Source organism: Schistocerca piceifrons, chromosome 1 (assembly GCF_021461385.2).
Source record: "Schistocerca piceifrons isolate TAMUIC-IGC-003096 chromosome 1, iqSchPice1.1, whole genome shotgun sequence".
NCBI lineage: Eukaryota > Metazoa > Arthropoda > Insecta > Orthoptera > Acrididae > Schistocerca > Schistocerca piceifrons.
In genome coordinates this window covers 51,403,171-51,547,349 of record NC_060138.1, presented here as the reverse complement: position 1 = coordinate 51,547,349, position 144,179 = coordinate 51,403,171, and positions in this window count along the sequence as shown.

Genomic DNA, 144,179 nt, shown 5'->3' with positions numbered 1-144,179 from the left:
CTATGGGACTTAACATCTATGGTCATCAGTCCCCTAGAACTGAGAACTACTTAAACCTATCTAACCTAAGGACATCACACAACACCCAGTCATCACGAGGCAGAGAAAATCCCTGACCCCGCCGGGAATCGAACCCGGGAACCCGGGCGCTACAAGACAGTGAATGTGACTCCAGAATGACGGGGCGCAGGCACATTCCAGTCGTCCTCTGCGTCAATTCTTGAACCGACTGTTTCCCAAAAAATGGATTGGCAGTGGTGGTTCTGTAATATGGCGTACTCGGTTCCCTGACTTGAGCAATCCGCACTTTTTGTGCGATGAGCGACGTGCAACATAGCTTACAAATCGCCTGTTGAATCGGACAGAGGAGGCTCTGGTTGCCCGGATAGTAGCAGCAGCGGTAGGATTTAAGGACCCTCTTGTAGCCTTTGACCGTGTTAGACGGAATATGTCTCGCTTGTGTAACCTCTATTTACAAGCCAATTAAGGCATTTTTGAATCTCTACTGTAACTGAACTAATTGTGTTATGTTAATTTCGTTGTCTGTTCGTAATAGATAGTTAAAACTTGTTTGTGCTATTTTTTGTCCTCACAGGAGAAAGCATTAGAAATAGTGTAACATTATCCCATGAAACCTCCCGGAATGTTTTGGTTTAACTGGTGTTTACCCAGAGAAATCTCCCTCTTCCAGTTCAAATAATCTTCACTGGAAAATATAACATCAGAGCAAAATATTTGTTGAACTGTTCCGTGAACCTCCAAGAGTTTTTGGTTTAAATGATTTTCAACCTATAGAGTGTCTAACGTTAGTCGTCATTCGCACTGAGGCGCTGTAATTGATTTTGAACTTTTTTTATATATTCCGTCGTGATGTTTTTTCAGGGTTCTATCTGGGACCAGTTAATTTTATCGCTATCTCATATCATCCTCAAATTAAAAATTGCCAGACACTACTGAGGCCCGTCTATTGCAAGACAGTTCAGATAGATTTATTAGGTTTCATGAATTCCGTTTTGAATTCTTTGCGATGTAAATTGTAAAAGATTTTTCGCGATTTGTGCTGTTAATAAAGTCGGCCGAACTCACTGGCTCACTTCCACTCACCGTGTACCTAGTTGGCCAATCAAATAACGGATTTTTCTTCTTGTTTTTCCAAGTTCAGAGAGCTGTCATAGTAGAGAGTAGACGTGTTGGTACCTTTCCTTTGTAGAATTTAAAATTGTTGTTTGCATGCTCTTGTGGACTGCAGTCTATCAAGTGTATATTGTGGCACGTCATCATTGAATTTCATATCTATTTCTAATGCGAAACTAGAGATAAGACAGCACACTTGCACCACGTTTACCTTAATCATTTATCATTAATATTACATATCTGTGTGAAACAACTTAACGAAAGCTGCAGCATCTGGCCTCTCCCAAAGCAAAACACAAGATTGTTAACAGTAACCAAAAGTAATGCCTTGCAACCATCATTGTACACGTCATCGATCCTGAATACGTTCTTATAAAGTTATATGCACTAATGCTAACTATGGGGCACAAAATAAAAATTCTGACCAGTAGTTTGAGGAAACTGTGGAGATGGAGACGAGAAGAGGAATAATGTGACGTGGTCATTTATGGAAAGCTGCTACATTCTGCTAAAATAATTGGACCATAGTATCGTAAAATCTTTTGTGTCTCCTTACTCCATACATTACCTTACTAATTATCTTCAAAATTACCACTTAACATTAGTCTGCTTTTAGTGAATACGGTGTTATTAGCCGAAACAGATGAGTTATCAAACGGTCGGAGAAGAAAGGAGTGTGACCACATTTTGAGAATAATCTTGTAATTCTATATGTCAGAAATGTATCATCATTGTTTCCCGTACTAGACACAGGATCGAATTGTCTACATAAAGAAATAGACGTGCTAACACAGGCCTAAGAGCCTGCTGCAGTTCATAAAGAACACGAATTGTAAGTGTTTAGCGTTATATACACAATACTTATAATCTCTTCCTTAGACAGACATTTCCAAATTTGTCAGTCGGAATAATGTGCCTACAAAAATTTATGAGATCTCTCAATCAATCAATGGTTAAATTTTAGTGTATAGAGTGAAGAATGCGACTGAATTAATGCCTAAAGGTAAAGCACTCACTTAAGGCTTTTGTATCTGTCGCTCTCATTTCCACGGAAAGATGGTTTTATTTTCTTTAATTTCACCGTCATCAAATTCAGCTTAAACCAAATGTGTCTGTAAATCCCAATATATATCACTTTTATCATGTTTGTCGATTCTAGTTGCAAAATCGTACTTTACATTCTCTTTGTGTTATTTTCTGCAATAGCATGGCTTTTATGGTACTTCGTCTCATTACTGTTCGATATGACCGACAGAAAATATTTTTAAGAGAGAAAAGGGACTGACTTGGCTCTATCTCAAAGCAAGCATGTTTCGGGTCTCATAACTGCAGTTTCACAAAAGGCTTGCAAATGGACAAACGTGAAATATAGCAGCGCAGACGTACTCAAAAGATCACAGCACAAGAGGTAGAGTTTACTGCTACTCTTTGAGTAAGGAGCGACAATTAAGACATTAGAAGGACCTGCAAAGTTCTGTGACGTCACAAAACAATCAAGAACGAAAAACGTTTCTCCGACTTCCTTGTAGACAACATTGTAAAGGCTTCTTCCAACCTGCGTAAGTAGGTAAGACCTGAAGGAGACACAGTTTAATTGAATGTGTTGAGAGAAGACCAACAGCCTCATGATGAAAAGTGGTTTGTCGCAGGACACTATCAAGAGTCTTAACACCTATAGTGCTATTCTCCTTAGGTTATATGTCCTTCCGACGGTTCACAAGAAACGGGTTCCTTTCAGTCCTATAGTGAATAACATCGGCGCTCCGACATATCGTGTAGTCAAGCATCTTGCTACTCTGTTCGGTCCACAAGTAGGTCGGTGGGAACATCATATGAGGAACTCAGCTAATTTTTTACCTCGTTTGGAGGGACTGAGGTTGAATGACTCTGATATTTTAGTGAGTTTCGATGTGGTCTCTCTCTTCACTCGTGTTCCTCTGTCTGATTCGTTGCGATTAATTGGGGCTAGGTTTGGTGCTGAATTAACTAATCTCTTTCGCCATGTGTTGACATCCATTTATTTTTTATTCAATGACCAGTATTATGAGCAGGCAGATTGAGTTTCGATGCGTAGTCCGTTGTCTCCTGTGATCGCAAATTTGTTTATGGAAGACTTCGAGGAAGGTGCATTGGAGTCGGCGCCTTCTAAACCCGCCTGTTTCTTTAGGTATGCTGACGACACCTTCGTTGTTTGGCCTCATGGTAGGGAGACTTTGAATGCCTGTCTGGAACATCTGAACTCAATCCACCCGAAAATTCGTTTTACGATGGTGGTGGAAGAGGATGGTTGCCTTCCCTTTCTTGACGTGTTGATTAGGAGAAAGGATGATGGATCATTGGGACATGCAGTCTACAGGAAACGTACTCACACCGACTTGTAATTACAGGCTAATAGTTGTCACCATCAGGCACAGCCTGAAAGGATACTTCGTACCTTGGTACACAAAGAACATGTCGTTTTTGACGCTGAGGCTTTCCCAGTTGAGCTGTCCCATCTTGAAGTTACATATACTCAAAATGGTTACAGTGAGAGACAGGTTGAACGTGCGTTCCGCTATCGACCAACTGTACATCGGATGATTGATAATAATTCTGAGTCGACACGTAAGCCTTTTTGCCTTACATAGGAAACACTTCCAACACTATCGGTCGTATTTTACAGAAATACGATGTGAAATGTGTTTTCCGATCTCCATCCTAAATTAGAGCGGCCTTGAGTTTTGTTAAGGATGGTCTTGGTCTGCGTAAGGCGGGGCGGGTGTACATCGCATTCTTTGTAGCTGCGGTATGGCGTATATTGGTAAAACAACCAGGACCGTTGAGGCCCTTTGTACTAAACATAAACGGCACACACGACTACAGCAGCCAAGTACATCTGTTATTGCCGAATATTGCTTGGATACTGGTCACCCCATATTATATAATAACACTGGCGCTTTGGCATGCACGTCCAGCTATTGGGACAGTGTTACTAAGGAGGCAGTTGAGATTAAGTTAGCGAGCAACCTCGTTAAGAGGGATGGAGGTTTTTGTTTTAACTCCGTCTGGAATCCGGCTCTCTGCCTTGTCAAAAAACAGAGGGACAGAGTCAATATTACGTTACCTGCGAGATCGTAGTCTCACTATCGATAGCTTTGACTTTGGTCATCATTGTCGGCACTAGTGTTCAATGTGGGTGTTATCTTTCCTGCATCAGTACGAGAACCGAGGTTTTGAATTTGCATGTACGTTGCGTGTCCGTTGCAGTTTTTCTTGAAAATGGCGGGTTGTTCACCCGCCGAAATATCGGCGGTCGCTGAAAGTGTTACCTGGCTGAATTCCCGGAAGTTATTTGAAATTTTGTATGCTGCAGCGGAAACTCAGGTCTCACATTGAGCGTAGTTGATTACATGAATCTGCAAATCACCTACAGAAAATGTTTTTAGATACTAATTGGTATGGATTAAATGAAATGAAATTCCATACAGAATGTAGATGAGTATGGATTCACTTCAGCACAGTCCGCAGCTCGTGGTCGTGCGGTAGCGTTCTCGCTTCCCGCGCCCGGGGTCAGGGGTTTTCTCTGCCTCGTGATGACTGGGTGTTGTGTGATGTCCTTAGGTTAGTTAGGTATAAGTAGTTCTAAGTTCTAGGGGACTGATGACCATAGATGTTAAATTGCATAGTGCTCAGAGCCATTTGAACCATTTGAACTTCAGCACGAAAAGAATTGTTCCTAAGTTAGACTGATCGATGTGGCACATTGGTTGCCACACCGGACTCGCATTTGTGAGGACGACGGTTCAAAGCCGCGTCCGTCCATCCTGATTTACGTTGTCTGTGATTTCCCAAAATCACTCCCAACAAATGCAGGGATGCTTTCTTTAAAAAGGCATGACCGACATTCTTCCACGTCCTTCCCTAATTTCATGGGACGGATGACCTCGCTGTTTGGTCTCTTCCCCAAATCAACCAACCAACCACTAACTTAAACATCACGAGTATGTCAGGGTTTACCGAAACTGTGAGAGACCCAGTTTCACTGAATTTCGCGATATATTTCACCGTTGCAGTGTGGATAATGGATGGTCTGCTTAGTGGCGTTGAAATCCTCTGCGTTATCGATTGTGCTCCTCTCTATGTGTCTGGTATTGGAACGACCTCAGTGCGTTCGACTAGAACGCAAAGCCGATCTGAAGTTTAAAATTTCACTTTTAGAAATAATTCACGAAGGAGGATCGTTGCTTGACCATCACGCACACTCACAAATTGCGCAGTAATAGGCATCCACGGTGTAGGGAAGCAACTGAAAGACTTGAAAAGAAATAAGTCGCCACGTCGACACGGAAACGGAGTTTGCTTTTACAGAGAATGTTCTGCGCCGTTTCCCCTTACTTAGCCTGCATTTATCGTGAATCTCTCGCACAACACAACGGCCTAATCGACTGGGAAAATAGGCGAAATTGACTCCTACAAATAATAAAGTTACAGGAACTGACCCCCAATGCCCGACACCAATATCCTCAACATCGGTTCGCTGCAGAATTCTTGAACACACCAGCACACATTTAGCCATTTCGCAGGTGCATACATGTCCTGCAACGCCACTGCCCAGGTGCGGTGGACGTGTATAATCGCACCACTTGGATTTTCCTGAAAGTCTGAATGCGTCCTGAGCCACCGATCTCTCACCACTGCGGAAGATTTACTTCCGTAACTCGATGAATAAAAATGTTTCGAGTATTAGTCATACAACATAGAAGGAGATGAAAAAAGTTATGCGACACCTTTCAACATCGTGTCGGACCTCCTTTTGCTCGGCATAGTGCAGTATCTCAACAAGTTGTTGGAAGACCTCTGAAGAAATACTGAGGCGTCCATAAGTTTTGCCGCTGCAGGATTTTGGGGACGAACTGATCTAGCATTATGTCCTATCAATGTGTGTCTTGATTCATGTCGGGTAATGTGGGTGGCCAAATTATTTGCTCGGATTGTACAGAATGTTCTTCAGACCTATCACGAACAACTGCGGCCCAATGACATGGTGTACTGTCCTCCTTAAAAATATCATCGTTGTTTGGAAACATGAAGTGCATGAGCGGCTGGAAATGGTCTCCAAGTGGCCAAACGTTACCATTTCCAGTCAATTATCTGTTCAGTTTGACCAGAGGACATAGTCCACTCCATGTAAACCCAACCCTCACCCCTACAGAGCAACTACCTGTTCACGTGGTGCCCTGTTGAAATCTTCGGTGCGTCGATTCCTGGGGTCTGCGCCACTCTCGAACCGTGACCAGGCCAAAGTTTTCCAGTCGTCTAGGGTCCAATTGATATGGTCACGAAACTAGACGGGCACTGCAGAGGATTCGTGGTGTTAGATAACTCACTCGTGTTGATCGTCTACTGCCCCACTCCATTAACGCCAAATTTCGCCACCGCACTGTCCTAACGGACTCGTGCGTCGTGCGTCCCACATTGATGTCAGTGGATGTTTCACGCTTTGCTGTCCGTTAGCAATCAGAACTCTACAGAAACGCGACTGCATTCGGTCGTTAAGTGAAGGTCGTCGGCCACTGCGCTGTCCGTGGTGAGAGGTAATTCTTGAAAATTGATATTCTCGACACACCCTTGACACTGCAGATCTCGACATATTTCCTAACTATTTCCGATGGAGTGTTCCACGCTTCTATCTCCAACTGAAACTCAGTATTCAAAGTCTGTAGATACCAATTATGTGGCCATAATTACATCGGGTCTCTACATCAGTCACCTTGTAAGCTGCAATATTTGTGGTTTACTTATTCTACGATTGAAGACATCTGTGTAAGTTGAAATGACATGTTTAACGTCGCAATATTAGCACAAAAATACTCGCTTTTACAAAGTTTTCAATGTTACAACAGAAAACAGTTGTCGGGATAATGCATCTTGTCAACATCTAAAAGTGAAATATTCCTAAACACAACCATACTAAATATTAACTCTCAGAAGGTTAATTATCCTAAACATGACAATATTAACCTTTAACTAGAAGTTTCTTTACAAAATAGTTCCTACTCTTATGTTATGATGTTGGTCAGTACTACGAAAATCGTCCGAGTCCGGTTCAAAGTTCGGTGCTACTTTTAGGATGACCTGCAATTCTACGGTGGATGGTTATTTATGTGAAAAATTGAGCAAAAGATTACCCAAGGTCGCTCGAGTTTACAGTGGACGCAAGCTGATGAACCATCAAGTTTACGCCTCTGCACGCAGTGTTTAACTTATGCTGCAACGAGCTGTCGTCTGCTAAGCCACTGTCTTCTGCTGAAATTCCCATAAAACTAATTACACCTTTGCAGAATTTTCCAGCAGAAACTTTCTCTATGTCTCTCGTTATGTGAGAGAACATGTACTCATCCCCATTCTTAGAATGTAGCGATATACAAAAATGGTTCAAATGGCTCTGAGCACTATGGGACTCAACTGCTGAGGTCATTAGTCCCCTAGAACTTAGAACTAGTTAAACCTAACTAACCTAAGGACATCACACACATCCATGCCCGAGGCAGGATTCGAACCTGCGACCGTAGCGGTCTCGCGGTTCCAGACTGCAGCGCCAGAACCGCGCGGCCACTTCGGCCGGCAGCGATATACACGTGTCTGGTTGGAGCAGCATGTATATTATAATAACCTCTCACCTCTCGCAAGAAAAATTAACTGATTGGATCGTTCATTTCTCCACAGTTGGAGCTAAACGATGCTATAGCTAATTTATAGCTGGATATCAGCCGAAGTGAAAGCAGTGTGGACACAAATTACTCCTCTATGTCCTACAGAGCGGTATGCGCTCCATTCTGCAGTTGACGCCATTTCAGAGAAGAGTCCTCAAAAATTTCCGTCTTTTCTTACTCATAGCTGAACTGTCTCCCCACCAGGGTTCTTTCGTTCTTCACTTCATGGCTTTTTTCGACCAATAGGAGCATTCCTCTTATTTTGTAGAAACTCTCTCCCTACAATTAAACTGTGTCAAAACTGTGGCTCTTTTCTCCTTCCTAGCGTGTTTCCGCCAACCGGACGTTTTGTGTCCGTTCCAGACGCCTAAATGGGTACATTGACTCCCTGACATGTGTACCACTCGCTGGACACTTGATCGAAAATGCGTCACTGGTCTTGTTACATATCCAGCTGGATTGCGAAATGCACTTTTCTAAAAGCTTTTTCTTTCTGTGTTCCCTCAGATGGGCCATTATACTCGCTCTCCCCCCTCCCCCCCCCCCTTGAGTCACCTGGTAGGTCATTGGCTTTGGGCCTGGGAGTGGTTTCCGTGGTATCCCTGTAGCACGGCCTTGAATCTGCCCTCGTCCCCCTGAACTCCAAACTTAAACGCCTCTCGCTGCGTGATTCACTTTCCGCTCAAACATGCATTACAGGAACAGTGTGTTAATTACTGTTAATTGAGTGTCATCCCTTTTTCCATTACATACTGCTAGGCAAATTTGCTCATTACCGGCGAATTAAGTTAGGTGTCATATCTGCGACCATACAACCTTAGCACAGATGACAGCTCCGCCAATGCACTGCCATATTATACCTTGCGTACCCTATACTCCCCCATTTGTATATAAGCATATCACTATTCGATGACTTTTGTCGCATCAATGTATGCGCCTCATGACATGCTATCATTTGTAGAAAATCTTCAGTCATTTATGAGATATGACGATTGTTATCAAAAAGTGATCCGCTAATCACAAGGACTTCTATGGGCGAGTTGCGCCCGACCGTCCTTCTGATATAAAACCCAATAACTCGAGAAGGAGATGAGGTATTCTCCTGGTCTCAATTTTAAATAAAATTTCAGCACACTATCAACATTTCATTCACTGTCATGTATGTCCACACCCGGTAGCTGAGTGGTCAGCGAGAGAGAATGTCAATCCTGCGGGCCAGGGTTCGAACCCTGGCTGGGTCGGAGATTTTCTCCGTTCAGGGACTGGGTGTTGTGTTGTACTAATCATCATCATTTCATCCCGATCGACGCGCAAGTCGCCGAAGTGGCGTCAAAGCGAAAGACTTGCACCTGGCGAACGGTCTACCAAACAGGAAGCCCTAGTCACACGACATTTGTAGTATTAGTAATTTTCGCCTCACAGACATTAATATACGCTCAATAGAAAACGCCTGATGGCCTAAAGTTATCGAACAATTGTAAAGTAAAAGAAATGAACTATCGCATAGCAGCGACAGAATCTATTATTTTTCATCTTGCCATTCTTGAGCGGTACCTGTAAATCTCTATGTACATGTGTCGATTATTGTAAAAAAGAATTATGTTGTTTCAAGACAAACGAGACATTTTGCGCCTCACCTTTTATTGTCTGTATTCCATGAAAGGCGGAAGCGGACTTGCTGTGTTCCGCATCGGTATTTTACATACTATGTGAAAATAGTCAGTAAATATGCTAATTGTTATTTTTCCAATCAGAAAACATGTAGTTTCTTGTAATTGATTACGAACAGACAGCATCAAGAGAACATTTTTGACTGTTACGTATAAAATATTTAACCACAATGGTCATCTACTGTAATTTAATATGAAAAGGTACGTAGCATTAAAAAACGTGTGTTAAAGACGAGTGTGCTTATTTTAGTAAATTAATCTTGGTGATTTCTATCTCCTCATTTACTTGAATGTTAATTATTTTGTGTTAGTTCATCACCAGAAATTAAGATCACGCTAATGGGCCGAACGCAGCACGAGGCAGAAGGAACATTATCGTTTTCCTATTATTTCTGAACCAACTCTTTTTTTGTAATTGTGTAGTGTTGAATATCTTTTCAAGTCTATAAATCGTCTGGTCCCTTAGCGTTGTTCCGAGTATGACTACATAGCGACTATAAAAATGCACAGAAATGATAATGTTTCTTCTAACGATCTCAAATAAATCAATCTGCTGCTCTTGTTCAAAATAATACAACCAGGTATTTAATGCTCAACTTATGTTATTATAATAGTGTAATCAATCCCTGATTCTGTGGCCAAAAAACAGTCATCTTTTCAACTTTTAAAAAAAATGTAAAATAACAATTATTTTTCTTTTCACCCCCCCCCCCCCCCACCCCCCAAGAGCAACACTACACATCTTACTACAATGTATGAGCTAAATTCAACCATACGCAAAACTTACACATTGTGTTTTTACCTCTACCAACTCTTTAAAATTCCGTGCAGCGTATTATTTAGTAGTAAGATGACAATGAAGAGAAGAATTCAGTTCTTTATCGAGTGAAGGTATCAGACTGTAACAAGTGTAAAAATCAATTTTTGTCATCTAATAGTTTTCGAAATATCGGATGATAAGAGTTTCGTATCGGCCGAAACGACGTCCTCAGTATAGGCACCAGGATCTGGCGTGCAATTCAGCCATGTACAGCCAAGTGTGACAGCGCCGTATTCATTCTCTACGAGTATGTGCATAACGATTTGACAGACTGAGCCTGTAGCAATTTACGGATGTCTGCTGATAACTCTGTGGTGCACGAGAAGTGAGTAACTACAGGACTGTAAAAGATCACTTAGGCAAAATATCTAGTCGGTGTGATGAAAGGCAGCTTGCTCTAAATTTAGATAATGGTATGTTGATGCGGAGAAGTAGGAAACAACGATACTGTAACGCTCCAGTACAGCATTAGCGCGGTGCAGCTTGACACAGTCACTTCGATTAAGAATCTAGGTGTAACGTTGCATAGCTGTATGGACTGGAACGATCGTGCCATGCTGGTAGTAGGGTAGGTGAATGTCCGACTTCATTTTATTGGGACAATATTGGGAAAGTGTATCTCATCCACAAAGGGGACTAGTGTAAAGAACCCTACTGCTATGGGTTCTTAAGTACTGTTCGAGTGTTTGGGATCTCAACCAGGTAGACATCGAAGCAAACCAGAGGCGTTCTGCTAGACTTGTTAGCGGGTTTGATCGACAAGCAAATATTACGGAGATCTTTCGTGAACTGCAGGGAAGGCGACGCTCTTCACGCAAGACACTATAGCAGAAAGTTACAGAACCGGCATTTGAAACCGACTGTAGAATGATTCTACTGGTACCGATGTACACTTCGAGTAAGGACCACGAAGATAAGACGGGAAAACCTAAGACTCTTACGGAATCTTTCAGACCCTTGTTCGTCCTCGCTTTCCTTGCAAATGGAACAGCAAAGGAGTCCTCCATGATAGCTGAGTGGTCAGTGTGACGGCTTGCCGTCCTATGGGCCCGGGATCGAATCTCGGCTGGGTCGGCGATTTTTCTCACTCCGGGTCTGGGTATTGTGTTGTCTTCATCCTCATTTCATTCCTATCCGGCGCGCAGGTTGCCCAATGTGGCGTCGAATGTAATAAGACCTTCACCAAGGCGGCCGGCCAATGACGCCAACGCTCATTTCCATAGGAAAGGAAATGACAAGTGGTGCTACAAGATACACTCCGACAGGCACAGTGCGATGGTTTTTCAAGTGCGTATGTAGAAGTAGATGTAGACTTGTGCTGACGCTATCAATTTTCACGTCAGCTGTAAGGAATCAAGATGTCGTAACACTAAACTGAACACTCGTGTGTCCAGATGAAATGCGCCATTGTTTTTACCTAACAGTTTCTTATGTTGTTCGCGCCTATTTCCTTTTAAAATAGCGAGATGGTTCTGTATTGGATGGGGAGGGTCATACTGAGGATTGGACATCTAGTAAAGGGTAAAATTTAGAGATAGCAAAGAAATCTGTTAGATAAATAGCCTGGTATATTTCACGATTAGTAATTCCAAGAGAAACCTGCCCGAATGGGTCTTTATGGCTGAATTACATAGTAAGAAGCGGGAGACCAAGAGATGGTCCTTTCTCAGCCAGGGAGATGGTGGCAGAGAGAGTGTCCATTTTGGAAGCTGTGTTCATTCTCCTACGCTCCCATTGGTCGAGGGCAATTTGTTTATTTGTTGAATTCTCCCTTGGACAGGCGCTACCACCTGATAGGGGCTTTACAAAAAAACGGAGGGTACAGACATTTTTGTATGGTTGATGTACTACAAACAAAAAGAGTCATTATATTTCGAAATATTGATATTATACTAACAATATAGTAGAATGTTATAACAAATTTTCTGATAACGCAGTTATTATGTGCTGGTAGTTAAATATTCGCAACATATTGTCGGTTGGAACAGAGACCTACACGCCCGGAAAAATACAGGTGTTTTAGCGAATAGTGGTAATATTTTATTTTGCTTACTCAGTATCCGTTTCGATTTTTTTCTCTGTTACTGTAAACATATGGCATTATATGCAACCTTCAACTGCCTAGATGATCCTTTACATCCGACACGCTGCCATCACACTTGCTTCCCTAGTATTTATGACATGTGTAAGGGACAACCTGCACATTTTAAGTTTGCACTTTATACCATACGTTTGCTGTCATAGGGTACAGAAACACTTTGTGAATTCCACTTACCTTTTGTACTATAACCATGCACTGGAATTTTTTGACTGTAGGATGGCCTGAGAAAAGTCCCAGTGTGCCAAACGCTGTAGCCAGAAGGCAGAACTAGGAATTGCGGCTATAGAGTAAACCTCATATAAGTTTTGTATGTGCTCGTAGTCTTAAAGTAATATTACTGGCTGTAGTGAGTTTCTGTAACATGAAGTATACTCGTTCAGTGTACTGACCACTTTTGCCACCAATGGCCCTATAAACTTGATTTGATTTCCTTTCCAAGGTATGGAGTGAAAAGAGTGACATAACAGTAAAATGCCTTCACTCTCATTGACATCGCTTTATTTGTTACACACAGAAGACGTTCTTCATCAGTGCTCTGAAAATATGTAGGCAAGTGGGACGACATGGACCTAACAACCAAATGTCACATATGAAACGAATATTGGCTTCTGTTATCACTTCAAACCCTAGGTTCAGATGGTTACCTCATCAACAGCTCATACAGCAAATCACTATGCCATACTACATGGTGCTTTATGCAACTAACAACACTGTTAGCTACGACTAAAGGTACTGTTTGACGTAGAACGCAAATAATTGAAATTTTCATAATATGTGCATTTATACAGTGTAGAGGGAGTCGTCAAGTAGTTCTTTTGCGTTATCTTCCGGCGTAACGTCAAGCGCCGGCACTACGATCGAGAATGGAAGAGCAAAGAGGGCTGTGAGGCGACTTCAGCCAGCAGTACGCCGACAGACCCCTCTCTAGGACGACACCGAGACAGGAGTGGCATCCAGGCCAAGAGAATATAAGCGTCGCTCCGGATGGCAGTGGCCCGAGTTGAAGTGGACCCGACCTACAGACGCTACAGCGGTAACTTAGCAACTGTATTCGTTCACTTGTGTTACAAATTCTGTATACTGAAGAGCTTGCCTATGTCCGTCTGTCGCCCCTTGCTTGCCACACGTTTGTATCCGACAAAGTTAAGTAGAAAAATCAGTTCGTTTTGTAACAAACTCCATTAATACGACTTGCGAGAATCGTTGTCTAGCGATCCGAGAATGCAGCTTTCCTAGGCACCCTATATTAGACGAGTCGGCAGAACACAACATATCCTGTATAAACGTTAGTGAGGGCAGTAATAACAAGGTAATAAGAATGGAGTGCAGTAGCTCCTTGGCTTTGAGGACACACACATCCATACAGCAGTTATCATCATAAATCGCAACCAAGTTTCCAGGAATATACACTCCTGGAAATTGAAATAAGAACACCGTGAATTCGTTGTCCCAGGAAGGGGAAACTTTATTGACACATTCCTGGGGTCATGTACATCACATGATCACACTGACAGAACCACAGGCACATAGACACAGGCAACAGAGCATGCACAATGTCGGCACTAGTACAGTGTATATCCACCTTTCGCGGCAATGCAGGCTGCTATTCTCCCATGGAGACGATCGTAGAGATGCTGGATGTAGTCCTGTGGAACGGCTTGCCATGCCATTTCCACCTGGCGCCTCAGTTGGACCAGCGTTCGTGCTGGACGTGCAGACCGCGTGAGACGACGCTTCATCCAGTCCCAAACATGCTCAATGGGGGACAGATCCGGAGATCTTGCTGGCCAGGGTAGTTGACTTACACCTTCTAGAGCACGTTGGGTGGCACGGGATACATGCGGACGTGCATTGTCCTGTTGGAACAGCAAGTTCCCTTGCCGGTCTAGGAATGGTAGAACGATGGGTTCGATGACGGTTTGGATGTACCGTGCACTATTCAGTGTCCCCTCGACGATCACCAGTGGTGTACGGCCAGTGTAGGAGATCGCTCCCCACATCATGATGCCGGGTGTTGGCCCCGTGTGCCTCGGTCGTATGCAGTCCTGATTGTGGCACTCACCTGCACGGCGCCAAACACGCATACGACCATCATTGGCACCAAGGCAGAAGCGACTCTCATCGCTGAAGACGACACGTCTCCATTCGTCCCTCCATTCACGCCTGTCGCGACACCACTGGAGGCGGACTGCACGATGTTGGGGCGTGAGCGGAAGACGGCCTAACGGTGTGCGGGACCGTAGCCCAGCTTCATGGAGACGGTTGCGAATGGTCCTCGCCGATACCCCAGGAGCAACAGTGTCCCTAATTAGCTGGGAAGTGGCGGTGCGGTCCCCTACGGCACTGCGTAGGATCCTACGGTCTTGGGGTGCATCCGTGCGTCGCTGCGGTCCGGTCCCAGGTCGACGGGCACGTGCACCTTCCGCCGACCACTGGCGACGACATCGATGTACTGTGGAGACCTCACGCCCCACGTGTTGAGCAATTCGGCAGTACGTCCACCCGGCCTCCCGCATGCCCACTATACGCCCTCGCTCAAAGTCCGTCAACTGCACATACGGTTCACGTCCACGCTGTCGCGGCATGCTACCAGTGTTAAAGACTGCGATGGAGCTCCGTATGCCACGGCAAAATGGCTGACACTGACGGCGGCGGTGCACAAATGCTGCGCAGCTAGCGCCATTCGATGGCCAACACCGCGGTTCCTGGTGTGTCTGCTGTGCCGTGGGTGTGATCATTGCTTGTACAGCCCTCTCGCAGTGTCCGGAGCAAGTATGGTGGGTGTGACACACCGGTGTCAATGTGTTCCTTTTTCCATTTCCAGGAGTGTATTTAAAAGATGCTGTGGTATTATGTATTAAGGTAAGTACCCCTCAGCAAGGTAATTACACAGTAGAAAAACAAGAAAACGTGTAATTGTACATGTTGGAAGGAAATATCTCATTTCCAAAAGTAGTGGATTTCTTGATTGCATAATAACGTAACTGAGTATGTATACATTAAACCGATTGTAGCAGCGTCTGCACACTATAACAATGTCCCTTAGAAGTCTTTTATACGATTCATCTGGACTTACGGAGCTAAGGAGGGCAAAATAAGCTCAAGACATAAACTGAATTTTGTGTTAGGGAATCCGGCACGGTAGCTCAGCGTGTTCGGTCAGAAGGTTGCGTCCCGTCTGTAACAAAGAAACTGAGTTAATCGATCATCAGCGAACTTAAACGGATGTCTTCCGACGTCCGACCCGAGTAGATGCAACGAACAAAAGCGAACAAAATGAGATTTAAAAAAAAGGACGGAAAGGAGACTGGGGGTCAAGTCCCGAATGTGGCATAAATTTTAATTCATTTCTTGAGCTTCTATGATAATCATAGATAATGATGACACTCAGTTTTCTCAAGGAAATTTTAATTATTTCAGTTCTATAGATCACCTGTACCTGAGGTATAGATAGGAGTTGCCCATTACGTCCAACACTGGGGTGCTATTTCAATACCAGAGAGCCTCGGCAATAGTGGCGATCTAAGCAAGGGAAAATATGCTCAAGATGTGAACTAAAGTTTGTTAGTGAGCGCGTTGGACTTGGGTAGTCCTTGCAGCTATGCTAGCTACACCACTGAGGTGGTGCAATGGCAACCACACCTGACTAGTAAACAAGGAGACCCAGATGCCTGTCCATGGCACACATTTTAACTCCTCCCTTGCACTTCTGTCATGATCCTGTGATGTTTGTTTCACACTGTACCTACTTCTGGCAGAGTTTCCGTCCCAAAAGTGAAACTCGGCCGGGATTCGCTGACGATTTGGGCAGGGATATAGTGGTATTTCACGGGTCCCAATATCATACGGCAAGCTCCCAATACTGTCAAGGATTATGCCACCATTCTGTCTGATCAGGTCTATCGAGTGGTTCAATATTTCTTTCCCTGTGTGAAGCTACTTTCTAAGATGACAGACCACTTGTTCACACAGCTCACACCGTCCGAAAATGGTTTTGTGAGCACGAGGATGAACTGTTGGATCTGTCCTGCCATCACTCAGTGTTAATAGCATTTGCGGTGTACTTCGGAGAGAAGAGTTCGTGATCGTTACTCACTTACATCATCCTTACCTGAACGTGGCCCTATTTTTAGGGAAGAATGGTATAACATTTCCTTGAAAATCGTACGGGACCTGTACTTTCCCATTGTGAGACGACAGGACGCTGTTTCACATTCCACCTTTTTCTTTTCTTTAATCTTATTTTCTTCGTTAATGTTCGTTGCATATGTTCGGGGCGGACGTCCCATGACACCCGTTCAAGTTCATCTCTCAACGATTCACTCATTGTCAGTATTTTGTTACACAGGGCAGCTAACCCTTTGACCGAACACGCTGAGGTACCGTGCCGCAATGCCATCGGTTCCGTATCTAGTGTCTCTGGATCACGGGTCCCGGGATCGATTCCCAGCCTGGTTGGGGATTTTCTCTGCCCAGGGACTGGGTGTTTGTGTTGTTCTCATCATTCGTGACCTTGGCGACATTGGATCGTATAAAAAAATTGGATTGTGTGGAAATTGAGACTTCGTACAGGCGCTGATGACAACACAGTTGAGGGCCCCACAAACAAAACATCATCATCATCATCATCATCATCGTCGGTTCCGTGATAGAAATCGCAGTGTGTTGTGTTTCTGGTGTTTCCATATTTTTATCCGACCCCTATACGTTCGTGACGGTGCAGTCCAACCTAACCTGCCGATTTCTGTGGTCCATAAAGTGCTGCAGTGATCGTGACAGACGCTTATTAGTGATACCCGCTGGCACCGTCCGGTCTTTATGGTGATACATTTCAGTTGGCAAATGCAGGAAGGACGCGAGAGTTTGGTTTAGAGCTCTCTGGTTGAGTGAGGTCAAACTACACTCAGGTGGAACGTACCTGCCCATCAGTACGGCAAAAACTGGCCCCGAGAAGGGACAGGAGGCGTCGTGCCATTACATAATGGCTATCAGCCTGTGGGATGGGGAGGGGTAGAGGGAGGTGTACGAACACGTGAGCTATGCTTGGCTCCACGTGCGCGAGCTATACACACAGGTCGGAGAGGGGTAGGGTAGGGGAAGCATCTGCGGCACATCACAGGGCGCGTAACTCCAATAGAGGTAGCGAGGATCCGACCACTGAATCGATTAAAAGAGCTTTTTATCGAACCAGAAATATTGCGCACTATTTCTGACTAGTTTACTTCGCTTCAAACTGACACCAGGAACCCATAATCTCATCGATCGAGGGCTGCAGGTAACGTTCACTTATGTGTCCCTTCGCCAGCAGTTCTTAATTGTGAGAACTATGCTGACCGCGTAACATGGTTCGCTATCAGGCATGGGTGCTCTCTCCCAGCAAACAACGCCTCTTAACCAGAGAAAAGAAAATCTTCAAATCTCCCAAGTACTGAACTCTTAAAGTCGGCACCCATCGGAACACGACGTGCCGACTGTTCTCTGTTTCAGACTGCTGCCACGCACGGGGACTCAACATTTGTGACACTGTAATTATGCTACGCAAATTCACGGAGCATCGTACTCCGGTGTGTTGTAGGGTGAGCGGATCACGCGTATCCTAATTCTGCCTGGGTGAGTTGGAAGTTGTCCTCTCGTCGGAATCTTCCCCACGGTTGCGTTTGTTCTTTTACTTCATCTGGCTACTGTTAAGGCGTGCCTTCACTCGAGAAACAGGTCTGGCCACCTTGTGGTCGGGCCACCTTGTGGTCGGGCGCCAGTGCACTGGGTTTCCCAGGTTCTGTATAAGGTACTTCTCCGACATGCGGGCGGCCGCGTAAAAACGATAAGCCGCCTGCCGGAATCGGTGCTTGAGCAGCGGGACTCGTGCTACTCTGTGGAGTTCCCCGGTGCTGAAGTCTCGTGGCAGGTGAAGCGCTAACCTAAGCGCCTTGTTCTGGGCCGTCTGCAGCCTGGCGATGGACGAGTCGGCCGCGTTGGCCCACACCACAGTAGCGTACTCTTACACAGGCGTGATTAGTGTCAGGTATAGAGTTATGCCACAGTGTGGGGGCAGGGTCGTCGCTGGGTTGAATAAGGGGTACAACAAGCGCAATCTGCCAAGCGCTTTACCCCTTACTTCCCTCTTGTGGGCACTGTAATTACCTGACGAGGTGTTGTTTTGCCAGCGGGCGCGGACGTCGTAGGGAACACCAGACACCGCCCTGGCATAAATATGGGACATGGTTAGCCCGTCTATCGGTCGCGGGAAACACCTGATGAAGAAGCCGAGTTACGGCGTCGAAGTATTGTGTTCGGAAGACGCAGACCACCGGCCGTACACCCGATTCCACGAGCTGACACCTTATAGCCGAAAATATCTAAGGAATTACATTGTTGTTGTATTGTCTGCGTGAGCGGTTGATTAACTGAACAACAACAACAACAGTAATACTACTTACATTTAAACAAACTATCCAATGTGGAACACGATCACAATTTTTTTACTAAATGATCTGAATGCTATTTATCATCAACACATTGCATGATATTAAAACAGACTTAATTTAATTTCATACTTCTTGCTATAAAATTAACTTGAAATGCGTTTGAAGATAACCGTCTACATAATGCGCAGTCAAGAACCCAAGTGACTTCAGTGTGAAAATTTATGCCCACCACAGCATTGGATCGGTAGGACTTGCCACGCTCGTGAGTTGTCGCTGGAAGACGAGCAATAAAACTCTATCCTTCGGTCATCTTCTAATTTCGCAGTGGCCTCACCAGTTACCCCCTGAGGTAAACGGCCACTTATACTCAGCTCGCCGTCGAATACGCCGTCAGTTGAAATTACGAAAGCTTGCTGAAGAGTTACATCTCCATACTTTTGTCTCTTCTCAAGATCGGTTGAAGTATTAAATCTCATGTATATTATTCAGCCTCTTCGCTGAGCCAAGTTGCGACCCCCTTGCGTTAGAGGGCTCGGAATTGCACCTGCAACATGGCGATGTGAGACATGTCGCTGGACTGTGAGACCCTCAGGAAACTGAAAGCTCGAATTCGAAGAGTTTATCCAGAAATCGAGCGCCCTCTCTCCTTTGGCTTGACAGTACCAGACCACACACGAGTACTGTGGCGTCCGCAACAATCCAACGCCTTGGTTTCTTTGTAATCGACAATGCTACAGACCGCCCAGACTTGGCCCGGTCCGATTTTTATTTGTTACCAAATCTTAAGGAACACCTCCCAGTATCTGACTTTCATAGTGAAGGACCGGTGCAAGCAGAGGTGAGGTTGTGGCTCCGTCAACAATGTCAAAGAGTCTACAGAGACGGCAGCAAAGTGGACTCTCATGGGGAGAAACGTGTTCGTCGCTCGGATGACTTTTTTGAGAAATAAACATGCCGACCTGAAGAATAAAGATAATTAAAATCTTAAGAAGCTCTTAACGTTAGTTCACATTTCTTCATTCGGCTTTGAGCTGCTAACTGCGTGTTATTATAAATCCAGAAAGAAACCGCGAGCCTCACGGATCCTTGACACGGGTCATATGTGGCCCGTCGCCGCTGCTTGCCGATAGTTGTTCTGGACCAATGGTCAACAAACTTAATTGCTAAAGAGCGAATATTGACAATGCAGGCAAACTCCGAAACGCATAGAGAGAGGGTGAGCGGGACTTCTGACGCGGGGTGCGGGACGGTGTGGCGGGAGGGGGTAAATGGCCACTCAAAGAGGAAATTCCATTTTCATCAAACCATGGTTACCGATAGAAACTTACCACTTACATATTTTTAATCTACATATGAACATACAATAAGGTGACAAACCTAATTTTTAAGTTAAAAAGAAAATAACTGGTCGTATCTAAGCTGGTACTGAGGCCATCGCAATAGGATTCAGTGCTTATTTTTCTGATTACTGGACACATATTCTTTGTATGTTCAAGCCCTAGCATCTAAAAAGGATACCATGCCTCTGTAGCAGACCGTTTTCAATCGGACTTTTGTATTAGGCCAAATATAACAGAGCAGACGGCTGTAAACAATACACATTGATGAATTGCAAATTGTCGGAAAGGGATCAAGTGGCAGATGATAGCTTTGTATTTAAAAGGGTTTAAAAGTCAGCTCTACTTTTTTTTTTTATTTTTCATGTTTTTGAAGTAACTTACTCTATTGGTTTCAACACCTTCGCTACTTTCTCGGACGAGTAGTGTGGTTTGCTTTTCCCGGTCGGGAGACATGTCGGCATTACAACTGTCAAAATGAAATAAGTAATAACAACACTTGTAGGTCAAAAGACGTGGTTTAAACATTGATATAATAATGAATTATTACCCTTCTCACAAGTGAGGTAACAAGAATATCATGAACGACTCATGTACTTGCGACGACCCAAAGTTTTTCACTAAAATAGAACGGAACAAGCTTCCTACATCAGTCTCACTGACAACAAAAGCCATTTGAACCATTTAGTAGCACTGTTACGGGCGAAAGCTACGTCATGGCCACATTCTCCGCCCTGGCCATATTAACACAACTTCCCATACCCATTTAATAATAATCTACATAAACTGGTAAGTTACATTAATGAATAATAATAACTGTAATATGAGACACGATCACAAACATTTACTAGGTGTTTTAATGTCATTTTTAGGGTTGCGTGCCTCAGCCTGTAAAAACGGAACCCTTATAGAATCGCATCTTACTAGTATAAATCTCGATAAGAGGTAAAGATTGCCAATATCTTATACTCCCGGAACGAATAAACTGCCTATATACTGTTCATAACTATATTTGAACGCAACCCGCAGTTTATCAGCCGGCCGAAGTGGCCGAGCGGTTCTAGGCGCTTCAGTCTGGAACCACGCGACCGCTACAGTCGCAGGTTCGAATCCTGCCTAGGGCATGGATGTGTGTGATGTCCATAGGTTAGTTAGGTTTAAGTAGTTCTACGTTCTAGGGGACTGATGACCTCGGACGTTAAGTCCCACAGTGCTCAGAGCTATTTGAATCATTTGTGAACCGCTGTTTGCGAGTTCTACTTGTATCTGGTAAGTATTCTTGTACTCACTGCATTGCATTAGAACAGCCTTAATCTGATTTCCATTTACGATACAAACATGTAGGAAATTATAAGGTAATCGTCGCTGTGATGCGCATTCACAAATCCATGGATGCGCATTCACGAATCCATGGATGCGCATTCACGAATTCACTTACCTCCGTGTGTCATTTATATTATAGCAGCTGATGGGTACTAGTCGCACAAGCTCATGAGTTACGAGCATTGGAAGACAATAAAATAATTCTCCCCTCACTTCGATTAACCCCACAATTGCCGTGCTACTTACCACGCTGCTCCTGACGCAAATGGTAAACGTTACTTACAAGGACCCCCATGAGTGCGACGTCGCCAAAGGCCAATAAAATTTACGGCGTTCGACGCCCCACATATTTTCTACCACGTAAGCACAATATTGGCTGCTAACGGCAATAGGAGTGGGAGACTGGAGATTTCCAATGATGAGCACGGCGTAAGGCCACGGAGCGTGGTTGAACTGCTTAGTCAACGAGTATCTCACAAACACTGTAACAGTTCTACCGGAGTTAATACAGAGCAGAGTAATGCCGCCAATGATAAACAAAGCCAACATAGCATTCCGTCTACACTTCGTCAAAAAGGAACCCAAGGAATTCCGCAGTGTGAGAGAAAACTGGCAGATGAAATACTAGCGTTTCTGCGAGATATATCAGTGGAATGTGGGGTATAGTATACTCTCTACCGATGATGTATAGATAGTGACTCGGAAGCAAGCGACGAGACACGAGGCTTATCAACTTTGTCAGATAGCGAGCTAAAGATGCCGTCTCTAGTGAGACATAATACAAGACTATCGTTGGCCAAGAAGCGGGCACTAAACATAATTACGTAACTTACGACGAAGATCATCCGCAGTATAGTAGAAAAACGATCGTGAACAGTCCACAGTAATACTACCGTGTAGGGCATAAAATAAACTCTGGATATTCAGGGAATGACAAGCCATACTTATTACTCAAACTGGTGTTTGCACGCTTCATGGATGGTCCATAGAATTTACAGGGTATATATGACAGTGACCTACTGTGATATGCTCATCGAATTACGCACGACATAGATTATAATGACCTCAAGTGATGAACTTGATGGTTCCATAACTTCAAACCATTGTACAGAATAACGAAACTTTAAAGAAAGCATAAACCTGACGAAGCACAGTAAACTGCGGAATAGGCCCTGAAATGTGTAGATGAGATGAGCAAACTCATCTCATCGTTCAGTAAGGAATTTGTTTTCAAGAGTTTTGAAGAGGAAATGTACATGAAATGAACTCTGTAATTAGAGGTACCAATAGAGTTGTACCAAGGTCGACTAACATCAATGCCTTAATGCATTCATATACAATTACGCCGAATGTTAATGTAGATGCTGTATTGCCTGGAGAGTTATTAATTGTACTGAAAGAAGTTGGATGTGGTCTGACCCCTCGATTCTTTCTCGTGTGCATTATCTTGCTAAAAAACCTTAAAATTTGTGTGAAATCTTATGGGACATAACTGCTAAGGTCATCAGTCCCTGAACTTACACACTACGTAACCTAAATTATCCTAAGGACAAACACGCAACCCATGCCCGAGGGTGGACTCGAACCTCCGCCGGGATCAGCCGCACAGTGCATGACTGCAGCGCTCTCTACAGCTCGGCTAATCCCGTGCGGCATGATCTTGCTAGGACAGTTGGGAATATTTACGTCACAGCTGGAAAGAGTGGTAAAAAGGCCGTAAGAGATCTACAGCTGTGGTATGAGAACTGCTTTGGTCCAATAGCTGGTCGAAGTAACTTGTTTTGCCCGATTCCTATTGGCTCTGAGAACTATGGGACACAACATCTGAGGTCATCAGCCCCTGATTCAACCTAACTAACCTAAGGACATCACACATATCTATGCCCGAGGCAGGATTCGAACCTGCGACCGTAGCGGTCGCGCGGTTCCAGACTGAAGCGCCTATAACCGCTCGGCCACCCCGGCCGGCCTCGATTCTTAGTTTCTGCATAAAAATCATACTCCTTTAGAGCAAACTGTCCATCCTGAAATTTGTAACACATCACAATTCATACCATTTGCAACCAATAAACAAATTCAGCCTTTGGATGTTTCTTTAGCCTGCAGCTATGCCTTTTAAACGGTATCCAGTTACAAGATAAGCTCCACGACAGGGATTTTCGCGTTGGGTTGCATAGAATCACATTTCATCAGTGCTCCTCATCCTGGTACAGTGATATGATTCTGTACGCATTTTGAAGTGTGGATATCTAGTTGTACGAACTGCACGGTTTGTACCTCCCAAGGAGTTCGCTCTCGCACTTGATGGTGCAAACCTTCGTCGTCACTGTGGCGCGCCATATTTCATTCGATGTTCATGGTGGAAGTTAATGGTTTGATTTGAACATTTATTGAATGTCGGTGATATCCATTTTGCGATGTGTAATACATACCTTCCAGGGGAGGTTGATGTCTTCATCTCCCGAACACTCATTTTCTGTCGCTGGTGTGATGCAAATGGGGAGCCATTGGCAGCTAATATTTTTCCTGTCATAATTGTTAACACAATACTTTCAAGTGAGACTTCCTACAGATTGAACTTGCGAGCTGGCACTCCAGGGGTTAATTGTTAGAGCACTGCAGAATTCACTAACGTTCATTAAAATGAAGCACATTTTAAAATATTTCTCTCCGTGTAAGTTTTCTGTTGTTACTCATGCCGAAGTCTGCGGGCGACTGTATTGAAATTAAGACGATAGGACATATCTTGTTCGGATTTGAAGATTTTCTAAAATGAAAAGATTATAGAGCCGGAGGAATAGGTACACAGGACTAACTGAGAAAGAATGCCGCATGAAGAAGGCGGGAAGGAGAAATTTTCTCTTCAGAATCTGCAGAAAATCGTTAATATTTAGAGATTCGTATACCTTGGTAATTATGACATGGGCTACAATAATACCGATTGGAGACATGTCGTTACAGATGATGGCAGAAGGTTGTAAACGGCGGGTGCAGCCTGTTATTCAAAAATGGATCAAATAGCTCTGAGCACCATGGGGCTTAACGTATTAGATCATCAGTCCCCTAGAACTTAGAACTACTGAAACCTAACTAATCTAAAGACGTCACACACATCCATGCCCGAGGCAGGATTCAAACCTGAGACCGAAGCGATCGCGCGTTTCCAGACTGAAGCGCCAAGAACCGCTCGGCCACAGCGGTCGGCCAGCCTGTCACTGACAGTGGTAGTTTCACTTGAGACTTTTTGTAGGATGGTCCACTTTCCAGGTAGTTTCCTATCAAAGATACCTCTTAAGTATTTTAGTGCGCAAATAACTGGAATATAAAAACGTACTCCGTTACATAAGTGGTTTTAATACGCTTGTACGATTGTTCGCTCTTCTTTCCGTTCCAAAATAACTTCAAAATTTTCGATATTTCTTTTGCATTAATCATTACACTAAGGTTCATAGCGGTTGCGGTAACCAGGAAGAATAAGAGAATGTGTGTAATTTCCGAGAACCCACAGGGTATCTTCTAGCGATCACGAAACAGCGCTCTGCCTTATGCCATAAAAAGATGTCAGCGTAACACAGAGCTAGTAATGACAGCTCAAACGAACGGCAGTTGTGACGGAAATTCGTCGTAGATGTCATAGGGTCAATAGATGCATCTGATTGCCAGAACCGGTGACAATGACGGTGGGTCAACGGAAATACGTTCGTCATGCCGTGCTCTTTCGGAGAGTATAGACCACGTAGCTGTATCACTGACATTCAGTGACGAAATGTCATGTTCTGGTTCAAATCAGGGACAATGATTCGTCCAGATAGAATTAATCTGTCATACCGTGACATATCGCTTGGTCTGTGTTCCACTATGCCGTCAAAGAATACAAGAAAGGCGTGTAGACTGCCCGTAACCATAACTTTAATTTAAATCCATTAACATATACACAGGGCATTTTTCAGAGAGAATAATTGACATAAACGATTTTTTATTCTTTAACAACAACATTATTTGTCATGTTCGGCCTCATCAGCTTCAGTTAAGTAAGTAGGAACAGTTACAGCTTAAGGAACATCTTCCAGAAATTGTGGTACACTTACAGACTTACAGATTAATATAATTGGTGATAAACTTGTATCCTCGAAATCACTACTCGTCCGACTGTCGGTGTTAAGCTAAAGTCATTGTGAATAGCCCTTCAGAAGCTATCTTCTACTCTTTTATTGGACTGATATGCACAAAATTATATATTTCCTTCTTGTTCGTGCTGTATGTCGAGTGATTTCTATTAGTATACTTAATTATTATTAGCCTGATGTGTAACCAATTGTTTCGTACGTCCAGTCCCAATTATCAGGCGTAGCTCCAGTCTGAAAAGAAATGCTATAAAGCATTACTAACCCATAAATGTTTCAGAGGATCTTATCCCGGCATTTTTGTTTCAATGTTTCACCTTACCTCATGTGAATAAGACCCAATCCGTTAAACAGTAAAGGTCTTGGGTAAATAGAGGTCAGTAGTAACTAATGCCCCTCCGAAAATAAAGCTTAGTTGTCAGCACTGGCGATGATGAATATTATTTAAAACTTTCTGTTCATACCCCTACATAGCATTGTCAGTAGTGTTCACAAGAAAACCATTTGCTTCAATTATTTTGATTTTTATGTTATTGTCTTTCTTACGCATGCAGCTATACGTACATTTCATTATAGGTTGCCAATAATGTTTACCGAATATTTGTAACAGAATAAATGTTTCCAACAGTGTACCACAACAGTACGCCTGACTTCCGGCTCAGAATAAGAATCTCGTCCTCACGAGATATCTGGTGTACCTAACCGATTTCTGGAAATTCAACAAACGTTAACATTTCCATTGACATGACACAGCTTTTTATCCTGCGATATGGATTTTGGCGCTAAGACTAGAAAACTTAAGAAACTGGACAGAATGTTTACTGTCCATGATGTCATAGAGGTGGCTATTACAAATTAAAATCTAGGTAAATTTCTCGTTAGACACATTGCTGTTACTGAACTAGTAATCTTCAAGTCATGGTGGCAGCCGTACCACATGCAAACCAGAATTTCTCAACATATCCAAAATACTGGAAGACAAGGGGAAAGTGACGTCATCTATCATCACGTTTTCACTTTCTCTTTTTGAGAATACAAATATTACTGCTTTTACAACGATCAGTCGACAGGTTAGTCACATGTTTTGTCTGGGTCTCCAACGTGATCCTTTGAGTGTGCCAGAAAAACTAGCTTATCTATCATGACGGGTTCCAATAAAGTCTACTACAAGCAAGGACTTGGCAGAATTCCTTATTATATTCGTGACAAACATCAAAAGTCGTATGAAGAAATTTTGGAAAGGCCTGTAAGAAACCACCCCCCCCCCCCCTAGCTATCAGGCTGAGGAAAACCTATACTGTAGTCAGGTGTTTTTCTTTCAAGAGAATGATTTAAAAGTCGATATTACATAGGTTTTAACCGGTTCGTAACTGGAGCTTTTTATGGGTGCTTGCCATTTGTCTTGCAAAACATTAAAAATACTCCACACTTATGTCAACACCGCCCCATCCACTTCCCTCCTACCAATTATCGTACGGGCACTCATGCAATCAAAATAATAGTAACGTGAATAAAATTGAGTGGGCGATTTCAGTACCATTCACTTATATTTTTTTTAAAAGGCATCAGTTTTTGGCCTTTAATGATTAAATGCATTACCAAAATATAATATCAGACGCTCAGTCCCCCGGCTTACAATCACAAATGCATAATACAACACTGAAATGTCAATAATTATTCCATCAAATTTAGTTTCATAAATAAAACAGGTTTTCCAAATTTCTTAGATGTGTACTTTGGTTGACTTACGTCCTTTAAAAATATGCACTTAATGCGATTACCAGCTTATATCTTCTAGTATATACTCTCACATTAGTAGCCGAGGAAAGTAACGCCTGTGTTGAGGTGCTAGACTATGTGGTGAGTGGGTTCGAATCCTGGTGCTGGCTGAAATTTTCACTGCCACAACCTGGCAAATAAGTAGCGGAGAGGTCGTAGCGTGAAGTTCTCTATCACAAGGCTTCGCGTGTCAATCGCCTGGACTACATTCCAGACCTCCCCACAGTGTCTCAAGTTGTCGGGTCATGTGACATTGCTGGTGGTTATCCGTCCGTCGGATGGTGGCCCCCTAAGTGCTATTCGAGTGGAGAACATTATGTACTGAAACCGAATTTCACCTCTCTCCCTTTTCTCAGCATCATCATACAACACAAACGTTCCACCGCACTTCACACAATTCCAGCACAATTCCAGCACACGCACATACACTCAATAAATACACATCAGACAAAACTGTCACATATCGACAAGGAAAAAGGCCACTGTGGGGAAGTAATCCCTTTCCGACATCACGTCTGAAATTAACCCTTAGAATGTCCGTACCAAAATTATTTTTCATGAAGTTAAAAAATGTTTTTAGTAAATCCTTTTTAATTGTATGTAAATTGAATGTGGAGGGGCGTTGGGAAGAAAAGGAAAGGGGAGGTATTAGTGATGTCACCTGTGTCCGGGTATTGCGTGGAATCAGGGCGATGAGCCGAAATGTCTACCAGACCGGGATTCGAACACGGGGTCTCCTCCTTACTAGGCAGGTGTGTTAACCACTGCGCGATCCGAAAGGACGGACACAATGCATTCATATAAGAGCTGAAAATGAAGATAGCACGTAAATAAAATAAAATCTTAAATACTTTCAGCTGATTATACAGCCGTCTTCAGAGCGCCTATAAAAACATGCGTAGTACCTGTTGACATAATGGAGTTAACAGATAACTTCTGCATCACAAGTATGCCATCATCCAGCAGACTAATTTCAATAATATCATGACATATACAACAGAGATAAAGTATAAAGCATACAAACCATTTTAAATGTCTACGTTGCTATACAACGCTAAATATTATATATCTGGGGGGAGGAAATGCATGTGTGGCGAGGTACGTCATCTTGTGACGTCACATGTTAAACACTTGTCATACACTTTAGGGGTAATCCCCGACATTTGTGGCCCCATGTGGATTATATTAAACGACTTGTCTCAGCATCACCGAAGTCACTTCGCGGATGTTTAAAAATTACCATATATTGCATCTATGATTCTGTGTATGTACGTTCCATCTCGTCATAAACCACAGAAGCATTTTCAGTGAAACTTGGTAGACGTATCACTTACTGTCTGGGAAGAGTCTGATGACTGGGTGTTGTGTGATGTCCTTAGGTTAGTTAGGCTTAAGTAGTTCTAAGTTCTAGGGGACTGATGACCATAGATGTTAAGTCCCATAGTGCTCAGAGCCATTTGAACCATTTTTTGGAAAGAGTCTCTGTGGATGTAAAAACAACCTAACTACCAAAGGTGTGAGGATGACCGACGCGCTAAAAGCCCTACTTTCGGCATTAGTAATTTGAGATTGAGAGAACTAAGTGATCTGCCACAAACTTTTCACATAATTTCAAGCCTATACGAAACATCGTTTCGCTGAAAATCCGCAGAGAACGAAGGAAGGGAAAAAAATGTCTCGCTTACTACATTTTCGCTGTTCATACAGTAAAACTGCCACACGAAGCATGACGTTTTAATTTATTACATCTTTTCTACTTACTGTGTTCGCGACACATTTTTCAGACAACATTTGCACATACTAGAGAGTGTGCCAGCGAAATTGTATTATTGTACATAGTTCTGGAGATATGACGTAACAAACAATGATATGTGTGAATAATTGTCGTGTCATGCAACACTTATAAATATATTACTTAGTAGCTACTAACACTATTCGCAAAACATCTCGCAGACAGTACCCACATATGTCGTTGAATGGAACTATATATTTATATCACTATACGACACAAAATTCAGGAGATACGGAGTCATAAATATTAAGCTGCGGCAAAATTGGATAGAGATATGTTGAAATATTTGTTCAGTTATGTGTGAAATACGTTAAATATATGTGAGAGACATTGTCATGTGAAGAAACGGGCAAAGCCACTGATGAAATGTTCATCCTAAAGCTCTGTAACTATTTCCATCAAATTTTGTACACAGTATTAGTTACGATTTGGAAACCACCACAGTCCTATTGGGATGAGTATGGTAACTTGGAAGAAGAGTAGCGGAGGTGCAGAATGACAGACACCGTGCGAATCTCTTGTCCAACGTAAAGTCCCGAGCGACTGGAAAAAAGCGCAGGTGGCGCCTGTATATAAGAAGGGTAGAAGTACGGATCCTCAAAATTACAGACCAATATCCTTAACATCGGTTTGTTGCAGGATTCTCGAACGTATTCTCAGTTCGAATATAATGAATTTCCTTGAGACAAAGAAGTTGCTGTCCATGCATCAGCACGGCTTTAGAAAGCATCGCTCCTGTGAAACGCAACTCGCCCTTTTTTCACATGATATCTGGCGTACCACCGATGAAGGGTATCAGACGGATGCCATATTCCTTGACCTGCGGAAAGCGTTTGACTCGGTGCCCCACTGCAAACTCATAACTAGGGCACGAGCATATGGGATTGGTTCCCAAGTATGTGAGTGGCTCGAAGACTTCTTAAGTAATAGAACCCAGTACGTCGTCCTCGATGGTGAGAGTATCATCTGGAGAGCCCCAGGGAAGTGTGGTAGGTCCAGTTTTGTTTTCTATGTACATAAATGATCTTTTGGATAGGGTGGATAGCAATGTGCGACTGCTGATGATGCTGTGGTGTACGGGAAGGTGTCGTCGTTGAGTGACTGTAGGAGGATACAAGATGACTTGGACAGGATTTGTGATTGATGTAAAGAATGGCAGCTAACTCTAGATATAGATAAATGTAAACTAATGCAGATTAATAGGAAAAAGAATCCTGTAATGTTTGAATACTCCATTAGCAGTGTAGCGCTTGACACAGTCAGGTCGATTAAATATTTGGTCGTAACACTGCACAGCGATATGAAGCGGGACAAGCATGTAATGGCAGTTGTGGGGAAGGTGGATAGTCGTCTTCGGTTCATTGGTAGAATTTTGGGAAGATGTGGTACATCCGTAAAGAAGACCGCTTATAAAAACTAATACGACCTGTTGTTGAGTACTGCTCGAGTGTTTGGGATCCCTATCAGGTTGGATTGAGGGAGGACATAGAAGCAATTCGGAGGCGGGCTGCTAGATTTGTTACTGTTAGGTTTGATCATCACGCGAGTGTTACGGAAATGCTTCAGGAACTCGGGTGGGGGTCTCTGGAGGAAAGGAGGCGTTCTTTTCGTGAATTGCTACCGAGGAAATTTAGAGAACCAGCATTTGAGGCTGACTGCAGTACAATTTTACTGCCGCCAACTTACGTTTCGCGGAAAGACCACAAAGATAAGATAAGAGAGATTAGGGCTCGTGCAGAGGCATATAGGCAGTAATTTTTTCCCTCGTTTTGATTGGGAGTGGAACAGGGAGGGAAGATGCTAGTTGTGGTACAAGGTACCATCCGCCACGCGCCGTATGACGGATTGCGGAGTATGTATGTATATGTAAATGTAGATATACGTTGAGATGCGTGAAAAACTGCTGCATCGTACAAGATATTTTACATTATTAATTCTCTAAACTAATTCTATTCGCAACAAATTTGCAGACGGTATTTATGTATGTCGCTGAATGTAGCTCAAAATCGGGAGATACGACGCCATAATGAGCGTGAAAACAAAGCTGCAGGGGAAACTCACTAGCGATACAGGTGAAATGTGTGCACAAATACTTGTGAAATATGTTAAATGCATGTGAAACACATCTGGCATGCGTGTATACGAGCAAAACCAGATGTTGAAAGCTCATCCTAAACACTAGAACGATATCATTTAAATTTGGTAAACATATTAGTGACGGTCACGGAAGAAACACTGCAGGGATAAGAACCATAAGCCTCCTATACGGGTGCAGGTGATAAGGTTGAGGAAGAACGTGGAAAAAGTGATGGGGCGGGGGAAGAGGGGAAAGGGGAGATGCATAGAAGGAAGGGTGTTGAGAAGATTGATAGGGAAATGAAGGAGGAGATGATGGGACAGAGACATGAAGGATAAACAGATGGGTAAAGAGAGGGCCGGAGGAGATGGAGTAGGGAGGGAGAGAACAGAAGGAAACTGGGAGACAAAGGAGGAGAGAGAGAGAGAGGAGAAGATGCAGACAGTGGGGAGGGGTAGGAGGAGAAGACCACAGAGATATGTGGAGTAGATGGAATTAAATGGGAGAAAGGAAGATGGACAGAGAGAGAAGTAGGAAATGGACAGACGGGGGTGCGAGCAGATGGTCAGAGAGGTACAGAGGAAGGGAGAGATGGGTAGAATGGATGTACAGAGAATGTGTTGTGGAGGGTATGGTTAGAGAGAGGGGTAAGGAGGAGATGGAGTAATAGAACATAGGAATAGCTCCGTACCAGGGCGATACCAGGTACTCAGCTGGTAGATACACTCTAAAAAGAAATAAATAAATAAGAAACGACATACTTCGAAGTAATTGTCAGGTTGAAGTTTCAAAAAAAGTTGAATATTTATGTAGCAGAAAGAGCTACACAAATCGAGAAAGTCAGTAAGACGTTGGACCGTCAAAATTCCCGAGATGGGTGGAGGGCCCTGCACATAATGTCACAAACATTGGCTAAGGTAGGTTTTGGCACGAAAGAATATGAGCAATAGAAACCCTCTTCGTGTGAAGCAGGCATTTAAGCCCTCTCCGTGTGAAGGCAAGCCTTTAGTTGTTGAAAGCACAGGTTGGTTTGCCATAAAGGGTAACAAATAGGTGCGCAGGATATTCCCGATGTATCACTGTACTGTAAGTGCGCCTCGGCCTTGAATCTCACTGCCTGGAGTAGAATTGTTTTGCGTAATGAGTTCCGCTTCGAACGCAACACCGATGACCAGTGAAGTTGTGTTCACTTCGTGCTTGCCATAAACTTTCATGGTCATAAATGTCGCCGGATATCTCCCTCCTAACGGCTAGAGATTTTGACGATATAACGTGCTGGTTGAACTGGATTTGGCACGATGTCCCACGACGACTACATCCAAAAACTCTATTAATCAGTGCCAAACCGAATAACTGCTTGCATAAGGACCAGAGGTAGATCAAAGAGTTATTCACGTGCTCAATTGTTGCAGCTCTTTTCCCTAAAAGACAACCCAATTTTTCTGAAACCGAAACTTGTTTGTCTGTACATGTACAGAATCTCAGGAATCTTGAGTAACAATTGCACAATTCAAGGAATTGAGAGAATATAAAAGATATGCAAGAACTAGAAATAAACCAGGAAGATCGGCAAAACTACACCGAACATCTCAAGTATCTGAAAAATAAGAAAATGACACCTAAATCAAAAAAAGACCAACAGCACATAATTAAGACTGTGGATACATATGAGGAACGTTGGAAAATTGGGAACGAATGAAAATATTATGGGTAATTTGGAAGTAACCGAATCTGCAATTATCGAAGAAAACGGCTGGGAAATGATTGACTTCAGTGTCCAGTGAGGCTATCGAAGTATTATTGGCTTCCAGTGTATGAAATCGTTTCCTGTCTCGCCTTAATTCTGTCAGTCGGTGTGTTGACTGTTATTAATTAATGTATCTTTAAGTGTTTTTGTTTCTGACCACTTGCTGCGGAAGTGGTGACGCTGATAATAATTACACGAGTACTTTGCAGTTGGACGAGCGAGTGCTACAAATCTCGATAATCGTGGGTTTAAGTAAGATTTTCTGCCCTTGCCGGGAAGTGTTTTCTTCGGCCAATGCGGAGAGGACGCAAATGAACGGATCGCAGCACTAGGCAAGAGCAAGTTGTTTGCACAGAGAGGTCCAGATCCGCTTACTCCGACTAGCTGCCGCGAACCACCCCGAAGCACAACACAGCTCTTAATCTTCCTAATTAGACTCCAGCTGCGCCGCTCCAAGGAGCTGTTCCTCTGCACGACAGTAATTAATTCGCGGAGGCGTGAGCGACCTGGTTCCCTGTTAATCTCCCAAGTTTTGATACCAGTCAGGCGGAGCCAGCCCTTGCTTCTAAGCCGTGCTCTTCAGCGTGGGCCGCGCGTGTCCTTCGTAAGCTATAACGACTTGGCTTGCAGTGTATCCACGAGCTTCAAGTAAAGCGACAACGGTATTTATAGAATGTAGTCACTAGCCTAATGCACAGATATTGTTAGCGACGGTTAATGGCGAAGATTTTGCTATGAAGGTCCTCAGTCAACCACTGTGTCTTAGGTGGAAAATATTTTTAGAAGCAAAACACGGAGACTCTATAAATCAAGAATTTCCAAATTAAAATGATTAGAAATCACGTCCACCCTCACCGAACTTGATAGCGTTGGGTAATATTTTCACATGCCAATACATAAATATTACAAATATAGCATAGCGAAATTCTCTATATTTTATTTATTTTTCATAGAATTTGGCCCATTATAGACTGCTAAGAACCTAACTCTAACATATAGTTTTTTTTTTCTTTTTGTCTTCCTACAAGATCTTCATGCATTGGTTAATGGCTTGCCCCTGTTCATTTGACATCATCCTCCCGGCTTGTGGTTTTTGTTGTTGGCCAGGAAATCTTGCAGTATTTATCAATAGCCTGAAATATTTCTTGCCATGTATGGAGTGTTGTGTGACGTTAAGTTTTCACAAATCCCATCTTGCCTCTTCTAGCCACCCTGTGTTTTTTTTTAATTTTGAAATGAAGTTTTTTTTTCATTAGGGTGTTGTTATCAATTCGGTTAAAGTCATCATAAAATTTCAAACCACTAGTCTTTAATTTCTCTGAGAGTGTTTCTGCGTTTCTGTGTAGACCTTCATTTCTTCTCCTTGTACAGCTGTTATCCTCGTTCTTCCGTGTTATTAAAACCATGCTGAGTGTTTTCCTATGTTTATTTTCCAGTTCATTTTGTTCATCTCTCTTATAAAGTATTACGCACTCCTATCCATTAAGTCATTCTGCTTTAATGACTATCGTGTCGTATTTAATACTTGCCTGGAATGATACCGATATTTTATTACATTGGTTTTGGATGAGTTTGTATGCTAATACGAATTCTTCGATGTTTCTTTACTTGCAGCGTTATCTAATCCGTTTGGTTGTATCCATTGTCCAAAATACTTAAAGTTATCAATTCCTTCAATGTCGACATATTTTCTGAGCAAAGCCATAATACAAGATCATTAAATGAAGAACTGCAGAACAATGAAAAAAGCAATTGAACACAAATAAAAGATAAACACATTCCACAAACATCATCATTCATCTCTTACGACATATAGATTATGTACATCTCATAACCCACTGCAGACACATCTAAACTAGTTGAAGAAAACTTACTGAAATACAACAAACAACTTGCAGGAAATATTAATGAAATAACTAAAACCCTTCAAGCAATCGCACCCCAAAATTACAAATTTTACTTATAAGAAGATGGGCTTCGTGTCGGATGCCCAGTATCAGGAACATTGGCAAACATATTCATCAACGAACTGACAACACAAACTTCGATACAGTCATCACAAATAAAGGATACAAAATTCTTTACTGGTACAGATATGTGGATTACATAATCTGTATGGTAGACAAAACAACAGAGAAAATTGATAAACTTCGTACAGACATAAACAATATACATAAGAGTATTCAATTCAGCATGGAAAAAGAAACACGGAAGCAGATACATTTCTTGGATATAATAATAACGAGGGATAAGAGTAGATACACAATAAATGGACGGTTGTGGAGGTGGCCAGAGATACGGGGGGGGGGGGGGGGGGGGAGGTGAGGGAAATGGACTGAGAGGAGGGCAGAAGAGATGGACAGAGAAAGAAGGAGCGAGAAGTTGGACTAATACATACATAGCCAAATCCACATACAAAACTAGTTTATACATAAAATCTAATACATCTAGAAACAGAAATAAATTTGGGGATGAGACAGAAGGCAGAATAGATATGCCAATTTCTGCATCAGAAGCATCAAAAGTAGACAAAATTTTTGTGAAAGAGAGCTGGACCAACAGAAGAGTTTAAACATAACTGGAAAAGATTTAGCGAGATAAGAGTTTACAAAAATCTTCTTTTGATAAAGTAATCAACTGAGAGAGGATGTGCATCGATCAAGAATACGCATATCATATATATTCAGATATACAAAAGATAGTATGTTGGACACAGTAATGAAACACGACTGTCTGTATAAATGACAAATCAAAGTATTTCCTTGTGCCAAGACAATGCTGTAATTTTTCAGAGGAGTGCTAAGGATAATTTATGTTTTGCGAGGACCATTGATGCCTGTGTATGAGGAAAACACTATGAAATAATGAGACTAAAGGGGAAAAACCAGAAAATACAGGCAAATGATTACTGGTACGTAAATCATGCATATTTTTGATGTATGGATATTATAACAGAGCATATGTGAGAAAAGGAACTACTTGTTTATTATCGTTATTGCTTTTCTCATTAATTTTCTATCATCGTCATTATTATCATCGCCATCATCATAAGTATCGTCATCAAAATCATAAACATCGTCATCATCAAAATTGTTATCGACTACTGAATAAAGGCTTTGTCTAAACTCTCCCATGCATTATAGCCCTCCGCTAAAAGCATCTAAAGCATGTTTTTTAATGTCACCTACACTACTTCCAGTCTTTACGATCATTGAATATCTTTGAGAATCGACCAAATAACTTTCTTCTCCCATCTACCATCACTTACTATATCTGAAGTGTACCGTGCAGTTACACTTCATTTTTATCACATTCAGAAATTTGTCCTCCACTCATATGAAACTTTCTGGCATATTGAACCTGTTTTTGGAAGTTAGGAGACGAGGTACTGGCGGAAGTGAAGCTGTGAGGACGGGTCGTGAGTCTTGCTTAGGCAGCACAGGGTGTAGAATGCTTGGTCACGAAAGGCAAAGGTCCCGCGTGTGGTGTCACCACCAGACACCACACTTGCTAGGTGGTAGCCTTTAAATCGGCCGCGGTCCGCTAGTATACGACGGACCAGCGTGTCGCCACTATTAGTGAATAAAGACCGAGCGCCACCACACGGCAGGTCTATAGAGACGTACTGGCACTCGCCCCAGTTATACGGACGACTTAGCTGGCGATGCAACACTGACGAAGCCTCGTTTATTTGCAGAGAAGATAGTTAGAACAGCCTTCAGCTAAGTCAATGGCTACGACCTAGCAAGGCGCCATAGCAAATTGATAGTTATCGTATGAAGCATGTCTCATCAAGAACGATGTATACAAATGATGGATTAAAGTTAAGTATTCCAGAAGCTATGTACTTTTCTTTATAGCATTCATTACGTATCCTGTTTCAGACCTCACGCCATCCTGTGTGAGCTTATAGCGTGCATTTCGGCCTTCTCTAGCAATATAACACCGCGTTCGAGTCTCGGTCCGGCACACAGTTTTAAATCTGGCAGGAAGTTGCAAATCAGCGCAGAATCCGTTGCAGACTGAAAATTTCACTGTAGAAACATCCCCCAAGCTGTGGCTAAGCCATTTCTCCACATTATCCTTTCCTCCAGAAGTGCTAGTCTTCCAAGGTTCGCAGGAGAGTTGCTGTGAAGTTTCGAAAGTAAAAGGCGAGGTACTGGTGAAAGTCAAGCTGTGAAAACGGGTGGTGAGTCGTGCTTGGGTAGATCAGTTAGTAGAGCACCTGCCCGAGTTCCAGTCTCCGTCCGGCCGACAGATTTAATGTGTCAGGAAGTTTCATATCAGAGCACACTCCACTGCAGAGTGAAAATTTCACTCTGTATTCCGCTCCTTTTCACTCCATCTGATCACAAGTATACGGAAACTTGTTAGAGGTCATTAATACTGGATGTGTCCAACCTTCCCTTTTATGATGGCTTGAAATCTACCGGGGACACTTCCAGTAAGGAGTCTGTTTGTGGAGGAATGGCAGCCCATTCTTCCTCAAGAGCTGAATCCTAAGAAGGTAGTGATGTCGTAGCGACGTCAACGCCTTAATTCATCCCAAACGTTTTCCATTTGCTTCAGATGGGATTCTGGACAGTTCAGTCCATTTCAGCAATGTCATATGTCAATAAACTATTGCCTCACAAATGTTGTTTCACGACTGGGAGCCTTGTCATGCCGATTCAGAAAGTCATCATCTCCGAATAGCTCTCCTACTGTAAGCAGTACACAATATTGACAATATATTCATATCCTTCTGCGTTTAGCGGTTTTTTAAGCGCGATAAGAGGACCACACCGTAATCTCGAAAACATCCCAATACGGTGACACCTTACCCTCTGTACTTCTCTATTGGCACAACACTTGGGCCATTCGCATGCTTCCGTAAGGTCGCATCCAAGTTGACAGTCTGCAGTGGGACACCGTGACAAATGTTTATACAGAAATGTAGGATTATGAAATATGCCTGTTGCCCTTCGTCTTCCATGCGCAGGATGTCACGTGAGGAAACAGGAAGCTGAGTTAGCCACGAGAGCTGCTTTCAAAATACGTGCTGATGTATGGCTAGAAGCTCTCCGGCCTGAAGGAAATTTATTATAATCGAAATCAGAATATGTTCAAGTATTCTGTAGCAAAGTGATGTTAACGATATTAGACTGTAATTTTGTTGGTCCACTCTTTTACAGCAGGAGTCACCTGCGCTTTTCTACAGTCGTTTCCCACTTTGCTCTGGGCGAGAGATTCGTGATAAAAGCAAGCTAACTAAGAACAAAATGTGTAGAGTACCCACTTAGATGCCGAATAAGATGTCCATTCGGACCTGCGGTTTATGTTCTCTGGTAACCAATCAAGAAAAGTGGGACTGCAGCCGAACACGAATCACTTCTTTTGCAGTGTTTGTGGGTTCCAATTTGGATGCCGCTACAGCCCTTACTTTTACTTCTAGGTGTATAGCGCCGTAGTTCAGTCGTTTAGTAACCGGTTCGTAATAATCATCGGGAATAGATGAAGCACAGATTGCCTGCGAGGTGGACATTTCCAGTGTTATGATCATTTAGCGATTCACTAATAGTGATATCTTCCACTGAATCACTTTGTGCTTCGCCTTCATGGTATAGTTCTTCAGTACCAACAAAAGTAATTCCTTTCGTCAGCTCTAAGACTCGCTCGACGATAGCCGCGCCTATCAATCTGGAACGCCTAAAAACAGAACTACCTGCTTCCGGTAGAACATTGATAACACATCTGTCTTGCAACACTTTTACAAACCAAAACACAGCGTCGGTAACTTCCCGCTTATCGTCGTCTGTGACAGGCTCCCAACTATACATTTCAGCGCTGGTCGAAGGTAGTACATCCTCCATTATTCTGATTATGTAACTGAAAGATATGACACAGAAAACAACAACTAGTTACTGCGGTACAAACAGAAAAGCTGATTACTACAAACAACATACAGTACAAGTCATATGTCACTTTAAAAAACGAATTCTTTAAAATGGCTCTAATGGCTCTAAGCACTGTGGGACTTAAAATCTGAGGTCATGAGACCCCTATGCTTAGAACTACTTAAACCTAACTAACATAAGGACATCACACACATCTATGCCCGAGGCAGGATTCAAACCTTCGACCGTATCAGCAGCGCGGTTCCGAACTGAAGCGCCTAGAACCGCTCGACCATAACATCCGGCAGAAATTCTTTATTCTTGATCTTTTATTATACTTACAACCCACCACCTTATGTATGTAGTAGGTCTTTTAATTGTTACAATGTTATTTGCAGCTAGTTTACAGAGTTTACGAGTGAGCTGCAAGTAGTGTTACTTACGGAAGTCACTGTATTCTTTCATAAACGTATTTTATTCTGAGGATCAACGATGAAATATCATTACATGTACCCTCGAGGCTCTCAGCGGCGTAATGACGGAAAACAACTCTTTCCGATTGACTTCTATAAAGTTCGGGCTGTATATCCTCAATCTTCGAGGTTCACAACCATGATATGATGAAGACGCAACCGGGACAACATAACTCTCCCCGCGTGAATTCTGTCCCGTGCCTCGCGATAGAGAAGCGTCGCGTGGTTGGCTGTCTGTTGTGGTCCCTCGTGAGGAATCCGCAGCACTCTTACTCGGAGTTGATTTCACCAGACAAGGCTTAAAAGTTCAGTTCTTTTACTAATTCACATCGTTTGGGAAATTAATTTGTCTACCTTACTACTATCATTATTCCGTGTTGAGTTGCGTACCTCATTAACCTTCTTATCCCTACGACGTCTGATACGAAAAACTACAGTTTAAGGAAAGAAAAACCGTTCAGTTTCCTCCAGATTCCAACCCGACTTCTCCACTTCAGAGGCGGTTACTTTGACTGTTGCTCTATCAGCGCTCTCAGCTAAAGAGTTTACCAAGTGAGTATTTATGCGGCAGTTGTAAAAGTTTCTTTCCTCGATTTCTGGAAAAGTATGCTTTTGTGGACCCCACACTAAATAATGAAAAATTCTCTATTTACAATTATCTATCGATCCCGCCAAGTTGGAGTCGACTGCTCATCTTAACCTGTAGGGGTGATTTTCACAAAAATGGTAGGAGGGGGGTGGGAGGTGTTGAACAAAAAAATCTTAGAGTCCTCCGTTTTTTATTGAACACAAGTGACCTGCCAAATCTGAGCCGAATCGGTAGGCCGTGTTTGAGGCCTTCGCCTTGTCAATATTTCGTCTTCTGTTCGATACTTAGGCATTCCACCGTGGCAGAATGTTCTAGATGTCAGCGTCTGTCTGTTCATCGAAATCTCCGGAGTCGCGGTTTGTAACACAGACACCATTCAGATTATGAATAAAAATCATTAGCCGATGCCACTGAATGCTTCTGGTATTTGGAGTCACGTTTTTCTGCCAACGACGCTGTCTGAAGAGGGTCATGACACACTCTTACGCTTTGACCTTGTGACGCAGCCAAGAGATTCGCACACTGTACTCACACACGAGAGAAAAACATTTAAAACTCCCGTCCGGAAATCCTGATTTAGGTTTTACGCGGTTTTCGGTAATCACTTACTGCATATTCTAGGATGGTTCCGTTGAAAGGGAGCAGTCTATTTCGTTCCCCGTCCTTTCATGGTATGAGATATTGGTCCGTCTCTAATGAACTCGTCCTGAATGGGACTTTTAACACTGACCTTCGTTACTTTTCTTTCCCTTGCGACAAGAATCTGCCACTGCAAGGGGAAGAATCATAAATTATCAATGGCGTCAGTATGCAGAAGGTTATGCAGACCACTGCGTTCAAGCTAAGTGTTTCACAGGGAATGGCGTATTATCAAATAGCATTATGATCACCACTTGGTTTTCATAATTTTCCAGAGATAAACTGGTCCCCCATTTCCGTGAACCAGGAAGGAACTGTGACATTGTGGTTAGTAATGACATGCATATAGAAGGTTCAAATGGCTCTTAGCACTATGGGACTTAACTTTTAAGGTCATCAGTCCCTTAGAACTTAGAACTACTTAAACCTAACTAACCTAAGGACATCACACACATCCATGTCCGAGGCAGGATTCGAGCCTGCGACCGTAGCGGTCGCGCGGTTCTAGACTGTAGGGCCTACAACCACTCGGCCATACATTACAAGAACTGTCTGTAGACTCTCTTAGCATTTTTTTGCAGAGGGGAAAGATTTTACATAAGATGGATTAAGCTGCTGGTAATCAGCAGAAACCTTAGGCTACGTTAGAGGCGCATTATTGCATGACTTTTTGTGTCGTTTTTATGGGACTCTTTAGGAAGCGTATCTTAAGGATGTGCTACACTCAAGTTTCTAAATGGTCGTAACTATCGATTACTAGATTTTGTTAGTTCTGAATTAAGTATTCGCTCAATCGTTACAGGCAAGGTAAGTCGATGTAATAAATAAATGTATCCGTTAAGGTCACCGATGTCATCATTTTGAGGCTCTAACTCACGCATATCGGTCTACTGAATTTACCTGTTATTGATTTTCGATTATCCTCTGTTTTAAAAACGAACAAAGGAGTGTAGCCTCCTTCTAGTCACACTCTTATCTTACATCTTACAGAATGTATGCGTACCATTTTCTTGCTATATGTAAGTTTGTCACGTAGCTTTTCTTAGTGTAGTGCAGGTTTTCTGTTGTGTTATGCGTCGTATTATCATGGTCCACCGTAACCAAGCTCTTCTGCTCTGGTATAAAGGCTCTGCACCTGACAGTAAAGGAAAAAAGTGATACCAGCAGGTAACGTTTCTGACCTGGAGGTTGTCTCAGTATTAATTATCCATGGCAATCTATTGACCACATTCTTTTATTGTATTCACTGTGATGCATCTTACGTTCGACCAATTAGCCTTCAGTAGAATTAAGTACCGTATTGGATATTAAAAATGCTACACGAAGAAGAAATGCAGATGATAAACGGGTATTCACAGGACAAATATATTATACTAGAACTGACATGTCATTACATTTTCACGCAATTTGGGTGCATAGATCCTGAGATATCAGTACCCAGAACATCAACCTCTGGCCAAAATAACGGCCTTCGTACGCCTGGGCATTGAGACAAACAGAGCTTGGATGGCGTGTAAGGGTACAGCTGCCCATGCAGCTTCAACACGATAACACAGTTTATCAAGAGTAGTGACTGGCGTATTGTGACGAGCCGGTTGCTCGGCCACCATTGACCAGACGTTTCAAATTGGTGAGAGATCAGGAGAATGTGCTGGCCAGGGCAGCAGTCGAACATTTTCTGTATCCAGAAAGGCCCGTACAGGACCTGCAACATGCGGTTGTGCATTATCCTGCTGAAATGTGGAGCTTCGCAGGGATCGAATGAAGGGTACAGCTACTGGTCGTAAAACATCTGAAACGTAACGTCCACCGTTCAAAGTACCGTCAATGCGAACAAGGGGTGATCGAGACGTGTAACCAATGGCACCCCATACCATCACGCCGGGTGATACGCCAGTATGGCGATGGCGAATACACGCTTCCAATGTGCGCTTCCAATGTCGCCAAACACGGATGCGACCATCATGATGCTATAAACAGAACCTGCATTCATCCGAAAAAAATGACGTTTAGCCATTTGTGCACCCAGGTTCGTTGTTGAGTACACCACCGCAGGCGCTACTGTCTGCGACGCAGCGTCAAGGCTAACCGCAGCCATGGTCTCCGAGCCGATAGTCCATCCTGCTGCAAACGTCTTCGAAGTGTTCGTGCAGACGGTAGTTGTCTTGCAAAAGTCGCCACCAGTTGTCTCAGGGATCGAGATGTGGCTGCACGATCCGTTACAGCCATGAGGATAACATACCTCTCACCTGGACTGCTAGTGATACGAGGCCGTTTGGATCCAGCACGGCGTTCCGTATTACCCTTCTGAACCCACTGATTCCATATTCTGCTAAAAGTCATTGGATCTCGACCAAAGCGAGCAGCAATGTCGCAATACGATAAACCGCAATCGCGATAGGCTACAATCCGACCTTTATCAAATGTCGGAAACGTGACGGTACGCATTTCTCCTCCTTACACGAGTCATCACAACGACGTTTAACCACGCAACGCCGGTCAACTGCTGTTTGAGTATGAGAAATCGGTTGGAAACTTTCCCCATGTCAGCATGTTGTAGGTGTCGCCACCAGCGCCAAACGTGTGTGAATGTTCTGAAAAGCTAACCATTTGCATATCACAGCATCTTCTTCCTGTCGGTTACATTTCGCGTCTGTAGCACGTCATCTTCGTGGTGTAGCAATTTTAATGGCCAGAAGGGTATAATCATTTCAATTCATCCATTCTTTTTTAATATAGACACACTACATCCTTCATTCAGCGTTTAACGGTACGTTTATCCGAATTCTTCTAGAAGGTAAATGCATTTGCACAATTCACTTCCGGGCCAATGAGGCGCAGGGCAGTGACTGCGAAGGATGTGCCGGAGGCTTCGGATGGCGGCGTCGGACCGCGAAGGGCGCAAGGGCGCCAGGGCGCGGGCCAGGCCAGGCGCGGTATCCTGACCAGCTAGCAGTACGTGAGGCGGTTATTGGAGATATTGGGAACGTCCGCGTGGGCAGAATTCCTGCCGGGATGAATCCGCCGATGGCCATACATCACGCAGTGGCTCCTTCCAATAAATCCCCTGGCCCCGCGTGAGTTCACAGTCTCATTCAGTGTGAAATGTGAACATATCTTAACTCCCAATGATGTTCAGGTACTACGTTGGACAGCGTGAACAGCTGAAAACAGACAGTGATAAGAAGTACTAACCATCCACTGCCGAGCCCTGTGTTAGCCCACTTCCCACGTCAAGTGTAAATTCGGAACTGTATTTTGGTAAAATTACACCGCGCAATTAAAGGATCACTTTTTTCGAAATCCTGTAATTGTTTTCGAAATCCCGTAATTGTCTCCCGTTGCGACGCATAGATTTGAAATTTACATAAGAGTGCAAGGTTTCGCCGTATGTGACGGGAAGGTCATCGCTATGAAGTTGGTGTGACCTTTAAGTGGGTCAATGACGTCACATTGGAACGATAATTTGTTTTGGTTGGCAGGAGAGCCAACACCGTGTTACTAGAGGAGCCCGAAAGGCACGCGTTTTAGCTCACGCAGGTTGGCGTGAGGTCTGGAACAGGACAAGGAAATTAGAATTTACAAAAACGGACGTAGCTGGTGAAATACTTAACTTTAATCCATTAATGGTGAACGTCGGTCTTGCCGGTACATTATTCACAATATCAATAGTAACTGATAATGGCGCCTTGCTAGGTCGTAGCAAATGACGGAGCTGAAGGCTATGTTAAACTATCGTCTCGGCAAATGAGAGCGAATTTTGTCAGCGAACCATCGCTAGCAAAGTCGGTTGTACAACTGCGGCGAGTGCTAGGAAGTCTCTCTAGACCTGCCGTGTGGCGGCGCTCGGTCTGCAATCACTGATAGTGGCGACACGCGGGTCCGACGTATACTAACGGACCGCGGCCGATTTAAAGGCTACCACCTAGCAAGTGTGGTGTCTGGCGGTGACACCACGTAATTCACTAAAATTCCGTCCATCGCCATCGGTGACATGTCACACGATGGTCGTCACTGGTAGCCTTACCTGTATCTCACCCCTTCTTTTAACGTCATTGGTAGCCTTACCTATATCTCACCCCTTCTTTTGACGTCACTGCGATGGAGGTTTGACACACAGCGTTGACACTAGCGGTTTTCTTGTGGATGGACAAGGAAGGCATCTCACAAGGGGCGGCCATGGTGTTGGGGTCACAGATTTACTTCGAATTTCGTACACCTTTAGCAGGCCGTTAAAACAGCAGAATCTACAAGTAGTAAGATATACTACTCTAGCAATTACGAGAAAATCGGAGGAAATGTTTTACACGTCTGATGTGTACCTAATGCATCTGCGAATAGGTGCGCAGCAAAACAGCTCCTGTTGCTCAAACTGATAGCGTTACAACTTCAAAACACGAACATGAACGAGGCAACGATCGACGCCAGCTCAAACTTAAATTTTAACCCATATTTCTTCATCACTAGTCATATTATTTAATTTATATGACATTTGAGAGATAATATAATAAAAAAATACTTGTATTTCCATGCAGTTTTAGTGAGATTCATATTATTTGACTACTAACAATTTTTAATTAAATTTAATTATTTCAATTAACTATTGACAAGGAAATGAAGAAACGCATAGAGTTAAGTGTGATTTGTAGAGTGTCTATATAGGTCTAGATGTAGAACGTTGGAGGTACAGGAGGGTACTTACAAAAAGTTGATATCGTTTTTCTGGGAAATTATGAGCCGTTGCATAAAGTGTCGCTACCCAGGTTCTCACAACAGGGTCACCTATAACATACCTAAAACTCATCAAAATCCGCGATTAACGATCTGATGGTCCCCTTGATAGACCACTTGGCCTAAGAAAACTGCCTGAGGCCCCCAGCAGCAGGTAGGGACGTGCAGTCTGTTTGAGCTGAACTCACTTCTCTCAGCTGGAGTCTCAAGCGATGGCACCCAATGGGAAGTCTCGCCCTGCAGATTTACTTTGAAGCCCAGATTCGTCAGGGCCAGCTATATGGCTGGTAGGCCAGCGGCTTCGCCCAGTTGACGACATTTCACGATTGTACTGTTGCTGCTACTCCACACATTCTACCGCTAACTGACGTGGAGATGGTACCAGTTAGAAAGGAATGCACCGAAGGAAGTCCTGCTCTCAGCTGACTGGAGAGTACTTATACTCACTATGCCAATTATGTTAGGACAAGAACTGGCCTCCAAGCACTTATTAAGCTGCGCAAACGACGCAATGTGCTACAGCTTGTATCAAGTCTAGTCCATAACTGAAGATAAAATGCTATGATGCGGTACCTAGCAGCAGAACTAAACAGGCAGTTGGCGTGTATACTCCTCGGGGGACTACGACTATCAGGCTGCGTTCAATGGAGCAGCAGTTGTTTGATTTCTACCATATTGCCAAGATACATTAGGATGTTGTTGTTGTGGTTTTCACTTCGAAGACTGGTTTGATGCAGCTCTCCAAGCTACTCTGCCCTGTGCCAGCCTCTTCATCTGAGAATAACTATTGAAACGTGTATGCTTCTGAATCTACTTACTGTGTTCATCTCGAGGCTTCCCTCTACGATTTTTACCCCCCCCCCCCCCTCCCACCACCGCCGCTCCAACTCCTCCTACCATACACACACTTCCCTCCAATACAAAACTGGTCACCCCTTGATGTGTCCTATTGTACGACGTGTATATTTCTATTGTCTATTGTCAAATCACAATTTATGAGAGATGTTTATATTTTATTAATAGGATTAAGTAGGAATAATTAATATTATTGTGGTAGCAGGGAATGTCTGCACGAAAAGTATTGTTGGCAAGAGAGACGGCAAATTGTTACAATTTTAAAAAGGGCGGGAGAGACAACGCATGGATACATTTTAAGAAATACATTTTGTAATGGTAGCAGGGACTGTCTGCACCAGAAAGCGATCCATTAACAGTTAAAAAGGCAAGGAACAGTTTTGGGTTATTGCAGATAACGACTGAGGGCCACGACGACGACACATTCTATGTTTCGTCGAAATAATCCGAAAATCACTTTTAAAAAGCAGCAATTAAATTTGTATGCGAAGATTGGGAAAGAGAATAAATTTCCAAGGGAAGATTCCATTTGTTATTATTAAGCAAGAGATAGATATCCTAAGGGAAAGTTACATAGGTTATTGCAAAAGGGAAGGTTATCATGAACAAAACAGGTACAGAGGAGACGGGAAGGTTTTACTATCAACTGTTCCCTTCTTCTAGTCAAATTTCGCCACAGATTACTTTTCTCCCCAGTTATATTCAGTACCTCCCCATTACTTTCGTAATCTACCCATATAACCTTCAGCATTATATTATAGCACCACATTATAAAGCTTCTATTCTCTTTTTGTCTAAACTGTTTATCGCCCATATTTGAATTCCATACATAGCTACATACATCTCCAGACAAATAATTTCAGATAACACTTCTTAACACTTAAAGCAATATTCGTTGGTAAGAAATTTCTCTGCTTCAGAAACGCTTTTCTTGCCATTGACAATCTACAATTAATATCTTCGCTACTTCGGCTATCATCAGTTAACAAACTGCCTATTGGCTTCTGTCTCGGGTTCATCGGCTGACGTTCATCTAATGATTTTTCTGACGTTTCGCCAGCACGAGTGACTGGCATTGTCAAAGCTTCACCCTCCATTGCCGGTGGTAAACTGGAGCCAAGCTCGCGGCCGCAGACTATATGTACCTGGCGCGCCAACGTCCGAGAGCTTCTTCGCGGTCATTTCCGGTGCGGTTCTCCTCTTGCTACCTGCGACGGTCGTTCGCTGGAGTACGGGAATCCAGGTTCCATTTACCTCAAGGCTTTCCTCTTTCTTGTTGAAACTGTTCGCGTGTTTTCTTCCCGCAAGACATCAAAAAGCTCTTCCATGCATGTCTCACCACGAGCTATTTCACGTGGAATGGCGATTTCTACGAACAGCTGGAAGGCATCGCCATGGGTAGTCCTCTTAGTCCAGTGGTGGCCAATTTCTTCATGGAACAATTCGAAGCACAGGCACTGGACTCGGCGACTTGCAAACCTAAGGTGTGGTACAGGTACGTCGATGATACTTTCGTGGTGTGGAGCCATAGTGAAGAACAGCTCGGTGACTTCCTAAGACACTTGAACAGCCTCCATGCCAACATAACATTTACCATGGAAGTAGAAAAGGACAGGAAACTGCCATTTCTAGATGTGCTGGTCACAAGGGACGGCGAAAACCAGGGACACAGCGTGTATCGAAAACCGATGCCTGCACAAACTATCAAACCACCACCCAAGCCAGAAAAGAGGCATGATTAGTACGCTCGTAACGAGAGCAGGACGAATATGTGAGCCGTAACAACTCAAACACGTAACTTGGAAACTGGTCTGAGGAGCAATGGGTACCCCACAAATTATATTAGAAGTGTGACAGAGCCAAATACTCGACGAAGTAAGGAACCAGAAAAAGAGATGTTGGGTACGGCCTTTCTGCCATATACTCCTAGAGTGATGGACAGAATCGGCCGTATATTGCACAAACATGGCGTAAAGACGATTTTCAAACCGACAAGGAAGATCAAAGAGTGTCTTAGATCGGCGAAGGAGATAAGAGACCCACTTGCAATGTCGGGAATATACCGTACACCATGAACATGAGGAAAAGTTTATGTCGGAATGACTGGACGATCAATTAACACCAGGATCAAAGAGCGAAAGCGACATTGCAGGTTGGGGCAGGTGGAGAAATCGGCCGTGGCAAAGCACGCACTGTCATACCGACCACGTAATAAAATTCGCCGACACGGAAGTTCTGGTTGTAGAGAAGCACTATCACACGTGCTTGTTCAGAGAAGTTGTAGAAATACACAAACACGCGAACAGTTTCAACAAGATAGAGGAAAGCCTTAAGGTAAACGGATCTTGGCTTCTCGTACTGCAGCGAACGACCGTCGCAGGTAGCAAGAGGAGAACCGCACCGGTCACGACCGCGGAGAAGCCCTCGGACGTTGGCGTGCCAATAGGCAGTTTGTCAACAAGTGGCCACGAAAGCCTTAACAAATTTGTATCATCAGTTATTTTGCTACCCGATTAGAAGAACTTGTATGTAATTTCCACAGCGTCACCTGAGACTAGACTACATTCCATTATCCTTGGCTTGCTTTTGTTGATGGTCATTTAATATCCTCCTTTCATGACACTCTCCATTCTGTTCAACTACTCTTCCAAGTCCTTAGCTGACAGAATTACAGTCATCGGAAATTTCCTTATTTCTTCCCCGTGAAATTTAATTCCTACTTTAAATATTTTCTTTGGTGTCCTTTACTGCTTGCTCAATGTTCGGACTGAATAACACCGGAGAGGTGCTACAACCCAGCCTCACTCCATTCTGAACGACTGCTTCTCTTTCATACCCTCTTACAACTGCAGTCTGCTTTGTACACAAGTTGTGAATAGCCTTTCGCTCTCTATATTGTACACCTAGTGCCTTCATAGTTTCGAAGAGAGTATTCCAGTCAACACTATCAAAAGCTTTCTTTAAGCATCAGTGGCTGTAAACATAGGTTTACCTTTTCTTAACCTGCCTTCGAAGATAAGTCGTGGGGTCAGTATTGCCAAGCGTGTTCCTACGTGTCTCTGAACTCCAAACTGATCTTTCCTAAGGTCAGTGTCTACTAGTTTTCCATTTTTTTGGGCAAAATTCGATGTAGTATTTTGTAACCATGACTGATTAAACTGATGCTACGATAACATTCACACCTGTCAGCACCTACTTTCTCTGGAACTGAAATTATTCCATTCATCATTAACTCTGAGGGTATTTCGCCTGTTTCATTCATCTCGCTTACTACATGATACAGTTTTGTCATGTGTAGATCTCCCAAGCCTATCAGTAGCTCTGTTATAATTTCGTCTCCTCCAGGGCCTTGTTTCGACGTAGGACTTTCTCTACTCTGTCAGATTCTTCTCGCAGTATCATATCTCGCATGTCATGTTCATGTACGTCCTCTTACATTACCATAATAGACGTTCATAATTCTTTTCTTCGGCTTCATTTTCTGCACTTTTATATTTTCTGCGTTCATCAATTAAATTCAGTATCTGCTGTTTTGACAAAGAATTTCTATTAAGCCTTGTGTTTTCACCTACTTGATCCTCAACTTTCTTGATCCTCAGCCTCAAAACCCAAACGGCAGATGTGATGGCGCCTATGTGAGGCGCAACTTACAGACGACTGCTATCTGCACGCTCGATAGCTACAGGCAGGGCCTGCTGCATATCTTGTATGAGTCTTCTGGCAGACACTCTGAATGAACATGAGGCTTCGTTCCGATAGTGGAAAATATTTACCTATGGTACACCATAACGCTCCTGACACTAGAGCACTTGATAACTAGCAAACTCCTCTCTTCGTGTGTCTGCTCGGACCCTGCTGAAGCAACGACCACATGTCTTCTCACAGGATGAATGGACGAAGCCAGATGACCAGTCGTCGCAGTGGCCACCGCCTGGAGCGATACGAACGAGTTTCCACCCGCCACTCACCTTGCGGTGAGGGCAGAGTCACCTAGTCGGTTACACTCAAAGGTGTCTCGACAGCAGAGCCCGTTGCTGAAACAGTAGACACCTGTGGAGTCCTATGCGACGCCCCGGATTCTCCGCTACCGCTATATCCCGAGCCAGCAGCCTGGAAACGGCTGACGGTGGCAAAAAGCGTCTTCAGCTGTTCGATAACTGCTGTCATCTCCTGCTGATGCACACTGCGCATGTACTAGCTTAAGACTTCACTATAAAATCACGCACAGAAAGCTGAACAGTAACTTGCTACCTTCCTGACGAGTCTTTGTGAGCTCTGCAGGTAGCCGTTCAAAAGAAATGATAACTATGCTACAGATTCCGTGAATGTACTCTTTGCAGTTGCTACAACGAGAGATTACAGCCCTCAAATACAAAAACACGCCCGGAATTTAGTAATTAAACTACGAAAAAATACAGAACGAGCTAAATAGGTAACGTCGTGCACTGCTGGCGTGTCGGAGGCGGCAGCTGGAAAATAACTAGTCTGAAACTAACGGTCGCTGGTCTTTGAAAATAAACAATTGTCAACTGCACTACAGATTGCGCGCATCTACGTTTTACAGTTGCTAAAACACTGGATTGCACGACTAAAATACAAAACATGCAAGGAATTTAAGATTAAACTACGAAAAGACACAGAAAAAGCTAAATACGTAACTTGCTGCAGTGCTGGCGTTACATGTGTCAAAGGGGGCAGCTGGAAATTACCACAGATACTTTTGGTCACGTAGCGATCTTACTAATTCTTCTGTTTGTTTTTGTGTCTCCTCTAACAGCTGTCAACAATCATCCATTAACTACAAGCGTGTGGCTAATAAAGCCTTATATAGTTCAATGGTTTTCGCATTGAGCGCTCTACGCAAATTGCCATAAATCGAAAGTATTTGCTCATACTCACTGTAACGTTTATTTTTAGAATCATTGTATAATTAGTTTCGAGAACTTATTCACGCTGAACAAGAGAATTAGAGGACCACTATTTCGAAACCTCGTAATCGTCTCCCATTGCGGTGCATACGTTCTAAATTTGGTTCAAAGGTGCCTGGACACTTTCTGTGTAATGGTGCAATAGCCTGGCGCCCTGTGACGTCATCCCCGGTCTCAGTGATGCTACAAACGGCGTGCTGTTGATACGTGGCGAGAAATGCTTCCAGAGCTCAGATGTTCACGTGGATTACTGACGTCAAGTTGGCTCCAAATTTCACCACAATTCTACTCGTCGCCAGCGTGGACATGTCACGCAATGGGAAGGTCGTCACAACCCGTCATAGCTACATTTCATCACTTCTCTTCAGATCGCTCCGATGAAGGTTAGAACCATGACACCTAACGTCTATTCAAGCCGTGTTCTAACGGATGGACGAGGAAAATATCTGAGACACACCGCCGCTTAAAATCGACACGACACTAAGAGATCTACATTGAAACCACAATTGCAGCGCCTGGGGTGTAGACAGCGAATCGATAAACCCTTCAGGCGCCAGAGCAGCTGGTAAGCTGAACTGGCGTGGATGTATATGACTCGTACATTTGTAACGGTCTCAGCGAAGTTGGATGGGAGTCACATAGGGTGTTTTCGCTGAAGATTGGGGGGGGGGGAGGGGTTGCGGGGGGGAGGGGAGGGATTAGAGGGGGTGGCTCCTAGAGTGACCTGAAGCCTTTTTCTGAGTGTCGGTGTGTCTGACAAGGGAATGTGACAACATTGGGATCGCGGAATGACTTCAAACTTTGTACGCCTGTACTGCGCCATTAAAACAACATAATGTACAAGTAGGAAGGTGAACTACTCTGGTAATGCTGAGAAAATCGCAAGAGAATATCTACACGCCTGTAATGTAAGTGATGTGTCCGTGCATAGGCGCTAGAGTTCATGGTGGTTAAGCGGTTAGTGTTCGAGCTTTGTAGGCCGAACGTGTGCGAGTCAACCCTTTGACTTCGGCTCGAACCTTCATTTTTGTACTACAAGTGTCAATTCTGTGATATTAAAAAAATTGCACTTACACTATTCGTTCTTGCTACATTAGCAACGTCTCACCGATGCGCATGCGCTGTGGCCGACCGCTTCTAGGCGCCTCAGTCCGGAACCCTGCTGCTGCTACAGTCGCAGGTTCGGATCCTGCCTCAGGCATGGATGTGTGTGGTGTCCTTAGTTTAGTTAGGTTTAAGAAGTCCTAAGTCTATGGCACTGATGACCTCAGATGTTAAGCCCCATAGCGCTTAGAGCCATTTTGAACCTTTCTGTCACACGAAAAGTCTTCTTAAGTTCACTCCTTACTGCTCCAGCAAGAACTGGGGTGACACTGAAATGAGAAACCCCTAGAAAGATTTTTACACAAAAGGAGAATGTGGACCCCAGAGATCGCAGAGATAATAAAACCAACAACACCAACTCGTCCGCCGAGCGGGACATACGTCGGAATGACTTTTTGGTGTCCTGACGACATCAAATGGCGCGACCGTTTCGCGGTTACGGTTAATTACTCAGCTTACACGGGATGTTGTTGTTGTTGTGGTCTTCAGTCCTGAGACTGGTTTGATGCAGCTCTCCATGCTACTCTATCCTGTGCAAGCTTTTTCATCTCCCAGTACCTACTGCAACTTACATCCTTCTGAATCTGCTTAGTGTATTCATCTCTTGGTCTCCCCCTACGATTTTTACCCTCCACGCTGCCCTCCAATACTAAATTGGTGATCCCTTGATGCCTCAAAACATGTCCTACCAACCGATCCCTTCTTCTAGTCAAGTTGTGCCACAAACTTCTCTTCTCCCCAATCCTATTCAATACTTCCTCATTATTTATGTGATCTACCCATCTAATCTTCAACATTTTTCTGTAGTACCACATTTCGAAAGCTTCTATTCTCTTCTTGTCCAAACTATTTATCGTCCATGTTTCACTTCCATACATGGCTACACTCCATACGAATACTTTCAGAAATGACTTCCTGACACTTAAATCAATACTCGATGTTAACAAATTTCTCTTCTTCAGAAACGCTTTCCTTGCCATTGCCAGTCTACATTTTATATCCTCTCTACTTCGACCATCATCAGTTATTTTGCTCCCCAAATAGCAAAACTCCTATACTACTTTAAGTGCCTCATTTCCCAATCTAATTCCCTCAGCATCACCCGACTTAATTAGACTACATTCCATTATCCTTGTTTTGCTTACACGGGATATCAGCGACAAAAGGGTAGATTAATTTTCACTTTTTCTTTCTTAAAGCTTTTGACGAGAACCAACCACCTTACTATCTAAGGACGTCACCGAAGCGAGAGATGAGACATCAGACATAAAGATGTGCCTTGAGCCACAGGGCTTAGTTTTCACAAAGAATGTAAACACCAACCGTCATAGCCCTTAGCGTGCGTATAACATGCCACACACTGTCCACCACCCATATGACAGCCTCTATAAACGATTCCAGGATGTATTTGTAGCTCAAGGAAACTACATCATTGTTAATACTTAATCTACACTGACATTTGCGTTTGATTTTCCATCAGATTAGCATATCTTCCCTTTCAGTATACCACCCACTATACTTTTATTACATGAAGTGCACCAAACGAATATGTATATTCAATGAGAACTCTTGCATACAGCGGTATTACACTTTTATACGTAGTCCCTTACTATGTTTTCTCTTATATTATATACACCTGAACATTTCGCAACTTATAAAAGATTCATACTTCGAAACTTTAAATATTTACAGCAACTGAATAACAGTAACTTATAAAAGATTCACACTTTGGAACTTCAAACATTTACAGCAACTCAATAACAGCAGATGAAACTATGTTCGAGAATTCTGTCAATCTTACTAAATAACGTTTTCTTTTCCACTTACGTATCTTCATCCAAATACTCCAGTAAGCTGGAAATTTGCGAATGTGCCAAAAGCTGAAATTATTTGGGACTGGACTTTAAATTTTGGCATTCATCAGACAGCCAGACGTATCCTCCCGAAAAATCGTTGTCCAAACACGGATATTATAAAAAAAGAAGGAAGAAATGACATTTATAAGATGTAGTCGGTGACAAGATCGTCAAAGATGGATGTTTGTGTACATGTGCGTGTGTGTGTTGTCTGCAAGTGATTCAGCCACGTAAGGTCTGTAGGTTGGTTTTCTTGCGTTTTTTTTCTGCGTGGAAGGTTAGAGTGAACTGTTGCCAATACGATCCAATGAAAAGACTACTTCTTCTTGCTCGAATATCATTAATGACTACTCGCCTATGTGTCGCAGCTGTACTCGTGGCATCTGATGATGGCTGTGTTAGGGAAATAAGTTTTAAAGCTAATATCTGACGAACTCATTGATTTCTGTAGTTTAATCCGTTGCAGAGGATACTGATTTCCTCAGCCGGTCCAATTGGCCTCCTTTTGGATATTTAATACGTGAAGATAAAACAATTCTAGCAAACTCATTAAGAGATTTGCCCACAACTTGAAACTGCGATCCATTTTTTACTATTCTCGTCCGTTAAGTCACCGACAAAAATATTAACATAAAATATTTTTAGGTCTTACATTTTATTTCCAAAACAGATTTTTATGTCGCAGATCGTCACTAGCAACAAACTGTCAGAGAATGAATTTTCACTCGTTAGCGGAGTGTGCGCTGATATGAAACTTCCTGGCTGATTAAAACTGTGTGCCCAACCGAGACTCGAACTCGAGGCCTTTGCCTTTCGCGGGCAAGTGCTCTACCATCTGAGCTACCGAAGCACGACTCACGCCCGGTACTCACAGCTTTACTTCTGCCAGTATCTCGTCTCCTACCTTCCAAACTTTACAGAAGCTCTCCTGCAAGGTTCGCAGGAGAGCTTCTGTAAAGTTTGGGAGGTAGGGGACGAGATACTGGAAGAAGTAAAGCTGTTAGTACCGGGCGTGAGTCGTGCTTCGGTAGCTCAGATGGTAGAGCACTTGCCCCCGAAAGGCAAAGGTCCCGAGTTCGAGTCTCGGTCGGGCACACAGTTTTAATCTGCCAGGAAGTTTCAAACTGTCAGAGGTTATTCAGGTATACTTATGTACAGTATGGTATGAGGGGCCGACAGTTTGCGTGACTCGTTACAAAGTTATAGCATTTCGTTTAAAACGGATCAAATGGCTCTGGGCACTATGGGACTTAACTTATGAGGTCATCAGTCCCCTAGAACTTAGAACTACTTAAACCTAACTAACCTAAGGACGTCACACACATCCATGCCCGAGGCAGGATTCGAGCCTGCGTCTGTAACAGTCGCGCGGTTCCAAACTGAAGCGCCTAGAACCGCTCTGCCACACCGGCCGACTATAGCATTTCGTGTTTTCTTCTTTTCCCAATCAGCTATTTATCTGTGTTCTTGTGAAAACAGTGTACGACAGCAGAAACGTCGACGGTATATCGGTTAACAAAGCTGTTGCATTCACTCGTGGTACGTTCTGTTGACAACAGTAAGGACCACTTTTGTGCACGACCTCAACTTTGCGTTCAGCATTGCTCCGTTATGTCCCGGGTTTGATTTTCGTAGCCTTAGTTCTACATTAACAGTGATACACAGCAGTGAGGACAGATATTGTGACGTGCGTGGGTTCACTGAATGTGCTGGCAGAGCGATACAACGACGCTTCATTTAGCCCCTACTGCAGGAGCGGTCACATCATCATAGTACTTTTGCATCTTTACACAGGCACCTGCAAGAAACCGCAACCTTTCTTGATTAGAACAATGTCATGTTACAGACCTCTTCAGTGATATGAAGGCAGTTTGACAGAAACAAATGTGATCTGCGTAAAAACCGAATAAATCATAATTTTATTATTATCCTATGGCGCCGCAGAGGATTGAGGGTCCCTGTTACCAAAATACTCGGATAGCATCACTGAACCATTTCCGAAAGTTTGTTCATACAGTTCTGGTTTATCCGGTACGCATAAACAGTGTTTCCTTTAAAAAATGATTAATTCTTTCGTGGATACTTGTTGACACACGGTGACAATTATTGAACTTGTAAGTAGGCTGTTTAGGTTTCCTTATTGGTAACGCCACGTAGCGCTCTGTATGAAAATCACTGGCTGTGCTGTGTGCAGTCTGTGGCTAGTTTGCATTGTTGTCTGCTATTGTAGTGTTGGGCAGCGGCAGCTGGATGTGAACAGCGCGTAGCGTTACGCAGTTGGAGGTGAGCCGCCAGCAGTGGTGAATGTGGAGAGAGAAATGGCGGAGTTTTGATATTTGTAAAAATGGATGTTATGAACTCCTATATATATTATGACTTTTGATGATATTAAGGTAAATACATTGTTTGTTCTCTATTAATATCTTTCATTTGCTAACTATCCCTATCAGTAGTTAGTGCCATCCATAGTATCAATCTTTCATTTAGCTGGCAGTAGTAGCGCTCGCTGTATTGCAGTAGCTTGAGTAACGAAGATTTTTGTGAGGTAAGTGATTTGTGAAAGGTACAGGTTAATGTTAGTAAGGGCCATTCTTTTGTAGGGATTTTTGAAAGTCAGATTGCGTTGCGCTAAAAATATTGTGTGTCAGTTTAAGCACAGTCAAGTATAATTGTTCAAAGAGGGCGTTTCATATGTCGACCCTTAGCCGAGGATACCTCACTGGAATCTTCTGTTTTTTTTCTTGTAGTTTGTGTAATTAGTGTAGCTTTTGTTTATTGCTAGCGCGTAATTGTAGAGAAAATCTCCTTTGTAGTTGCAGACTTTCATTGTTGTACAGTAAAACAGTTGTGGCATGCATGTAGATTTGCACCAAGTATTTCGCAGCTGCAATTAACTAGATACTATTTTCAGTGTTGTGTTAATGTGTTCTCTTATTTTGCTCTTCAAATTGTGCTTTTCTGTGTTATCGTATGAAATATTGTGACAATAATGGCGTGTGAAAAACGTAATACTAGGCTCCAAAGTAAACTGAGAAATGACAGTGAAAACGAAAGCAGTGTGTTGGCGCCACCGAGTAATGAATTAACTGATGTTCAAAGTAGTAATTTGGTAATTGTGCATAGGGAAATGGAGCGGGCTGCAAGCAATGGTGTAGACAGTGAAACAATTAGTGAACAGGGAAGCATTATCGATCGATCGGTCGGCAACAGCTTGCCTCAGGAATCCGAAATGACAGGACACAATCTTGCAAATACTGTAGATTCAAGTTTTGCGTCCTCACCGTTTTCTCAAATAAGTCAAGACACATTTTCTGCTTTTCAAACTGCGAATATTGCCGGTTCAAATGCATTGCCGAATAGCACCGAGGAACATGTATCAGACACGAGTGCATTGTTATTACTATTAATGCAACAAATGGGACAAAAGCTTCAAAAGTTAGACATAATGGAACAAAATCAGAGACAAACACAGCAAAAGCTTCAAAAGTTAGACACAATGGAACAAAATCTTCAAAAGTTAGACACAATGGAATAAAATCTTCAAAAGTTAGACACAGTGGAACAAAATCTTAAAAAGTTAGACACAATGGAACAAAATCTTCAAAAGTTAGACACCACAATTGAACACACACGTGAAGATTTAACTACTGAGTTACATAACATTGAATCGAAATGTCAAAAAGTCTGTAATGACGTAAAAACACAAATTTGCGAGCATTTTCAACCTATTTTTTCGCGGCATGAAAATGCATTACAGAATCACGAAGCAGCCATAAAAGAACTGCAAACCATTGTTCATGAAAATCATGAGACCTTGTGGGCTAAAATTGACTCAGTTGCATCTACTGATTCGGTTACGCTACTTGCAAAAACTCAGGAAAACTTGAAGGACACAGTAGATTCGATTTCAACACAAATGGACACTCTGAAACTTGGTTCAGAAAAACACACTGAGGAAATGTGTTCACTATCAGAGAAAGTAGCCGAACTTTCGGATCAGGTCACTAACTTATCTACAGAGGTAGATGATGGTCTGAATGACACAAGACCTGTAACCTTCACTGACACAGAAGAGTATGAACAAATTAGAAAATTCAAACAAAATCAAAATCAAATCAATACACAGTACAAAAGAGAAATCTGGGAAGTACAAGATCAGTTGGCACAAGTAATACAAAAATTATATATTTCAGAGGACACTCGGGCTCGAGCACGGGAAGAGGGACTTAGAAATATGGAACAACCACAAATAGTAACACAGGACACTTTGGAAATTATGAAAGAAATTGGCAAGGCGGAATGAATTTTGAGATGGAACCGCCGAAACGACGTAACAATGACCGATATGCGACTCGCCGACATGATGACTTTGACTATAAGCTCTTCATTACTACACGTAAATTCAAAACATTTAAGAATTCTGCCAACGACATTCATCCACAAGCGTGGCTCCATCAATTCTCTCATTGTTTTCCTCCCTACTGGTCATTGGAGCACAGGTTAAAATTTATGTGTGGCTACTTGGAGAATGAACCAGCTGTAAGAATGCGATCGGTCATTCGCGATTGTCACAGTGAAGGAGAATTTTATCATGCCTTCCTCTCAGCGTATTGGTCTCAAGCTACACAAGACCGAGTAAAACATAGCATCATAACGATGAAATGTTTCGAACAATCTGAATTTTCCAGTCTTACGAAATATTTTGAAGACATGTTGCATAAGAATCAGTATCTTTCAAACCCATACAGCCCCTCAGAACTCATCCGCATTTGCTTAATCAAATTACCTGAACATTTACGGCATATTATTTTAGCAGGACGTTGCAAAGACGACATTGAAGCTTTTCAGGGACTGTTACAAGAACTGGAAATTGACACTGACAATCGCGGAATGCGAAAACAGGAGCACAACAACTACAGGTCACATCTGTCACAATTCCGTGATGACAGAAATAATACACGACAAGGCTATTCTTATAACGTAAATCGTGACCAAAACATACAACACCCGTATGACAACCGTTGGCAGAGTAGTAATAATTACAGGGAAAGATCACCTCTCCACGGTAATGACTATCACAGAGACAATCAGAGAAACAGACCAAATGGGAACCAAAATAATTATTATTACGGGAGACAGAATAACTTTAGACGCAACAGTCCAGCGTGCAGTTACGATTCAGGGAGAAATTCTCCACCACTTAACCGACAAGAAAGAAACTACAGGAACTACCGACATGATGACAGACGATGTGATCGTAATGACAGACCTGAATTGCATCAGAAGTGGCGGGATTTAAACAGGGCAGGGCCCTCTCGTCATGGTGAATTTGTAGAAGTTAGGTCTCCAAATCCCAATAACGACGCGCGCCAACAAAAAGACAATAGGCAATGACTCACACCGCTGGCAGCCTCAAAACATACTTAAGAAACTGACGACGCAGCTGCCGTAGCTAGTAATTACGTAAAAATGGAAGACATTAGGGACATCTTACTCCAGGAACACGACGTAAATCTTAACAACATTGCATATCCTGTGATTCACATTACTGTAAATGACGTAAAATTTACGGCAGTACTTGACTCTGGCAGTCCCATTTCAGTAATTAGTGAAACAGCTTTTAGTAAATGCAACAAATCGAACGATTGCCCCACACTTCCGTTGAGTAAAATTAAATTACAAGGTGCAATCATTGGAAAAAGTGTAGATGTACGCCAACAAACCAACTTAGAATTCTTTTGTCAAAGCCACAGCTTCTCTATGAACTTTCTTATTGTTCCATTATTGTCGACGGAAATTATACTGGGAGTAGACTTTTTTAATGAATACAACGCAATCTTAAACTTTCATGATGCTGAAATAAGTTTAGAGAAAGAAGGGAAGTCAGTAGCTTTGATATTTGAAGGTTGTCTCTCAAACCATGACGAAGAAACTAATCGTCTTTACCTCCTGTTAGATAACAGTTCGGAATTTTCGACGGAACTTGACACTAACAATCACTCTGCAAGTACTGACAGGGATGATATCGACGGCATATTTGAAATTAATGAGTTAATTCAGAATAATATTCAAACAATTGAGAATTGTAATGACACTGATAGGCTGGACCTTTTTGAAATTTTGCAAGCACATTCCACAGTTTTTACTCACAAAACAGGAACAATCAAGGGATTTCAATACCAATTTCGTGTTCGTGAGCATACTAAATTTTGTGTTAGACCATACGTAATTCCAGCACATTATAGGGACCGCGTTAGAGCAGAAATACAATCTATGCTTGACGAGGGCTTTATTGAGCCTGCAGTAAGCTCATACAACAATCCATTACATGTTGTTGAGAAGAAAAATGGATCGATCAGACTTGTCTTAGATTCGAGACAAATCAATACTATCATTATTCCTGAAACAGACAGGCCGCAAACGTTGGAAGAACTTCTTCAAAATTTTAATGGTGTAAAAGTGTTGTCTTCTATTGATCTCAGATCCAGCTTTTATCAGATCGAACTTCATCCAGAATGTAGAAAATACACAGCTTTCGTTTGTTTCGGCGTTTGTTATCAGTTTCGGAAACTTCCTTTTGGTTTGAACATTTCTTCGGCAGCATTCATTCGCGGGCTAAATTCCATATTACCGGAGTTCTTAAAACGTCACATCACCTTATATGTGGACGATATTCTAATAGCAGAAGCTTCATGGTAACAACATAATCGCATACTCAACAGTTTGTTACGTATATTTGCAGAATCTGGAATTAAAGTTAACTTGGGAAAGTCTGAATTCGGTAGGTCAAAAGTGAGGTTTTTGGGACATATTATTTCTTCTGAAGGCATTCAGCCGGATCCTGAAAAGTTAGAAGCAATCAGAGCCATTCCAGTTCCATCCACAAAAAGACAAGTCCGCAGGTTTCTAGGTCTCGTAAATTTTTACCGTCGTTTTCTGAATATGCAAATTCTAGTTACACTAAAACTTTGTTCTCTCACTGGAAAAAATACTATTGGGAACTGGGACAAACAAGCACAGTTGGAATTCAATTCTTTGAAAGAATCACTACTTAACGCGCCGATACTAGCTCATCCAGATCTGTCACAAGATTTCTGCCTTAGCATGGATTTTTCTAAAGTCGGTCTTGGTGCCCATTTATTTCAAGAAGCCATGGAAAATGACACTACCATTCAGAATACCATTGCTTTTGCTAGCCGAGTGCTAACAAAATCTGAAAAAAATTATTCAGTAACTGAATTAGAAGCTTTAGCTATCGTTTGGGCATTTAACAAGTTCCGTTTCTTTCTTTCTGGTAAGCACGTAAAAGTATACAGTCATCTTCGTGCATTACAATTTCTTATGTCTTCAAAACTAAATCATGACATGTTAAAACATTGGGCATTGTTTCTGCAAGAATTCCACTTCACAATAGTCTACATTCCCGGCAAGGAAAACATTGTTGCGGACGCGCTGTCACGCGCACCGGCTGGGCTTGAGAAAAGTAACACAGATGGCAACCTCGAGAAAAATTTCAGTATTCTTTACATTCAGAAAGTCGTCTTTGAAAACTTCATCACCACATCTTTAAAGGACATTGCTCATGAACAAGATAAAGATCCGATTTGGAAAGACATCAAGAGCAAATGGCATGAAAAGACACACACACAGATTCGGCATTATTATCTGGTTAGAAACAACATACTCTTCAAACGCTGCACTGTTGATGACAAGCTATGGGTACTTTGCATTCCTGATGATTTTGTTAATAAGCTCATTTGGTACATTCATTTCAGTTACGCACATTTTGGCCCACTAAAATGTTATCATATTCTTCGAACGACTTGTTATTTTAACAATATGGAAAACAGAATTCGAAAAGTCTTGTCTATTTGTAAACTTTGTCAAAAGGCGAAACCATCTACTATCTCCCATCGTGCTCCGCTGTTTCCTATCATTCCTTCTAAATTAAAAGAATTTGCTGCTGTTGATCTCTTGGGACCGCTTGTCAGAACGTCTAATGGATTTGCGTACATTCTAGTCGCTGTTGAACTTACTTCTGAATTTGTTTCTTTCACACCGATACGTAAAGCCACTGGACGGTCTGTATCCAACGCCTTTGTTAAAAATTTCTTATGTGAAGTTGGCCACGTTGCTAAATTCATTTCAGATAACGGACCGCAATTCAGAGCTGCTGTTTGGTCACGCATCGTTCGGAATCATAAAATCAAACCTGTTTTTATTTCATTGTACTCACCACATTGTAACCCGTCTGAACGGATTATGAAAGAAGTCAATAAGCTTTGCAGACTTTATTGTCACAGAAAGCATCATCATTGGGACAGATATTTACACTTATTTCAAAATGTGCTGAATGAAATGACTCATGATTCCACCGCTTTACCACCTACTCTTGTACTACAGAATGAAGAACCACCGAACAGAATCAGAGAGCTTGTACCTTTCCCGAATACACGTAAACTTCGACACAAAGACATAATTGATTTGGCTCTTAAAAATATAAAATCTGCAGCAGACAAAAGGAGAAAACTACACGCTAAAGCAAATGCAAGGAAATTGTATATTGGTCAGAAAGTTCTCATTAAAGCTCATTCATTGTCACATAAGAAGAAACACTTGAGTCACAAATTCTTTCTAGTTTACAATAGACCTTACAGAATCCGACGTATACCACATGATAATTGCGTTGAAGCTGAAACTCTGCGTACTAGGAAGAGTAAAGGTTTACACCACATTTCACATGTAAAACGGTTTATTGAAAGATAATCTGCTTTTTAACTTTGTCTTTACATTGCTAGTATGCTTTATCAGACTTAGAATCTGTTAACATAAAACAATGTTTGAAGTTAAATATCCAGTCTAGAACCTAGGGAACATTTTTAAACAGAAATTACGAATGCATTGTTATAGTGAACAGACGACACAGTGTTGTATTTGTACATTCTTGCTTGTTAGTTGCACGATTACGTAACGACTATAAGGCTCACATACTTAGAACATTTACTGGTACTGCTAATGAGATTCTAATGCAACATTTTGGTTTACTTGAAAATACATTCTGGATTTAAAGTACTTACTGTGAGATACCGGATGAGACAGTGGTTAGTTTATGTGACAGCTACACGATTTTATCACGACGCTACTAATGTGTGACAATTTACAATGTTGCTTTTGCTGTGTATCTGTTTTATATCTGCGCAGTTTTTCTGTATTATTCTGGAAAGTAAAACATGTTTTAGTAGTAACTTTTGTGGTATAGCTACAATGAGACAGCCTTTTCCATAGCACAACAATACGTTATAGCACAGTAATTTCTTCATCACAACAATAAGCGTAATAACTAAGATATCTATACGCAAAGCATTTCACTTTTGTTTATCATGAGGTAAGTACATTGACTTCTGCAGAACTTAACTTTCGGAGGACAATAACTACGACACTTCCACAGAGATTATCTCACAACAAGACGCACAGTTTAGCGCTACAGTACACGTATTTGAGTGATTAATTTTATACTTAAAACATTTATTTTTAAAGATATTTGAAGTACAATGGTACAACGGTTTTCCGTGATATATTTCATTCCATTGCTGTAATCTGTAACACCTGAGGGTATAATTACATTAATCCTCAGGGGGGTACACGCTCACTTCGTGTACCATGTATTTGGCAAGCACAAGGAGCCCTAGCTAATTTGGTATTTGCTTATACAACTTTACACATCGGTACCATATATCTCTAACACAGAATTACACAGCTATCTGATTATTTGACAGAGAAACAAACATTCATTTTACTATGTCAGTGACAGATGTTTACGCAATTACACAGTTGGATAACTTCACACTCATGAAACTGTATTTTGTCTGTACTTTGTAAACTGTTCATATTTTTCGGAACCATTGTGATACTATGAGAGCTTTGAATGATGTATTTGGTATGGGATCATGATTTTTAAAGTGCGTTTGAGGCAGATGACACTTTTGACATGAGCAGAGAATTTTTTTAGGTTTTGAAATTATTGGAGGAAGCTACGACGATTTTGAGAGTTAACTGCGGTGTTATGATGTTATTATTACGATGATGATGTGTATTATGCTGTTGCCATATGTTTATGATCAATAAGCTGATGCTACGTGAGTTATTTGGTTATGCTACGTATCTGTTATGATGAAATATTGAAGAAGTGTCGACAAATATTTACATGTGTAACAAGGTAAGGAGTAATGAATAGTGGTTAGGGACTCTGACTTGTGAAAATAGGATGTTTGAAACCAAGAATCGTACTTCAAGAGTTATGAAATGTGTGTAAATGCGTGAATGTATCACAATGCCGGCGAAAATTTTTTGGACACTGTTATATTCATAAGATTTTGTATCTACACATTTGCAACGCAAATTCTCGACCTCTGACATTTTTTATATGAGACTGCCACTGTAGCGGAAACTGCTGTCATAAATATTTCCGTAAGAAAGTTAAGTGACCACCTGCACGTAATGCATCATGGGCACCCAGCTGTGTCAGACGCCTGGAGAAAAAGCCATTAGTGTGTGTGCCATTTCTGAGGGACAGGTAGAAAAGACAAAAAAAGGGAGGCCATAATCCTCGCTATTGACATTCCTTTGTAGAAAGCACTGCAAACACGACACGCTCATTACTTGGAATGAAACTTACATCTGCACACCTGATTATGACAAGCGTCTTTCTTGAGAATTGAGAGAATTTTTACTGCCTTATGAAATGCCATATGGCTAATGAATGATGTTTCATGCCGTCCTTTGTACATATTTGCTCATTTTCTTTAATATCTAGTTTCTAGCTGCACTGCAGTATTGGTTAAAATAAAATTTAATATATGTACTAATATAGTTATTTTATGCCTACAGATACAGTCAATAAGAAATTTATGATCTACTTCCAAGAAAACGAGGGCACATAAATAGACATTTCCCTTCACAGGAATTGCATAAATTATTTCTTTACGATTTGGTAACTTATCTGCTAGTGTAAGTTCTCGAGATGCATCACTCTAGTATTAAGATGTGACATAGGTATTAGACGTGGCCATTTTTAGTGTACTATTTTGTCTGCATGAGCTTTTTCATGTTTAGGTATAAGTTATTTCATTTTCTGCTGCTGTTTGCCAGGTATAGTGCTACTGAATCTGACTTTGTGTTACTCTTCTAAGCCAGTTCACTACTGATTAATTTTTCGTGTTTGCTGCACATTGCTTTATATTAGTTGTAATATTGCAATTGCTTTGCTAATTTCTATAATGCCGCTTGCTTAGCAAATCTGCATTTTTTCATTGCTGTTTGCGTTAATTCTTTTGTGCTCCTGCCGGCTGAAGTGGCCGTGCGGTTAAAGGCGCTGCAGTCTGGAACCGCAAGACCGCTACGGTCGCAGGTTCGAATCCTGCCTCGGGCATGGATGTTTGTGATGTCCTTAGGTTAGTTAGGTTTAACTAGTTCTAAGTTCTAGGGGACTAATGACCTCAGCAGTTGAGTCCCATAGTGCTCAGAGCCATTTGAACCATTTGTGCTCCTGCATTGCCTCGTCCCTTAGTTTAGCATCTGAGCTCAGTAGATTTAAGTTAGCTTAAGAGGGGGTAGACTATATAAGAAACTGACTATGGACAATAGGAAAATATGCATTGAGAAGTTATATGAAAAAGATTTGGGCCAAAATGAGTATTGTACACTGAGAAATAATATTTTGAAAGAAATATGAATAGAATACAGAAAGCAGGTATAGATAGGACTTTTTGGGAATAATGACGAATGAAGGGAGATCTCCGAGAAGTAAAGAAAGTTTTGTTTGCAAAATACTGCAGTAAAAGAAACCCTGTCCTTTCCTTGTGTTATCCCACTATGTGTTTGTGTTCCCTTGTGTATTTGTGTTTTTCCCATCTTTATGTGTTTAGCTGATACGAGTTATGTTGTAGAATTTTTCTAATAATATGTTATTTTCTTTGTAAAGATATTTAGACATTATTTAGTATGTTCTGTTTTAATGCTCATGTGTGAAGTTGATGTTTCAATAATTATTCTGATCTTTTATATATTTACTTATGTCATAATTCCTGTAACACTGATGTATATGTCTATTTCTATTCTTTTGTAAAGCCTGTTTTACTACAAATGTTATCTGTATTGTTATGTTCTTTAATGATGTATTCTGTACCTTTATTATTGTATTCTTATGTTATAAAATTGTAATTGACACCAGTTCATCAAATTAAGTAACTTGTAAGTTACATTTCACTGCACACATTTCTGTTGGTCATAGTATATGGACAATATGTGAGAAGTAGGGACTGTTAGTGTTTGCACATTTTGTGTTAAAAATTCAGCAAGTTACTGGATAACAGCATTGCTGGTTCTAAGGACAATTCCAAAAACTTCGTGAGGGTACAAGTGGTGGTTTATGGACTTGCTATATTGTCTGCAAGACTTCTAAGAACAATTCCAAAAACTTTGTGCGTGCACAAGTGGTGGTTTATGGACTTGCTATCTCCTCTGCAAGACTCTTCGATGGTGATTGTGCACCTGCACAGTCGCAGCAGATGGCTGCTGGCCATCTCTACAAGGACTACATTGGGGCTGCATCTTTGATGGCCCAACAATACCATTATTTCTACAAGGACTACAGTGGGTCTGCACCTCTCGTGGCCCACCAATATCGTAATCCCTACCAGGACTACAATGGGTATGGTCTGTGATGACCTACCTACCAATATTCTTCAAAACTTCGATTGACTCTGCTGTGGGTTTGCTCTGTTGTGGCCCATTACCTGTCAGCATGTCAAGAGGTAGCACTGTCTTTCCGTTGGAAAGACAACACTACTTCTTCAAGACTGCATGGAAATCCTCCACTTCCATGTGCATTGTCTTTTACTGCTCAGACTTTGAGAAAAGAAATGGCAGTTTTACTGTGATGACTGATCAGGACTGTCTTTATGGACTGTGGAAAAATTTTAGCTTTTGACCAACATTGTATCAATAAGTGTGTGGACTTGATATCTTTGTTATTGTAATTATGAAAAATTTTATCAAATCATTATTGGCCACTGCCAAAAACAATTTGTAAAATTTTTTGTGGGGAACATGGGGGCTATGTAGGTAGGCCGTTTAGGTTTTCTTATTGGTGACGCCACGTAGCGCTCTGTATGAAAATCACTGGCTGTGCTGTGTGCAGTCTGTGGCTAGTTTGCATTGTTGTCTGCTATTGTAGTGTTGGGCAGCGGCAGCTGGATGTGAACAGCGCGTAGTGTTACGCAGTTGGAGGTGAGCCGCCAGCAGTGGTGGATGTGGAGAGAGAAATGGCGGAGTTTTGATATTTGTAAAAATGGATGTTATGAACTCCTATATATATTATGACTTTTGATGATATTAATGTAAATACATTGTTTGTTCTCTATTAATATCTTCCATTTGGTAACTATCCCTATCAGTATTTAGTGCCTTCCATAGTTTGAATCTTTCATTTAGCTGGCAGTAGTGGTGCTCGCTGTATTGCAGTAGCTTGAGTAACGAAGATTTTTGTGAGGTAAGTGATTTGTGAAAAGTACAGGTTAATGTTAGTAAGGGCCATTCTTTTGTAGGGATTTTTGAAAGTCAGATTGCGTTGCGCTAAAAATATTGTGTGTCAGTTTAAGCACTGTCAAGTATAATTGTTCAAAGGGGACGTTTCAAACTACACTCAATTATCTGTCATTATTTCTGAACGGTATGCGTTAGGACATTCATCCTGCACTGTTGGCCGCGAAGAATGATAAGATTTAGTATGCGAGTGCGCGCCTTGTTGCTGTCGGCCATTTTCAGGTGAAAATGTCGCGGTACAGCGTGCCGGAGCATGCAGCACTTGTGAACCGTCTACTGTGCTAGTAACAACAGCCCAGCTATGGATCAAGGGAAGTTTGCGACCGAGTTGTTCACGCTAAAGACAACCGGTCCAAGTGTGCTAACCATCAAGAATTTGATCCGCAAGTTTGAGAGAACGGGTAGTCTTTGGGATGACAGTGTTGGCAAAGTAGGTCGTCAAAGAAGGATGAAAACGCCGGACAACATCGAGAAGACACACTCTGTGTTTGAAACCAGCCCCAGAAAATCCAGCAGATGAACTGGACAAGAGGTGGGGATCAACTGGGTGACAAGGCGACAAACTGTTGTTGAAGACATGCATCTCTTCCCATTCAAACTCATCAGCCATTTAGCCCCAGGGCCACGGAACACTATTGTCCATAGAACTGACGAGCGGGGCTTTAATGTGAATATGGTTGGGTTTAGCGACGAAGCCCACTTTCATTTGGATGGGTTAGTCAATAACCAAAACTAGCGCGTTTGGGGAATTGAGAACCGACGTTTGCCGATCTAGCAGTCTCTTCACCCTCAACGGGTGAATGTGTGGTGTACAGTTTCCAGTCACGCAATTATCGGTTCGATATTCCTTGATGGGACAGTGACTACCGAACGGTACGCGAAGGTTTTGGATGATGATTTCATTCCCATTACCCAAAGTGACCCTGACTTGCATAAGATGTGGTTCATGCAAGACAGAGCTCTATCCTATCGAAGCAGGAGGGTGATTGATCTCCTGGAGGAGCACTTTGGGGACCGCATCCTAGCTCTGGGGTTCCTAGAGACCACTGGCATGGGCCTCTATTGGCCACCATATTCTCCAGATTTGAACACATGCTACTCACTTTTGTTGCAGTATATTAAAGACAAGGTGTATGGCAATAACTCTAAAGCCATTGCTGAGCTGAAAACAGCCATTCAGGATGTCATCGACAGCATCGATTATCCGACACTTAAGCGGGTCATGCAGAATTTCGCTATTCGTCTGCGCTACATCATCGCTAATGATGACAGGCATAACGAACATGTCGTAACCTGCATCCGAATATCTGTAGTGACGTTTACATGTTGAACAAAGTGTGTGCACGCCGCAGATTGTAACTAATTTACGTTTTATTTTTCATATGGTTCAACAATTGTCGCCCTCCATATTTTCTATATTGCTCATCTCCCCGTAGCTTAATACTGGTTCTCTAATTTACACTATCGAACGCTTTTACTAGATCCACAAATCCCGTGAGCGTGTCTGGAAGTTTCTTCGGTCTTGTTTCCATTATCAGAACTGCCTCTCTATTGCCTTCATATTTTCTAAGGGCAAGGTGATCGTTACCTAAAGAATTTTCAGTTGCTTTTTCCGTTCTTGTGTATATTATTCTCATCTCGAACGAGAATACACGATCCGTTAAGCTAATTGCGTGAGAGTTCTCGCACTTATCTCTCCATGCTACTTACAGGATTCTATGGACAATATTTTCCTTCTAAAGCCTGATGGTATGTCCCGAATCCTAACTCATAGATTCTACACACCGACATCAAAACTGGCTTGTCTGCCTCTTCCTCCAATGAATTTAGGAGACCCGAAGAAGCGTTACTCATCCCTTCCGACTTATTAGATCGCAAGGCCTGCTTTTCGACTAAAATTTCATTTTCTATTACGTCATCAGACTGTTCGTTCACCTACTACAGTACTTCAGTGTACTCTTTACACCACCTGCTCTCTCCTCTGCGGCTAACACTGGAATACCCATTGCAATCTTAATGTTGATGTCCATGCTATTAATTTCTCCATAAAAATATTTTACTTCCCTACACGCTGCATCACTACTCCCGAGGACCATTCCCTTTTCGGTGTCTTCATCTTTTTGTGTATCTTTTGGATTTCGCATTCCTGTACATCCTTTTTAGACCATTCCCAAGTGACTTACATTGTCTTTCCCTAAATATTTCTGTTTTTCTTTCTTCCATCGATCAGGTGATGTATTAATTCTGCTACCCAAGGTTTCTTCACCGTTACGTTTCTTGTTTCTGTATTTGCTTGTCCAGCCTTTATTTTGCAGGACATAAATTAAAATATTTTCTGAACTAGCGGAGAAAAGTTTCCGAACCGCTCTTAGAGAAACAGATGATGTATGTATACTGTTGAAAGTTAGTGCTACTTAAGACAACGAACATAACATAAAAGGCTACTTTAAGCAAATACAATACAGACTCACGTAGCATAAATTATTTGTATAAATTAAAAACGTCTGAACTGATAATTATTTTTCATATGCTTTACTACTTAATACATTAAAGACCACCCCAGAAATTTCTTGAATATTGTGGAATATTTTCTAAACACTGCTCAGGGAAACGGAAGACCTCCTTATCTCTCTTACACAAAAGTCAGTGTATTAGAATGAAGGACGTTTACTTTTGCCTACTTTAGTCTCGTTCCACAACTTCATCTTTTCCACAGCCTTGACGAACTAGTACGCATGGTTCTCTACCGATGAATGCCGTCTAATGATACCGTCGTAACCCCTGCAAAATCGCTAAAGTGCTCAGAGGACGTTCTTACTCATGGTTAAATGAGGAGTCAACCTCGTATTTCCCTTAATCCTTGTAGAGTCCTGTCCTGCCGTTTTTTTCCTGATTAGTCGGAGTAGTGTATTTCTTGTTATCATATTCATGTTGATGACCACTGTGGGACTTAACATCTGAGGTCATCAGTCATCTAGAACGTAGAACTACTTAAAGATAACTAACCTAAGGACATCTCACACATCCATGCCCGAGGCAGGATTCGAACCTGCGACCTTAGCGGTCGCTCGGGTCCAGACTGAAGCGTCTAGAACCGCTCGGCCACAGAGGCCAGCCCCATCATCATATCAGCACCACCATCAGCAACCCTGTCATTTCCACGAGAAATCATGCGCAAATACTATTTATGTTTCCGTGCTCCTGGTTGCTCTACGCTTCGTCTCTCAGCTGATAGGTGACAGATTACTCTTCGGCAGACTATATGTTTTAAATAGTTAACTACGCTCATGAGACAAAACATTACGACCACAGCCCACAGCGAGGCTTTATGCTGCATGGTGGGGCTGAAGGCACGTGACGCCGTAAGAGAAGTATATGAGCGACCAGAGACGAATGTGGAATAATTCTAGCGACGATAAGTAGAGCAAACGCGAAATGTGGCGACTTAAACGACTTTGACAAATGCCAGTTTGTTGCGGCTCAGTGCCTCGGAGCAAGCATCTCGGAAACAGCGAAGCTGATAGTCTGTTCACTTGTTGCTGTCTTCAGCATCTAGGGGAAGTGGCTGAAGAATGCTGAAACCACGAGTAGGCGACAAGAAGTTGCACGTCCGTACCTCATCACAGAGCATAGTGATCGGAGGTCTGTCCGCTCTCTAAAGCAGGATAGAGGTGCGATCTGTAGCAGATCTGACGACGAGTACAGTGCTGGTGCAGACGCAAGTGTTTCTGAGCATTCCGTTCAGCGTACAGTGTTGAACACCGTGTTCCACGGTACAGGACCCCTACGGGTTCCAATATTAACTCAGCAACATCGTCACTTACGATTACAGTGGGCACGGGATATCAGTGCAATCGTGCCGCTTCGTCGAATGGACCCTCCTTGTTGTTAAAGCAGGTCGATGGTCGTGTCCACATAAGCCGTCATCCAGGCTAATGGCTGCTTCAAACACGCAGCGCGCCACAGACGCTGGCTGGTGGGAGCAGTATTCTGCCATGATGACCATTCACCTGTCTTCCATCGGACTTGCGATAGTAATGGAAGGCACCATGACAATTGTGGACTATTTGAATGTTGTCAGAGAGCGCTTGTATCCCATTATTCCTTATTGCTTCCCAAAAGCCCTGGCATCTTCTAGCTGGATAACCATGTCACAAAGCCAGAATCGTGCTGCAGTAGTTTGAGCTGGATGATAGTGAACTCAAGTTAATGTCTTGGCCATCAAATTCGGATTATCAGAATCCGCTGGAACTCAATGGGACGCTGTTGCGCGCCAGCTGCATGCTCGCAAACAAACGGCCCCTAAATTACGGGAAGTGTGAAACCTGTGTGTACGCATCCAGTGAAACAAATCTCTGGAAGCCTATCAATTACTTGCAGAATTCATAGCTTGCAGAATCACTGCTGAATTGCGTTCCAGAGGTCGACCAACACGCTTTTAAGTGGGTGGTCAAAATGTTTTGCCTCGTCATTGTATATAGGTACCAAAGATGATTATGGAGTTTGGTGCAATCATGCTTGAGAAAGAATGAAAACTTCGAAGTTTATTTCAGTGAATACTCACATCATTTTCGTTTATTGTTTTTCAGGTTTCAAGTTTTCAGTCATTATCAATAGTTCGTTATATTTCTTGGACCTTGGCTTCGTCACAGTTTGGAGGGAGTGAACTCATGCTCGAGGATCGTACTGAACTTCTTCAGCAGACCTGCTGCATGTGTGTGTGTAGCTTTATATCCCATACATTTAAATGATGTGCTTCTCCTGGTGTGACATAACATGAACTTACACTAAACTCATGTTTCCTGTGTCTCACATTTCACAGCCCTACCGCCGAGACACTGAGTACATAAACATATCTCAGTAGACCATTATACAGGAAGGATAGCGTGGTCTACTCATTCGCAAGAGGAAGAAGAACATTACTCATCCAGTGTAAGTCGAAATACTTAACAGAAAAAAATTAACAGGTTGTTTTACAGCTAACATAGTTCTAATATCCTGTTTAATATATAGCTGATCAATGTATACATTTTTTATGACATCTATCAGAGTTTTTCTCATCATACTGTCTTCTGTATGCCTCACAATATCGGACTGATTGCAATATGAAAAAATGTTGGAATACCATACGTATTCCCTGTTATATTCGTATAGCTTCTGTTTGATTTATTATAAGGACTCCATCGATATAGAACGTATTACTGCGAAAACCCTTTGTTCTTTTCCAAGCTTGTATTTAGAGATTAATAGCTACTCTATAGTTATTACTGTTCTGCGTATTTTGCGGTGGAAAATCAGTAAATTTATGTTCATATAGTTATTGATGCCTTCCTCTTTTCATCGATTTCAAGACGTTATAGATCCTCTGCTGTTGTACAATCTGATGGAACCGGATCCTTCCTTCAAAAAATACTAACGTATTCAAGAAAACGAATCATCCGCGGTGACCGTTCACATTTACCGTTCTTCGTCATTACTGTTACCCGTTCTAGGTGCCTTCCTAGTTTTCGGCGTAATTGAGGCATCATCTAATTCTTTCATAACGTAATGTGTATCGCTTCCTCATCCTACTGATTGTGACACAGTTGTTCTACTCTTTTCTGTTACAGGTGGTACACAGTTCAGATAATTCGCGATCCCAATATCAAGGTCGTCAAAGGTCAATGCGAACTTAGCCCTTTTTGCGCCTCTGTCATGCAAGCGATATTTGCACGATCTGATGACGCGGAGCATAATTAATGATTTGCAAATATTTGCTTCACAATTGTGCCAGCCTACGGTGGCCGTTACAAAGTGGTAATCATAAGCTAACAGACGTTCATAACGACGTTTACATTTATCCCCATTCGAAAATGTAAGTGGCTGTATCTGTAAACATCTACTGCCAGTTGGACGGTAGGCCGAAGCGTATGAAATGTTACAAACTCTTCATTTAACATGTTTAAATACAAAGCTACTTCGTGCTGCCGTCTGACTGTGGGATGTGTATGATAATTAGCTAAATTTGTAGTTGCAAACAAACTGACACATAACTGTGTTTATAAAGGGACATAAATCGAACGAATCTGCTTTACAGGAAACGTGTGATCTGTGTAACGGAGGAACTCATACTGGTGCGCGGGAACTTCTGTCGTACGAGGAAAGCTTGCGTATCCGTCAAGACGATATGTGAAATAATAAGGCGTGAGAAACAAGAGATACTAACACACGGGAAGTTCGTCTATAATAGGAACAAGTACAGTATCTACACGCCAAGAGATGAAAGAGAGAAAGCAGACGCTGACTTAACTCCGGAAACATTCCACAACCCAAACTTTTGCTAAAAAACCATTCAACTAACGAACTAGAAAACTAAGCAGAATACGTATAATGCACAATCGACAGTCTACGACGCCGCTATAGTATCTCACTGAAATTTACTGACGCAAAGATGCGCTCACTATGTACGCTCAAATTTTGACTTGGGTAAAAAGTCGATTCATCAATGAAGACGACGTGATCCAAAAAATCTTCATCTTCATGCACCAACATTTCATTTGCAAATTTGGCACGTAAATTGCAGTCTGAAGACTTTAGAGCTTGTTGAAACTATAAATGATGAGGACGTTGTTGTTAGCGTTTCCTTAAAAATCTTCACATAAAATTCAGTGAAACTGGTAATTCACTACTAGCTTTCCAAAACATTTTGTGGATACGCGTAGAGGACTCACATTCGTTCAGCACGTTCTTCAGTCACTCTTGGTCGTTCCATACGCTTTCTTTTGAGCACACATATACAAATAAAATTTTTGGTGTAGCGCTTTCATTTGCTTTAATATTTATAACAGTAGGTTAAATGTAATACCTGCTATAAAGCTTCAAAAGCTGAGTATTGCTTCTGAAACACCCTATATTTCGGAGGAGATTAGGTTGACATCGGTGGACTGCAATCTTAAAGAGAACTGGAGTGTTGAGTACCATTGGAACTAAAAGTCTTCAGCTAACACATAAACTGAGGAAATACTGTTAGATACCCTGGTATACGGTAAAAACTAATGACAAGGGAATTTCGGTACTGTAACTATCCACCTAGATGTGAGGGTTTTCAGATAGTAAAAAATTGTTTCAGACTCGTAATATTCATGGAAGTCCATAGTAATGTAAAAATGTGCTGTAGCTAGTAGTTCACTACTCCAAGATATATCCTGCTGGAACAAAACAATATGTAGTCTCTATAGTAAGCCGTTCATATACAGCAGCGGCTACATAATTTGCAGTAATAAATGTAAAACTGAAGTTTTTATTTTTTCGTCAATCATATAACAACATTGCCTTGTGTTGATTCTCCTTTTGTCATTGATCTACAGTAGAATAACCACTACTCGCGTCGTTGAAAGGCCACAACTTGATTTTCATCTTTCCATAATTTCTATTGATATTTCTATCTATGTAGCGGTTGTTAACAGTTGTTGTTCTATTATGCTCAACTACTAGTTTTAACTGCTATTGACTTCACGTTTTTCGGTGAGCTTTATTGTATTTTGATAATCATCTAGTATTAATTTTGGTATATTATTCACTAGAGTATTAAGCAGCTACAACATTTCGTAATTGGAGACTACGCTGTGTAAGCATCAGATCTTGTGTTCACTCCCTGTCTAAATTCAATATACTGATCGCTTTAAGGAGACTTGTACGTGAATATCTGTCAAGAAAAATAGATTTTTAAATTTTTATCTTAAGAAATCCTCTGTAGTTTTCAGAATGAGAAGAAGTTTACTTCGAGGAAAATGGACCACAGAAACCACCAAAACTGAGGAATCTGAAAGAGGCTGCAAGCACCACTATGTCCCTATAGCACACAGTCTGCTCTGTTAAAAATAAAGTTTTGCTCTCATTTGCTTCGTTTCTATGACTTTTTAGTCCCTTAAAGTGGTTAACCTGTGAAAGCTTTACAGCTGCATACCTTTGGTTATACAGAGAGCTTAGTCATTGTTTGCTGTTGTTTTGGAACGAATATTTTGTTTACAGCAAAGCATTTGAGCAATTGTGTGCTTCAATTTCTTATAGTTTGCGTGAATTTCTTATAGTGTGCGTGAGTTTGTTATTCGATTCGAAAGGAAGAACGTCGGTCTTAAACAACGTAAATTTTATGGAAATCGGTTCACCTAACGGATTAACTCTGCTAATACCGAAATACAACGTGATACAGCACAGCTTCAACTACTCCAAGTTCTCCGAAGCTAAAACTGAAATATTTGGACAATGTGCTTGATAGTAATAAAGTTGATAGTATAGAGACGTCAACTATTGATTCAGGTTGTGTTATTGTTCAACTCTCCATTCTATGAGAATTAAGAAATAAAGTTTTGTAGTGTAAGGAATGTGGCAATAGTGTTGTGAAAGTAGCTCAGGAGATACATGCTACAAGACGTTGTGCATCAAAGTTTACAATTGTTTCTAATTCTTTTGATTTACGAGAACGTGGTTATACTTGTGGCGAAACTAAACAGACAGTGTATAACACAAGTATTAAACTTGTTTTACTATGAGGTGTACAGGCAAAGGGTACAGAAGTGCACAAATTTTATGTGCTCTTATGGGATTAACTTCCTGTGCAAGATATGACAGATACAATACAATTATTCTGCAAACCTTGGAAGAAGTACCAATTGACAGTATGAATAATGCTGTTCACGATACTGCAGACATGAATGACAGCAATAAATGTATGTCTGCAACCCTGGATGCATCCTGGCAACGAAGAGGCCATAGTTCCCTACATGGTATACTGACAGCTACCTTCTTGGACCATGGTCAATGATTTGGAATGTATTACCAAACGCTGTCATGGCTGTACTAGCGGAACTGAAAATCGTAAATGTTTGATTAATTTTATTGGTTATGGCGTAGAAATGGAATCTGAAAGTGTTGTGAATATACTTCACTGGCCAGTGGAGAAACATGATGTGTGTGATATATATATATATATTACCCACGAGATGGAGACTTAAAAGGGTACCAAAAAAGTTTGTGAATCCAAACCTTACGCTGGGAATGGAAAATGCAATATGGCCTACCTTCTTTCATAAATCCTCTACAGATGACAACCCATGTCTTGCACTCTGCCCACCAGGCAGTGATTCATGGTGTACAAATGATTCAAATGGCTCTGAGCACAATTGGATTTAACTTCTGAGGTCATCAGTCCCCTAGAACCTAGAACTACTTACACCTAACTAACCTAAGGACATCACACACATCCATGCCCGATGCAGGATTCAAACCTGCGACCGTAGGGGTCGCCCGGTTTCAGACTGTAGCGCCTAGAATCGCCCGGTCACTCCAACGGGCATCCTTGGTGTGGCTACCAGAGGGCTGTCACTCAAGGTGAAAAGTACAACCATAAACATTCTCTGCCATTTGCTTTATTGGAATTGATAAAACCTATATATAGGAATCTTAGTGAGACAAGCCTATCAGAGAAATGTTTACATGCTAGGACTCAAAATCCAAATGAAAGTTCCAACTATTTTATGTGGGAACAGATACTAAAAACTGTTCTAGTAAGTCTAAATACTTTGAAAATAGATGTGCTAGATGCCGTTCTTTGTTTCAAAGACGGTGCACTATCAAGGCTTAATGTTATGGAACTTAGGAGTGCCTAGTGGACTAAATATGCATAGAGCTCTAATAGTCATTGACCGAAGGAGACTCTTCTAAGTAGAAAAATCGGTGTTGGAAGCCACCAAAGAAGCAACAAAAAGAAGAAGCGTGAAAAAGATAAGAATAACGCAGGAGAAAAGATGAATATAGACCTCAGATACATTAGTTCTATGAAGATTTAAGGGGAGTCAGACAGAAAAAACATTTTTTTCACATTTTGGGATTTTTATCTCATTATAAAATTTGAAATTTTCCGCATGTAACTCACTCAGGCAGTATTTAATTTTTTATCAAGCAAAATCTACACTGTTTGAAAATGTTAAAATTTTTACGTGCATTACTTCAAGATCTAATAAAATCAGTAACTTTTTAAAAAATAGGTCTGTGCATTGCTGTGTTATTAAAGGTTAAATTACGTGTTTGTATTTGTAGCACTCTCAAAAAGAGCATCGTTTCATGGTGTAAACACACGTTGTATGTCGAGGTGCTAATGTTTTTCCGAAGAAAAGTGACGAATAGATTGGTGAATCACTCAAAAAGTAAATTATGACGCAAAAACGGAATGTTTCTGAGAAACGTGAGTTTCATGGTGATAGATTTTCCAATAAAGGGAAACACTGTGTTCAACATGTGGCAAGTGAAGTTACAGACAACGAAATACAGGCAAACTCGTCAGTATCTAGAGAAACACCACTAGTGCTTCGAGGATTAAAATAAAATGTTGTGATACATAGTTTTGTCAAAACGAAAGTTATGTAAATGGTAGGTTAGGTTATATTCTGATAGATGTGCTCATCCTAACAAGGGTGTTAGCTGAATGTGTCTGTTGTAAAATATGTGAAGTGGCAGTTAGTTTACATGAAGACAGTGAGGTATCAAATGGACTAACCAGGAAGCTTATCATTAATTATGGTACTTTTAAATATACTCATTCATTTTCGAATTATGATAAGTGTAATGATAATTATTTTGAGTTAAACTTTAGGCGGTTTTATGAATTGAGAGCTACTGGCTAAGGACACACTGCAGCACAAACAATGTGTGTCGTGATGAATATGCCGTGCCCACCTGTAAAATCGGCAAGCATGCAGGATTTATTGGAGCTGCTGTGAAACTTGTTGCATGTGAGTCAATGAAGGGTGCTGCAAACGAAGCTGTTGAAAAAATGATTGTGTGACTGACATACCAGTAACTTTTGATGGCACTTGGCAGAAAGGCGGATACAGTTCTAAGAATTCTGTTGCTACAGTGACCAGTATGGATATTGGAAAGGTAATATATTTCCAGATTTTAATCAAACATTGTCATAAGTTTGAATCAGGGAATGAAGAATGTCATATCTGTGACAGAAATTATGAAGGAACAAGTGGTGGTATGGAGGCCTCTGCAGCTACTGAAATTTTTAGTCGATCTGTGACCGAAAGGGGACTATGTTACCCTAAGTTCATAGGTGTTGTAGACTCAAAAGCATATAACAGTGTAGTAGCCGCTCAGGCTTATGGTGAGAAGGTTAGCACGAAACGGGAATGTGTTTGTCATGCCCAGAAGAGGATGGGCACCAGGTTGAGGAAACTGAAACAAAGTTTGACAGACAAGAAACTTTCTGATGGTAAAACACTAAGAGGCAGGCTGACAAACAAAATGATTGATGAAGTACAGCAGTATTATGGGATGGCCATGAGAAATTGTACTGAGGAATTTTTGAAACTGAAGCAGGAAGTATAGCCTACCTCCTTCCACAGACAGTCAACAGATGAAAAACCAGTACGCGACCTTGTCTCCCTGGACCTGATTCATGTCGCAACTACGGCAATGCACAGTACTCAAACAGTCCATACAACAATAAACATTCCATCCCAGCAGCAGTCATAGATATCGTAAAACCTATTCACAGAAGCCTGCCAAATCCTAAATTACTTAACAATTGTATGCATGGTCAGACTCAAAGTCCCAACGAGTCATTCAGTAATCTTACATTGACTCGCTTACCAAAACATGTTTTCGTTGGAATTAAGACACTAAAGTGGGAGGTCAATGATGCTGATATTGCTTTTAATAATGGGAACATTGGTAGGGTGAAACTATAGGAATTAATCAGGAATTAATATGAGAATATGCGAATATGGGAATTAATCGTGGAGCAAACAGCATTGGAGAACTTGAATGGATGGACAAGGTTCGCATTGATAAATCCGAGCATGCAGCACAGTTGGACATTACGTAGATCAGGAAGAAGAAAACAAGAAAAAACTTGGAAAAAGATCAAGAGGATGATACACAGTATGGTGAAAAGTGCTTTTGAGTGACTAATAATAATAAAAAAAATAAGCATATATTATGTGAGTATACCGAGTAGGAACTGTTTTGCCCACCAAATAAAACGCAAGTGCTGTTGGGAAGTGTCAAAGACGATCTCGGTTTGCGGAAAGCCGGCATATACCAGATTCCGTGTCAATGTGGGAACATATTTGGTAATGATTCATTTGATTTGTTTGGCTTTAACATTCAGCACAATGTGTTGTCAGTGTCTAAATTCCATGTAAAGGACAGTATAGCTAGCTTGCAGAAGGTATTCCCAGAACTCTTTTCTGTAGGTTTAGACAAGGCTAACAATTTTCTTGCACATGTTATTCTGGAAGACACTGCTCAGTTGAAATTTTGCCAGGCCTTAACTCATCCCTGTGGTGTCACCGCCAGACACCAGACTTGCTAGGTGGTAGCCTTTAAATCGGCCGCGGCCCGTTAGTATACGTCGGACCCGCTTGTCGCCACTATCAGTGATTGCAGACCGAGCACCGCCAGACACCACAATTGCTAGGTGGTAGCCTTTAAATCGGCCGCGGTCCAGTAGTATACGCCGGACCCGCGTGTCGCCACTATCAGTGATTTCAGACCGAGCGCCGCTTCACGGCAGGTCTAGAGAGCTCGCCCCAGTTGTGCAACCGACTTTACTAGCGATGGTTCACTGACAAAATACGCTCTCATTTGCTGAGACGATAGTTAGCATAGCTTTCAGGTACGTCAGTTGCTACGACCTAGCAAGGCGCCATTACCAGTTACTATTGACACTGTAAATAATGTACCGTCAAGAGCGGTGTTCACCATTAACGGATTAAAGTTAAGTATTCCACCAGCTACTTCCGTTTTTCCTAAATTCTAATTTCCTTGTCCTGTTCCAGACCTCACGCCAGCCTGCGTGAGCTAAAACGCGTGCCTTTCGGCTTCCTCTAGTAACACGGTGTTGGCTCTCCTGCCAACCACAACAATCCCATTGCATTATGAGGGCAAAGTGACTGCTGAACTTAAAGAACTGCAAGACAGCGGAGTCATTGCGGCCATAGAAGCCAATCAGTGGGTCACATTCGCCTACAGTCAACCTACAAACTGTGACTGATATCTATCTATTGGCGTGCCTAGATTATCTCAAGTACAGATTAAGCGCTGGTCGCTACTTTTATAAAATTGATTTGCGCGACGCTTATCTTCAAACAGCGCTCTCATAAAGTGTGAGTAGTAAATACTCATTTTGGCTTGTTTAAATATTTGCTATTTTCTTTTGGCAGTGCTTCAGCAGCTGCCGTTTTCCCACGGTATTTGTAACAGGTGACTGCTCAAGTGCCAAACTGTTAAAACCATTTAACTGATATTGCCGTAGCAGGTAGAACACCTGAAGATCATATTGCAAATTTGGCTGCTTTGTTTCGTGTGTTACCTGACGCAGGACTAAAGTGTAGACTGGACAAGTGTGATTTTTTAAAGTTGAGGTGAAATATCTTGGTCATGTCATAAACAGTCAAGGTGTACACCCTCTTCAATCACATTTGTTAGCCATACGAGATATGTAAGTTCCTCGCAAAGTCACAGAATTGCTGTCTGGCTTAGGGTAAATGTGCTATTATTTTCGGTTCATACCGAATGCTTCACAAAATGCAGCTCAACTCCATCGCTTGTGTCGCAAGAATGCTCCTCTGTTTCGACAGATGAGTGCCAAGTAGCTTTTCAAAAACTTAAAGATGCATTGTTCAGTGATCGAAGCTTAGTTCACTGTGATCCTGACAAACCAGTTGCATTGCAAGTTGATGCTCCCTCTTACGGAATCGATGCAGTGCCTTCACACAGAATTGGTTATAAAGACAGATCTATTGCTTTTGCATCAAAAATTTGTCCATAGCTCAGTGTAACTATTCACAAATTGAGAAAGAGGCTATGGCTATTGTGTATGGTGTCACCAAATTCCACCACTATCAGTACGGCAGAAAATTATCTTTAATAACGGATCACAAGCCTTTCCAGTCATTTTTTCATCCGAGGAAACCAGTTCCTGTAAGAAACTGCCCAAAAATTGCAAAGATGGACTTTGTTGTTGTCTCAATACGAGTACGAGATTGTGTATCGTCCGACAGCTCAATATGGTAATCACTTCTTCCGATTGGCACTGCTACAGACTTCGACGCTTCTGCTGCATCTTGTCACATCAGTGCTCAGGAATCTGAATTGCTTCAAACCTTTCCTAAGAACTATAGGAGAATTGCACAGACCACGGAAGGTGATTGAGATTTGAAACTTTCGCTAACATAGATTCGCACATCTTGGCCTCGCTCATTGCAAAGCCTGCAGAACTCTGTAGTGCGCCGACATTTTGCACGTTGGCATAATATCGCTATACCGAAAGGAGTGATTCCTGTTCAAAATGACAGTGGACCGTCACTTGTGTTGTCCGTAAAGCTTTGCAACAATCAGTGTGGCATTTACTTCACAACGGACGCTGTGGGATTGTTCGTACGAAACAGTTAACACGTCGACACTGTACTTGGCAGGATATGAACACCGAAATAGAACAGATGTCGTCACAGTGTCACACATGTGTGGAAAGTCAGTCCGTTCCGCCATAATTATACTCTACTTGGCGTATGTCGCCACCACGACGGCAACGTGTGCGCATAGACTACGTGGGACGTTTTTGGAACATTCATTGATTGGTTGTGGTAGACCCGCATAGCAAATTTCCGTTTGCTGTGTCAATCAACTCGACAACGTCATGTAGCACAATTCAGGTATTGTACTCTATTTTTTGCCTTGAAGATTTGCCTGAAGTCATAGTGTCGGACAATGGCCCTCAGTTCCCGTCAAATGGAATTAAAACATTCTGTGAGGGCAGTGGCCTACATCTTTAAACTAGTGTACTGTTCCATCCACAGTCAAACGGCGAAGCCGAACGTTTTGACAGAACCTTCAAGAAGCAGATGGCCAAACTTCGCTCGGCACACACCAGGAATCAAGCATTGCAACTGTTTCCCGCCTATCGTAGGCACCCACGAGATGGACCATCGCCAGCGAAACTGCTTCACAGCCGCCGCCATCGGACACTGCTCCACCTGTTCCACTCTCGTCAGCATCCGGCGCCTAAGGAATTCAGCAAGTATCGCTCCGCGCTGGATGATATTGTCTCTAAGAGGGTTTTTTTGCGGCAGCAGCAGGTGGGCGCGAGGCGAGATCGCCTGTCGACTTGGCGCTTGCTTGTATCTCCTTTCAGGTCCACACACCTTGCTGCGCCGACATACAATCAACTTTGGCACTGTCATGGGCACGGTGATCCTTTGTGTCTTTTCCCCCAGATTCACGGATCCCGAGGACAGCGCGGCCACAGCAGCCGCTATCACGACACCGAGGGACGACTCCATGGAGACGAAGCCTTCGTCTCCTTCGCCTCCTCTCGTCCTGCAGCCGACACCTACCGCATCTCGTTATTGGCCTACGGAGGTGGTCGCGTACCCTTCTGGTCGTTTTCCGGGGGACGTTTCCGCCAGAGTGAAGTCCGGATGGCGGGGGAATGTTCCGCCGTAACGTCAAGCGCCAATACGTCGGCATGGAACGATACGGCAGAGACGGCTGTGAGACGACGTCAGCCAATAGTACGGTGACTACGACGACACCATGACAGGAGTGGCCCCTACATGAAGAGAACAAAAGCGCAGCTTCGTCTAGCTGCGGCCGCACTAGAAGACGGGACACCATCCAAACGCTTTAGCCGTGACATATAAACTGTTGTGTATACCAAATGAAACTGATTATTTGCATGTCGCCAGTTGCTTTCGGCACCTCTTTGTGAAAACGCAATGTTAAGTATTGTATATTTAACTTTCTGTAATTATCTCCAGTAACATGATGCGTTTGAATTGTTGTCTAGCTATCCGAGAAAACAGCTTCCTAGGCACCCTATATTAGCCGATTGGGTAGGATACGACAATCTGCATTGCATTGCAATACGGATCTGGGTCCTCCTGGCGCAACAGTGGACCAGTGTAACTCTATCTAGGGTGACAGTCCACTGCCGTTTATTACGGCATGTGTTAGGTGCACGCTGTCCAATTCTCCGCTTACCTTTGAGAAATGTGCCGAAACATGCTAGATGGCAATCGCATACGGAACGATGTCGATAGGGACAGGAATAGCATCAGAGAGTGTTTTGCGGCGAATCAAGGTTCTGTCTGTTCGAAAATGGTGGCTGAAGTTTTAGTCGACGCCGACTGAGGCAGTGGCGTCACAGTGATGCATTCGGACAAGACATACAGCGCGAACTTACGGCTTTACGGTGTAGAGTGCCGTTGGGTACGACCACTAATCACAGTTGGTGCGTGTCCAGGGCTCTGTGCTCAGTGTGTCCTACACGAATGACATCCTGCGACCTGTAGCCATACCCTTTCTGCACAACACACCATACGACATTTTTCAGCAAGACACCGCACGACCACATGTTGCTGCATGAAAACGTGCCCTCTTGGTGTCACAGGACGTCGACATTTTTCCCTGACCTGCCGGATTACCAGCCTTGTTGCCAAGCGAAAATATGTGGGATATGATGGAACGATGTGTTCAGCGCTGTGACCCAATGTTAAACACAATAGACGAACTTTGGAACCAGGTGAATGCACCATGGATGACTATACCACAAGACGCCATTCGCGCTTTATACGCTTCTATGCTACCATGCATGCAATAAGTTATCAGGGTCCATGGAGGACCCTGTGCCTACTACGTCTCACAACACATGTTGAACCGAGGTGACTGAAATGCTACACTTTTGCAGAACATAGTAATGTACATGTCTTGTGAATATGAACGTCCTATATCAAGTCGTTCAAGATGCTCCGTTTATTTTTCTGAACATTAGTGTATATATGCACGGTGTAGACAATGTCTTGTCAAAACATGTACCATCCGTCGGAAGGATTTATGTAATTTAATTGATGCTTCAGTTGATGCCCTGCCCCAGATATGTTGTCATTTCGTCGAGCATATATCCGTTTCTTTCTTTTCAGAGGTGTTCTTGACAGTATGTCTTTGTAATTTTATTACATTTTCTCTGCGCACCTAATTACAAGCTCTTTGATTCCGGCTTTTGTGTTCACGGGGAAAATCCCTATCAAGTCCAGGAGTGCATCAACAGGCATTGTATTAAAAGTACCAGCCAACCTGAACAGTATTCGTCTACGGATATGAAGCAGTTTGAATTTCGACGTTTTCGCTTCGTAATTTCGAGAGTATGTATTTTTATATAGTTCTTAGAAAATGAACTACAAATGGTTCAAATGGCTCTGAGCATTATGGGACTTTACATCTGAGGTCATCAGTCCCCTAGAACTTAGAACTACTTAAACCTAACTAACCTAATGACATCACACATATCCATGCCCGAGGCATGATTCGAACCTGCGACCGTAGCAGTCACGCGGTTCCGGACTGAAGCGCCTAGAACCGCACGGCCACCGCGGCCGGCAAATGAACTACAAATTGATCATGTTGCAAAATAATTACGACTGTATTTATCGTTCTCTTGAAAATGATACGGTTTTGTTCCGTCTGTGTGGTCTATACATTCGGATAAAAAAGTTCAGGTGTTGATTATACTGATGAAGCAAACAGATATCAGTGCACAGCCACATTTACTGAATTTGAATTGTTATTCCTAGTTATTCCAAAGGAACATGGTCATAAACCACAGAAGAGCGCAAAGTTCAATGTACTTTTACTCACAAGAAATTTAGCACGAATTATGCGATGGTTGTCAGATTTATTGGGACATTTACCTGTCCTTATCAGTCCTTTCTTGAATAACAATAGATAATTGCTACAATTTTCAATAATGATAAGAATAGTTTTTTACTTCCGTTACACGGTTAAGTAGGAGCGTGTTGTTACTCCAGTAGAAAATTATTTTTCAACCACTTTTAAACACAACGTAACTTTAAACTGAAAAATTCGTCCATATAGTAATTACCAGTATTTACTATTTTTTTAAAAGTATAGCAGTGATCTTTGCTTTTCTGCAACAGATGACAGTTAAATATCGAACATAGCAACACTGGCAGCAACGGCACTTGTGACGCTAATAGATACAGACTTAGTATCACGACAATGAAAATGTGTAACATTTTCCGTAAGGTATAAAATTTTCTTTCCTCTTTATTTATATGATTTGTAGTTTGGAAATAAAATACTGTTTTACAATTTGCAATCACGAAGTATAAGACAATAAATTCCATTTCTCCTCAAGAATAGCATACAAATATTTCCGTGCTTCTCGTCTTCGAATGGAGAAACCATCTAGTTTTAGGCTGGTATTTTTCAAGCGATTGCTTTGAAACAGATATATGTTTTTTTTTCTTTTTTGCTGTGTGACACTATCACTATGACGTCATTAGCATAAGCCTAGACCTGGTCTCTCTTGAAGCATCTTTAACGGCGACGCGATTGTGATTTTTTAAAAGGTGGGAAGTTCTGGACTCTCTTCCCTGATAGTCCTTGCGATTATGTCTGTGATTATTTCCAACTGCACTACGCTGTCTTCACTAAAATGACACTAGAAGTTTCTGGGAACATTTATTTGCTTACAGCCCGCGAACAAAACATACCGCCGTAAATTATAGAATATTCTAGCTATAGGTACATCTTCCACAGTCCATAAATTGTATTTTTCCTTTATGTTGCCAGTAAGAATCATTTGTACAATTAATCGCTTAATCTATGGTTTTCCCTTTTCTAAATCCCAACTGACAATTTCTAAGTCCTTTCAGTTCTTTACGGTTTTTTAACCAATGGCATGGAGATTCTTCTTCCTAAATGGCTCAGCAAAAAGACTCGTCGATATTACTTTGCAGTTGTAGGATCACAATTTGTTACGTTTTTGTTACTACAGCATGAGAATATTGCCTGATATAAGGTATCCGACACTACAAGAAACATTCATTTCATAAAATCAGGAAATCAGGCACGACCTGGACTGTTACGTGGTGCAAATCATCTGCATAAATATTCTTAGAGAAATTCTGTGCAGGCATTACTTCTTGGGTTAATGGTATAAGTAGTCCCTATCCAGCTTATCTACCTATAGTTCTCTTTGGGAAATACTGTCTGAAGGAAATATTGGGCAGAATCCTTCAAATTATTATTTGTCGCTGAGACGTAACGGTTGATAAACTCAAAGGTGAAGTTTTACCTTTCCACTTCAAATTTTGTAAAGATCTCTCCATGTGTTTAACTGCAATTTATTTTGTACATACAGTACAGTGTTCAGTTTTTTAGTGGGGAACTGGATAATTGCAATGTTGTTCAGAAATCTTCTGACACTTGTTTTCAGTTCGCTCAGATAAACGTACTATGTGGTTTTAGGCATTCAGCAGACAAGTTTCATAGGATTAGTCGCTTTTTGCACATTTTAATCCTGTTAACTAAGACTTCTGTAATGTAATCTGCTTTCGTGAGGTACTGGCAACAGTCTGAGAGCGAAGCTTGTAGCAGTTTTTATGTTACACGTCCATTCTCTTCGTAATAAGCCGCAGGTTTTTTCCGCGAACTTCAAAAGTATTCATATTCTGGACACTTGTCATTATGCTATCAAGTACTAACCCGTAATGTGATTTCTTGTGCGCATTGGAGAATTGGACAGGGTCAAATCTAATTCAGTTTTCTTCCCTGCCCTACACTGATATGAAGTAAGCTGTCCATCACGTTTCAGTTCTTCAAGGCCAGTTTCTTGAATGACATAGTGTACTTTGAAACCTGTACTGTCTTAGCATTACTATGCTAAAGAACCGATCTGGCATTATCATCAGTGGTTGGGAAAACAGGAGAGGCGCCCTCAGGTTATCAGTGTATGCATGGAAGAACCAAAATAAAATAATTTTGTCCCGCCCAAAAATGAACACTGACCGGTGGCCTTGTGGACAGTTGAAGCGGTAAGGAAAGTGTGCGAGTGGAGAACTGGCGAAAGGGGGACCATTCTAGTGATGATACGCGTCGCAAATGGGGAAATCAACTGACGTAGGCGTCTGGCAAGAGGTAGATTGCAGTGGTTCGGTGCTTGCGTAAGAGCTTCTCGGAATCGGTGAATCTGGACCGGTGTTTGAGTGATGCAGTCGTCAGAGAAACTTTTTGAAGGATGCTGAAACTGCGAATAGGCGACGAAGTGTTCGACGGCAAAAGATTTTAACAGAAAATAGATATTGGAGACCTTCTCGCTCGGTCTGTGATAGAGTACAATGTCGGTGCAGACACAAGTGTTTCAGAGCACACTGTTGAACACGGGGCGTCTCAGCAGATTCCTACGTGTTCAAATGTTGAGTCAACGACTCCGTTAATATCGACTGAAGTGTGCACGGGATCTTGGATATTGGACAGCGAATCAATGGAAATGTGAAGCCGGATAGAGAAAATCACATTTCTTACAACGCCAAGTTGATATTCGTATCAGAATATGCCGTCATCCAGGAGAAAACCATGAACCACGACATACATTCAGGCTTGTTTGCAAATTTGTGCTAAGATCTTATGTAACCAAACTGCTGAGGTCGTGGGTCCCTAAGCTTCCACACTACTTAATATAACTTAAACTAACTTACGCTGAGGACAACACACACACCCAAACCCGAGGGAGGACTCGAACCTCCGCCGGGGGTAGCTCGCGAACCGTGACAAGGCGTCTAAACCCGCGTGGCAACCCTGCGCGGTGATTCTGGCTTCTGAAGGCACTTTTATGCTCTATCGGAGATTCACTTGCCCTTCCACGGTACCAGTAGCAGTAATCGAATGCACCATTACAGCTGTGGTCTATGGGAATATTATTGTGGATCACCTGAATTTTTCCATAAATGACGTTTTCCGCCGGCCGAAGTGGCCGTGCGGTTAAAGGCGCTGCAGTCTGGAACCGCAAGACCGCTACGGTCGCAGGTTCGAATCCTGCCTCGGGCATGGATGTTTGTGATGTCCTTAGGTTAGTTAGGTTTAACTAGTTCTAAGTTCTAGGGGACTGATGACCTCAGCAGTTGAGTCCCATAGTGCTCAGAGCCATTTGAACCATTTTTTTTGACGTTTTCCCTGATGGCAGTTTCCAGCAGGAGAAATGTCCGTATTATAATTGTCTTGGCAACCTAATTCTCCGGGCCTGATTTCAACGGTAAGTATGTGACCGTTATTGAGTACGACGTACTCTTCCCGAATCAATCGGCTTTTAAATTACGGAATTGTGTGAACCTCGCATCGAAATCGGATGCTACATACCTCCGGAAATATACAATGGGCTAGTCTAATTCAAGCTACGAAAATTCTCTTCCATACCGTACGCCAAAGGTGGATCAAAACGGTACGAAACCTGCGATCATGATGTTTCGGCATGTCAGTGTCAAAGTACACTAAGATGACAAATGTCAGGGGATTGCACAAGGTGAATGTAAGGGCAGTTCATTGGCGTAGCATTCATTTGTACTCAGGTGATGGTGTTTGGATTGTGGGGCGCTCAACTGCGCGGGTATCAGCGCCCGTTCAAATTCCCAACTTTTTCTCAGTCCAATCTTGCCACGTGCATGAATGATGATGAAACGATGAGGACAACACAAACACTCAGTCATCTCGAGGCAGGTGAAACTCCCTTACCCCGCCGGGAATCGAACCCGGGACCTCGTGCTGGGGAAGCGAGAACGCGACCTCGAGAGCACGAGCTGCGGACATTTCTTGCACGCAGGTGATTCGTGTGGAAAGGTGTGCGCCACGATAATGGTCGGATTACGGGAATTAACAAACTACGGACGCGGAATGGTAGTTTGAGCTAGACGCATGGCACGTTCCACTTCGGAAATCCTTAGGGAACTGAATATTCCGACGTCGAAATTGGTAAGAATGTACCGAGAATAACGAATTTTAGGCTCTACCTCTCACCACGGGCGACGCCATGTGGTGACGAGATAACTTCAAAAATGGTTCAAATGGCTCTGAGCACTATGGGACTTAACATCTACGTTCATCAGTCCCCTAGAACTTAGAACTACTTAAACCTAACTAACCTAAGGACATCACACAACACCCAGTCATCACGAGGCTGACGAGATATCTGCCTGAGGATGTCGGAGAAACCATAAATGCACCTTTAACAGTGTACACCATACAGTGTATCATCACCAATTTCTGTATGTGAGAATGTAACGTAGGATAAGATTCATTCCAACCACCATTCAATTAGCTGTGGGCTGCTGCCATCCACATTCGACCTTTGAAAGGTAGAGAGACTACGAAAATTAGGATTCCATCAAGAGCCAGGTTATTACCTGGGAACGAATAACAATGGGCCGCTTGAAAGTCAATGCAAATGCTGTGTGCACGTTTCCTCCAGATAGAAGGCCGGCGTCAAACATCTGGCGTTATGGCGTCAAACATCTGTGCCAGTGGAGAAGAACACAGCAACTTTCGTTTGCTCCATATTGGATAGCGGACTTGTTAAAAAGGGACTTATTCTTACATTGGTTATTTATTTAACGTGGGTCAGTAAATTGCGAAACTGCATGTGTTGAGTATAGCTTAAAATTTTTGTGCAGAATTTTAGATTAACAAAATGATGAAACTCATTCAGATACATCTAATACACAAGCTGCGGATGGAACAGTGATCCAGGTAGTGCAGAATAAATTCCCTTATTTCATTTCTCTGACCACAGACTAGAAGCTTCTCAGACAACCAGTTTCGGTTAGCAATGACCTTCTTCAGATACGTTTTGAAAACTTGTTCTAATGTAATGGAGCGATTGTGGCATCGTCAAATGATAAACGCAAAATCAGCACCAGCATCGCTGCACATATAAGAAATACGGTATACACTTGTCTTCTTGTTAACAGCGCTATTGTTCAAGACAGACCGCACCCCCCCCCCCCCCAAACTGCCCAAATATTAGCGCTGTTAACGAGATGACTCTAGTATATATCATATTTTATAAAGGCGTGGCGCTGCTGCCATTGACTTTGTGTTCATCGTATGACGATGCCACTATGGTTCCATTATATTAGGATATTTTTCGAAACAGATCTGGAGATGGTCATTCCTGATGCAAACCGGTAGTCTGAGGACCTTCGGGTTTGTGATCATAGACGTGAAATAAAGAAATTTATTCTAAATCAACTACAAGTCCTCTAAACTTTTGATAAAAGTAAATGGAAAAACTATAGAAATGTAAGCCTCCTCGATTGAGTTTACAAATAAAATATCCAAATTATGAATAAAAATATCACTGAAAAAGTAATATATATTGATCAATCTGGCTTTACAAAAGAACAGTCATGTGTTAACAATGTTTTTACCCTATAACAAGTAATATATGAAACTGAGATTTGCCCAGGGAGATCCATCTTGATTTTATAGATTTGAGAAACGAATCAGACAATGTGAGCATAGATGTGTTATGGAATATAATGGCTGAATGATATTATGCATTTGATTTCATAAATACTATTAATAACCTGCACATGGACACAAAAATTATTTAGATGTGGGAAAAATAATCACAAAGCCAATGAACACACTCTAAGGGGAAGGCAAATATACTGCATTCCCGCAACACACTCCTATTGTAATTAATACATGCAAAATGAGAATAAAAGAGAAAATAAACTTAGATCGTGACATCAAATTGAGTCTTGTATGCAGATGAGCTAACAGTGATTTCACAAAATGAAAAAGACCTCTGTATGGGAGTCTGTATGTTGCAGCATATAGCCTCACAATATGAACCTAAACTGTCTGTAGATAAAACGAAAACAATGGCATTTGTGGTGTTATGGGACAGTTTTCCGGAAGGTGTTCCGTAATGTGATAAATAATACACTTCTCAGGTTAGACTAGCAAATTTAAATTGCAAGCGAGCCATACACAAATAACTGAAAGAAACATCAATTTCCACAGCAAAATATATCACGAGAAAATAAATAATAAAGCACCGAGTTTGCAGTTAATTTGAAATACTAAATTCTGAAATTAAATTTAAATATTGAAGATGCTAGTTAAATAATTGACTGACTGTAGATGATATTTTGTTATGTAAAAAAATGTTTTTCAGTAATTTCAGCGTAATTTAATGCTAAATTTGGGAAAAAGGCAAGCGATTTATTTTTAATTATTGAAAGACTGATTTGAATTTTCTTTAAGCAAATGAGTAACAGATTTACTTTTAGCATAAGAACAGTACAATACGTAGCAGAGGTCACTCGCTAAGCTAAATACTGAATAGACTAAGTTGTGCACTCTTAATTTTTGCTGTATCTTTAGTTATTAGGTCCGCCAGTGAAATTTTACGTTACTTTAGGTTAGTTAATACTCATAACTGCTAATTAGTTAAGTCTCTGTTATTCTATACAAGAATGAACAGTTACTGAGGCAGAAAAACTAACACTGAAACTGGATATAAAAGAGCGAAAAAAAAGTCGCAGTAAATAGTGAATAAATTTTCATGTTTTTACGTCACTTGGAGATTGCATGAAAAGTAAAGGGGCCCTTCTAGGTACTAATGTCTCACAACAATGACAACACAGGAACCCTGCAAGTTTTAACTATTGCAGGTTATTATTCATGAAGTTTGTAATTTATATTTGTTAAAGGACTGCCACTGGGTAATGTCTGCATAATATTATTTATAGTCTCAGTTAACAGTCTTACAGTGCTGTAGCTGTGCAGACAACAAAGAATGTAGTTAATGGTAGTGCTGAGAACCACTAGCTGTCTCCAGAGCCACGGATAACTATGGATAAATCAATAGAACTGCAGCTTCTATTTCCTGTCCAATTTGACCTTGGTCTCAATACTCGCTTTTTAATAAAGATGGTGCCCCTACATTGGCACGATCATAACTGCACAGGGCGTCTGCAGGAGCGCCCGACAATCACTTCTACACTCTTTCAAGGCTCAAGCTGCTCTGTATACTCTCTGCTCTCAGCGCGACAGAGACTGTCTATACGCAACGCTAAACAACGTCATAGCTACTGTCATTTTGTTGTTGCTATCGATACGTTTAAATACAGTTCACTTGGTGATTACCCAGAAATTTACAGCAAAATTTATTGTAATTACAATCAATTATACGCCTTCACAAACAAATACGCTATTTCATGCATTACACGTTAAATATAGGATCTGTAATAAAACTTAAAGATTCAGAATTAGCAGTAAATTACACGAAATCGACGAATATCAAAAGGTGAAAAATGTTGGATGGTGCAGAAGGTATTTTATCTGTATTTTCGATGTTACAAGGTCACCAGCCCAGATCTCGCCAACATCACAAGGGTACTCTTAAGGCTAAGCTGCAGTCTCACACAGATCATAAAACCAGTGAGATCAAAATTAGTCTTGAATAATAAAATCCTGTGGTAATTTAAATATTTTAAATATGATGAGTGTGGGATTACATTCGAACCCAAGCACGTAATGGACAAAAAATTAAATACATGTACTTCAATTTGTGGAGGTAGGCCTACTGCAAAATATTTGCAGAATAAAACCAGGAAAAGAAGGCACAGAAAGTTTTACAAAACATCTACTTTAGAAAGTTAAGTATAGCTGACAACTAAACATAAAGAAAGTAGAATACATGATCAAGAAATAAGATTTCTATGCAGAGTGCGAAGAAGTGCTAAGATAGATTGCAGAGTAAATGTGTGTATAAGAAAACAATTTTTGAATATATAACCTGAAAGAAATAGGGAAGGAACATGTAGAGAAAATGGGTGGAGCAAGGTACCCGCTAAAGACTACCAATTATAGACTCACTGGAAGAATAAATTAAAAAAGGGCATACAAGAAATGGAGAACCGTAACGTGCAATTTGCCTAATATTTGAAGCAAAGAAGCAAAAGAATAACACAGTTCTCTCCCAATAGAAAATTGGAACATATCAAGATCTAATGGTTTACTGAAATATTACATTTATAGCTACATGCAAAAATCTTTGTCTTCACTTATGTTGACAAATATATTAGCCTTCTAGCACTGTAGCATTCATCCAGGTTTTCGGGGTATGTGTGGAATTGTAATTGACGGTCGTCATGCATCTGAAAAACTTATTTAACTAGAAAACTTATAATGGTCCAGTATGTGAAGCAAAAATCGTTTGATTGCCCAATTCCCATTCATTTTGTTATTTTATTTCACATTTTTCAGCCTCTGTGCTCATTTTTCTGATGTTTCATTTATTTGTTTATTTTCTAATCATTAATTTTTAGACATGATTTCCTAAAAATGATTACCATTTATTAGTTGTTCTTCTGCATGTGTATCACATTACGCAAAAATATCGCTATGTATGCACAATATGAGGATTTTCATATGCTGTTAAAGTTAAAAAACGTAAAATGGAAAAACAAATTACAGTGGACAGTTATGTTGACAATGTTAGTACACTTTACAAATTCACAGTTCGAAAATTACTATGTGTTCATATTATTCGATGCGAAACCGAGAATATAGGAATACCTGACCATAGTGACGTACACAACATGCCAATTACAAGGCAGCATCCAACCTGGAACCAACATTAAGAACCAAAAGTGGCAAGTGAAGAAAATTCAAACAGCTGTGTCATCATGAGCCCATAGCAAGTTTCCCGCACGAATGTCCATGGAACACTTAACAGCAACTTTATTATGCAATTCCTACAGTCAGCATACGCTATTGACAGATGTTTCATCACGGCCTCACTGTGCCTGTAGCCGCTACATAAGAAATTTTTTTGGCGGATATTACACCACAACAGTTCTATTTAATCACCACCTCCATCTTCGAGCACCATATTTAGCTCCAGTATCTGCTTCGACAGTAAATCAAGAAACAGTTTTACGAGAAAAGCTTCTCAGTGCGATTGATTAACAAACAATTATCATCTCTTACCATCATATGGCCCAGACATGTTTGTCGCCAGCATCGGAGAAAACTTCGTCATTACCACTAACACTTCAGATGCTTAGATTTGTTATGGCTGTAAAAAAATAGCTCATTTTTGTTTACATTAACAAATGTAAGTAAATTATTCGGAAGAGTAGCTGTTTTTCTTATTCTCATATTATTTATCTGATTGTTCTTTACCATTCATACATTGCTCTGTTTCCAAATATCAACCTCAACCAGTACCAAAAGTATATTTTTAATCATTGTTACTTAAAATTTCTTGGAAGAAAGATTCAAGACATCAACAATACTTTCTTCTAGATAATATTCTTGAGCTTGCCGACGTCATTTGCTACTTTTCTCTTTGTTGCATTTAGGTGAGGCTTTCATTTTACAGTAGCAGATTAACCAAAGACCTCATTGTTTACTCCTTTACCTCATGAAACGTGGATTTTGCTGTCAGTGGAGTGTTTTGCGTACCCATGGGATACAGATGGCCGTAGGTGCAACCAAATCGGAGGGGCATCTGTTGACAGGCAAGGTAAACGTGTGGTTGCAAAAGAGGAGCAGCAGCCCTTTCGATAGTTGCAGGGGCAACAGTTAGGATGATTCACTGATGTGGCCTAATAATATCGACGAAAACGGCCTTGCTATGCTGGAACTGCGAACGCCTGAAAGCAAGGGTAAACCATAGCGGTAATTTTTCCCGAGGGCATAGAGCTCTACTGTAAGGTTAAATAATGATGGTGTTCTCCCAGGTAAAAAAGGCTCCCATTCTAATTTCTTGGCCATAACTACTCAGCAGGATGTCATCATCAAGAGAAACAAAACTGGCGTTCCAAAGACCGGAGCGTCGAATGTTAGGCCCCTTAATCGGGCAGATAGGCTAGAAAGTTTAGAAAGATATTGGTTTAACAATGAATAAGAAAATAAGAATTTGAGTCAGCATCTACGAACAGCGTAGTGAAAGCATTTTCGTACCCAAGATTGACCAGAATCCTACACCAACCACAATAGTACAAATACATATGCCAATTAGTTCCACAGACGATGAGAAGAGTGAAGAAACATGTGATGACTGATAAGCGAAATTCAAGAGACAGATACGGGAGACGAACATTTAATTGTAATGAAGGACTGGAATGCAACAGTACGGAAACGAAGAGAAGGAAGAAACAATAGCTTAATACGTAATGGAGGAATGGAATGAAAGAGGAAGCCACTTGGTCTAATTTTGCAGAGAGGTTTAAGAATCATTCAAGAAGATTAGATACGTGCAAGAGTCCTCGAGACACTGGAACGTTTCTGATTGATTATATAATGAAACAATAGAGATTTCGGAACCAGATTTCAAGTCAGGAACATGCGTGGACTCAGACCAGAATATATTGTTTATGAACTGTAAATTAAAACTGAAGAAACTGCAAAAACGTAGAAAATCAGGAATTTGAGGCTAGGATAAGTTGAAATAACCACAAATTGCTGACATTTTCGGGGGGGCACTTGGCAACGGCTGACTATAATAGCGGAAAGGGATACCGTGAAAGACGAATCGGTAGTTTTAAGGAATCGAAAGCTGAAGGTAGCAGAGGATAAAATAGATAAAAAGACATGACCTACTAGAAACACTTTGATAACACAGGTGATTCTGAATTTAATTGATAAACGGAGAAAATATAAAAATGCAGCTAATATAGCAAGCTGAGGAGAACACAAACGTCGAAAAATAATGCAGACAGGAAATGCAAAACGGCTAAGCAGGGACGGGAAAAGTAAGGACTTTTCATAAGAGAAAAGTGGCTGTATGAACATCAAGAGCTGAGAAAGAAAACCAGAACGAAGCAAAAAGGAAAAACCGAAAGATGGGAGGAGTATAGAGAGCGTCTATGGAAGGCAGATGAATTTGAAGAGAATATCATAGGAGTAGAAGAGGATATAGATGGAGATGTGGAGGGAGATATGATACTGCGAGAAGAATTAGATAGAGCAGTGAGGGACCTGAGTCGAGACAAGGCTTTGGGATTCGATAACATTGCGGCGAAACTACTGATGGCCTCGGGAGAGCCTGCCTTGGCAAAACTCTTTCCTCTTGTGTGCGGGATGTATGAAACAGGAGAAATACGCTCGGACTTCACGACGTATGTAATAATTCCTTTTTCAAACAAAGTAGTCGCTGCTAGGTGTGAAACTTATCTAACTGTTAGTTTAATACGTCATGGTTGCAAAATACTAACACGAATTGTTCACAGGAGAGTAGAAGCCGACCTCGAGCAAGATCAGTTTGGATTTCGGACAAATGTAGGAACAAACGGGGCAATACTGACCCTACGACGTCTCTTATAAGATAGGTTAAGGAAACGCTAACCTACGTTTGTTTAAATTTTAGACTCAGAGAAAGCTCTGACAGTAACTGGTATGCTCTCAAATTCTGAAGTAAGCATGGGTAAAAGACAGGGAGCTAAAGGCTATCTGCAACATGTATAGGGACCAGACGTCAGTCGTAAAGTGGAGGAAAGAAGAATGTCCACTATATACTTCAATTCTGGAAAGTCTTTTCTAAAGGTATTTGTATGTAGTGTAGGCATGGATGGAAATGAAACATGTACGATAAACAGTAGAGGCTTTTGAAGTATGGTGCTACAGAAGAAAGCTGAAGATGAGGTGTGTACATTATGTAACTAATGAGTAGGTAATGAATATAAGTAGGGGTGGCAAGATATTTTTGACACAACTCGACTAAAGCACTGGACTTGTCGATAGGACACATTCTAAGACATTAGCGTATCACTCATTTAGTCTCAAGGTATCAGTCATTTAGTATTGTAGGAAAATATTGGGGCTAAAAATCATTATGTGAGACCAGGAGATGGCTACAGTAAGCAGATTCAGAATGATGTAAGTTGCAGTAGTTATTCGGAGATGGAAATGTTTCCACAGCATAGATAAGCTTTGAGAACTGCATCAAATCCGTTTTCGGACTGAACACGAAAACGATAACATCGAGAAAATGGTTGTGATACCACATATCGGAAGCTATTGTAGGTTATAGTGATCTGATATCTTTCACATCAGTTCAGTTTAAATGTATGTATATCGTTATGCGCCCTCTGAAACATTATAAAACAAAAGTAAACTTGAAATCCAATGAAAGAATTTAAGGGGATACCATTCCTACGCAGTTTGGTGCCGGTGGCGAAGCAGTCAATGGGATTTGTAATTTCCAATGAACTCATCTGCAGTTCTTCAGAGAGATGACGGATTATTCAACTCAGAAAAAGAATTGAGGTTTTTGTGCATGACAGGCTTTGCGTAGGAAAAATATGCTGGTTGGTATAATGTTGAGTAAATTACGATAGATGGTATCGCATCTGCTTCGGTTACTGATGTATAGCAAAAGGGTCACATTTCAGTAATTAAAAAGTTCGTAATATCTAAACTAAACACAGTAAAAACGAAAACAAAAAAGACATAACTCATCTCGACGTAGATTATGTAACTTAGTGTTTATATTATACACACAAACCCATTATAGAGTTCCACTCTGAAAAGTGTTACTAATGTTTCGTGCAGCAGTTTACGGTGTACGTACTGTTTATCAACAGCCATTCAGCAGAAAATGCTTTAAAATTATTATAATATTTATGAAGAAATGGGAATATTAATTTGTGAGAATTACCTAGTAGATATCTTGTACGATTCTTTGTTTCCGGCGTTGGTGAAATTTACCAGCACAGATATGCTAAAAATGCAGCTTATCGTACCAGAGCAGTATTATGAAGCAGAGAAACATATTCTCCACTCTGCGGAAAGTTTTAATGGAAGTTTGTAAAAATTCAATACATTTGCTGTGCTTCGAAAACAGTTTCGGCGTGCTAGCGTTCCGAGAAAACCGATAGACTTCAGCTGGCACTTGGTAATTTGTTTATGGAAGTTGGTAAGAGGCTCCGCTTAAATTTAAGAAGAAGGAGGTTCCGCTCTTAAGAGCAGCGGAAACGAATTCTTGGAAATAAAGGGCCTTCTCACGCCCAGAGTGGAAGAAAGAAAACAGGGCATTCTTATCACACAAAGGAAAAACCTGTGAACTTTTGCTATTGAAAGGGAAATTTACTTACAGAAAGAGGTTAATTACATCTGTTCAGTGGATGTTTTTCGGCACTTTAAAAAGTCGGAGAGACCACGGAGAGCAGCATCCCAGCAGCGCTGTAGATCTGAGCCAATTTATGGTGGTAGCAAGTTGTGAGAGATCAGTTAAAGGTAGCATGTAATTATTTTAGTAGTGACATGCCTTCGAAAGTTACACGTTTACCAAGTGACGCATCTCACCATCTTAGTATTTATTGTGCAGGACTCATCTTTTCTATACCTACATTGCAACCCACTTACATTTGAATCCTCTTAGCGTAGTCAAGCAACGGTCCACTCCACATACCCTCCTCCCTTTCCACCTACTTCTCGTTGAAACATCAGGCTGTTCCCTACCATCGACTCCCCTCTTACAGTCAAACGTTTCCTTTAGGCAGCTGTTAACACCATCAATATCTTAGTTGGAGTGCACGATTAACACAGTACTGTTATGTAACTAAATTTATTAACGACTGGTTTCGGTAGTGAAACCACCTCATGGCAGAGAAATATCTTTTACGAATGCTACATCACATGGCATTCACGCATTTAAAAATGGCATGAACAACTGAACAGCTCGAAAAACGTAAGAAAAATCAGTACGCAGTATTCCATCTCTGGCTCACACAGCAACAAGTAGACTACTGACAGTCTAGGTTACAAGTACACATGTGTGAGTCAGTGATGTAATGATGAGTACTGATGTTTGTTACGTTTTTTAACTCAATGTTCCTCATGTCATGATTAAAAGCATGAATGCCTTGTGATGTTGCTTTTGTAATAGGTACTTTTCCCCAGTGAAGAAGGTCTTATGACTGAAATCGGTCATGAAAATTTTGATTTACCAGAGAATGTGGTGTACGTTAAGCATTCAACATATTCTTCTACTCAGTTTGTATAACTAGGCTTTGTTCTCCCCAGTTCGAATCAGTAGCTGTTTATTGCGTAGTCTAACTTTTAAATCGTCACTGTTCTTTTGTACTACAACATTCCCTTTGTTCTGGTCTTTTGTATAACGTTACGTACCAAATACTTCCTAACAGCTCTCTCACAAAATTAAGGCTGGCGAACCCAGCAATACTTCCAAATTACTAGATAGATATGGGTATCATATGTACGTCCTAATCTCCTTTTGCTCCTCTCTCAGTCCATCTGCTACTCGCACCGGTCTTTGTCGATGTCGGCCTCCTGCCCCCTCTGTCCATCACCCTGTCTCTATGTCCATCACCTCCTCTCCCTCTCCCACTCCGCCCTCCCCCCCCCTCTCTCTCTCTCTACCTCTCATTGCATTTCCTTCCTCCACTCTCCCTGTTCATCTCCTATTTCCCGACCAAAGACAATTTTCTCCAACCCTTATGTACTTATCTTCCCCCCTCCCCCCTCACTCTCTCCCTTTATGACCATAAGACTTGTATTTTGGTATTGCAGACGATGCCTGGGTTGTGAACTGAAGGCACTTAAAATGAATGGGTCATTTGGCTGGAATCATTGGTATATAGAGTGTGAGATGGACCTCTCCAGGATCTGAGAGGACAGTTGTTTAAACGGTAGTATTTCGCAAAATTTTAATCTGTGGATGGGTTGTATTACAAAGACTCCTGCAAGACCAAAAGAACACACATCACCTGTACATAATTAATACGAGGACGGCAAATGATCTCTTCAGTGCAGATGCACACAAGCTCCAACCCCTACAGAAATCGGCAAAATGCCGGGAGTAATGAGGATAATGGTCAAGGGGTACTACATTAGTAGTGTGTGGATAAGTTGAGAATTTGGGCCTGACGGGAAGCGTGCTACGCTAGTCCGTTTATTTGCTATGACTACAATGTCCGGATGGCGTAGTGGTCAGAGCATTTGCTTAGTAATCAGGAGACGGGGCTCGAGTCACGGTAGGCTCAAATTTTCAACTTTCCCCATTAATTTAAACCAATGCATATTAGCCGCCAATATATGTAATTCCTTTGTACCTTAGTTCTACTACAGTAACCACTTGAAGGCGTCAAGCATTGGTCTCGTAACAGCAAACTGCGTTTTTCTCGGATCACTCTGTCTATATTCTATGCCTTCTTTTATACCTATTGTTCAGTAATCTCTGCAACTTTAGAGGATTTTCTGAGAGTTACTTTACATAATGGCGGTTTTCTCCCAGACGAACTGTCCCACTTGGTGAATGTCTATCGGGTGCATGGTCAACTATTGTTTCGAAATTGAACCTGAGTCCTCTACATGCTTCTCTCCTGAAATAAAAGTTTCAAGTCTTTCAATGACACTATTGCGTCTTTGTCTATTTTACAGAACATAAACACTGAAGCGCCGAAGAAACTGGCATACGCATGCGTATTCAAATACGATCGGCAGTGCCTATTAAAGACAGCAAATGTCTGACGCAGTTGTTAGATCGCTTACTGCTTCTACAATGGCAGCTTATCAAGATTTAAATGAGCTTGAACGTGGTGTTATAGTGGAGGAACGAGCAATGGGAAACAGGATATCCGAGATAGCGATGAAGTGGGAATCTTCCCGTACGACCATTTCACGAGTATACCGTAAATATCAGGAATCTGGAAAAACTTCATATCTCAGACATCGCTGCGGCCGGGAAAAGATCCTGCAAGAGCGGGACCAACGACGACTGAAGAGAATCGTCCAACCTGACAGAAATGCAATCCTTCCTTAGATTGCTACAGATTTCAATGACGGGCCATCAACAAGGGTCAGCGTGCGAACTGTTCAACTAAACATGATTGATATGGGCTTTCGGGGCCGTAGAAGCCTGGAAGTCTGTGATTCCAACTTTCCACTCGACTTAGAACTAGGGGTTCACGACTAGTTATGGAAACAACGTTGAAGATTGAGAGCTTCGTCGAAAGTCCATGAGCAAGGGTGGTTTTCTCAATGTTCTCAGCCAATTGCTAGAATGTTCCAAGAATGATCTTGGAGCCCAAACGCAGCTATAGGTTCTTCCAACGTGCTCCACACTCTGTACTTGATTGCAGCCTGTTCCCTCAATAACTACCGGTAACGCCCCTTCAGCACATTGAATGAGACCGCCATGCATATACACTGAGTGCACATGGTGTTCCTTCCCGTTCCTTGCTACCATTTCCCTAAGCAGTACCATTATCCATCATATGCTTGATCTGCCAGCGAATAATTGACCGAGACCCTTCAGCGTTTGCTTACTGCTGCCACGGGACAGAGCACCTTTTCCAGCAAGTGAAGTTTAGTTAACGTTTTCCTCATTTTCTGGAGAGAAGCTCCTTATCTCGTATCTTATGTATCTACTCAGTTTCCAGCATCCTACCTCTACCTTCCTGGTAAATCAGTTCTCTTCCACTTTTATTTCTCTACAGAAATCACCCCTTGGTACACTTTGTTAAAATGCTGTGTAGTAGCCGCACGAACGCCAAAGTAAGTGACGTAAAATGTTAACTGTGATATTTTTACCGCTTGTTGTTTCTAGCTCCCAGGAGTCCCTGGAAGAAGTGTATTCATGCGCCCAAATGGAATGTACTACCAAAACCTTTTACTAAATATCTGATGTTCAACTTTAACCCTTTCAGACCCTTTGGGCACTATTGTGTACTTTAAATTTTACTACCTGTTAGTTGCAACAGAAACATTCTACCACGGTGGAAAGCTTATTTACACATTCGTGGTTGCCCCATCTTGTTTTCATGAACAAGTACTGCAAACTGTTGGGCATCACTTTAAAAATATCAACAAATCAGTGTAGCAGTGACCACCAGCTTGTGACCACCAGAATACACGAAGTGGCTGGTTATTTATATTGCACTGTATGAATGAACATTATTATTAATGATATTTTGTATGATGATTATTGAACGATCACTGAATCATCAGTTTACTTATTACAACTGCGAATATTTCAAAATTAGTTATATTAACCCAGAAAAAGAAGTCAAGTGTATGAAGTATATTTTGAAAACGCGTACATATTATTGCATACATCTTGCATAAAAAATCATTAAAAAGCACCTAAGAGCATTACAGCATAAAGAAAAAATTTCCTTTCGCCAGCAATAACTCAGGCCTGAAAGGGTTAAATAATAATGCAATCATAAAACGGAATTTATCTCATCCAATAAATAACAAGGACCAACGGCCCAGTCTATTACTTGCTTCTTCCTCCAGCCCTTCTTCGCACGAGGGAATACAGCGAAATTACATGTTGAAACTTACAGAATTTTTAATAAGGACTTTTAGTGAGTTTTCACACATCGGTTTACGTGATTAATTACTTGTCACCCCATATGTAAGTCTCAGATTTAGTGTTACATGCGATGCTGACGAATTAAACAGCCCAATTATCTTCCGATATTAAGACGAGTCTTCAAGGCACACTGAGTCCAGGAAATATAAATTTCGCTGAATGATAACGGGTAGTTCATTCTTTAAATAGTTTGATACACTCTGTCATGGTCGCAGCCTTCACAAATACTTTTATCTGTAAGATTGAAACCAGTTACTTTTGTGTCATAGCGACGTACATTTATGTCTACAAACCCAACACTGTTTTGTAAATTATTGCTTCTTGTGTTAGACTTAATGTGAGAGATGGATTATAAAGTAACAACTTTGACGTTTTCTATAGTGTACAACCAACGAAAGTACCATTAACTGTGTTGTCTGTCGGTGATTGTCATAACATGACAACAGTATTAAAACTTAAACACTTCCCTAACCTTCTCTATAAATATTGTTTACTTATTAATGAACTTGCTGTCGGTTCCGTAGGTGACTGTCAGGTGAAAACTTAAATTACCAACTACACATATTACTCACTCGGATACAGAATATATATAAAGTGTGTACAAAAGCAGTTGTTACAGGTTTATATCTCCTTATCTTAAGACTAACGACCATACTAGATATAGCTGAATTTTAGTATATAGCACACAGAATTCCAGCTTACTTTAAATAATCCTATTTATTGTCCTTTTTCCCTGTATTTCAGTTACGAAAAATATTAGACCACACTAGTAAATTGAAGTTTATGTTTCGTGTTTTCTTCATTGAATGATATCCACATAAAATTTTGTTTTAACTTTTAACCAAATGTAACGACTTCCGCATTACATGAAAAACCAATACTTTGGTTGTAACCTTGTTATTTGTCTTTTGTGTCCTTGTGACTAATGTCTGTGAAAGTCGTACATCTTTTTATCACTGATTCTGACACCCAGGAGCACCTGATGATGGCCTAGGAAACCGAAAGAAGGCCCGAGACGAAATAAATAGTATTTTACAGAACATCAGTGAAGTGTTTTCCCTTAAAACTTGTTTTCATAATCTGTCCTGTGTCTCTCATTTAGTATCAATGAAAGAATATTTTCCACTGTTATAGAGTAATTCGAATTTACGCTCATTTTCAACTAAGCGAACGACATTGAAAATGTGAGTAAAAGTGAGACTATCAAAATGTATCAACGTAAGCGTATCACTTGACATCGATGAACAAAGCTACTCTGAGTTACTTGCTCCTCAACGACTGTAGCAGCGGACAGAGGCGGTGTCAAAGAGTTTTCGTTCTCCTCCATAACGCCTGGAGGACGCGCCGAGACAAGTGCGTGTGCTACAGCTCCCACCAGACCGATAAAGAACAGGCTTCTTGGAAGGTTTCTCGTCGCCCACTCGCGCGACTGAAGAAATTTCGTCCTACGGTTTGACCGTTTTTCTCTCAGGCGGTATACAACCCCTCCAGGGATCTACAGGGGACGATTTCCTCGGCCTCCAACTGAAGTTTTTCCTTTGTTCGGGGGCACGAACTATAGCTCTTCCTCCACCAACGGGAATAGTACCAACTTAAATACTTTTCAGGTAAGCTTTCGCTACAGAGAAAAAATTATGACAATAATCAGAATTCGCAGTTGTTTCCATATAATACTATGTTGTACAAACACTAATTTAGCTACGTTCGCATGTATTTCAGTCCACAATTAGTTGACCACATTAAATGAGATTTAAAAAACACATATTGTCATGCAGTGGAACTGTATTGCACAACAAGATACTCTTGGGAGTCCTGATATAGTATGTCTCTTCAAAAGGAATTTTCCACTTGCTTATAATAAAATATAGCATATATTTAAGAAAATAACCAGTTTATTTCTTCTGAGGTCACATCTTAAGAATTGTTATATGCGTTGTCTTGCATACTGATTACATTGTTCTTATTTGCTTTACACCTAACTGGACTGTTCTCATGACTGCAGCCTGGACAACGAATACCACAATGTTTTCACACACAAGTTAACTATAGAGATAACAAGCATAGACAGTCTCTCTCTCTCTCTCTCTCTCTCTCTTTCTCTCTCTCCCTCTTCTATGTTATTTTATTTTATTTATCTTGGTGTCAAAATAAGTCACTTTCTCGTCGGAGAAAGAAAATGAATACGACGCAAACTACAGCAACTGACATGCATGCAAGAAAGCACCCTTTTGCGGAAATATGGTCGCCATGTGGAGCTGTAATTATTCACGAATACAAATCGAGTGATTACATTGAAGGTCAGGAGGAGGAATTCCTGTTTCATACTTTTGAAGCAGTTGAATCACTGCGTTTCATCCTTTCTTGCATCATTTACTGTCGTGTTTAAAATTTACTTCGATTTAAGACCCGCATACTATACTTCACCTGTTTTAATGTCGATGACAAAGTAACTTTGCGGCAGAAAACTTAGAAAAACCCGAAAGGGTTCGTATGATTATGATCATTGTTAGTTTCTCTCCGATACCAAGTAATACCTCTCATTGAAAGCAGATAACATCTGCGTAAGTAATCTGCATCAGCAGGCCATCTTATCGATCATAGACCTGAGATGAATCAACACTAACACTTGGTAACAATTAGTGCAACTAAATCTCTCTGTGAATCTGTCTCGCGCCCCGCAGGTTCAGCCACACTAACATTCATGTACCTGTGTGCAATATACATACGTCAGTCTCACAACGTAAGTCATTACTTACGTTAAAATTTGCAGTCTATCAATCCGGCCAGTTTTACTGAGATATAGCTATTTTCATACAACTTGCTTATGTAGCTAATACAGCATTAGAGTGCCGATGAACCTCGCCCTGAAATGTCTTTGTTTTTGATCAGAGATACAGGGTGGTCCATTGATCGTGACCGGGCCAAAAATCTCACGAAATAAGCATCAAACGAAAAAACTACAAGGAACGAAACTCGTCTAGCTTGAAGGGGGCAACCAGATGGCGCTATGGTTGGCCCGCTAGATGGCGCTGCCATGGGTCAAACGGATAGCAACTGCGTTTTTTCAAATAGGAAGCTCCATCTTTATTACATATTGGTGTAGTACGCAAAGAAATATGAATGTTTTAGTTAGACCACTTTTTTCGCTTCGTGACAGATGGCGCTGTAATAGTCACAAACATATGGCTCACCATTTTATACGAACAGTTTGTAACAGGTAGCGTTTTTACAACACAGAACGTAGGTACGTTTGAACATTTTATTTCGGCTGTTCCAATGTGATACATGTACCTTTGTGAACATATCATTTCTGAGAACGCACGCTGTTGCAGCGTGATTACCTGTAAAGACCACATTAATGGTATAAATGCTCAAAATGAAGTCCGTCAACATCAATGCATTTGGTAATACGTGTAACGACAATCCTCTCAACAGCGAGTAGTTCGCCTTCCGTAATGTTCGCGCATGCACTGACAATGCCATGACGCATGTTGTCAGGCGTTGTCGGTAGATCACGATAGCAAATATCATTCAACTTTCCCCAGAGAAGGAAATCCGGGGACGTCAGATCGGGTGACAGTGCGGGACATGGTATGGTGCTTCGACGACCAATCCACCTGTCATCAAATATGCTATTCAAAACCAATTCCAACACACGCGAGCTATGTGCCGGACTCCATCACGTTGTAAGTACATCACCATTCTGTCATGCAGTGAAACACCTTGTAGTAACATCGGTAGAACATTACGTAGGAAATCAGCATACATTGCACCATTTAGATTGCCATCGACAAAAAGGGGGCCAATTATCCTTCCTCCAATAATGCCGCACCATACATTAACCCATCAAGGTCGCTGATGTTCCATTTGTCGCAGCCATCGTGAATTTTCCGTTGCCCAATAGTGCATACTACGCCGTTACCGCAGTTAGTGAATGAGGCTTCGTCACTAAATAGAACGCATGCAAAAAATCTGTCATCGTACCGTAATTTCTCTTGTGCCCAGTGGCAGAACTGTACGCGACGTTCAGAGTCTTCCCCATGCAATTCCTGGTGCATAGAAATATGGTACGGGTGCAATCGAAGTTGATGTAGCATTCTCATCAACGACGTTTTTGAGATTCCCGATTCTTGTGCAACTTGTCTGCTATGATGGCGGGTTAGCTCCGACAGCAGCTAAAACACCTACTTGGGCATCAGCATTTGTTGCAGGTCGTGGTTGACGTTTCACATGTGGCGGAACAATTTCTGTTTCCTTAAATAACGTAACTATCCGGCGAACTGTCAGGACACCTGGATGATGTCGTAGAAGATACCAAGCAGCATACATAGCACACGCTTGTTAGGCATTTTGATCACAATAGCCACACATCAACACCATAACGACCTTTTCCGTAATTGGTAAACGATCCATTTTAGAATGGATAATGTGTCACGTAGCAAACACCGTCCGCACTGGCGGAATATTACGTGGTACAACGTACTTATACGTTTGCGACTATTACAGCGCCATCTGTCACAAAGCGAAAAAAGTGGTCCAACTAAAACATTCATATTTCTTTACGTACTGGACGGATATTTTATAAAAAATGGGGGTTCCTATTGAAAAAACGCAGTTGATATCCGTTTGACCTTTGGCAGTGCTATCTAGCGGGGCAACCATAGTGCCATCTGGTTTCCCCCTTCAAGCTAGACGAGTTCTGTTGTTTGTAGTTTTTTTTTTCGTTTGATGCTTATTTCGTGAGATATTTGGCCCGGTCACTATCAATGGACAACCCTGTATAACTACGTAGTGACATATTGCAGATAAAAATTATGTTACCATATTTTTTGTGTACTCTCTGTCTTTCATCTCCCCATCTCTGCAACAGCTGCCATCGGAGAACAAATTATAAGGACGTTATATCCTATGCAGCTATTCATGGACGACACCAGGAATCTATCGACCAGAAGAGAATGTCTTGTATAGCATGTAAAGATTTCTAAAAAATATTCAATCTCCGTAACACCATGGACTGAAATAGACCCTATGATTTTATTTGTTTTTTTAAAGCGACGTACCACGAAGGAAAGAATTATTCCAGTGCAATGGAAAATAGTAGATGTGATGTAAATGTACAAAAAAATTGTTACAATTTCAGAAGAACTGGATGATTTATTCAAGAGTTCACGTATTGATTAAGTCAACAACGCACTGGTCCACCTCTACCTCTTATGCAAGCAGTCATTCGGTTTGGTGTTGACTGAGAGGGTTGTTTGCTGTTCTCCTGAGGGACGTTGCGCCAAATGCTGTCCAACTGGCTCGTTGGATCGTCAGAATCTCAAACTGGTAGGAGGGTCCTGCCCGTAACGCTCCATGTGTTCTCAATTGGGGAGAGATCCGGCGAGCTTTGCTGGCCAAGGTAGGGTTGGCAGGCACCAAGACAGGCAGTAGAAAGTCTCGTCGTTTAAGAACGGGCATTATCTTGCTGCAATGAAAGCCCAGGACGGACTGCCATTAAAGCCAACAAAACGGGGTGTCGAATATCATTGACGTACCGCTGTAAGTGTGCTACGGATTGCAACCGAAGGGGTCCTGCGATGAAATGAAGTAGTGCCCTAGACTGTTAGTCGTGGGGGCCGTATGGCGGACAACAGTCAGTCTGGAATCCCAATGCTTCCCGGGTGCTTCCTCCAGACGCGTCTTCGGCCTGGAAACTCATTGACGAGAGTATAACTGGCTTCAGTGATGATTTCCTCGAACCCCGACGACCAATGAAGTCGTGTGGACGCCCCGAAAGCAGTGGGATACCAAGCTGAGTGTCGCTTTCCGTAAGACCCTACAGCCAGGAATCTAGGGTGCTATTTCTTTCCCCACCAGGACGCCTTTGGTTGTTGGTTGTCATCTGCATCACCCCTACAGCACAAAGAAACGTCGACGATATTATAGGCCTCGTTTTGTTGTCCTTCCCGCCAAGCCAAACTGGGCTCACATTTCAGCAAGATAATGCTCGCCCGCACACAGCGAGATTTTTTCTGTTCGTCTACGTGCTTCCCAGACACCATCTTGGCCAGTAAGGACGCCGGGTCTCTCCGCAATAGGGAAGCTATGGAGAGTTATTGGCACAGCACTCCAACCAGCTCGGTATTTTGACAACATAGCACCCCAGGCGAGCAGAATTCGGGATTACATTCGCGAGGAGATTTTTTTTGTTGTTTTAGGGCCCAAAACTGCTACGGTCATTAGCGCCCATTCTGAGGCTTAGGGAAGGGTAAACGAAAATCAAATTGGAAATCAGCAGCAATGGGAGCGAAACTCAAAAAGTCAGCAAACTAAAAAACAGAAGGAAAGCTTTGAGGAGATCAGCCGACAACACTTAATCAGTGTAAAGTCGAATAACTGCTTGCATAAGGGCCTGGGGTGGACCAATCCGTTAGGCTACTGACTTGCTCAAATTTTGAAGCCCGTTCTCTTGAAAAAAAAATCACCCTTTTTTTCAGAAATTGTAATCATTTGTTTTTCGGTACATGTACATCACATCTACCGATTTCCGTCAGATTGTAATAATTCTATCGTGTGGCGTCTTTTCCTTTGGTCTAAGAATGAACAGGGGAGCAAGGCCTCCTCTAGTACTGAACCGGTTCTGCCCTACTATTGGTACGTGCTTACTTAGAATCGATATTCATACTACTTCGTAGCTGATTTGGTACTGTATACCTGGTGAACGTCTGCAGATGCCGCAATGTTGAAAAGTTCTGATCCGTACTTGATCGGTACTATTGCGTAGTATACAGCGTCTGATGGAGGAATAGATAACTTTTAGGAGATGCAAATGCAGACCTACAGACAAAAAATATATCGCTTATCGTGTGCCCATTTATTATTGGAAACGTAGACTGCTACATTGTCCATAGAAGGAAACGGCAGCGCCGGCCGAAGTGGCCGTGCGGTTAAAGGCGCTGCAGTCTGGAACCGCAAGACCGCTACGGTCGCAGGTTCGAATCCTGCCCCGGGCGTGGATGTTTGTGATGTCCGTAGGTTAGTTAGGTTTAACTAGTTCTAAGTTCTAGGGGACTAATGACCTCAGCAGTTGAGTCCCATAGTGCTCAGAGCCATTTGAACCATTTTTGAAACGGCAGATATTGCGTATTTACAGCCTCCATTCTTATCGTTTACAGGGGTTTCTGCGTCTTCTACTAGAAGTTGATAATGGACTATTGGAATTTTGTGGACAGATAATTGGAATTCGCTGAGTAACTCCATTAATGCTGGTCAATGACGAGACGTCTTTCAGGCGTGACGATGTCAACAACGCTTTACTCAGATCGGTTGTTACAGGTACCAGTTATCTAGGACATCTTGGGAACGAGCGAACAGTATTATAAAAAGGTATTCTTTTAGCTACGAGTATGAGTAAGGTTCCCCTGGTACCCGAAAAAAATAAACAAAAAAAAATAATTTAATTATTAGTGAAATCCGTCAGCTAAGTTTTCTCCATATAACAATAATCAAAAGTAGTTTTGGAAAATATTGTGGCCTTATTATATGTAAAACACTGCGTAACCTTCAGCCAGCAAATGATTGTGTGTTCAGTTCGTCTATGTACTTGAAGAGTTAAAGATCACAGGAATGTTGTATGTGTCGGAATTTGAAATTGGTTAAATTTATTGATACGTTTTGTGGAGATACTCTCTGTACACAACATAAAAGAGCTAAGAATGGTGGCGACCCAAAACATGTGAATAACAGTCCGAACACATACGAGGGGATACACAAAAAAATCGAAATTTTTTTTGTAAAAGCTCCACATTTTCATATTATGTACAAAACGACCTTACACCTTCGAAACATTCTCATTAGGATTAGTTTCTCCGTTCCACCGGCGGTTCTACTGTTCGAAACATCTTTTGCAGTCCTCTTTAGAAATGGCTGACAGCTCCTCCTCCGTTTTTTTCCTTGACATCTTCAATGTTGTCAAATCGGTGTTCTTTCGTGCTCCTTTTCATGTGTGGAAATAAGAAATGTTGCACCCAAACTAATCATCAACAATGATCTTTGACACAAAATCAGGATCAGTTTCAAGCTTAAAATTCCATGAACCGAGCTCTAAAATAACCAACTAATCTCTGGCAATTGATCAATTGTCTGTCGACGGTCTGTCCTACAAGCTCTCGTAATTTTTCAATATTTTCGTCGATTCGAGCATTTTCTGGACGTCCAGTATGAGATCTGTCATCAACCGAAATGTTTCAGCACGCAGTTTTACCGGGTAAACTTACCATCATAAAAAACGAAACAAGAACAAAACAGCGCTAGTGAAAACAATCACTGCAGATGAAGGGAACAAACCAGCTCGACAACACAGGTGGCACTGTAGTGGTAATGAGTTGTGCTTCACATGCCTAACGGCAGAAATGCGTACTACGCAACCTCTGCCCACGGTAATATTATTCCGGTTTTTCTCGGGTGCCCCCTTGTACACAGTCTTTCGATTTTTTGTTGAAATAGCTACTCCAATCAGCCACCGGTGAGAAATAATCTTCTCAGAATGAGTTATTCATATTCGTGGCGTCAGATCAGGGGGTTCTCAAAAGAATAAGAGGACACACACACATGTTACACACTGCTGCAGATTACTGATCAATAAAACGTAACATAGATTTAATCGATGATGACTATAGTGTCATGCTATGGCGCACAGTATCGTTTGATCTCCAAAGCTGGCATCAAGAGAAATCAATACACTAGGAGCTCTATTTCCAGTGACATCTGCCGATTCAGTCCACGTGAGACCAGACGTGTGAAGAGATTTATAAAGCAATGAAGGGGGAATGTCTGAAGATAAATAAATATCTTGTACACTATATTGTCATTAAATACTATTTTTATTTTTAATAATTTAATTAATAGAAATTTGAGGGGACTGGGCTGGCACTGACGATACGGACTGCACTGACACAAAGACTAAGGACGACTCACCCTCAATATTTATACGTAAACAGAAACGGCAATTTCTAACAACGCTATATTTCGTTTAAAAGACGCCTATGATTTAAAGGGCAAATTAATTTTCTGACAAAAATGCGGATAAATGTTTGAAATTCGCCTACAATCGTCAAGACTTGTGAGTGGTAGCTGCTTTATTTCTCATGGAAATTTTCAAGTAGTTTTCACCGTAAATGTGAATGAAATAATGAATTCGATAAATGTACGCAACCTCCATACTATCGATATAACCACATTCCTTGTAAATCCCTTCTTGAGACGACAGATCTTTGTCAGAGATGTTAGTTTTACTGTATGAGAGTAGCAGTTAGTGACTCATATACAATGAGGCTATGTAGGCTTCCATGGCTTTAAATGGATGGAAGCTGAGCTGCCATGTAATGGAGGCAACATAATTTAAAAAGGATTATGTAACTGTATATTTTGATGAAAATATTGAGTATGTGGAGTTGCATTAATGGAGGAATTATGTATGCCAACGTGTAATGTAACCCAACTTTTCACATTTGTTGTTGTGTAATTTCTTATTGTAATAACATTATATATGATTGAAGTTTTCTGTAGAAATGTTGTAATACAAGATATGGTTATGGGTTATAATTGAAACAAGTGTCAAGGAAAGTAACTGAGCACAGGAAAATGATCAAGAAATATTTTGCTAACTTGTCTAGTTGTAAGAACTTTATGAAAGGGCGTATTGTTGTCATGGACTAATGAAGCATAGTTTTACTTGGAGTCTTCGTTCTTATTTACCAGTTGTTAAATTTAGTTTCTCATTTTTCGTTCTTTATCTTTGTGAATGCGTTTGTATGCTCGCATTTCATATAGCGAGTTGTGAGCTGCAGATGCAATTTTGCGAGAACTGGTAAGTTTACGGTCTTTCACTGCACATCTCAAGTACGGCAAATGAGATTTGGTTTTGGACACTCCTAATAGGAACAGGTTGCAGAACAAACGAGCGTTCCGTGCTCACAGGTAGGCCAACAAATTCAGTTATCATTGAAATTAATGTCGACCGCAAGGTGCAGTGATTGTCGTAATGTATTTCAAAAATATGTCATTTCAGAGGTTTCAAATCAGTAAACGATTTCAGAAATGCGCTGTCTTGTAAGTATTCAAACAGTTTATAAGAAAGTCAGATGCGTTAAATTTATATGTTCGTTTTCTTTGTAATTACGCTAACATTCCTGATAAAGGGCTTGTTTACAAGAGTAAGATAAAGATGAACAATATGCCGGGCCAATGCTTTAATCGTAATCGTGTTTTGTAGTCAAACAGCATGTGTAGATTTCACTGAGAACGGTTTTGTTTCTCGCAGGCGAAATGTCAGGTGTACTAGCTAGTCTGGATTTCACATCGTGTAGCATGACCTTCACATACTTCCGTTCAAAATTTAATTCCACCATACTTCTGTTGTCCTGTACTGAGATTTAAGTATAAGCTATACCTGTGATTCACATACCAACGAGGCACAAACACGAGTTTAGAAATTTAACACCAAACTATCGAGTCTTATAAAGATGTGTTATTTCTGCCAGCATATATATGTTCAACTTGTGTTTTAAGAAGCCACGGCGACCAACTCCGCTTGTCGAACAATATCTATACGAACGAATACAGAGATCGGTTTGCACCTTAGTTGAAAATTTTTTAGTATTCTTATTACCCTGTAATTACAAGATTTTAAAAAATTGTACTCCTCCAACATAAGTTGCATCACACAAAGCCTGATAAATAATGTGGAGGGCTGTTTAGCAAAATCAAGTTCCCTGGAAGAATTACAATGTTGAACATGTTCATGTTCATTAAGTGTACATGCTTTTGAGAGTTGTCATGTATGTGCAGAAAGGTGCAATCGATATCACTCTGTGTTTAGGTCGCCACTGATTAGCGGAACTGAAATTCCTTACCTTCTGACTGCTGCAGTTGCTCCGTGCTGTAACTGCATTTCAAGATGTTCTTAAGATTCTGCTGTCTGTGGGCGCACATACTGACGTTGCTCGTTAGTCGCTTCGGCTCAGACTGTTGCTTAGCAACGGCGTGGCCCGCTGCAGAGACCGCTGTATTGTTGGGATCCAGTGTCACGTAGAGATACGTCGTTTGCACTAAGGACGGTGTTACACTATCGTACACCATCGACAAAGAAATATTATCAAATATTGGTAAAATTTCTTTGACAAAGATCTTTGACGTGCGCGTGTATCATACATTCCGTCAAAGTTCAAGATGGCGGACAACAACAACCCGTTATTAAGCGCTGCATGTGCCAGTACCTCAATTTCATTGTGCGTGCGTTTGGAAGAAAAGTGGCGGAAAAGAAAGGAAACATACTTGCGTGAAGCCGTGGGTTTTACGTCGAGATAATAAAAGCACTCAGCGAATTTTGTTACGAAAGTTGAGATTGGAGGATGTCGAGCCTTGCATAAATTACTTACAAATGGATGAGAGTGCGTTTCAGTACTTGCTCAGTAAAGTGGCTCCCCATATTACAAAGCAGAATACTCACTTGAGGAACGCCGTACTTGCTGAAGACAGTCTCACCCTCTCTCTGTAATTTCTAATTAAAGGAGAGAGCCACTCTGGCTTACAAAACAGCACTCGAATACTACAGTGAACATTAACTAAAACAAGTCCAGATACCTGTGAAGAGATTTATAAAGCACTGAAGGAGGCATGTCCGAAGATAAATAAATATTTTGTACCATAAATGGGCGTTAAAAACTATTGTTATAAAATATCGAAAAAGGAACATTCAACTAAACTTTGCAGCCACGTATACAAAAACACTGGAGACGTCAAATAGCTGTAGCGATTCCAGTGGTGCAAGAGGTTATATTTCACATTGCAGTGTACAGAAGACGACTTTTATCATTAAATCTATAGCAAGACATATGATTTCGTCATATTTCTTTGACGAAAGGCGAGCTATGATGAAGTTCACTACTACACTATCTGATTGCTTTGACATAAATATTTGACGAGAAAGAAACAGGATAGTGTAATAACGGTCTAAAAGAATTTAAGGCAAACAATCACCACTCAATCAAGGAAACTATGCAGCGATGATAGGAGGAACGCAACTAGGCTGGGACGATCGGGGCAAAGTACCCTGGGATAAGATGCCTCTGGAAAGAGGTAAAAGACAAAGGAGAGGAAAAACTGGAAAGTCGACCAAATTCTTGAAATCGTTTAAACCAGGAAATTTATGAAAGCGATTAGCCGAGAGTAGTCTTTTGCTGATCAAAATAATAAAATACTGTTTTGGAAATAATCGTGATGTTAGACATGTGAGCCATCTACCTCCTTCACCCATTTGAAAACTGAATATGTAGAACGAAACGGGCTATCCGCCCGCACACCTTTGCACGTTAGCACGCTGTTCTTGGAATTCGGAGAGAAACACCGGCCCCGGGTTGAATTAGGGACTATGATTATCACTTAAACCACCTGTTTTTTTAGCTATACCGACCTCTTTGGTCTCTAGTTAAACCCGACTGTTAGAACCGTTCAAAATAACCAGTTTTGAAAATAACCGATTTTTATGGCTGTTATTTCCAGTAGTTAACGTAGACTTCAAAACAGGATTGAAGAATGACTGTGAAGGAGTTGTAAATCCAGCTCAATATGGAGTTGATGTTGGGGTGAAAACCGGTCTCAGTGTCTCCACCGAAGACAGGGAATGGGAAGGAGACGGGTGCAGCGACGGCCAGAGTTAAAGGTCACAAGTTCATTACTGCCATGCATAGTCACATTAATATGGTATCTGTTTTTCACCCTAAAACAACCACAGCTGTAGCGATTCCAGGGGTGCAAGTGGTTATATTTCACATTGCAGTGAACAGAAGACGAACGACTTTTATGATCAAGTCTATAGCAAGGCCTCTGATTTGATCATATCTCTTTGACGAAACGCGAGCTTTCACGGATGTCCCTACTCCACTATCAGATTCCTTTGTTTACCCCAACTTGATAGGACTTCAACAAAATCATTAGTATACCAAATAAATTTACTTTCTCTGGTGGTTAGGTGGCAAGTTCCTACAGGACCAAACTGCTGAGGTCATCGGCCCCTAGGCTTACACACTGCTTAATCTAACTTAAACTAAATTACGCCAAGGAATACAACGCCCACGCCAGAAGGAGGACCCGAACCTCCGACAGGTGGAGCCCAGCGAACAATGACATGGCGCTTGAGATCACGCCACTACCCCGCGCGGCTTACTTTCTATTTATTCCCAGGTGAATTGTGGATGTTTCCTCCTTGGAGCATGCCTAAACTCTCTTGTACCTCCTTCAATTTTTAATGATTTAAAGCAAATGGAGCATTAGACTACATTCCTAACACGTTTCGTACTAATTCAAAACTGGGGATTATGACATTCTGCAATAAAGCCGAAGTCCGAGGGCGACAGTGAGAAACTACCGTATTGACCAGGTGTACCGTCTGAGAGGCCACGCCACGAAGTAAGAGGTACGGTTTCGTCTCAGCAGTGCTGCACCTATTCTTATGTGACATAATTCTTGCTCCTATTAACTGTCGGAGTTGTTATTAAAATAGCATCGATTGCTTTTCCCGTTGTCTGTTTTATAGCCTATAAGTTCAAACCAATGTCAAATTTACAAAAATTTAAAAATTTAAAAATCAAAATTGTAAAACTACTGCAATGGAAAATTGATATGTGGTTTTTTACCTGGGGACTAGTAAGAAAAAGTAGATAAATTGTTATTATCGATACAAAAGAAAGACCGAAAAATGCCGATTATTCAGAACTAAAATATCGATATCGTTCTTAACTGCCAGGTTTTTCCCATCCCTAAATTAAGTCTGCCCAGAGGATTTACGACAAGGGGCTGCGTGCCGGCCAGCCCAGATGTAGGTTTTAAGCGGTCAGTTACTTTAATTATGTGAGACGACGGTGGTAACCTAAGTGAGTCATTTTACATTTTTTTTTATTTCCGTCTATGACTACAAATTATTTTTGTCGTTATACTTACGATTGCAGCCAGCAATGTCCATCTTCAGATTTGCTATATAACGTGTCCAAATATAGTGAAGCTGAAGTGGCGTCCTCAAAAACTACTCACAAAATAGCTTACCAGCGACATACATATTGAAAAATATGGTGTAAACCAGTGCACAGTACCGGCTCAGTCATCATGTTTTCAGCTCTGCTGTTCGTAATCAGTATAACTGTGTGTAAAAAGTCTTCACGGGTTTGCCGCCGGATCACGTTGCGCAAATTCCACAATATTTCCTCGGAGCAACTGTCCAACCTCTTCCGGTGGTTCAACCTTGCTGTTGGCTAGGTACGACTGACCGTATCCGCACGTCGACGTCCCGTTTCTACAACACGTGCGAGAAGAATGCGAAGCCGCGGAAATCGCGCATGCGCAGTGATTTGCTATACTAAAATGAAATTAACAGCGGTTAGTAGTTAGTACCTTTAGCTCGCAAGCTCTAGAACAATGCATCCGTATTTCAGTGGTATAGTAGTCGGTGTAACAGGCAGTTGCCTGGCACTTAGGTTTGGTTCGTATCGGATTTAATACAATTTTATTTTTTTGTATTACTCTGGTAGTTTGTTTAATCGATAGAAATCACGAATTTAATAGGCTCCGGTCATCGTTCTTAGTACGTTATTGTCGGCCCTCAAAAGGGCATAGAATGTCGTTTCTTTATCACTTAACGTCCGGTTCCAAAGACTTCAACTTTGTCTGCAGTCTGTAAGGAAGCAGGCAATAAATCTCTCATTTTCTGCCATCTCCTCCATGTAGCCAGAGCGACGTTCCAGAACCTATCACGGACTCCTGGTGCGGGGCCAAGCCAGCTTAATCGTCAGTTTCGCCTCTGTCTATTCATTTTCAGTAGTGTTTAGATTTTATGCTGGAAGAGATCAGTCGCTACGAGAAATCACATTTTTTCTTGAAACCGTTCCTGCATCACCGTTGACCTGTGCATAGTAGACTGGTCCTCGTGGAAACAGATTACCTCCTCATTATATAGTTGTCGCACTGACGCCAGCATGATATTACAGTATGAGCATTCTAGCCAGCCTCGAGTCAACTGCCTATCCTGCGAAGCGCTTCAGATCCAAGGGAACGAATCCATAGTATGAGCATTCTGGCCAGCCTCAAGTCGACTGCGAAGCATTTCGGATCCACGGGAACGTATCCAACCCTAAACTGCCACAAGGGTACGGCCACTCTATGATGACATACAACTCTATTTTGGAATCGATAGGGCACCTTTTAGTCCTGTATATCCATAATGGACCGTCATTTTGTGAGACAATAGTGATTCATCGAAATATCACTTACCGTTGGTGATAATTTTCACTATTCTTGTCAAACGCCAATGAGCAGAGTCGATGATCGTCATGGAGCATCACCTTGATAGCCGCACGTTTGTTTAGTAGTCCGGCCTGTCGTAGCCTCTGCCGAACCGCATCCACCGCTACGTGAAAGGTGTGGTATGTTTCCACTGCATCGTGTTTAAAAAAGGAGTGTGCGTGGCATGTTGACAAGTTAATTACCCTGGACGGGTGTTACACGGGAAAGTGCAAGTCCCAGGCGCCTACTACACTACATTTGCCAGTATCTCGGCAACCTTTTATCCATCGTCGCGCAGTGCACTGGGAACGGTGTACCGTGTTGCGGCCTCCGATGCCGACAAATTCGCTTTTTCCGCAGGAGCAATGACGCGAACACGAATAACCCATTGGCGGTGAGGCACTGCGCTTGAATATTGTGCCACGAATACAAGCGATGTGGTGCGGATATTTGACCTTGCTCGCTGTAATTGCTTGTTATAGAGAAAACGGTGCGCTACAGAGCTAAATCGCCACGAGAGACTGTCAGTTATTTACTGTGTCATATCAGTAGAAATGTGTATAGTTCTCACGTATTGCGTGAAATAAAGGTATGATATTTAGGTTCTACTCCAGAAAGGTCATTCCATAAAAGTGGCTGTCTTTGATTTATAGCCAAACTTCAAACGCATCTTATGTGATACTCATTGATTTATAGCCTAATTTCCATCGTTGTCTTTTGTGGTGTATTAGCTACAAAGCATTAAAAAATGTTTCATGGAACGCAGTGGGAGATTACATAGACAGAAAACTGTTCAACCAGAAAAACGTGACTTTTTTGGGAAAGGAAACTCATTGTAGATTCAGATATGAGACACCTCCTTCACATAAATCCTGCACATTTGTTTAATCACTTATAGAGATCATGTATGAACCTGTTTTTGTTCAGTTAACAAGCACTATAACTACAGATAATACCTGCATATCCAATTTGCACTAAATAGTTCGCCTCTTCTTGGAACACACCTAGAATACTGACAATATCAGATACCCGTAATTTATAAGTATGTTTTTTCCCAAACTAAAGAAAAGAAATATAGCATGTTGCATTTCATTTACATCAGTGCTGTACTGGACACTTTCTTTCAACTCTAGCTGCGAAATTCGCCAGCCAATTTGTGGTCCGTGAATGTACGATGGTGGCAGCAGAATCGCCCTGCAGGAATCTGCAAGTGTCGGTTTTCTGAATTTTTTCACTAGTGTCTTCCGAAAACTAACGCCGTTTTCCGTGTAAGGATTCCCATTTTACTTCGCGCAGCATCACGGTACTTGTCGCTTGTTAATCGAAGCTACCGGCAACAAACCTAGCAGCTTTAATGTCTTTCTGAAATCATATCTGATAGGAATCTCAAATACTCTTTCAGCATTCAAAAATGAGTCGCACAACTGTTTTATACGCGATCTCCGTTACAGATGAGCTACACAATCCTACAACAGACCCAGCAAACCGAAGGCGACTACTGGCATCTCCTAATGAAGTACATACTTGCTTGTTCCATTTCGCTTCCCTATGCAACTTTTCTACTAGATACTTAATCGCCGTTAGTCTGTGAAGCACCAAACTGCTAATACTGTATTTGAAAATTATGGGATTTGGTTCCTACTCACCTGCATTAACGCACATTTTTCTGCATTTAGCCGTCCGTTGTGACCGAGCGGTTCTAGGCGCTTCAATCCGGAACCGCGATGCTGCTACGGTCGCAGGTTCTAATTGTGCCCCGGGCATGGTTGTGTGTGATGTCCTTAGGTTAGTTAGGTTTAGGTAGTTCTAAGTCTAGGGGACTGATGACATGTTAAGTCTCTTAGTTCTTAGACCCATTTGAACCTTTTCCTTCATTTAAATGGTTCAAATGGCTCTATTATTTTAGCATACACTCGTGTATGAGCATTTCATGTCGTACATAAACTCCACGTGGTGTGTTTCGCGCAACTACGAGACATTATGCCGAGTACTTCATTAGAAGAAGCCTTCTGAACTACTGACAATGTTAACTTGCAAGTAGTGGCGGATCAGTGACTGTTAGGACGTTCAAAACATCGGGTCAGACTAAATATCTTGTACTGTGAGAAAGTAAAAGGCGTACATCCGTCCATATGATTTTATTTATTTTGTTGCAAACAGTTTCGGCGTTTCAATGCGCGGTCTTCAGGCTTGTGTGCATAAAACAGTATCGACAGGGTTATCAACATATCAATCAAGCGACATATAAACAGATTAAAAACAGAATGAGAAACAAGGAATTTACAGCTTACATTTGATAGAACGAACAGATACATCCATTGTGACATATCTGAAGTATACCATAAGAAATTTCCTCTCAGTACATCGTACAGTTACATTGTTTATTAATAACTTCTTTAAATAATTAATCCATGATTCTTAACGACTAGTCGGACGTACATTATCTGCGCAGCGCTTAAATAACCTACCGAAAGACAAAATAAGTGTAGAGGGTGATAAATGTATAAAGGAGACACCACCTTATAAACAAGTAAAGAGAAGAATCATGACCTATGTGTCGTGTCGTTGTATAATATACTAAGTTTTATACTGATGAGGACCATACATTAAGTCATATACATAAAATGAATGCCCAAGAAGTGTCAATAGTCAGAATACAAAGACCGAATACCAGACCCACCTCAGATAACAACATACGTAGATTGTATGAAAAACGCCCACAGGAACCTGTTCATGATATAAAACATTCATGTGCGATGTATCTATATATCATGGACTGCCATGAAACAAACACACACAGGGACACTAAATAGCCTGTGAGAATTGAGTGTATCATAAAGGATGACTCAACAATACATGCACAAGAAATATCAGAAAATCTTTCTGACTAGCACACCGCTCAAAGAAAAGGAGGCATTTAAAGACATCTGGTTGTAATTCTAAGATTAAAACACACAGTTCTACCACCAAACATATAAATGGAGGTCAATAACAGCAACGAACACGCCAGCATAGCTCATTACGCGAAAATTGCCTGAAGTACGCTACAAAAGGACTTACTACGTACGAAATTGAGCCAGAACAGATAACCCAGACTAACTCCAGTAACAATTGTGTTATAGAACAGCAAACTACCAATGAGAGTGCCTAAGACGAAAGTACCTAGTCAGTACTAAAACCGTCATGACAGCACAGAAGCGTGACACAAAGTATGTAGTGGATGGAAGGAGGGGTGAAGAAGGGAGGAAAAAGAGTTATCGTAACCGCATACGCACAAGACTTATTGTAATAGACACCCAACAACCAAATTCACAAATGGTGTATCAGTAATGTGAGAACAAGCAGAGATCCGAACAATTACGGTGCTTATAAAGCCCACTCATATGCAAAATACACACATAAACACAGAGATCACTGAAAAACTCACTGCAGGACCCGTCTCATACGAGTATAGTTGGTGGTGACTGTAATTTACCCTCGATACGTTGGACAAAATACATGTTTAATTCGGGAGCTACGCACAAAACATCATCATCAGAAATTGTGCTAAACGCAATCTCTGATTATTATTTCGAGCATTACTTCATGAGCCCACGCAAATAGTAAACGGTTGAGAAAACACACTTGACCTCGTAGCAACAAATAATCCTGAGTTAATAACGAACATCAAAACGGATACAGGGATTTGTGAACACAGGATTGTCGTAGCGAGACTGAACATCGTAGCCCCCAAATCCTTCAAAAATAAACGAAGAATATAACTGTTCATAAAAGCAGATAAAAATTCACTTGACGTATTCCTGAGAGTCAATCTCCACTACTTCCAAACGAACAATATAAGTGTAGACCAGATGTGTCCTGAATTCAAAGAAATATTATCGGCAGCAGTTGAGAGATTTATGCCAAATAAATTAACAAACGACGGAGCTGATCCTCCTTGGTACACAAAACGGGTCAGAACACTGTTGCAGAAACAATGAAACAAACATGCCGCATTTAAACAGTCGCAAAATCACCAAGATTAGCGATCTTTTGCAGAAGCTCGAAACTTAGAGCTGACTTCAGAGCGAGATGGTTATATGTTCGTTGGAACTTAGGGGAGACATTGCTGTGGAGACACGATGCAATGGAATCTACTATTGTCGCTGTTAGCACACGTTGTTGTCATACTTACCTTATCTCCGAGCAAATGGGCTCGCCCGTCCCATGTCACCGGCGTGAGCATAATCGAGGGAAACGCAATCACTCTTGAACAAGCGGTCTAACGACTGTCATGGTGTTACCCTAAAGCATTACGCACAGTCTCAACACACTGCTTTTATACTTTGTGAGTAGCTATGATATCTCTTGACGACCAATTTTCACTTTAAAATAGGCAAAACAGGCTTCACTGAAAATGTTCTGATGTTTGTCACTTGTCAGGGAATGGCAAAATTTCCACAAAATGGAATCGGAACCTGTAAGCATTTGCTATGCGAATTATCAGAGAAAGATGCAAGGAAATGTTTCAGTTCATATATAATTAAAATTAACGCTGCTAGCTGTCTGTATAAAAAAGAACTTCGACTCCATTTCAGAAGAAGAATATCATTACAAATGCTGGGTCTGGGTCGATCTCATCACAGCCGGTGTCATGCTACACATCTGGTATTAGGTTACCCAAGGTAACTCACTTGTGGTCCTCGGTTCGCCTACTCGCTCTCCCCCAGGGAACCACCGGAAATTGGTCAAGGTCACCTAGGGGATTAACCCGGGTAATTATAGGAATAATGTCCAAAGTCAGGATGTAACTCGACTCTGGTCACGTGTCATAAAAATGACGGCAACACCTCTCCTTCTCCCCTGCCCACCCCTCTGGACCAAGTATGAGTATTAAGCAACCCCCTCACACCTTCACCTTTTAAAACTGGGACCCTTGAGTGGAGGGAGTTACTCAGCTCAGGAGCTGAACAGCACAGTGAGACGGTGTGTCTATTTGTTTATTAAAAATTACCTCATTTGGGTTCTGTTTGTCAATAGCAATTTGATATATTTTCATTCGAGGCACCAGGAGAGACCACAACCAAGCAGATACGTAAATAAACTCATTATTCCGTATCTTACATATTTTCCAACCATTTTCGGCAATTTTCCTACTTTATAACCAGAGGCACTTTGGAGCTTGGGGAGAGGTTGTAGGCTATGTCTATTTGTTAATAACTAATTACATCACCTTGGTGTATTTGTTGATAACAGTTTTGCATTACGTGGCACTACCAGAGACCACACTCAGGAACATATGTAGTTCTAAGTTCTAGGGGACTGATGACCATAGATGTTAAGTCCCATAGTGCTCAGAGCCATTTGAACCATTTTTGAACATATGTAAACCTCTCAGTTTTTACGTTTTCTCCCCAATATCATGTATTTTTATGGGATTTCCCACAGTTTTGAGTATTTTGTCCAAGGTTCCTCAAACGGCGTCGACTTCATTATGCTCTCAGACAATCACAAAGCAGTATGTTCCCGAAATAAGTATCACTGCTATCGAATCACATCTCCCCAACTCTCTCTATTGCCCCTGAGACACCTGTGTGGGCACCCTGTGATAGATTGTAGATTGTGTCTCTCAGATTCATTCATCTGTCTTCAGATTGGTCTGATGCGGCCTATCACGAATTCCACCCCTGTGCCAACCTTTTCATCTCTGGGTAGCACTTGGAATCTACGTTCTCAGTTATTTGCCGGGTGTATTCGAGTCTCTGTCTTACTCCACGGTGTTTACCCCTTAGCAACAAGGAAGTTATTCCCTGATATCCTAACTCATGTTCTATCATCCTGTCCATTCCTCTTGTCACTGTCTTCCATTCATTGCCGAATGTGGTGTCACCGCCAGACACCACACTTGCTAGGTGGTAGCCTTTAAATCGGCCGCGGTCCATTAGTATACGCCGAACCCGCGTGTCGCCACTGTCAGTGATAGCAGACCGAGCGCCACCACGCGGCAGGTCTAGACAGACGTACTAGCACTCGCCCCAGTTGTACAGCAGACTTTGCTAGCGAAGCCACACTGACAAATACGCTGTCATTTGCCGAGACGATGGTTAGCATACCCTTCAGCTAAGTCATTGGTTACGACCTAGCAAGGCGCCATAGCTGTGATAATTAATATTGTGAAGCGATGTTCTACAAATGTGGATTAAAGTTAAGTATTACAGCAACTGCATCCATTTTCTAAGTTCTCATTTTCTTTTAACTGTTCCAGACCTCACGCCAATCTGCGTGAGCTTAACGCGTGCCTTTCGGCTTCCTCTCGTTGTGACTTGGCTGTCTTGCTAAGTCACAACACCGATTCTGCGCAGAACCACGTCATTCCTGACCTTATCAGTCCACCTAATTTTCAACATTCGTCTGTAGCACCACATCTCAAATGCTTCGATTCTTTTCTGTTCCGGTTCTCCATCAATTCATGTGTCACTACCACGCTTCACAGTGCTCCTAATGTACATTCTCGGAAATCTCTTCCACAAGTTAAGCACTATGTTCGATTCTAGTAGAGTTTTCTTGCCAGTACTCGTCTGCTTTTCATGTCCTCCTTGCTCCGTCCATCATTGCTTATTTTGCTACCTAGGAAGGAGAGTTCCTTAACTTTATCAACTTCGTGATCACCAAGTTCGACGTTGCGTTTCTCGTGGTTCTCGATTCTGCTAGTTCTCATTGCTTTCTTATTTCTTTGATTTACCCCCATTTCGTATTCTGAGCTCATTAGACCGTTCATTTCATTCAACAGATCTCGGAATTCTGCTTCGCTTTCACTAAGGACAGCAATGTCTTCAGCAAATCTTGTCATACCTACCTTTACACCTTGAATTTTAATCCCACTCTTGAATCTTTCCTTTTATTTCCGTGATTGTTTCTTCGATGTATAGATTGAACAGTATGGACAAAAGACTACATTCCCATCTTATACCCTTTTTAATCATAGCAGTTCCTTCTTGGTGCTCTACTCTTATATTTCCCTCTTGTTTTTTCTACATATTGTATATCATCCGTCTTTCCCTACAGCCAACCCTTATTTTTCTCTGAATTTGAATCTGTATAATGCTTTTTCCAGGTCGACAGTCCTATGAACGTGTCTTGGATTTCCTTTATCCTTGCTTCTGTTATCAAGCGCAACGTCAGAACTGCCTCTCTGTTGACTTTACTTTTCCTAAAGTCAAGCTAGTCGTCATCTAACACATCGTCAAATTTCCATTCTTCTATATATTATTCTTCTCAGTAATTTGGATGCATGAGCTTTAAAGCTAATTGTCTGATAATTATCGGACTTGTCGGCTCTTGCAATTTTCGGAATTGTGTGAATGATGTTCTCCCGAAACCCTGGTAATGTATGACGAGTCTCATATATTCTACATAGGAGCATGAATAATTGTTTCGTTGCCACTTCCCAAATAATTTTAGAAACTCTTTTATCTATTCTTTCCTTTACTTGATCTAAAGTCTTCCACAACTCTTTCAGGTTCTGATTTGAATACTGGATCCCCTATTTCTTCACACTGAATCGCCAATCTTTTCTCTATGGATTCCTCAACCTTCTTCTATCATGTCATCAAAAACGTCCTCCCCATCACGGAGGCCTTCGTGTACTTCTGCCTATTCGCTCTTTCCTCTGCATAGAACAGCGTAATTCCCACTGCACGCTTAATGTCAGTGTCCTTGCTTTTAATTTGTCCGTAGATTGTTTTGACTTTTTGTAGCCTGAGTCAGTTCTTTCGGCAATCATTTCTTTTTCTATTTCTTTGCAATTTTCCAACAGCTATTACACCTTAACTTTCCTGTGTTTTTATTATATTAGACTGCTAGATGACTTATCTTTCTGTACTCCTCAATCTCCCTGAACATTTTTGTATTTCCTTCTTTCGAAGATCAACAGAAATATTTCTTCCGTTATCCATGGTTCCTTCGCAGTTACCGTCCGAGGAACTACGTTTTTCTTTCCAACTTCTCGTACTGCTCTTTTTAGAAATGCCTATTCCTCTTCCTCTGAATAGCATACTGAACTTTTTCTTTATCACAATATGTGTAGCCTCACGGAACTTCAAGCGTCTCTCTTCGTTTCTTATTGCTTCCATATCCCACTTTTTTGGACAATGATTCCTCCTGACTAGTCTCTTGAGCTTTATCCTACTCTTCATGATTACTAAATTGTAATCTGAGTCTCTATCTGCTCCTTGGTGCGCTTTACAGTACAATATCAGATTTCGGAATCTCTACCTTACCATGATGTAGTCTAACTGTTAGTTAGGGTTACACAATAATATTCTTTAGGTATATTTTTGTACTATTTATCACTATGAGAATAACTGTCAACAAATTATGAAATGTATTTGTTTGATTATTAATCACATCCCCCGATGTATTACCTCCAAAAAGGCAAATAAATGTACTCCAATTGTCAGAATTATACGAGGTACACTGAAGAAGTAGCCAACGGCCTTACCGCAGTGGTAACACCAGTTCCCGTCAGATCACCGAAGTTAAGCGCTGTCAGGCTGGATGGGTGACCATCCGGTCTGCCTAGCTCTGTTGGCATGCGGGATGCACTCAGCCCTTGTGAGGAAAACTGACGAGCTACTTGACTGAGAAGAATCTGCTCCATTCTCGTAAACTGACATACGGCTGGAGGAACTTGTGCTGACCACACGCATCCACTGATGCCTTTGGCCTGAGGATAAAGCGGCGACCGGTTGTTACCGTTCGGCCCTCATGGCCTATTTGGGAGGAGTTCAACTTTTACACTGACAAAGTGTCAAATGTAAAAAAAAATGCGACGACCAAGAATCGAACACGGACTAGAAATTCACTAGTCTAAAGCCTTGGCCGCTCCATTGCCGAAGTTTTCTCTGTTAGACACGTAGAACGAGGGCTGACCAGCCTACAGAGTGAAACTACAAAAACATTAATAATTCGAATGTTATTAACTTTGGACAATATATTATACAAAAATGTTTGTGCTTAGACGGTCTTTCGATGTATAGCGCTGAAAATATGATTTCCCGTCAGCAACTTCGACCTCGTTTTGTTTCGGTCAAAAACGAGGGAGTGTCTAGCAAAAAAATGGTTCAAATGGCTGTGAGTACTATGGGACTTAACATCTATGGTCATCAGTCCCCTAGAACTTAGAACAACTTAAACCTAACTAACCCAAGGACATCACACAACACCCAGCAATCACGAGGCAGAGAAAATACCTGACCCCGCCGGGAATCGAGCCCGGGAACCCGGGCGCGGGAAGCGAGAACGCTACCGCACGACCACGAGCTGCGGGCAGTATCTAGCAAAAACTCCAAACACACGTCTCTTATCTCTTTGTTTTCGATACAGAACGTTCTTGCAAAACTTCACCAAAATGGGTGACGCACATGTCAGACCGTCCTCTCGGAAGAGGAGACGACATAAATGCAGCCGCCCACTGTAATATCCTTCACCCACACGCCGCGCAGTTCAAAGCAAAAGGCGTGTATTGTCGTCCAGTAACGTTGTGCTCCTGCGTGATAACCCTCACCCGCACTCCCCAGCGTTTGCGAAGGAGTTTCTTCGGCAGCTTAAGCGGAGCGTTTTTGAACATCCTATAACGTCATTACCCGTTAATTAGGGTTTATTTATTTCACTTGCAATTAACATGAAAGGCAATTTCGGGTTTTATTTTAACATGAAAAGCAATGGCGCCAACGTTAAAAGAAACTGGGGCCTCTTTCAATAAGTGAGTGGCTTAATTCTGAACTTTTACGTAAGTTAATGCAGTTCCTTCTGAAAGTAGCAACGGCCCACAGTTTTGGCTTGAAGAGCAAGTCTTTTGATAAAATTTGTTACTGAGCATGAATTTAAAAAGGTTTCCTTGCGGAATTTAGAATTAAACTGACTGTCGGGCTTAGTAATATTCAAATGATAGTGCGATCTATCGTATTTCACAAACAATAGACTACGGCACATGAAATAGCGCACAAAATCTATAATAACCTAAAGAAACTCTTCCGTATTTAAGAAAACAAACAAAATAATGAATCTGTAAAGGAATGACAGATTTATAAACGAAATATAGTTAAACTTTACCAGTATATTTTAAGGAAAGAAAAATCAACTTACACAATCCCACAGAGCCTAATATTTATAACAAAATATTCTCTACATGAAAGGTGGGATATTCAAATACACGCACTTGAATTCTGATTTCTAATAGTAGTTCCAGTTGTAAATAATTAAGTAACAGTCCAAGAAAGATCTCCTATGACCATTTCATCAGATCCGCAGCATTCATTGCGTAACATGAATCAAGCTAACCGAGAGAGACACAATGCCCAAAAGAAAAAGGCAAAAGAGAGAAAAGAAAGTGGTGCCCTTCTTTCACGACTGTTTATACTACTTACACATTATGATCTCTGTATGATTATCGATATACTATCCAGAGGTGCCTGGCATGATTACATAACTCTGAGTAAATTTTGTGTAAAAGTTGGGGATGTTATAATCCGCCGTATAGCCCAGACTTGTCCTATTCTCAAACTGAAGGATTCTTTTTTTTTTTTTTGTGGAAAACGAACTGAAAAAGGACTTCCGTAGTTGTTGCAAAAAACTGGAGGAAAATGATTATGCGAAAACTACAGAAACGGTGAATGTTTGAATACGAATTGCGAAGAGATAGATTCAGGGCTAAGTTTCGTTGCAGTACCTTCAATTGCAATGTGCGGAGTAGCAAGCGTTTTTTAGTTTTAGAATGACACTTTTAGTTACAGCGTCATATGTATTTATGATTCTAAAATATAACTTCCAGCAGAAATAAGCCGTTACATTGCCCGAGTTTCTGGATAGGTACAGATAGGTACAGATACCCTACCACTGGTCAAGCCTCGGATGTATATGACTCTTGCCGTCATTCACTCATCGGTCAGTTCTTAATAATTTCCCATGAAGGGAAAGCATTGGTCTGAAAAATTTTGGAGTACGACACAATGCACTCTCTTCCAAGTCCAAGCAGATCGTATTAAATCAAACTGGAGGGAGATAATTCAATGGAATTCTTTAAGGGAATGTCATGCAGTATCAGCCAGCTTACAGTATCGGCCACTGCTGTGATTTCCCTTTCCACCCCTGGCCGGCAGTCGTGTGCAGTAAGCAGAAACAAGCTTGTGTCTCCAGGTGCACTGGACGCGGATAACTTCTTCCTCTCGCCAACGATTTGTCTGCTCTGAGTACTTGATGGCGTTGCTGGAGCACTTAGTGCATGGAGGATATTTTGAGGCCTGTCGTGCAAATTTTGAAGGAAACCTATGTTATGTAAGGAATGACATCTAACAAATGTTTCATGACCATTTCTGTAAAAGACTAGATCTTACTGATTATTTGTCGTGCAGTACCGGCCACTGCACTGTCTTACTTCTGGCCGATACAAAAAGCTAGTTACAGTATCGGCCAGAATAACATCAATTTTTAAATTGTATTCTTTACTTCTTATCTCTTCTCGGGATAAAATGGCGGAAACTGAGAGTAAAGTAAGATGAAAATTGGTCGAAGAGTGCACAAAAATGGCTCTAAGCAAGATTATGTCTCACAAAGGGACTGCGAGGGAGGCAACAGAATCGTTTTCATTTATTAGAAAGGTAAAAGATCGCCACCATGAGAGAACATATTAAAAAACAGACGAACTAAATTCTGAAAGAGAGTTGAAGAATGTTGTGGTGTTCCAGAATAAAATAAACAAGCGAGGGGTGGCCACAGAAAGCCAGTTACAAAGGGGCAAAGAAACTCGAATATACTAGAAGTAGTGGGTCCACCGAAGAGGCTAAAAGGTGAATTGTGTTTTTGGAGTCATCTGAAGAAGACTGGTTGCTGTGTAACAAGTGTAGAGGCTGGTCACCTGTTGGAAGTTGTAATATTTCTGGCTTTGCAGCCATCATATTCAGGTACAAGAAGCTCTCCTTACAGCAGTTGAGAAGGCAGCAGTTGCAAGAAGACGTTACGTGGTGTGTGGTACCAATGACAGATGACTTCTTAGTTACGGGTATCGTGAGAAAGACTGCCTAAATAATAGTACTTCTCCGCGATTGGCTGCTGCATTCGCCAAAATGACAAACTTGTGCTATTAACATTAGACAAACTAACCAGCGTATTTACTTGCATGTCATATTTTAAACATCTCTCAATAGCTTGTTATCATTCCATTACTTCGCAAGTATTACTAACCAGCAGAATAATAAATAACTCTGAAACGAAAAGTCGGACAAAGCTCTTCGGTGAACTCCAGATCCCCCCTAACTTGAATGGCGGGCGAAGTGGTTTCACAGTAAGATCAGAGCTGGTTCGGCAGTGTCGGAGGACAGATATGTTGTCTGCCGCGGTCAGTGTTAGTTAAGACTTTATTACCAGCGTATGATTATTTGGTACATATAGTTGAGAGCTGTGTGACAGTAATTACGGAGATACGCAGTTCATTAATTTGTTGAAGAACAGAAATTATTTCAGACATAAAGTGGAATGTAATTGTGTAGTTTCTCGTGTTCTGCTAATAAAAAGCGACTGGCATCACTTTTACACAAAGTAATAGAAAATTTGATCGAGGTATTGCAATCTTAGTACAAATAAGATCAGTGGCATACCATCTGTGGTAACACAGAGGAGGTACGAAAAAAAGAAATATTTTTGTGGGAAGGGATTTATCATACGTGCGTATATATATCATCCCTCTCTCCCTCCTGACACTCTCTCTTTTTCACCCTGCCGTAATGTGTGGAACAGAAGAATATTTTGTGTCTTACTGGCGGTCTCCTTAAAACAGTGAGCTAAACATTGCTGAACTGAGCTGAAATAGTACCAATAGCTACCCATACTTATGTCTTCTATTATTATTTAGTAAGTATCATTGAGGATATCATTAACAACCGATATTCTCACTGAAAAGACACTGACCAATACTGCAACACACGTTCTACAAGCCTTGTAATTCTACCTCCATCATTTTTGATGTAATTAAGTACCATAAATAAAAAATAGGATTACACTGTGCTATTCATACAGCATGTCTTGAGATAAGAGAATAGTATATTAATATCCCGATTAGCCACGACAATTACTCAGTCAAGTCAGAAAAACTCAAGCCGGCCGATACTGCGCGACCCTGCCCTATATAACCACCCTCCATCACTGATATTTTCTATTACTTCAGTCACATTACTTCAGTCTGCTCTCGGCCTGCGTCCCTGCGACGGTCAAATCATCAATAATATCGCAAGAAGCCATGGGATCGCTTATTTTATTTCTTCAATATAACGGGGATTGGCCAAACAATGGCTTCCATTTTCCCTGCCTATTGAGCCATAGAGGCTCGTCCCTTATGAAAGTCTGCAGAGGAATGGTCCTATTGAGCTGACAATAGGCCATCCAGGGCTAGCGTACCGCGCCGCGCATACTTCGCGGATGCTGTTCGGGCCACCTGCTGGTCGTTCGGTTTTACTGCGCGGACACTTTCCCTCAGAGATGCAGACGCTGGCTCCCAAGGCGGCACGGCCAACTCAGGGGCGTGGTATGGAAATACCCTTACCAGAAGGAACTGAAACAATGCAGAGCTTCTCCTCTCCCTGGCTATGCTACTCACCGTCCTGCTATCCCTTCGTTCTGCTTGCTGAGGACGTCCAGTGATTGGTGATACTCATATTTGTTGAAATTGTGTTCCATCCGCAGTGCAATAGTACCGTTATTGAAACTTATTTTCTTTGACATAAAATATATCTAGCTTCTTTCAACTTCTACATATCGAATCATAGCGTTTTGATGATTTTAATTTATTAACTAATAGCATTTCTACAGGATTAAATGCTCTCTAAAAATACGAGACATTAAAACTTTGACTGGAACTTATCATTCAGTTCTGGGATTTGAAATTATTATCACATGACTATCGTCTTAAATACAACACACGTACCACGTCTCTATCACTTTAACGCAGTATTCAGTTGGTAAAAATCACGATTTCTTTTTTCCCAGAACTGTTGATTGAAATGCTCTGTAACGGTGGGAAAGGTTTCAATGCTTCAGTCGAAGCTGCACTCTTCTTTCTTTACGAGAATAAATCCCCACCCTTTGAATAAACTCCTTTTTCATCGTACTAATGTTTATAACACCATGCATATGTATCATCTAATCAGTTTAAAAGGAGCTGTTAATATTTGACTTAACATTTAACATTAACATTTAGAATAATCTGAGGTAAACGAATTGATGTGGAACGTGTACTGCAGTAACAAAATTAATAGCGTAGCGATATGCACGTATACCGATAGCGGTCTTTGAAAATGGCTTTCCATTAGAACGTTCTTAACAGGGTACTAGCAGTAAAAGGCAGCCTTGGTGGCTGAATATTGGATAAGGATATCATGTAGACCGAAGGTGGAATTATATCAGAATGTTAGAAGTAGTCCAATCGAGCGACAGTAGCCTATTACACATAGTATTTTAAGGTGCTTAAAATATTATTAGGAAGGCAAGGAATATGTGGTACGCAAGTAGAATAGCTAATTCACAGGACAAATTTGAAACCATATGGTCAGTCATGAAGGAAGTGCCTGTTCAGCAGCACAAGGTCGACGATATAAAGTCAGTTTGTAGTAAAAAATGTATCTATTACTGATAAGTCAGATTTATGTCCAATATTCAACAATTTTCTGAACATTGCTGGTGAATTAAATAAAAATGACGTTCCTATAGGGAAACATATAGCTCTATTGGAGATGTCTGAAACACTGTGATACTGACAAATGGGAGATTGAGTCAATAATTAGATCACTGAAAACTAACATATCTCATGGATGAGATGGAGTAACTGACAGACAATTAAAGTACTGTGCTGCACATGTTAGCCCCGTACTTCACAATATTTGTAGTTTTTCCTTTAAGAACAGTCAGTTTCCTGAAAGACTAAAGTATTCCGTAGTAAAGCCGCTTTATAAAAGGGAGAAGGGGATAATGCAGACAGTCTTACACCTACTTATATGCCATCAGTTTTTGCTAAAGTTATTCAGAAGGCTGTGTTTATGAGGATAATTAATCATATTGTCTCAAATAATTTGCTATCAAATGTACAGTTCTGTTTTAGAAGTGGTTTAGCAGATTCTCTGACGGGTACTGGATGGATTAAACTAAAGGCTTCGATCACTAGGCATGTTTTTTTATTTAAATAAGGCGTTTGATCGTGTTGGTGACAAAATATTGCTCCAGAAGTGTGACCATTATCGAGTACAGGTAGCAGCTCACAACTGCAGTGGAGATCTCACATTCAGGATCTTGTTCCAAGACTTAATGCTGCCACCTTTACTGTTCAAACACTGTCTGTAATAGATGATAGTTCGACACGAAAGGTTGACTACTTTGCTTCTTTTCGTTCACTTACGACGTAATTGCGCGAACCTCTTGTCGACCCCTGTTCATTAGTCTGTGTATTCTGGCATTCGACTTGTAGGGAAGCAGCCTACTCACGCTATAATAAATTTACATCAGTCTTTCCATTGTGCGCCAGCCTAGTCCGCTGTAACTAGCTCTGACGTCATAAATGTTGCACAATACTTTTAAAATCAAGCAAATAACCTGAAACGGTTCTAGCATGTCAGGAGTAATACTAAATCAATATGTGTTGAATGTCAGTTCAATAACTTTAACCATTTTTGAAATTTGGATGTTTTTCTGTAAAAATCATTGGCGCAACAGAAAAGAGCTAGAGACTTAAAAATTTATATTTAGATTCCTTTTTCATAATAATTTGATAGAAACAGTCTTTTGGATCTCACAAATTAAGATTTTAGTAGAAATTCAATATTTTCTGGTTTTTGTCTTAAAAATTCAGGAAGCAAGATAGATTAAGTAGGCTAATAAACAAGGCTAGGATGATTAAATTTAAGTAGAAGGGAGATCCGCTATAATCATAAAGATGTGACAAGTTTCAGTTGAATAACTATAAAACTCTAGCGATAGCGTATCTCCAAAGGACAAGTTCAGAGCTCGTCTACTGCATGTAGTGTAATTAAATTAATTCTCTCGCCCAAAATAATTCACTTAGCCACGTCAGACTTTTATTATGATTACTTACCTGTGTGCTGATTGCACATTTAAATTGAGAGCTTCATCGGCCATCAGCAAAGGAAGCAATGATTTATTCGGTAACTTAAAAAAGTGGTGCTTTACTAGCCCAGCGGCTAGTTGGGAGAGCCGATTTGATCAGGCGTTCCCTTAGCCGTCCGCACCGTGGCTTTATACATAAGAACGCTGCACGAGGAAGCAAGGCCCCAGTTCTCTCCAGACGCTGAATAGCACACCATCTGTGTCGGGAGTCGCGTCGCGTCGGTATCTTTGCTATAAACAGCCTCGGAGGCCGTATTAAGTTACTCGGGATACGCGTAACCATGAAAACATTTTCGGGTGAAGTATTAATTCTGGGACGACTTTAATTATCTATCTTATGTACGCGTATGTCGTATTTTCACGTGCCGCCGCGGGCCAGACATTCTACCATTATTTAGCGTGGCGTTTGATGAAACTAATCATCAAATAATGGCGAGCATTCACTTAAACATTTAATTTGGACAGTTATAGTTGAATCAGCGCATTAGACTCTGAACTGCTCTGTAAGTCAGATTGTGTGGATTCCTTTTTTTCATCTGTGACTTTCAGAAAACAGTGAACGTTTTTTCCACGATCGTTTATGATTATGAATCCCAGACAATCTCCTAAATCCTCAGAGTTATAAGCTGTAGCTATAAGTGTATTTCTCAGATGAAGTGGGCACTAGGAATTCCAATTACAGGCTTCACATTTTGCTGATCACTTTCTGGTTGCCAAAATTGTAGTTAGAGAGCCAGTGTTGAGAACGGCAAAACAACAGCATAAATAACAGGAACATTTTAAACAAGATAATTCCACCCGCCGCCCCACAGACTCTCAATATACATATTCTTTACTTTCATTTTGTGGTGCCAATATCAGCTTATTCCCAAGAATTAGCAGCTTTCACTCAGTTAATACTAGGCATAAACACAATCTGAATTTGTATCGCACTTCTTTAGCTCTTGTGGAGAAAGGCGTGCAGTAAACTGCTGCATCCATTTTCAATATGCTACCACACGATTTTAAAAATCTAATTTCTCCCTGCCATGGGGCCAAATGACAAAAGTGTCATCGACATACCTAAGAAAGCACTTGGGTTGGTGAGTGGCTGATGCAATTGCCTCCTCTTTGTACCTTTCCATGAAAAGGTTGGCTAGCACTGGTGATAAAGGACTGCCCATTGTAACTCCTTCCGTTTGCTCATAAAACTGACCCCTGTAAAGAAAATATGTTGGGGTCAGTACATGCTTGAGCAGGTCGATCAGGGCACCATCGATCTTCTCTCCAATGATATTGAGTGAATCGGTGCGTGGCACTCGTGTAAAGAGTGACACCACATCGAAACTTACCATGATGTCAGAGTACACGGCGTGTAGCTGCCTTAGCCATTGTAGGAAGTCCTCCGAGTTCCGAATATGGTGTGCACATTTGCTCACATATGGTGCCAGTATCTTCTTCAGGTATTGTGCAGTGAGGAATGTCACTCTGGCAATGTTACTGACAATCGGTCGAAGAGGGACCCCCTCCTTGTGGACCTTGGGGAGTCCATATAGTCTGGGTGGTACAGGTGCTTCGGGACGAAGCTTCTTGATGACCTGTTCAGGTAGACCTGTCTCCTTCAGCAACTTCCGGGTCTTCTTGTCCACCTTGTCAGTGGGGTCACCATCTAGTGGTTTGTAAGCAGTGTCTTCCATATGTTGTTGCACCTCCCTATCATACTCCAACTTGTTTATGATAACCATGGAGTTACCCTTATCAGCTGGCAGAACCACAACGCTGTCATTCTCCTGTAGCTGCCTGAGTGCCACCCTCTCCTCATTTGAGATGTTGGATTTTGGAGGGCTTCGTCCTCGTGAGTGCCCTGCAGGCCTCCCTGTGGATCTCTTCAGACACGTTGGAAGGTAGCATGTTGACGACCTGCTCAACTGAACTGATGAAGGCTGCAACAGGTATTCTTCTGGGAGTCACCAAGTTGTGGCCCTTGCTCAGTGCTTTTGAGATGGCCTCATCGAGCTGCTTGTCGCTCAGGTCTGTGTGTCCCCATCCTGTTGTACCTTCTTGTTAAGGCACTCAAACTTGGCCTGTTGACATGCTGTTGATTTCCTCAGGGTGTATTCAGCCAAGGACCAGGAGACACCATCATCCTGGTCCCAGTCTTCTTGGGTCAGGGTAGCAGCTATGGAAAGGTGGAGAAAGAGCAACGCCCTGGACATGAAATCTAGGTGGTGGCGCATGTCACGCACTCTTTCTCTTGCCAGCATGAGGCTGGCACGGTGTTTGATTCTGTTGGCCGTTCTGGTGTTAACATGATGCTTGAATTTCGCCAGGTGCCCTGATCGACCTATTCAAGCACGTAGTGACCTCAACCTATTTTCTTTACAGGGGTCAATTTTATAAGCAAACAGAAGGAGTGAAAATGGGCAGCCCTTTATCACCAGTGGTAGCCAACCTTTTAATGGAAGGGTACTAAGAGCAGGCACTTGCATCAGCCCCTCACCAACCCAAGTGCTTTCTTAGGTATGTCGATGACACTTTTGTCATTTGACCCCTTGGCAGGGAGAAGCTAGATGACTTAATGGAATATATAAATTCACACCACCCAAGTGTAACATTTACTATGGAGCTAGAGAAGGATGGACAGCTCCCATTCCAGGATGTCCTGGTCAAGAGGAAGGCAGATGGCACTCTGGGGCACAGTGTGTATCGTAAGCCCATCCACACTGACTTATACCTTCAAGCCAGTAGCTGCCACCACCTGCGCAGAAGAATGGAGTCTTGATAACTTTAGTTCACAAGGGCTCGAGCTCTGTCAGAAACGGAAAGTCTGGCCACAGAGATACAACATCTACAGCTGGGGTTCAGCAGAAATGGATACTCCTCCACAGACATCCAAAGGGCACTTCGTGCTACCAGCCAACCACAGGGTACAGGAGCCAGAGGAGGCGAAGAAGGTGGCATACCTGCTATAAGTTGGACCTACTTCTGCAAAGATCAGCAGAATTCTTTCAAAATATGATATAAAGAGTATCTCCTGTCCACCCTCCAAAATTGGGACATTGCTAGGGAGTGTGAAGGATGACCTGGGGCTACGTAAACCAGGCATTTACACATTTACAACATCCGATGCCAGTGTGTGAAATCATACACTGGCCAGTTGAGTCTATCTCTTGTTGCATGGTCATGGACAGAGCAGTTTGTGCAGTAATTACCAATGTCACTTTTGATGTGTGCAGCTGATTGGTAAATGTATTCACATGGAGCAGTTAAAATCCCAAGTGTTTTGAATGGATGTTTACAATGAGTTCGACTAGTATTTTTGCCTATTATTCTTATGGTTCTTTTCTGGAGTTTGAAAATTGTGTTCATATTTCGTGCATTTGTTCTGCGAAAGAGAATACCCCAGCTAAGAACTGTACTCATATCGAAAATCTGCCGACAAAGAAAGAAATACGTAACCACGACTTAGCCTTCTAAATAACGCATTCCATACAGAAAGATCAGCTTCCCTTAAAAATAAAGCTAAAAGTATGTTATTACTTAGTATTTCCAATTGACGGAATAAGCACTTAATTTCATCATCGCGCTACACTCTCGGCTAGGAATTCATTACGGTAATGTGCTTTGTTGGGTAGATTATGGCTGTAAAAACAGCTAAAAAGTAAACCAAGTGTTCTGCAGTGGTGAGAAAGATGTTCCTGTCACCATAAAACGGCCTCACTTTCCTCTTGTGAGTAAAGTTGCTAGCGATTTATTCACCCGTCCGGAATTATCCCCTCCCTGGCTATGCGGGTATTATTTCTCGCCAAGAGCCTTGCCAACTTCGTCGCTGAGTCAAGAACGTAAAATTATGAAGAGCAGGGCTTTCCGGAAACAGTTTTGAACTTCAGTTTTCGGTTTACTGGAAACTGAGGAACTGTCACATTGTGCAAAGACAGAAAGAGTAATCTCTTGTCGATTAAACTTTTTATCTGCTTTTAGGAAACAACAACCGTGAATCTCACAACATTAAGGCTTGCGTAAAGGTGCGGCACTACACCAAAATCCTTGTGTCTATACCTTCAATAAACTTGTTATTAATAATCGGAGGATTCGGAGGTGACTGTAACTCGCAATTTTACTTACGAAAATCTTTAACGAACGTAATTCGGTTTCATTTGCGAAAAAAATTGTCGAGAGTGACAGAAGCGCTTGAACTCATCCGCTTCTCGTTTTCAGATCTCTTTAACGCTCATTTGCACGTCGATTTATTATAAATAAAGTCATTATTTTGGTTTGATTTTCCGGACACTTTATGACTTTTAAAACTGTATCTATGTAACTGTAAAACTCAACTCAGCTACTAACCAACCAATCCTCCAAATTCGTGTGGGTAAATGGCCTGGTGCAAGTCTTCAAATTGTACGTCACATCGGTACACACCAGCAGTTGACCCAGTAACTGGTTTACCATTAATATCAAATCACTTATGTCGTATTGAATTCATCAAACTACTGGTAAATTATACTTCTTGTTTTTCTGTAGCTTCACGTCCACAACGAACAAACGTGTATCCACAGATGAACAGTTTAGCACATCCTAGAGTACATGCTAATGAAGAGATCTAACGTCACTTCAGCGGACGTAGGCTAGCAATCAAAATTCCATAGCAGATCCCGAATCGATGCACATCAACTTAATACGAAAAATAAGTTATTACTTATACTTTGACACCTCCTGGTGCGGATATAAGTAGAAAGGTTGATTGGCGGCTCCATGTAGTGCTGTGTGCACAGCGACCATGTATGTTAAATTAAAGGAAGGTCAGTGTTGGCCGTAATATTGGTGATTCATTCATAGCAAAAGCGATTTTCAATCACATAGTGATCATCTTCAGTGCTGTGATGTATAAATTAAACTCACAAGCACTGGTACCAATAACTGGTATCAATAACTCCGTTATTGTGATCGTTTCTCACTTTTGGTTTCTGATAACTTGATAACAGTGCCTATGAGTTTAATTTGTACATCACAGCACTGACGATGATCACTATGTCATTGAAAATCGGTTTTGCTATGAATAAACCATCAATATTACGGCCAACGCTGACCTTCCTTTTAATTGAAATGAAAAAATACTCTCACCGAAACGTCGCAGCAACTGGCGCCTCTAGTAACGTTTTACGTACACATGCAGGCTGCACTGATTTTAAACAAAGATTTTTCTGGAAGAAATGTTCACCAAGGAATTTTTGCAGTTACTCGGTGGCTGCGCCTATCACTGTCTATTGCGCTTTCTCTTCTTGCTAACAGACTACATTACACTGGTAATGATAATTTTTCAACTATGTTAATTAGTAGCTGCATCCAAATGTACGACAATTAGGAAAAAACCTCACTGTACTATCTCAGTCATTTCACAAATTAAATCGAACTACTTTCCATATAAATAACATTTACTCCACTAATGAGACAAATTCATTAAAATCCTTTACGACATATGTCAGTTTAATGCCTGAAGTGGTGTTAGATAGTACATAGCAAGGTGATTACCAGTACATCCACACTTACGCTTTAGACATCTATCATGAACCGGACTCCAAAATAATACTTCATTGTATCGTACTATTATCATACTACTAACGTAATCGCGTTGTAATGGATGAACGTCTGCCCTGATACTACCCTTGAAACATCCGTGCTCAAATTAGAGATGCTGACGAAACGAGAACTTTTCGCTATATCTGTACCTCGGAGCTCTGCATCATCAGTAATGTATTGGAAATCACTATAACAAATAAGTTAGTACTTCATAACGTCACTGTCTGCAGTTCAGGTGGTAGCTGGGAAAAACTGCCGGAAGCGGCTCTGAACTGTAGTCATAAGAGATGGACGACGGGAAAGCAGGGCGTCAGTTGAGAAAGGAGTGAGATAGACCCTGAGATGGACCCTGTCCACTATGTTATTAAATATGCCCGCTGATGAAGGATTTAAGTGGACTAAAGAAAAATTTAGAAGGAGAGATACGTTTGGCAGGAAAAATAGAAACTGTAAGGTTGCCAATTGCATTGTGATCGTCAGAGACGGTGAAGGACTAGGATGGTCACTTTAACCATTGAGACCGTCTTGAAGATAGATTTTATGATGAACATCGTCCAAGTGAAACATAAAGAAAAAGGCAAATAAAATCAAGTGACGCTAAGGGAGATCACTAGCAAATAATGCACTAAAAGTAGTAGATAATTTGTGTACTATTTGGACAGGAAAATAGCTGACCATGTCCAAAGTACAGAACATATAAAGGCAATAGCAAAAAAAAGAGTTTGTGTAGAAGAGAAATATTTTAAATTCTACTATAATTTTGCCTGTTGCAAACCTTTTGTGAGAGTATTTCTTGAATGGGAGTGAAACATGGATGGCAAATATATAAACAAGTAGAGATTATAAGTTCTTGAAACATAGTGCCACAGCGTGACCGCTACGGTCACAGGTTCGAATCCTGCCTCGGGCATGGATGTGTGTGATGTCCTTAGGTTAGTTAGGTTTAACTAGTTCTAAGTTCTAGGGGACTAATGACCTCAGCACTTGAGTCCCATAGCGCTCAGAGCCATTTGAACCATAGTGCCACAGTAGGGTGCTGAAGATTTGAAGTGCAGATCAGTTAACGAATGAAGAGTTACGGTATCGTTTATGTTAAAAAATAAATGAACAGTACAACGGTTCCACCTAAACATTTCTGATTATCAAAAGAACTGACTATTGTAAAACAAGTAGCACTAAAAATGGGTACAAATAAACACTGGTGGGCAAAATAAACAGACATTGAAGACACGAGTAATGAAGGAAACTAACCAAACAACATCAGCACATAAAAATCGTAAAACCACAAAAAATAGCATACGATGACCTACCATAACAAATTCACACACAAAATAGGTAACACATTAAAAAAGCAAGGCATAACATTGCTTACAAAACAAATAACTTAACACAAAAGAACATACAAAATACCGAAATCAAAACGAGATAGTTACCAACAATCTCGTATCCATCACCTGAGCTGCAGAAACTGTGAAAAATGTACCTTGGGATAAATGGCAGGACCACTGACACGAGATGTTAAGAACACATCACAGCATTGAAATACAGAAAAAACATTCAATATTTGCAGATCATCTAAAGCAAGAATACTACAGAAAAAGCACTAGTGAATAAAATATGAACAGCATAAAGAATAAGGGAAATTTCCATATGCACAAAGCATTAATACAAAGTAAACGGCTGCTCAGTGGTGAAATAAATATTGGAAACTTGAAACTGCATAAAATAAGTGAACAAATTTTATGAAAAAGAACAGGACCTTGTCCTCCTTCATCCACCTCTAATCAAGGCCGCCCTCCCTCCCCCCTCTCCCCCTCCGCACAATTTCATTTCACTTCTTACTCCTCACTACTTCTCACTATTTCCTTCAACCCACTCTCCATCCCACTACAATGCACTTATGTCCTCCCAACCGACTCACTCCAAGAAACTCCATTATTATTTCCTTATTACACATAGACAGTGTATAGATACGCAACAACGTAATTAAATAGAACACACACATAATTAACTATAGACAAAGTGAAAGAAAAAAAAGTATAGATCAAAGACACATACTGACAATGTTGGCGACACTACAAAACACAATACACACTTAGAAGTATAAAAATAAAAGAGTGAGCAGTGGTATACGAAAAAGAGTGCTATGTAAAACTAAAAATGCATGATTCTGCAAAGCAGCGTAAAATTAGACCACAGGTATCAGTGTCTCAAGAAGAAAGAAACAAAAGATGTCCTAGCAGACGGCATTTTCTGACGTAGGCGAAAAACCCAGCAGAAATTACTGTAAGTAAAACCGACGATTTGTTAACGAACTGTTTCCAGATCTAAAAAGGAAATGAAATTGTAAACGTTTGGAATTAGAGACCACTTTTGATTCTTTACTTCAATATATGCAACTGCATATGTTGACAAAAACACTCATTTTCTTGTAGTTCTAACAAAGGAACAGAAATACCGTCAGGACTTGCAAAGCAACTGATGACAATATGACAACACAAATGAAGAATTTAACTAGTAGATGGGAGGTTCACTTCATGGTACACTGTAAAGAAACTTTAAACATTTTTTTAAAAAATATGCAAGAGCTAATGGGATTTACTCTCATAGGGTCCTGTGCAAACTTAATCATGTATATAGGTACTTAATAATGATAACAATAATAATAATTATATTACGATCAATAATATAAATTTCGTGTGGCCCAAGACCTTAGTGCCATTTCTGCAATCTGTGTGTTCCTAAGCCATCATAGTCACCCTACAGGGCATGTAGCCCAATAAATAAACAGCAGCAGCGGTGCAATGGAGTTGAGAATTCGTGTAGTTGGAAATTCTTGTGAAGTGGTATGGGAAAGCACCATGAAAAATATAATGAAACTCCTGACCAGTAGAGAGTGAGCGTTTGGGTGGGGGTGGGCTTCTGTTGGCTAAGGGTCACTTTTGAATGTTTCACTTGAATAACCCAAAAACTGCGGCTGGTAGCGAAAATGTGTTCTAGCACAAAAATTAAACTATTATAAATATTCTGCAAAAAGGGCACTATTAATTTTTTTCTAGGACTACTAGTTCCCGCATTTCAGGGGATGGGTGAATGGCAGAATGTTAAAAACATTTAAATTATGTTAATTTTCGAAAGCAATTGATTGAAAAAACTCTTATATGTTTGTACCACATTAAAATAAACAGAGCCTTATTAACCCTTAGCTTCCCAGGTCATTTTGTTGTCACCCTGCTCTAGATGCGGTCTGACAGATCGCTATATTTAAATAGCCATGAAAATAGCATTCAGCAAATTCAGTGAAACCGTTCAGATTTTTAATGTCAAAGGTTACATTAAGAACCACACAATAATTATATTTAAATATTCCTTACAGTTTACTTTTGCAAAAAAAAAAATCTAAACCGAAAATTGCACAAAATGAACATGATATTACATGATAATGTTACTAATATGGAAACTCAAATACCCTATCTAAATTTTAATTTTTTCTATAGCTGATTGTTTATTGTACATGTATTATTGAAAACATAAACTGCCACAAAGCATTCAAAAATTAAAAATAATATTAGTATTTTTCAGGTTTTTAGTTTCTTTCTCAGACCTTTTCTCTGAACACACTGGAAATTTTTGAAGAGAACTGAAGTCAGATTGAATTCTTGTAACATTGACAAATATAAGGCGTGTTTCTCTTCTTTCATAGGTGAGAGGTGGAGCATGTGGTGTGCGTTTTTCCAGTCGTTCTAGATCGCATTCTACATTTGCTTCTCCTACACCCAAAATAGATGCATGAGGTTCGCGGGGTTTGTGATACCTGTCGATTCGCTTTTTATCTGTCGGTACCAACAAGTTCGCAAGCTGCTTCAAACACAGTGTACAGACGTATCCATGGAATGTTTCTTTTACGCAAAGTGCGTTAACACTACATGGTGTGTAGACATGAATTACTAGTAACACCACCGCAGGAAACTCTTATGCATAAACATCTGCATACTGTTCTACACTGCTAGAAGATAAACTGAGTTTTAGTCACCCTGTATGTCAGCTGTAGGGTTCTTCTAGCAAAGGTAACTCTTTCCACCATGGGCATTGCTCACATTTCAGTCTGCAGACAGACTACACCTCCCCAGCATTTTACTTCCAGTTCTTTTAAGTGAATGGACAAAATAACTTAACTTAGCTGGTGTTTGTACAGTAAATCTATTTCCAGTTTATTAAATGAGTGCGTATTTGCAGTGGTTGAGTGAGTTTCTGGAACTGTCAACCATACACCACACTTAAGAGCCTGTCC